The sequence below is a fragment of the Chelonia mydas genome, chromosome 1 (genome assembly GCF_015237465.2).
Source record: "Chelonia mydas isolate rCheMyd1 chromosome 1, rCheMyd1.pri.v2, whole genome shotgun sequence".
Lineage (NCBI taxonomy): Eukaryota > Metazoa > Chordata > Testudines > Cheloniidae > Chelonia > Chelonia mydas.
The window spans coordinates 206,710,504-206,848,144 of record NC_057849.1 but is presented as its reverse complement, the minus strand read 5'-3'; the positions used below and the strand labels follow the sequence as shown (position 1 = coordinate 206,848,144).

Genomic DNA, 137,641 nt, shown 5'->3' with positions numbered 1-137,641 from the left:
CAGTTCCCTCTGTTCCTTTGATCCAGACTCTATGGTTCCTTGAAGGCTCTCCACTTCTAATTTCTCCTCCTACTTAATTGGCCCCATCCCTTCCTGGCTGCTCACTTCCTTTGCCTCCATTCTCATGATCCCCTCCCTTCTTAACCTCTTTTTGTTTTCTGGTACTTCCTCTCTTAATACAAGCCTGCTCCTCTTCCCCAATCTCAAACAGCCATCCCTCCACCTCTCCTGCAATTCCAGTTACTGCCTCATACTTAGGGCCCTACCAAATTCATGGTCCATTTTGGTCAATTTTACAGTCATTGGATTTTAAAAATTGTAAATTTCATGATTTCAGCTATTTAAATCTGAAATTTTACATTGTTGTAATTGTAGGGATTCTGACCCAAAATGGAGTCGTGGGGGGGTGTCGCAAGGTTATTGTAGGTAAGGTTGCAGTACTGCTATTCTTACTTCTGCACCGCTGCTGGCGGTGGCGCTGCCTTCAGAGCTGGGCAGCTGGAGAGTGGTGGCTGCTGGCCAAGGTCCCAGCTCTGAAGGCAGAGCCACTGTCAGCAGCAGCACAGAAGGGAGGATGGCATGATATGATATTGCCATCCTTGCTTCTGTGCTGCTGCCTGCAGAGCTGGACCCTCAGTCAGCAGACGGCACTCTCCGGCTGGCCAACTCTGAAGGCAGAAGCGCAGAAGTAAGGGTGGCATGGTATGGTATTGCCACCCTCAGTTCTGCACTGCTGCTGGCGGGGCACTGCCTTTAGAGCTGGGTGCCTGGCCAGCAGCTGCCACTCTCCGGCCACGCAGCTCTGAAGTCAGTGCTGAAGTAAGGGTGGCAATACTGCAACCCCCCTAAAATAACCTTGCAACCCCCCTGCAAATCCCTTTTGGGTCAGGACCCCCAATTTGAGAAACGCTGGTTCCCACTGTGAAATCTGTATAGTATGGGGTAAAAGCACACAAAAGACCAGATTTCACAGGGGGAGACCAGATTTCAGGGTCCATGGCCCTACTCACATTCTGTCTTTCCTCTGTTCACACTGTTTCAACTGCCATTTACCTTGTTGGCTCACAGATCAACCTCTCTGCTCCCATGCTGTCTCCCTGACTGTGTCCTATGGGGAAATGGATTAGATGCTATATGATGGGGCTTCTCCATCTCTTGGGCAAACTCCTGCAGCATCCATAGGGAACAATCCTGCCTTGGGTCCCTTCTCCTCATGGGACTTTGCCAGACTGATTTCACACCATGTGGTGAAGGGGCTCATCCCATTGATTCTGTGTTTACCCACAGTCATTATGCTTATATCATGAGGGGGTTTCTTCATCGGACATTTCAGACCCTTTGTAATCTATCACATGCTTTGGCCCATCCCCTCCAGCTCTAAATCCTGCAGAAAACCCTGGAGAGACCTTACTAGATATGCTCTTACACTCAATTGCTAATGGTTTAAGGACCTTGTAAAGTAATCTGGAAAATCAGTTCTGGGGGTGGGGAGGGGAAGGGCTTGTGTGCTTCCCCCCCTCTCCCCCCGCCTTCCCTTTTATTCTGATGGATTTAAAAAGACCTGGAAGGCTTTTGTTTGTGTTTAATTTTTTTCCAGCCTGACTTTTACAATAACAATTCAGGTCTTGTCTACTTTCTTTTTCCTGGAAGACTCTACAGAGGATTGGAGAATGTGTATTCTTATGAAATCAGATTCGTTAAGAGGAGGAAAGGATTTTTTTTTTAAAATTCAAGCTGTGTAAAACTTTTTTTTAACACCTAACCATATACAATGCCTAACAAATAGTTTGGAGAAGGATCTTTAACAAAAAGAGGTTAACACTCTGTGACTCTTCAGTGACCCACTCAGAGAACTCCCACTCCATGTATCTGTGTCCTCTAAGGAGCTGGCAGCAAAAAGTAGGGAAAATGAGATTTGGCATTCCTGACAGTTCTAAAATTAAAAATTAAGCAGAGCCCCAGAGCCCCACCCACTCTTTCCCACTTAAAAAAGTTCTTTCAGGACTCTCTATTCTCCATGAAGAAGCAAAATAATGGCACAAATTCCATTTTTTCCCTTTGCAGTTCACCTGCATGGGCTTTTGCTCAACTCCTCATCTGGCAGTGCTGAGCAAGATAGAAGGAGCAGGAAACCAACAGACCAGAGCCTCATCTTGCTCTAATCCCTGCATGAGATGCACTTTGTTCTAGTGGTGGCAAAGAAATCAAAAGATCATCCCAGTACACAATTCCTCCTGAGTATTCCAGGGTCTCTGGTCTCAGGCCTGGTCTACAGTACGAATTTAGGTCAAATTTAGCAGCGTTATCTCGATTTAACCCTGCACCCATCCACACGACGAAGCCCTTTTTTTCGACTTAAAGGGCTCTTAAAATCAATTTCTTTACTCCACCCCTGACAAGGGGATTAGCGCTGAAATCGGTCTTGCTGGGTCGAATTTGGGGTACTGTGGACGCAATCTGACGGTATTGGTCTCCGGGGGCTATCCCAGAGTGCTCAGTTGTGACCGCTCTGGACAGCACTCTCAACTCAGATGCACTGGCCAGGTATACAGGAAAAGTCCTGGGAACTTTTGAATTTCATTTCCTGTTTGGCCAGCGAGGCGAGCTCACCTGCACAGGTCACCATGCAGAGCTCATCATCATAGGAGACCATGCAGTCCCAGAATCGCTGAAGAGCTCCAGCATGGACCGAACGGGAGGTATGGGAGCTGATCGCTGTACGGGGAGACAAATCTGTGCTGGCAGAACTCCGTTCGAAAAGACGAAAGGCCAAAATATTTGAAAAAATCTCCAATGACATGAAGGACAGGGGCTATAACAGGGACCTGTAGCAGTGCCGCGTGAAAATTAAGGCGCTCAGGCAAGCCTACCAAAAAACCAGAGAGGCAAACGACCGCTCCAGTTCAGAGCCCCAGACATGCCGCTTCTATGATGAGCTGCATGCCATTCTAGGAGGTGCAGCCACCACTACCCCAACCCTGTGCTTTGACTCTGTCCAAGAAGTGGCAGGCAACACAGAAGCGGGTTTTGGGGGCGAGGAAGTGGCAGGCAGCAAGGAAGCGGAGAAACCGGTTTCCCCAACAGCCAGGATCTGTTTCGCACTCTGGACCTGGAGCCAGTACCCCCCAAACCCACCCAAGGAGGGCTCCCAGACGAAGAAGGCGGAGAAAGGACCTCTGGTGAGTGTACCTTTGTAAATATTATACATGGTTTAAAAGCAAGCATGTTTAATGATTAATTTGCCCTGGCATTCGCGGCCAGTACAGCTACTGGAAAAGTCTGTTAACATGTCTGGGGATGGAGCGGAAATCCTCCAGGGACATCTCCAAAAAGCTCTCCTGGAAGTACTCCCAAAGCCTTTGCAAAAGGTTTCTGGGGAGGGCAGCCTTATTCTGTCCTCCATGGTAGGACACTTTATCACACCAGGCCAGTAGCACGTAGTCGGGAATCCTTGCGGAACAAAGCATTGCAGCGTATGGTCCCAGTGTTTGCTGGCATTCAAATAACGTCCACTCTTTATCTCTCTGTGTTATCCTCAGGAGAGTGATATCATTCATGGTCACCTGGTTGAAATAGGGTGGTTTTAGTATGCGGACATTCAGAGGTGCCCATTCCTGCTGGGCTGTTTGCCTGTGGCCGAACAGAAATCTTCCCCGCTGTTAGCCACGCGGTGGGGGGAGGGGTGAAGCCATCATCCCAGAGAATTGTGTGTGTGTGTGGGGTGGTTAGTTGGGTTTCTGCTGCACGTGAACCCAGAAACCGCAGCCCCTCCTTTTAAATTACCAACCCATTTTTAATGGCCAACCTAACGGCTACTTCTTATGGGAAATGAGGGCGCTGCTGTTTGAAACCATTCCCACATGTTATGAAGGTTAAAGAAGCCAAAAGACTGTGGCTTACCATGGGTGCCTGCAAGCCGAATTCTGTTGCCCGGCACTGCGTGTGTGATCTCTCACACCAAACCAGCAGACCTTCAATAAGAGGCCAAATGCGTCCTTGTAATGAAAACACATGTGCTATGTAATGTTAACAGCAAGGTTTACCGTGAAAGAGTGTACCCATTGTTCTATAAAATGTGTCTTTTTAACTACCACTCCTTTTTTTTTTTCCCCCTCCACCAGCTGGATGTGTTTCTCCTTCCCAGAGGCTAGCGAAGATTAGAAGGCGAAAAAAAACTCGTGATGAAATGTTCACTGACCTCAAGCTGTCCTCCCACACTGACAGAGCACAGCAAAATAAGTGGAGGCAGACAATCTCAGAGTGCAGGAAAACACAATATGACCACGAGGAGAGGTGGCGGGCTGAAGATGGTAGGTGGCGTCAGCTTGCTGAAAGAAGGCAGGAGTCAATGCTTAGGCTGCAGGAGGATCAAATTCATATGCTCCAGCGTATGGTTGAGCTGTAGGAAAGGCAGCAGGAGAACAGACCACCGCTACAGCCCCTGTGTAACCAACCGCCCTCCTCCCCAAGTTCCATAGCCTCCTCACCCAGACGCCCAAGAACGCGGTGGGGGAGCCTCCAGCCACCCAGTCACTCTACCCCAGAGGATTGCCCAAGCAACAGAAAGCTGGCATTCAATAAGTTTTAAAGTGCTGTGTGGCCTTGTCTTTCCCTCCTCCACCACCCTTCCCGGGCTACCTTGGCAGTTATCCCCCTATTTGTGTCATGAATAAATAAAGAATGCATGAATGTGAAGCAACAGTGACTTTATTGCCTCTGCAAGCGGTGATCAAAGGGGGGAGGGGAGGTGCTTAGCTTACAGGAAAGTAGAGTGAAACCGGGGTGAGGGAGGTTTCCATCAAGGAGAAACAAACGGAACTTTCACACCGTAGCCTGGCCATTTCTGAAACTGGTTTTCAAAGCTTCTCTGATGCGCACCGCACCCTCCTGTACTCTTCTAACCACCCTGGTGTCTGGCTGCATGTAATCAGCGGCCAGGCGATTTGCCTCAACCTCCCACCCCGCCATAAACGTCTCCCCATTACTCTCACAGATATTGTGGAGTGCACAGCAAGCAATAATAACAGTGGGCATATTGGTTTTGCTGAGGTCTAACCGAGTCAGTAAACTGCACCAGCGTGCTTTTAAATGCCCAAATGCACATTCTACCACCATTCTGCACTTGCTAAGCCTATAGTTGAACAGCTCCTGACTACTGTCCAGGGTGCCTGTGTATGGCTTCATGAGCCATGGCATTAAGGGGTAGGCTGGGTCCCCAAGGATAACTATAGGCATTTCAACATCCCCAACAGTAATTTTCTGGTCTGGGAAGTAAGTCCCTTGCTGCAGCTTTTAAAACAGACCAGAGTTCCTGAAGATGCGAGCGTCATGTACCGTTCCCAGCCATCCCACGTTGATGTTGGTGAAACGTTCCTTGTGATCCACCAGTGCTTGCAGCACCATTGAAAAGTACCCCTTGCGGTTTATGTACTCGCCAGCTTGGTGCTCCGGTGCCAAGATAGGAATATGGGTTCTGTCTATCGCCCACCACAGTTAGGGAATCCCATTGCAGCAAAGCCATCCACTATGACCTGCACATTTCTCAGAGTCACTACCCTTGATATCAGCAGCTCAGTGATAGCGTTGGCCACTTGCATCACAGCAGACCCCACAAGCGAGATTTTCCCACTCCAAATTGATTCCCGACTGACCGGTAGCTGTCTGGCGTTGCAAGCTTCAACAGGGCTATCACCACTCGCTTGTGAATTGTGAGGGCTGCTCTCATCTTGGTGGTATTGCGCTTCAGGGCAGGGGAAAGCAAGTCACAAAATTCCATGAAAGTGCCCTTATGCATGCAAAAGTTTCACAGCCACTGGGAATCATCCCAGACCCGCAACACTATGCGGTCCCACCACTCTGCTTGTTTCCCGGGCCCAGAATCAGCGTTCCACACCATGAGCCTGCCCAATTGACACCATGATGTGCAGATTGCAGGGGCCCGTACTTTGTGAGAAATCTATGTCCATGTCCTCATCACTCTTGTCACCACGCTGCAGTCACCTCCTCCTCCTCCTGGTTTCGCTTTTCTTGCAGGTTATAGTCCTGCATATCCTGCTGGATAATGTACGTGGTGTGTACAGTGCTCATAATTGCCACGGTGATCTGAGCGGGCTCCATGTTCCCAGTGCTATAGCGTCTGCACTGAAAAAAGGCGCAAAATAATTGTCTGCCGTTGCCTTGACGGAGGGAGGGGCGACTGACAACATGGCTTACAGGGTTGGCTTACAGGGAATTAAAATCAACAAAGGGGGTGGCTTTGCATCATGGAGAAACAGAATGGCCCCCTCAAGGATAGAGCTCAAAACCCTGGGTTTTGCAGGCCATTGATTTCAGGGAGGGAGGGAGGAGAAAATGAATACAAAACAAATCTGGTCTATTTCTTCTTTAGATCCACTTCATCTATCTTTATACATCTTGCTGGCAGCAGACTGTGCAGTCAGACTGTTGGCCATCATCATCTCCTGGGTGCTCGGCAGAAGATGGTGCAGTATGACTGCTGGCCATCATCATCTCCTGGCTGCTCATTAAAAGACAGTGCAGTAGGACTGTCGGCAGGACTGAATCGCCATGAGACAAAACTTAAAAGGGTAATGACCTGGCTGAGTCACTCCCATGTTTGCCCAGGCACGCCTGACCTCACCAAGGTCGGTTAAAAGAGCACTCTGGAGTATGTCAATGATGGCTACCAGTCATGCTGCCTTGTCTGCTGCTAAAAGGCAATGAGTGGCTGCTGTGTAGCAATGCAGTACCATGTCTGCCAACACCTAGCAGACATATGGTGACGGTGAGCTGAGTGGGCTCCATGCTTGCTGTGGTATGGCATCTGCTCGGGTAACCCAGGAAAAAAGGTGCGAAATGATTGTCTGCCATTGCTTTCACGGAGGGAGGGAGGGAAGGGGAGGCCTGACGATATGTATCCAGAACCACCCGCGACAATGTTTTTGCCCCAGCAGGCATTGGGATTTCTACCCAGAATTCAAATGGGCGGCGGAGACTACGGGAACTGTGGGATAGCTACCCACAGTGCAACGCTCTGGAAGACGACGGTTGCCTCGGTACTGTGGACGCACTCCGCCGACTAAATGCTGGATAAATGCACTAAGACCATTTGTATGGGGACACACACAATCGACTGTATAAAAACGCTTTCTACAAAACTGACTTCTATAAATTCGACCTAGTTTCGTAGTGTAGACATAGCCTTAGTCTGTCTACTTACATAGCACCCACTGCCTGGTGCCTGCCAGGGATAAGTCTCACAGTCCCCCTGTCAGAGGTGGGCATTATTCTGCTTTCCTCTCATGGAGAATCTGTGAATCTTGCAGATTAAATGATTTTTTCCCCCCTTGAAATGCCCCACTCAACACACACACACACACACACCCCATATGTTCCCAGGGAAGGTGGTTTTTGCCACCCTGAATTTTAGTCTTTTCTCCCCTTCTTGTCATTAGTGCTTGTGATTTCTTTCATTATGAAATTGTGGCTAAATCACTTTACTCTAGGACCACAAGCACTACTTTGTACTAATCATATTTGGTATCACAAGGCAGACCTGTGGAGGTGTTCTGTGTGTTTAGTGATGATGTCTCATAGTTTCTTAACATATTTGGCTTCAAGTTTAACCCGACCTTTGAATTTCCTGGTTTGTAATGCCTGATTTTGAGATAATTACCCCATCACTTTAACATAGTTTACCCTAAATTACTGACACATACTCTTACGTATAACTCCATTTTAACTTAGATATTGCCTGAGATTTCTTTATCAGCGGTTGTCATTTTTCTCTCCAGAAAGGCCATTCACTGTGTTGGTAACTAAGAAGAGGAATAAAACTTTTCTTCAGCATTCCCATTCCCCCCCCAGTTTCTCTCTTGGACCAGCTGTGGTGTGCAGTGATAAAGGGCCTGAGTCTGCAAGCTGCTGAATATCATCAGTTCTCATTAAAAACAGGGGGAGTTGAAGATGCTAAATATCCCTGGGGTATGTTTCTGAACAGTCCAGCAAGCAAAGACATTTTCTTTGTAGAGATGGAGAGAGCAGAATAGGAAGGCCTGAGCCAGCTGGGTGAAGCTGACTCTATCTAATGCAGTGTTACTCCCTGTAACGTCCAGAGCTCCTTTGCTTCTGGAATCATGTTTTTGGATTGAATTGGAACTTTCCAATGAGGTTTGTGTTCAGGCTCTGCACATCCATGTGGAAAGAAAGGCAAGGGGCACAAAACCTCCTAGGTAGAAGTCACAAACAGGTCTCAGTTATTGCCTCATTGTTGGCTCATGACCAAGGGGAAGCTGAAGAGCTGAATGCTGGGAGCCCAGCACTGGGTCACAAGTGGGTATGAATCAGACACTACCTGCTTTGTGGCAGATTGCTGTGGGTATGGAATATATGAAATTTGCTTCATTTCTGCTTATTGGCCAGCCGAGGGCGCTCCAAGACAGGCAATCAGTTTAGGTCCAGACTGGAGAGCCCATAAAATGGGGAGTGAATATAAAGATGTAGCCTGTGTATGTACAGCACTCCCAGCTAGCAAGAGCATGGGGCAAGGAATGGAACTGGGGTTTCTTGCATGCTTCTGGGCATAAATACCCTCTTTCAAAAAGGCCCATTGGGGTAGGGAAGGGGGAAATCTTGTTGAATCGTGTCAAAACCTTGAAGATTTAAGTAGACACCCCTTGTGGAAATGCAGGTGACAGCAAGAAGAGAATCAAAAGAGGGTGAAGGAGCATGCAGAGGTTTCACATCAATCCTGACCCACAGAACTGCCTCCTATTCCAGGCCTGGGCTTCCTCCCAGCTCTGCTAAAGCCCCCAGCCCTGCCCTGCAGCCCCAAATGCAGCTAGTAACTCCTCTTAACATAATGGTGCCTTCCAGATTCAGAGACAAGTCCATTTCATGGGCCTTTTACTGAGGGCTTGTCTACACTACAGGTTATAGTGGTATAACTTATGTCGCTCAGAGATGTGAAGTACGTTATACTGACCTAAGTAAGTGCCGGTTTGGACAGCACTATGTTGATGGGAGAGCTTCTCCCGCTAATATAGCTACCACCTCTCACGGATGTGGTTTTATTATGCCAAGGGTTGCTCTCTCTCATCGGCATAGAGCGTCTTCACCAGACTCGCTGCAGCAGCACAGCAGTCATCATGGGAAAAATCAGAACTTTTTTAGACTTCCTTACACTCCACTACACACACTTCCCCCGTTTTTCTGTTCTCTTTTTATTACTTATCCCCACCTAAACCAGGGGGGAGTCCTAACGTAGATTGAAATAATGTGAGGAAATCAGATCCTGTCATATATTGCAATACATTTGTTTTATTATTGATATATTCTTCTGAATTATATGTACTTGATTCATTTTTTTCTTTCTTATATATATATATATATATATTACACTATTTTTATGTATGTGTGTGTGTTTATGTGTGTGTGTTTATATATATATATAATGTTGTGTAATTTGTTTTTTTTAAGTTCAGATAACTGAGATAAATGGACAGGATGAAATGTAACCAACTGAGTGGAGCACAGAAACGTAAACTGGCGGAAGAAAAGAAACAAAAAACTAGTGACATTTTCCAACATCTTCCAAAGTTGACATCATTTTTCAAAGCGAATCCATCAGAAGCAACATCTTCTCTCAGTAGCACAGACATCGTTCCAAAACCTGTAGGTGTTTCAGAGACTGACCCTTCTTCTATTGGTGAAACAAACACCATTCCAGAACATGTGGATGTGTCAGAGACTGTAACTGATCATCCTCCTCTTGGTGGTAAAACAGACATTGTTCTAGAAGGTGTGGATGTGTTAGAGATGGAACCTGCTCATGTTGTAAATAATACGAGAAAAGATCCTGGTATGTGGGTTGATTTCAGTACCAATGATAGATCATGGACCAAATGACTATCAACACCACACTGGGCCATTTGAGAAATCACGTCGGACTTTTACCAATGGCAAACAAACAAGCTATTGTCCACAAAAAATATTTTTCAGCATGAAAGCGAAGGGTGAGAAATACACTCGAGAATGGCTACTGTATTCACCATCAACAGGTCTGTGTACTGTTTTGTTTGCAAACTTTTTGCATATAAACCTTCAACATCCCAGTTTGCTGCAGATGGATTTAGTGACTGGCGGAATACTGTTTTAATTGAACAACATGAAAATAGCACGACTCACAGAAAGAAAAGGAGTACTTGTGGCACCTTAGAGACTAACACATTTATTTGAGCATAAGTTTTCGTGAGCTACAGCTCACTTCATCAGATGCATTCAGTGGAAAATACAGTGGGGAGATTTATATACATAGAGAACATGAAACAATGGGTGTTACTATACACACTGAAAGGAGAGTGATCACTTAAGGTGAGCTATTATCAGTAGGAGAGCGTGTGTGTGGGGGGGAACCTTTTGTAGTGATAATCAAGGTGGGCCATTTCCAGCAGTTGACAAGAATGTCTGAGGAACAGTGGGGGGTGGGGGAATAAACATGGGGAAATAGTTTTACTTTGTGTAATGACCCATTCGCTTCCAGTCTCTATTCAAGCCTAAGTTAATTGTATCCAGTTTGCAAATTAATTCCAATTCAGCAGTCTCTCGTTGGAGTCTGTTTTTGAAGCTTTTTTTGTTGAAGAATTGCCACTTTTAGGCCTGTAATCGAGTGACCAAAGAGATTGAAGCATTCTCCGACTGGTTTTTGAATGTTATAATTCTTGACGTCTGATTTGTGTCCATTTATTCTTTTACGTAGAGACTGTCCAGTCTGACCAATGTACATGGCAGAGGGGCATTGCTGGCACACGATGGCATATATCACTTTGGTAGATGTGCAGGTGAACGACCCTCTGATAGTGTGGCTGATGTGATTAGGCCCTATGATGGTGTCCCCTGAATAGATATGTGGACACAGTTGGCAACAGGCTTTGTTGCAAGGATAGGTTCCTGGGTTAGTGTTTTTGTTGTGTGGTGTGTGGTTGCTGGTGAGTATTTGCTTCAGGTTGGGGGGCTGTCTGTAAGCAAGGACTGGCCTGTCTCCCAAGATCTGTGAGAGTGGTGGGTCGTCCTTCAGGATAGGTTGTAGATCCTTGATGATGCGTTGCAGAGGTTTTAGTTGGGGGCTGAAGGTGATGGCTAGTGGCGTTCTGTTATTTTCTTTGTTGGGCCTGTCCTGTAGTAGGTGACTTCTGGGTACTCTTCTGGCTCTGTCAATCTGTTTCTTCACTTCAGCAGGTGGGTATTGTAGTTGTAAGAATGCTTGCTAAACGATATGGACTTATGTGATGAACAATATTCACAAGGTTCCCAAAAGCTAGTTGACTCATACCCTGTTGACTTGAACATAAATCTCTGTGGAGAAGTATGGCAGTTCCACTGTTATATGTGCACAAAGTTTAATGAAACAGGAAAAATGAAATTCAGTCACATTGATCTTCATGACACAATACTGAAAGACTGAATACAATGTGTATTTCCAAATGTAGAGATCGCACTCTGTATTTTTCTATCATTGATGATTACTAACTGCTCCGCAGAACGCTATTTTTTTCAGCTGAAATGAATAAAAAACCCTCAGAGAACAACAATATGTCAGGACCGACTTGGTTCACTTTCCCTATTGTGTATGGAAGGGGACATGCTTTGTCGAGTCAGCTTCGATGAACTTATCTAGAATTTTGCAATCAGAAAATCTAGAAAGAAGCTATTTTAATTTCAGCATACATGTAAGTTTTGTGTCATTTCAAAAAATAAAATTGTATTTTACGATATAGTATTGTTTTTATTTTGAATTACATGGGGGGGGGGGCACCATAATCTTTTCAGTGCTTAGGGCCGCTAAAGGTCTTAATCCGGCCCTGACGTCTAGTGTAGACTAGCCTTGAGGAAAAGGCTGGTATGCTAAGGATCAACACCTTTGTCTCCCCTCCTTTGGTACTAGATCCTGCCCCTGAGAGCACGGCCTCTGCTCCGGCTAGAATTGGTTGCATCACAAACAGTGAGGGAAGGATGGAGAAAGGGAACAAAGCAATTGCCTCAGTCTCCCAACTGAGGACACAGTAGTCAGCCCAGAGGTGGGCAAACTGCGGCCTGTGGGACCATCCTGCCTGTCCCCTGAGCTCCCGGGTCACGGAGGTTAGCCCCCAGCCCCTCCCCCGCTGTCCCCCCTGCCCTGCAGCCACGCCACCGCACGGCTTGCACCCACCCACCTCCCAGGCTTTCCAATAAGCCTGACTTGCTGCTCTGAGCAGCCTGGTAAGGGGGTGGGGGGAGGAGGGGTTGGATAAGGGGCAGGAGGTCCCGGGGGGCAGTCAGGGGACAGGGACGGTTGGATGGGGTGGAGTTCGGTGGGTGGGGTGGTCAGCAGGGGGGGGTTGGATAGGGGGTGGGGTCCTGGGGGGGGGCAGTTAGGGATGGGGGTCCCGGGAGGGGGCGGTCAGGGGACAAGGAGTGGGGAGGATGGATGGGTCAGGGGTCCCAGGGGGCCTGTCAGGGGGCGGGGGTGTGGATAGGGGACAGGGAGCAGGGGGGGTTGGATGGGGGTGGGATCCCGAGGGGGTGGTTAGGGGAGGGGGGTTCTGGGAGGGGGTGGTCAAGGGACAAGAAGCGGGGGGGGGGGGGGGGGGGGGGGGGGTTGGATGGGTCAGGAGTTCTGAGGGGGCAGTCAGGGGGCCTGAAGTGGGAGGAGGCGGATGCGGGCGGGGGCCAGGCTGTTTGGGGAGGCACAGCCTTCCCTACCCGCCCCTCCATACCATTTCACAACCCTGATGTGGCCCTTAGGCCAAAAAGTTTGCCCATCCCCCTAACTACAGTTGACCCAGGACAAAGGGAGGTCTTGCAGGGTAACACTTATAGACCAGATAAGGAGCTCCTGCTTTGCTCTACATCACCTCTTAGTGAGAAAGTCTGGGAGTTCACGTGAAGGTGTGCTGCCTCTCTCCAGACCCCTGAGTGAAGTGCACAAACATGGCCTAAGATGTCAGTGCAAGTCCCTTCTGCCCATTATAGTGTGGGTGCTGAAAGGTTTTAAACACTAGGTGTGCACTCTTGCCTGTTTTTTTAGGATTTCTCTAGATTCTTCCTCATCTCTATCTTAGATAGCACCGCTCATTTGAAGGGAGCTGGGCCTAAATATTGGTGGAGGTAAGAGGAACCCTACATTTGACTCAGGCTCCAGTGTAGGCAGAGCTGGGTCAGATGGCAGTTGGCAGAGAAAGCCCCCCACTCTCCCTGAGAGACTGGAATCAGAGCTGTCCCTTGGGTATGGTGAATCCGGATGACTGCTTGGGGCCCCACGCTTTTGGGGGCCCCTTGCTTTGACATCATGGTGTCAGATGCAACACTTCACCCACAGCCATCAGAGTGTGCGTGTGTTGCTTGGGGGGGGTTGTGGATCCCGAGGGCTGATTGGGGCTGGGGGATCCTGGGGGTGATCCATGGGGGGATCGTGGCAGTGGTTCTTGGGTTTGCCCCACAGCACTGGAGGTGGCAGCGATTGTCCTTGTGTAGGCTCCATGGCTGGTTGTCCGGGAGACCGGGGGGGAAGAAGAGGGCTGTGGCGGCAGTGGGATCAGAGAGAGGTGGTGGCGCCGGCAGAGCAGGTGAGTGCAGAGGTGGGGGGGGGCACAGCTGGGTGGGGGCATCCCACAGCTGGGACCTCCCAGCCCCATCTGGCGGGGGTCAGTGCTGCCATCCTGGGGTTCCCGGCCAAGGCTGCCGGCTCATGGGAAGGCCCCAGCTCAGGGAGCCTGTGAGAGGCCCCTTCATGGCTGGTTATTTCTTTGCGGGGCATGGGGGCTGGTCCAGCCTGCCTGGCCCTGGCTCATGAGTTCCCCGCAGGGGTGCAGAGCAGCTCGGACACTAGCCCCCAGCTCGAGGGTCCATGCACAGCTCAGTCCTGGAGCAGGGCTGCCTCACGGTGAGTTGGTTTTTTTAAAAATCCTATGAACTTCATTATAATTATACATAAGAACTACAATATAACTACATAATAATTATACAGCTGGGCATTATCAATATTTAACCTGCAGCTGCCCTTGAAGTTCACTAACCAGATTTCAACTGTATAAAAAATGTTAAGGGGGCCCATACAGGTTGATTTGTCCCAGGCCCCACACCCCCCTAGGGACGGCCCTGACTGGAATTAAGGCTTCCACCGGTAACTGAGACACGGCCTGTGGCTCACAGCACGAATGGGGTACAGGAAACACAAGGCTACTTGGGGCACTGCATGCTTGGGGACCTGATGGGCCCAGGAACTGTGAGGCCTTACCCCGATAAAAGTGGCCATGGCTGAAGGCCTCCTCCTGGCTAACTAGTACGTGGCCCTCCTGGGCAGCAATAGAGTGTTATGGAGCTAAGGGGCTAGCTACCCCCATTACCCAGCAAAGGGGTCAAATCAGAGGTAGGGGTGCTGTCCAAGGAGGCAGGTACACTGTGCTATGTCACAGACAGGACTCATCTAGCAGCAGACTTTCAGGGGCTGAAAGGCAAGACACGACCCAGCTCTGTGCAGAGGCAAGGCTAGGTCAGGTCAGCATCCAGACACTGGGGAAGAAGTCTGACACCACAGGCGAGGTAAATGAGGGCATACTGGTATAGTGAAGAGAAGAGATCCTGTGATTGTGAAAGGAGTGAAATCTCTATGGGATGGAGGGAGGTGGTGCTAAGAAGCAAGTGGGGATCCCTGAGTGAGATGGAGACAGCAAACCTGAATCCGACTTCATCTCCCCTCTTTCTTCCTGCAGTAGAGCCCTGCTCAATCTCCCACCCTCAACTTCCTCTGCCCTGCCTATGAAGCAACACCTCCTGCACAAGTGAGCTGGGGGGTACAGGCTGTACCAACAGTACCATTGCAAGGGCTTCCTAAAGGGGGCAGGTCCCCCAGACCAGCACCTCCCCTAGTTCTCAGTTTGACAAGGGATGCTGCTTTCTCTTGGCAACCCCCCCAAGCTAGCAGCTGGACTAACAGTTGTCAGATGGGGGAAGGATTTGATAGGGAGGGCTCTTAGCCAGGCTTATAGTTGGTGGTGGCAGGTGGGGAGCACAGGCCCCTCCCATACTCACTGCACCCACCTTTGGCCTCACTCTGACAGTTTAAACAATTAGAGGACCTTGGAAAGTCAATGGGGTTGAAGGGGTTACTGCCATGGATGGAGACAGAGTGTGAAGGCTCCTACTACCATCAGCAAACAGGATCCAGTTTGTACAGAAGGCCTTGGGTAGCACAGCCTCAGGAACAGGCCCTCCCCCCAGTGCTAGGTAGAGTAAGTGAAATCCATTTCTCACAGTAGATAGGAAAGTGGATAAGCGCCCCAGACTGCAAATGTAATGCGCTGCAGAAGCTAGTATTGACAAGTGCTGCAGGAGTAGGCCACGGCTGCTTTCCCGCCACCCCCCGGCAAGGCAGTGGAGCCTGTCTGGATCAGGGCAGTGCTGAGCCAGTCAGTGAAAGATAACCACATTACCATTCATCCTTACAAGTCAGACCCCTAGTGAGATGAATAGGAACAATTCACATTGCAGCTCTATTTCCCCCTCACTGCCAGCTGGAGTGGATAGTACTGAGGCTGCCAGTCATCAAAACATGAAATGACTGTTCCTTCCCAGCCAGCAGAGACAGGCATGGTTCTTTCAGAAATGAGAGCTTACATGCTGGAAAACACTGGAGAAAATCCTCCAGTGGTGAGGCACATGGGCTAGACTCAGAGATGGGTGCCTGAGTTTCCTCCACAGCTGTGTCTCACCCAGTGGCAGTTCCAACACTGGACACTTCTCACAGCAGTGCCCAGCTCACTGGGGAAGGAACGCAAGGGAGTATGAAACAGCTCAGTACACTGTCCCTACCACATTCATCCTGCAGGAAGCCCTCCCCATACAGCTGTGGCCTGCCTGAGGGAGGCACTCCATTTCTGCCACACTCCTTACTCACCCCCACATAGTAATGACTGCACTGGGACACAATCCGGTGCCATGTTTATTTCCATTCACTGCTGGTTAAGGTACATGGAAGAGTGATAATGCCTCACAGGGATGTCAGCTGCCAGGCACTCCCTCCCAGCTGGTCAAACCGAAGGCTGCCTTTCCTCCTCTCCCTAGCCCAAGTGACCTCCTTATTGCAGCACTACAGAGGAAGATGGGTGGGAGGGAGGGACAGACAGGCCATGGACTCTGGTCTACCGGGCACATGGGCACAGCCAGCCAGACCCACCCACAAGCCTACACAGAGTTCTGCCCACTTAGAGGGTGAGAGGGCAGGCAAGAGGTGGAGACTAATAAAACCCTGTTTCTGGAAAAAGGCTCTCTGCCAATCAGAATCCAGCAGGGTGACAACAGTTAGCAAGAGGAACAGTTACAGTGAATGGGGGGAGAGGAGTCATGGGTGAGGGGGCAAGGGGTGAGCTTCCTTATAGTTTCTTTATTTCTCCTTCCTTCCCTTCCATGATGGTTTTCCCTTTTGGACTCTATGGATCAGTTCAGTGTTTTGCGTTGATAATGTCCAGGAATTCAGGCTTGAGGGAGGCGCCACCAACGAGGAAGCCATCTATGTCATGCTGGGAGGCCAGTTCCTTGCAGGTACCACCAGTGACTGAACCTACAAAGGTGGGCACGATTCCAAACAAGGGTTAGATATTCATGGTCAATGCTGTGGGTGGGATAGGGAAAGTGACTGGTTAGCTATGGGGTTGGAGCATAGGTAAAAGCTGTTGTATTCTATCTACAGGGCACCAAGCTGAGTGGCTAGTTCACTGCCACAGGCCCCCCCCCCTTACCCAAAAGAGGGGTCCTGCAGATCAGAACAAGAATGGGGGGTGGGAGTGGGGAAGGGAAGCATTTTCCTATCATTACAGTTCCATGGAAAGCTGGTTGTGATATTGAAGAGTCCTTCAAAGGGGGGGGGGGGGCAGTTAATGATACAAGCTGGACTCAGAGTGTGCACTAATATGTAATAATAATACCCCCACCACACTCGACTGCATTTTTCATCTGTAGATCTCAAGTGCTTTCCAGAGGCAACAAGTTTCATTATCCCTATTGTGCACATGGGGAAGCTGAGGCATGGGGTGAAGTGACCTGCCCAAGGTGACCCATCAGGCCAGTGGCAGAGTGAGGAATTGAACCCAGGTCTCCTGAGTCCCAGACCCCCTCTGTCTATTAGGCTGTACTACCTCAGGCAGCACAGTGGCCCCACTGGCCTGGCAGAGAACAAGCGAACAGCTGTACAACTGAAGGGACAAAAGGCAGAAATGAGCAGGGGAAGAGAGGGAATGGACAATGTTATGCACTGGAAAGGGAGGGGTGCCAGGGGCTGTTTACCTCCATAGATGATCCGAGTGGACTGAGCGACAGCTTCAGACACGTTACTTTTTAGCCATCCCCTCAGCTTCTCGTGAACCTCCTGAGCCTGTAATGAAACCAGAGCTGCATTACTGGGACACCAACCACATTGAGGGAAGAGTGTTTTTTTAGTTAGAGACCCTCTGAAAGGGGATGAGAGAGATGGACACCAGGCTCCTTAACCCTGTTCATACCTGCTGGGGAGTTGCAGTTTTACCAGTTCCAATAGCCCAAACTGGTTCGTAGGCAAGAACCACCCTGCTCCAGTCCTTCACATTATCTGGGGTGGGGAGAGGGAAGCAAGTATTATTTGGGAGACAAGACATGGCACCACCTACTGGGGAGGGCAGAGCAGGGAGGCTATCCAGCACATACAGAGCTGTCTGTTGTTCGAGGAGCAGTTGGGTATTCAGACACATCTGATGCTGTTCACACAGGCCCCCAAACAAGCGCACACAAAGCCAGCTCTGTTGCCCTCCTGGAATAAGTTACCAAGGAATAATAATATACTTCCCATGATCTTACATGTGGGGTCCCTCCAAAGCAGAGGGAAAAGCGACAGAAAAATATTCTTCCCCATTTTGGACTAAAGGGAAAACCCCCACCACTCTTACCAGCAATCACTTTGGTCTGTTCAAAAACCACCTTCTCTGTGATGCCAGCTTCTCTCTCATCCAGTTTCTCTCCAATGCAGGCGATGACACCAAGACCTTCAGCCAGTGCATGGGCCACCTTCTGCCCAATCAGCTGGAAGTGGGAAGGGGAAGAGTTAGCCAGACACTCACAGGTCCTACCTGGAGCTCTGTCCCCCACCACAGGGATGTTAAAGCTGGTTTCTCCCTAAATCCCAAATTGGCCCACCTCATCAGACTCCCCAAAAACATGTCTTCGCTCTGAGTGGCCCAGGATCACCCAGGTGGCTCCGATGTCCTTTATCATTGCCGGGCTGGAAGGGGAGAAAAGAGCAAGATTAGAGTCTTGCCCCTGTCCTGGGAAGAGCCCCTAAGGGCTCTATGTTCATTCAGCTCCATCACCCCATGGTGGGCTCACCTGATCTCTCCCGTGAAAGCTCCCTTTGGCACCTTATAACAGTTTTGTGCTGCAACCGCAATCTTTGCGTCAAGCTTCTGACGGGTGAAATCAAGGTAAATGGAAGGGGCTCCGCAAATAACCTCTGGAGGGCAAGAGAGGGCATTAATCTCATGGGGGTGGATTAGAGGTCACACCTGATCCTCTCCCAACTGCTGAACCCTCCCCCCTCCCCCCCCCCAACTCTATCCCCTGATCCTTCCCTCTTCCTCAACTCCACCCCAAGTGCTTATCCTGGCTCTGCCAAGCTGTAAGAACGCTTCCAAAAAAATTACCCTTACTGAAACTTGGAGATCCACTGACACAGCAGGGACGTTTCCACTCTAGTTTAAATTTCTCTTAAGGGACCCATGGTGAGTATCAGAGGAAACTCAGTTCCCAAACTTTTCAGGGTCATGCCCCGCTCCTTACCCCATCTGCACCCCTCTATGCCCCAGAGCCAGCGCTCATGGGGGGGATGGGAGGAATGTGGGTAGGGGTACGGGAACTGAGGCTGGGGTCAGTCAGGGGCTGAGCGCAGGGCTGGGAGCCCAAACCCTGCCACCCCCATGCCCTCTGAATGTTCCTCTGTGACCCCCTAGGAAGGCACGCTCCACAGTTTGGGGACCTCTGCCTTTGGGGTAGATTCAAAGAGCTAAATCTACCAAGCTCATAAAACCCACTACTGGGTTGTGTGTGCACATGATAAATGCATGAAGTGTCTGAGAAGGCAAGAGGCACAGTGGGGAGGGGGATTGTTTAGGAGGAGCCCAGCTAGAGACCAACTAGGGGGACAAGGGAAAGTTGCTCAGGAGCTATTTCCCAGCACTGAGGGTCTGGGAGTCATCTCCCCATGAAAAGGGCTTGGAATGCCACTAAGGTCACCGAGAACTAGGGCCCTAGTTCTAGCCTAGGGGCCAATACACTAGGGCCCCCCTGTGTATTGGCCCCTAGGGAATAGATTAGAGGGAACCTTGTTAGGCTGCTTCACCAATTTTATAATTATAGGAGGTGATGTGACAAGTTACTGAGGAAATCAGCCTGTGAGCTCCCTAGGCATCAACTGTGGCTATGCCACTGTAGCTCCATAGCTTAGAGGCTTCTTAAAGTGATGGAAGGGTTTCTCTCATCACTGTGGTTAATCCACCTCCCTGAGCAGCAGTAGCTATACCAATAGAAGCATTCTTCTGTTGACCTAGCCGCAGCTATACCGGGGGTTAGGTTCTCATAGCTATAGCTCCCAGTGGTATCACACCGCTGAGCAACTGTAGATAGGTCAATATAAATTCTAAGAAACTCAGACACACTCAGCTCTGGGCATCCTTTGCACCCATCCTAGTTGCCTGCCTGTCTTGGGCACAGCTGAGATAAGGAAGGGAGGAGACAAAAGTGATGCTGCCAAGTGAAGGAAAAACATGTAGAGATTAGATGCAAACCAAGGCTGCTGCTTCCATTGAGCATGTCTGGTCACCTCCACTAAATGCACAGGCTTCCAAGCACCATTCCAGGCGCTTAATCTATAAAGCCCTTGGGACCTGGATGCAGTAACCACATCATAAGAGCCTTTATGCACACACTCTGGGGCCCTGCCATCCTATTTGTGCATTGGGACTAGGTGAGACCACCTCTTCGGGAGGGAGACTTTGCAGTCTAGTTGTGGCCTCCATTTGGAAGGGTACAGAACAATTTTAAGTCGAGAGGTTTATTTAGTTTGTTCATTTAGCTGGTTAATGATTACACAGAAAGAACTGTTGCCATACTTTGGATGTGTGTGTTACTGAAGCTTTACCCTCTCTGCAGCAGGGAGCATTGTGACAGCAGAGGGGAGGAAGCCTGCAGCTGCCTAGTCTTGCCTCCTCAGAAGGGGCCACTGTTGTAGCTACTGGTACTCTCCCCTGCACCTAATAATTATTCCAGGACCTGGAGCTAAGCAGGAATTGTGGGGGGCGGAAGGGGGGCACAGAGAGGATGCCACCAGCACCCCTCCTCTCCAAGGCCAACCCCTTGATCTTTAGCAGCCAAGGGAGATCTGGTTTCCAAAACCAAGTACAGTAGCTGGTATTTTTAGCTCAGTCACCACTGGATATATTTAGGTCTCAGCCTCCTCAGAGACCTTTGACATTTCTTCAGAGCACTTCCCCCAAAATAGCAGTTCCCCCTCCTCCCTGCAGGACCTCCTAGCCCTTTCTGAGGAGATGGGCAGCAGAAGATCCAGAGGCAGAGGATATTTCAATGGCGGTGGTGGCAAAAGGACAGTAAGGAGATGATGGTGGAGGAGACCAGCTAAGCTTCTGCTGGAGGACACAGATACCAGCTGAAGCGGCCACAAAGGGAAATTGGTGAACAGGAGATCCATCTGCAGGAGTACAAACCCTGGGGCAAGGAGAGATAACAAGGGCCTGGTCTGCCCAAATAAAAAGCTGCACCAGCTTAAATAAAGGTGTGATTTTAAACTGATTTAGTTAAACTAGCGTGTATCTCATGTCCGTTTCAGTTACAATTTAATGAGTCAAGTTAAGCCTAGTTTAACTCAACTTGTGCAGCGCCCTTTCTTTTTCATCTCATCCAATGACCAACTTGGAGGCCTACTGCTTGGAACATTGCCACCTAGGAGCTGCAGGGAATGGATGGAGGGGTCTGGCTCAGGTAGGGTGGAAGACCTCAGGTTACCCCCTCCAGGTTCCAGCTGGGAATCTCAGGAGGAAGGATCTCAGGGCCTGTCACTTGTTCTACCCCCTCCCCAATTTGGGGCGGAGCCATAATGCACACAGACTTGACCTTCAATACTTACCAGTAGAGAGCAGAACTGAGTCAGCAGAAGCATGGTGGCAGACCAAGCAGTGGGGAGCACAAACGGACAAGTGAAGGTTGGGAGACTAGATGGAGACAGCACGTGGGTGTGGGGCACTTGCCAGGATTACCTCAGTATACCTCACTTAATCACTTCCCTGCCATTGCGGGGGCCTCGGGGCACTGGCACACCTCAATCCCTCCTATTCATGTGGCATGCAATAGTCCCGTCTCCTGAGGGCTGTAATGCTTTGATCTCATTTCGGTGCTGGGTGGCGCTAGTGGCCCATGATACTCTGGAGGGCAGAGTAGATCTGGTAGGCTCTGACTCAGGGGAGAGAGGGAAGAGATGGATGGGTTCTAACAGGGTCCCCATCTCACTGTCTGGGCTCCTCAGACAAACTCCTCTCCCATCCCTGATTGGTCTCCCTCCTTCCCTCTACTGGTGCCTCGGGAAGTGATCTGCACCCCACGGCCTCACCACGTGAGCAGCCATCCCTCCAGCGAGGCGGGGATCCCAGACTGCAGCAGCAGCAGCCGCCCCAGCCACATGACGCTTCCCCGCTCGGCAAGCGCAGGAGGAAACCAGCCATTAGGTACGTGCGGGCGGGCACAGCTCCGGAGGGGGAGGGGGATGAGCGGGGAGTGCGGGTAAACGAGACCCGCCGGGGGCTCCTACAGCCCTGCCCGAGGCGTGCGGCGTCAGCGTCTCCTTTTCCGTCCCGCGACCCGGCAACATCTCAGAGAGCTCCACATGCGACTTGGCGTCCCTAGGCTGCCTGCACGGCCACCCACTGCACTGCGGGGCTGCTACAAAACAGCTTCTGGCTACCCCTAGCTCCCTCAGCTTTGGTTAGCGGGTTAACTCAGCAGCCGCTTGTCCCCGCTACCATAGACTCAGCACGTCAGAGTCCGGGGTATCGTAGGGGTCGGGCAGGTGGGGACATATGGCTGCCGTAGTCAAACACTATGCGCTAGTGAAGGAGGGGGCCTATGCTCAGGGCTGAAGCCAGGCTCCTACAACCTCCCTCACACAGAGGCCAATAGGGCAGCTAATAGCAATGTCCACAACAGGCAGAGACTCCGGAACAATCCCAAGGAGACACTCGCCTACCAGCCTATCTCCCACTCCTCCTACCTTCCCGGTCTTCACCCTTTCCCCCCCTCCACTCACCAGTGTCCGCCGGGATCTTGCCGCTGTTTAGGGTGTGGATCAGCTCGCCTAAGACCTTCTTATCTCCGTTCATCTTCCAGTTCCCCCCCACGAAGAACTTCCTCGGTGCCATGAGGGAACGAATACTGCTCTCTAGCGAGCACACAAAGAAGACTGAACGCACTGCGCACAGCCTCCAGGTCAAGCCTCTTTATAGAGAAGTGAGCCGGAGACACGCCCACATCTGTCTGAACGTTCCACGTGCTCCTCCCCGAGAAGCGTCTCAGCGTTGCATTTTTTCCACCTCATGGAGTGACAACGTTCCTCTAGCTCCAACCCCCTATGTGTCACCGTTCCGTTGGTAGTGGGTCAAAGGGGGGAGAGGTCAAAACTGCAGTTGCGCTACCTTTACCTTCGCATGATAGGGGAAAGGGGCAGAGCAAGGCCACAATTGTCCCTATCATCCATGATGCTAGTAGGGAGGACTAACAAATTTCAGAGCTCCTTAATTATCTTCAATACCTGGCACCAGCAAGGATCACAGCTGCCAAATGGTAGTCATTGTGAGGGAGCTGAGTGGGAAAGGACCACCATCCCTTGGGAAAGGACAGCCTTCCCCATCCCACACTTTGTAAAGGAGCCTCCCATGAATTAACAGAGAGAAAGGTGAAGGAGGGGAAAAGGGGCTCCTTAACTTTCATCATTAAAGCAGCCATGGATAATGGGGCATTAACGGGGGCTAAGAGGTTATGGCAGGGAACCCAGCATCCAGGCTTGGATTCTGCACCCAGCTCTATTACTGCCTTCCTCTGGTCTGGGTCTCTTTCCACCTCGGTGAAGGAGGACAAGGACACTGTCACTGTCTGGATCATCACCCCAGCTAGAAAGGCTTATTTCAGAATTAAAAATATTTGAGCTGCTGTGTTCCATAGGCCGTGGAGCATCATCACCTCCAATGGAGCTCAATTTCCCTAAGGATGGAAGAGCAAGGAGGGCAATTTAGAGCAGATTAAGAGACTGTGATTCATGATCAGCTGCCCTGGCAATTCCTGCTGGGAAGCTGGTCGTTCCCTTGATGCCATGATTAGAATCCAGAGAGTGGAATTAATCCCAACTCTGATCCCAGCTGCTTGCCTGCAACATAGAGGACAGGTCCCAATCTGCAAGACATAAACAGCCTCTGTCCCTGCTCGGTGGGGTGTATAGAAGAGGGCACAATGCCAGGAAGGAGAGGATAGCCTTATGTGACTTCCACAAGGACAAGAAACCATCCAGAACGTACTAGGCCGGTATGCCCATGACATTATGGGTAAGTAGAACGCAGGAGTCCAGACCAAGTTCCCAGCTCCAAGCACCTTGACTTCACGCCCAAAAAAGTAACCTGACTTTTTTTGTACTTTATTACGTGCACACACAAGCACACGGATAGCGCTTTCATCCTGTAAAAGGAGGAACAAAACAATCATGTACCGTCCCCAGCAACTGGTCAAGGAAGGGAGAGGGAATTATTCCGGCCCATCACATGTAGGGCTTTAAACGAGAACAGACGTTGACCTGGACCGTTTTCACTATCGCACTACTACAGAAAACAAAACAAAAGCTGTGTTTACCAGAAAGGCTGCTGCATTGTGTACTCAGTAATTTCTCAAGGGATCGCATTGTTACACCAATAATCAAGTGTGGAAAACAAAAGTGAGTGGATCATCACAGCCAGAGCCACATAGGATGGTTGTTCAAGCAATGGGTATTTAGGCATGAGCAACCCTAACAGTTGCAAACTTACTGAACAATCCAGGGGCAAATGCCCCCACTTGATGGGATATTTAGTAGCTACTGGTAGTACAGCCATCTTTCACCTCTGCTTTAACAGATACATCTCCTGCATCACATGTCACTGTCCACATGCTAGGACAACAGGTACTGACAAAGACAGGAGAGCATCTAGCTTTGCAGTGAGGTCTCCCATCCAAGCTTCTTAGCACAAGGGCTCATATGCCAAAGTAGAGAACTGCCAGTGGCAGGGTTACCCTGAGCACTGTGTTAGATGAGGAAGGAGTTCAGATACGCCAGCTGACGGGGCCCCCCACTAACATATGGGACTGACAGAAGCCAGGGGGTATTCAGATTTTTATTTTATCCTTCGTGTATTTTGGCATTTAAGGGGCACACAAAGAGGAAGTGGTGCTAATTATGGCCCACATTAGTTCCTGGATGGCACCCTCTTTTGGGAAGGGGAGGCAAGGGAGAGAAGCCACACACACACACTCCCCCTCCCCCCTCCTCCCCTTTCAGCTTGAAAGGGCGATCGCATAATTACACCAAGCAGCAAAGCACTAGAGGCTGTGTCTTGGAGTAAGGGGTAATGAGAGATTTTATATTGAAACAAATCCATCTGCCCACCCCTCTTCACTCATGTCCATGGGGGCCCCAGCCCCCAGTTTTATTAGCCAAGGAATGCCTGCCCCCAGAGTTACAGCAGTGGCATAGGTGGAGACACAGCGGGGAGTGGGGTGAAAGAATGTGCACTGCTTCTCTGTATTTATTGTCACTGCCTCCCCCTCCTCATGCCAGCAGCCTGCTCCCCCGCTCCGCACACAGTAGGAGGGGGTTCTAGCTCGGAATCCGCTGATAGAAGTAGATGTAACCGAGATCCTTCGGTGGCTTCTCAGAGGCGCAGACTTTCTGGTCATTGTAAATCACCCACCTGAAACAGAGATGGAGAGATGAGGGCCCTCAGCTTGCAGCTGACCTGCAAGTCTGTCCCCACCTTTCCCTCCTATATGACACGGTGGCCTGTTCCTCTCTTTTCCCTCCCTCAGTGACAGTGGATCCACAGGGAGAATGGCACTAGACCACTGAAGTAAAAGGGGGAATGATACTGGTTTATCCTTAGAAGCTGCTGCCTTTAGGCTCTTTCTTGTCCCTTCTTACCTGCCATCCTTCTTGATGTGGCAGACATAATGGCCACACATGGTGGAAGTGCCCATGTGGCTGATGAAGGCAAAAAGCTGATACTCTGAGGGAGAGGGGAAAAAAAGAGGTGGTCAGAGAAAGAGACAAGAGGCAGAGAGGGTTACATACCCTTGGATACTCCTGCCCCCCCCACAAAGAGCTCTCTAGAGAGGAGCTATTGTCCCATGACTCCCTAGAGAGGCCTTCAGAGGTCTGGGCCCCACTAATGGCTGAGAAGACATGTTTCATGGTGGAGTAGGTGGAACAAGGCAGCCGCCTAATCACAAGGCCAAGAGAATTTTAGACCCAAGCTCTGTGGAGATACTGGTGAAACAAGCAGGAGGAGAGATGATAGCTCCTTCAAGGCAGCCCTACCTGCTGCCTACCTCCCAGAGCTTGAGGGGGAAGTAGATGAGTGAGGAGGCCCTGGCTCACACATCTGCTGTATGGGGCTTTCCACATTACAGCAAGTAGTGTAGCAGCTTGGGCATGAATTCCCACAAAGATTTAGCTGGCTAGAGCCCAGGTGTTTTGATAGGAGACCAGAAAAGAACAATCTCAGAGGCAACACAGAGATGGGGTTCTAAAGGATGGAAGCAGAGCCCTTCTTACCTCCCTGGTAGGACACCCCTATTCCTCCCCTGCATCTGACTAGACACCACATCCCATTCATCCCTCTGATGATTACCAGTGGGCACAGACCCTTTCCCCTTCCTCTCTGTTACATTGCCCCAGCAGCCAGATCAACTCTTGGGAGGTGCTAGAATCTCAGGGATCAGTGAGACACCTAAGAGTTTAGGGAGGCTAAAGCTCTGGCGAAGGCTGGGGCCCCATGGTTAGAAACCACCACCACCATCCCCAGGAACTGAACTGCCCCTACAGAACCCAGAGGAGGGCAGAACTCGTGCCCTCCAGTGTCTGGGACTCACTTCCAGGTCCATCACGCACTTTGGGACCCACAGGGACAGATTCAGAGATGGACTCAGCCGCCGAGCGCCCCTCTGAGATGTCCATGGCAGCCTCTGCATCCAGGTCATCAATGTGACTGAAGATCCAGTCCACAGCCCGCTCCAGACTGTTACTCTGCAGGAAGAGGGGGAAACTGTCAGGTCAGGAACCCCTCAATCTAAGCACCTCCCTTCCCTGAGGATGCCGTTACCAGCCACAGCCCTATAAGGCTGCAATCCAGCAGTAATCTCATCCTTAATCCTCACCGTGGCTCTTAGGGCTTTCATAGCCTGATCTCGGGAGAAGCCCATGGAGACAATGGTGGCCACGCTATCTTCTGAAGGAGGGTCTGGACAGATGATGGTGGAACCTGGCCCACTAGATCCAGAAAGAACCAGAGGGTTGGCAAAATCTGTAGCAGAAAACAGAACATAGTTCAGAGGGGCTAGCTCTGGGGGTGGGGAAACAGCACTGGCCCCTCCAGCAGGCAGCACTGTAGCGTATAGCACATCGATCCAGGGGGGAGGGCTTTGTCGTGATCATGTGTTCTCATACCTGGATCATCCATGTGTGACATGATCCAGTTCATGGCAGCCTCAGCCCCACTGTTCCCTGTGTAGTACACAGCTTTGCGGCAGGCATCCATGGGAAAGCCCATCTCCACCAGCTGGATAATCACTGACTCATCCAACATGGGGGCTGTGGAAGGACAGAGAGATTAGAGGAGCCTTGGCAGTCCTGCTCCCACCCACCCCTTTAGTGTGAGTTCTGTCCCCTCCCTCCCAAACAACCTTGGGCAAACCTCAAGCCTCCCTCCCTGGCTGAATCTCATGTGAGCCTTGCCCATCCCTTGGCTAAGTCCTTACCCCCCACAGCAGGCAGGCCTCATGCAGGGGGCGCAGAGATGAAAGTCATGAGCCAGGCACTCCCTAGCAATGGCTCAGGAGCTTTGTCTCCTCTTCACCTCTCACCATGCCGCCACAAACCTCTCTTCCAGCTAGACCTTCTGGATGCATTGTGCATGCCCCTCTTCCCACTCCTTCCTAATATGGGCCCAGACAAACCTACAGCTGAAAGGGCTACTGGGGCCAGCAACATCCTCGTACAATGAACATGCCAGGGGACACAGTCACTGGTAGAGGGACAGGAAGAGAGAGACTGAAGGAGAAGGAAATCATTAGCTAGGGAGACAAGTGATGAGGAGAGTGAGGGAGTGAGTCAGGCACTAAGAGGAGGAGAGAAGAAGAGTCACTAACATGTTGGAGAGGAGAAGTGAGGGGAGCAGAAGGAGTCGTCGTCCTCGTTGCCATAGAACCCCAGGCTACCTTTGGGCTCGTCTGGCGTCACCAGTGGAGGTGCGATGTCTGGCATCTCCTCCTCACCAGCTTGCAGCCCTGTCCCCCGCAGCGCAGAGATGTCCAGCTCCTCTGGCATTTCGATAGAGACATCTGTAAAAGAGTCTGGATCAGACCCTCAGGGACGTGTTCAGTGAGCTCAAAGAGCATGGATGAGCAGCCCTCAAAGATAAGCTGATTGGGGTAGAGAATGCACATGGGACATTCTGCGGCAGCAGTATAGCAATGCAGTAAGGAGTGCTCTCCCCTGTCAGTAGTGACCCCAATGCCTAGCATGGGGGTGTGCTACACAGAGCAGCATTGGGGACTCATTGATCCCGATGCTTCTTGCTTCACCTCACTATCCTTACCGAGCTTTTTGGGTACCCAATCCAGGCCAAAAGTGAATTTCTTGATCTGGATCACCAGATAGTCTGGGAAGGAGGCAAACCGGGTTGTCCTGAAAGAGAGTGACAAATCATGTCTGGACAGGTTACCCTGTGCTTTGTTACTGGGGGAGGAGGAGGGCTAGGGGGGAACTGGCTGGCTCGGGGAGAAATCAAGGAAGGGGATTTGGAGTCTTGCACATTCCAGAGCTACTGTTGGAATACAGAGGGAACAGTCTGTATGGCTCTGGGGAGACCCCACTGTACTCAGCACTGAGCCTGCCAAACCCTGAACAATTCCAGAGGAAGTGCTCTGACTGGAGGAGAGCTTAACCTAGCATTTCCCAAACTTTCTGGGGTGAAGGCCACCTCCAGGAAAATCAAACATTCCTCCCTCCCCCGCAAACCCTGTCATGTGGTACAGGCCACCACAGATTTTAGAATTCTAATTAAATACAGGTAAAACAAACATGTATGGATGCATTTTAAACTATAGTTGAAGGAATGAGGTATATTCATCACTGGATGTGAGGAAAGGTTTGAACACAACTCATTACTCCAAACTGCAGTAGAATGTTAATAATGTCAACTTGAAAAGCAACATTTCTTCAGACTTGTTATTGCTAAGGGGTGTCTTTCAGTTTTTCTATAACAAAATATCTCCCCCCATGGGCTCTGCTAGGCTCCTTGGGCTTGAGTCCTTCTTGACTGGGAAAGGAATGCCAATGGCAGCAGAACAAACAGCCATTCAGCAGACACTGTAGCTCTTTATTACTGCCTTGAGTTACTATGATCTGTGTTTTGGACAGTGAAACAGTTAATAAATCTGACATTCAAAGTATCACCACTGGCATTTGAGTTAGCTCTGCTGAAGTGACTGGGGCAGCTCATTTTATGTTTTCAAAGTTTTATTCAACTTTAATAACTGGAGACTTCTTTTAAAACGAAAGTTAAGGCTGGGGAGAACAACAGAGTGCTGTCTATATCTCCCTCCCAGGCTAGGCATACTTTAAAGAATAACTCAAATTAAGAATGTCAGAACACTGATAATGGGGCATCAAAACCACTGCCAAATTTTCTGGCTTTCCGTTGCTTTGTTTTCTGTACCACTGAATGCAGTGTTGAAAACCCCACAGCCACCTTAACTCTGCCCACTGTAATCCCCATGGAAAAATGGTACAAGACTGAGCCTAGAGGCTCATGAACCACCCCACAGGGTTGACAAGTCATGGATTTCTAAGAGGGGAACTAGCAGCCCTAGGAAACATCCCTGCCCAGGGTACTGTAGGAAAGGGGTTCCCAAGAGGGCTTTTCACACTCTGATCTCTATCCTAGATAGCGCCTCCAAACCACACTCACTTGAGAGCCACAGACTTGGCCTGCAAGGCTGTGCTCCAGAAGTCATCCACCTGCTCTGGAGCCCCATAGGCCTCTAGACAGGAGCTGAAAGGCACCTTGGCTCGGACCAGTTCAGGCAGTGGCTGCTTTTCCTCTTCTGCCTGGTGCTTCCTCTCCTCATATTCCAGCAGCTCATCTGGGGACAAGGCAGAGAATTCAGGTCCAGATTCCGGGTGCTCACAAGGCACCTGCTGTTGGCTACCTCCAGAGGCAGGACACTAGGCTAGATGGGCCTATCAGGACATGCTCCCTAGAGTGGTGCATAGGGCACACAATCTCCTCCAGCCATCAGGATGGTTTCATTATGCTGATGTCCCACAGGCTAAGTCACAACCCTTGCCTTGGGTGAGGCAGGGGAAAGGTTTGATCCCTAACTTGAGTGACTGATACCTGTCCACAGCATCTCTGAGGAAATCCACCCTGCCCAGCTCCATGGGGTGATGAAGGAGAAGGATTTGGCTCCAGAACACCTTGCTTCTTCAGGTCCTTGAGAGATCCCCTCAACCCCAGTAAAGGAGCACAGTAGATAGAGTTTCCTCACTGATCCCAGTGCCTGCTGCCCCCTCCTCAGTCCCCATCAGGCCACTGACCTTTGTTGAGTGCAGCATCCATGGGCACGGGCAGCTGCATAATGTAGTCCACACGCTGGGTGTATTTCACCTTCTCTGTGGCCAGGCACTTGAGCTTCTCCTCCACCAGGAAACGGAAGACCTCATTGGGATTCTCTGAGCTGCGGCAGTTCCTCTGGGAAGGGCAACATAGTGAAGATGGGAGTAATATCAAGGTGGCCAGATCAACCAATCACAGGAGCAGCAGCCCCACATGGGACACAGACAAAGAACTGTCTCCACTGTCCCTGGTCCAAGTGTACAAGCTGGAGCCCTTCAATCAGCACCATCAGTCTCCAGAAACCAATCCCATTCCCACCGCAAAGGAGAGGGTTCGATTTTTAGGGGAGCTCTGGGTACTCCAAGCTCCCCCAAAGTCTACAAACAGCAATTTCACAGGGGCTGGGGGTGAGCCCCGAACAAAAGGTCCTGCAGTTGCGCACCTTCATCCCCTTCTCCCGAAGCGGTCACTCACTGGTATCCTGAAAAGTTAGTTCTGGTGAACCTGGTGCTTCAAAATACCTGCATGCTGGCCCCCTCCCTGCATTTCCATCCAGCCTAGGTGCCAGCCCCCAACTTGCTGGAGCTCAGAACAGGAGCTGCCCCTTTCCCAGGATTTCAGAAAGTGTGGATCAGTCATTACCTCCACCATGTTGATGAAATGCAGGAAGAACTCCTGGGCATCTTGCTGCCTATTGGTGGAGAATTCTGGGTGCCCTTTGCCAATGAGAGATTTAAACATGCGTGGAGCAATGCCATCCTGCATGCCCTAGAAGAAAGGGGGGCGGAGGGGAAAAGAGGAAGAGGAAGGAGTGAGCATGGCCTCCTAACAGCTCTGCCCTGGGGTACATCTTTCCAAACCCTGCCTCTCTTTAGGGTCAACGCCCTGGACAGAGTCTCCATAGAGGATCCTCCACACCATCACAGACACACTTAGTGCATTCCCTTCGCATGAGGGTAGCGAGGCCCCAGTCCTCACCTTCTGGTTCTGGTCCAGTTGCTGTTCCCCATCTCCAGAGCCTGGCTTCGAATACTCCCCAGAGAGCAGCCCATGGCCCAACTTGGCTCTGGAATAGCAGACGATTTACCATCAAAGCTGTACCAAGCTGCTTCCAACCCAAACACCCTGGTCACTCCAGGAGCCAGTTCAATCACTCCAGCTTTGAAACTCACGTGGACTTGCCCCAGCTGACCTCGGCTAACCCAGCTCCCTCTTCCTACCCAGCCCAGACTCCTCTGTCTCATCCTGCTCTGCTGTCCCCAGCCCTGTCTGACATCTTCCATTTGAACACCTCACAGAACTTTAAAACTGAGCCTCAGCTCCTCCCTGGCCAGTGGGTAAGGACTGTGGAGGGACAGCCTCAGCCATTCACAGAAAGGCAGCCAGCACTGGGCTGCAACAGTCGTTTACCAGCCACATCTCGCAGCATCTTGGCACAGGAAGTGAAGCCCCGCAAGTGACTCTGTACAGGAGGCTGAGGGAGGCAGAATGCAATCCCTCCAAATCAGTGATGGTTGCGGCCCAAGTCATGGGATAGCAGGAAGCAGACTGCACCCCATTCCCACCAGCAGGTTGATCAGATTTTCCAAAGTGAGAGACAGACACTTTACTGCCCAGGGTGGACAGGAGATAACTGGAGATACCCACTATCAACCTCTCACTGTGCTCTCTTGGGCCCAACTTCTCCCCCTACCATCTTCCTCTACTCCCATCTCCTCCACTCTCCCATTCACACACAGCCCCAGTCACCAATTCACTCCTATTCCCTTGCACACAACCCTGGCAATTGACCCAATCTCTGGATGTGTGTATGTGCATATTTGTCTGTTTTTCCCAAAGTTAGTTAAGTATTTCAGGAAAATTTGAGAGTGTGGTCACCAACATTTCTGTTATGAGAACCCCTGGACTACCCCCACCTAAACCAGTATACTCTTCTCTCAGGTCTGGTCTACACTGCAGGAAGGGGGAGGGGGGAATGTCGATCTAAGATACGCAACTTCAGCTATGAGAATAGTGTAGCTGAAGTCGATGTATCTTAGATCACTTAGAATCACTTACTTCGCGTCCTTGCGGCGCGGGATCAACGGCTGCTGCTCCCCCGTCGACTCCGCTTCCACCTCTCGCCATGGTGGAGTTCCAGAGTCGAGGGCAGAGTGATCAGGGATCGATTTATTGTGTCTACACTAGACACGATAAATCGATCCCCAATAGATCGATCATGTAGACATGGCCTCAGACACCTCTCTCTGGCCGGAAGTCTGTGCTGCAGACCCAGACACCCTCCGCTGACAGCTAGCAGTACTACACCCACCAAGAGTTTCCCAGTGGCAGCATGGGTTACTACACCCTGCAGGACATTTGCCACTCTATACAGTTGTGAGATTGAGGCTGGGGCTTAGACCCATTAGCCCATCAAGCCCAATCTCCTAGTCAAACCTCAACTCTTAGAAAGTTCCAGAGATCTTTGATGACTACAAGGGATTGGCATCTCAGAAGAAGTGGGACCTACTTGCAACACAATGCAATTTAAAAATGGGATGGGACATGGGGCCCCCTACTGGAACACCCCAAATCCACACCACATCCCCCTTCTTCAGAGCACTACATACACTTGTGTGCTGAAGTCCTGCGTGGGGTCTGAGGGAGCACTTTGGAATATCTTCTCCAGCTTATCCACATACCTGCAAAGCAAACCAAAGAGGCAAAGGGAGCTGCAGACAGAGCCGCATCCAGCAGGGTAACTGGCTTATACAAGGCTCCCAACCCCAGAAAGTAAGATCTCAGCACCCCACAAAGGATGGAGTGAATTAATTCCTCTCAGAGTTCAGGTAGAATTGGGGCAATTGGGATGGAGACCAGGACTAAATGGCCTAAGTAACCCACACTCCTGGAGCAGTGGTGAGGGGAGGGGGCCTTCCCTTAGCTCACTTACTTTCTCTGGAAGTCAGGGATGCTGAACAGCACCTGCACCACAGAATTGAGGTAGCAACTATTGCCCAGGTTTCGGATGCCAGTGTAACCAGGGCCATAGAGGGGTTTAAGCTGCACCCCAGACTCCTGGATCAGCTCCCACTCCCCAATGCGCTGATTCATGTCAATCTCCAGCTCAGTCATTGTCTTGTCTGTCTGTGGAGAGAAGAGATGGACCCAGGGGAGAGCTCAGAGAAGAGCCACAGATACACTCTGGGCCAGAAAGACAGAGTTTCAGGAGATATTCCAAAGCTAAATTCATCCTGTTTGGTGAAAACTATGACTGGGGGGGAGGAGAGAAAGATATGGAAAGGGTGTGCAAGTGTCTAAGGGGTGCCAATTCCAAGGGGAGAAAGATGGGGGGGGGGCAGGCAGAAGAGGAACAGGGCAAGTCTGAGGCAAGGAAAAGGAGCTCAGGAACCATCCCCCAGCACTGAGGTGTCAGAGTCTGAGGAGCCATCTCCCCAAGGGAGGCCCTGTTGCTTGGTTGCATCCGATGAAGTGAGCTGTAGCTCACGAAAGCTCATGCTCAAATAAACTGGTTAGTCTCTAAGGTGCCACAAGTACTCCTTTTCTTTTTACGAATACAGACTAACACGGCTGTTACTCTGAAACCTGTTGCTTGGAGTACTGAATAGGAGCCACAAGGGAATGAATTTGCGGGGGGTGTAGCAGAAGAAAGGGAAACCAGTCAGCTCTCTGCTTGAGAGGAAGTGGGGGCTGTGTACCCAATGACCACAACACAGTAACTGAGTTACAGCCCCCACCCTGGTTGGTGACCGGAGACTCGGATCCAGCTGAGGACTCAGTGTGACAGAGGACAAATGCCTGCAATATCCTAGACAAACCTTACTGAATTAGGTTTAATACATTTGGGAGGTCCATTGTATTAAAAATGTAATTGATAGTGTGTTATTGTAGGATTGTCCGTAGCTTGGGGAAACATTAGGAACTTCAAAGAACTGTTTTGGACAATATGTGAGAAGTGGGTTTCCTTGGAGGTACTTGGGAGGTTTTTTGAAGCTACACCCTAGGGAGAAAAACCCATTGTCGGCGGATTACCTGCTCCTGGAAACTCCAGATCAGAGACCTCTGAACTGTATAAAGGTTGGACTAAATTTTTCATGAGTGTGCTAGTTCTGAGCTGAGGTTGTTATGAACTTGTGACCACAGACGGGATCCCTCTGCTGGGTCTGAAGGGCTAATCACTGCCAGAACCCACATCAGAGTTGGGGTGATCTCTGGTAAGCTTATTAGCCTGCGTACTGCTTCTTTTAGTGTTTTCTGAGTAATGCTTTAGCCCTAAGAATAAATAAGCTTGCATAGAAAGAGCTGTGTGGTAGCTTAACTGGGGCAGTCACATTTATTAGTCTCTGAAGAGAAACCAAGCTGTCTGCTCAGGTAGTCTGTTTTATGCTGGGAACAACACAGTGAAGGAATGGAACTGTTCAGCCTGGAGATACCCCAGTCAGCGGGGAGAGAGACACGCATCTCCACCAAAGAGAGGTGACAGCTGGGGAGGCAGAACCCTGGCAGTGGTGCCCTTGCTGAACCCCTGAGGGAAAACAGGTGCAACTGTGATACTCAGACCCCCTTGTTTTGATTGGGGGTTTCCCTCTCACCTTCTGCATCTTGAGCATGTCAATCCCAAAGTGAGCCAGATGTTCAGCCAGGCTAGGATCCAGCACCATATCATCCTCATCATAGGAGTAAACATCTGTGGGGATACAGATAGGAAAGGAAAAGAAATTAGCTTATACCCCAACCACTCCCAGATCCCACCAACACCCACCCTTTCTTCCTCAAAAAACCTGCTGCTAGGGGAAGGGAGCAACATAAAGTGCTCAGAGCTTTAAGGTCTAACAGACTAACTGTCTGAGCCAGTGGTTTTCAAACTGCAGGTCATGACCCAGTACTCGGTCGCGGAGTGTAAGGAACTGGGTTGTCATGGCTCTGGTCAGCATCGCCGATTGGGCCATTAAGGACCCGGTCGGCGGTGCTGCCCGGCTAAGGCAGGCTAGTTCCTACCTGTTCTGACGCTGTGCTGTGCCCCGGAAAGGGCCAACAGCAGGTCCAGCTCCTAGGCAGGAGGCCACAGGGCTCCGCACGCTGCCCCCGCCCCGAGCGCTGGCCAATGGGAGCTGGGGGTGAGGGCTGGTGCCTCTGAGTGAGAGCCACGGAGAGCTGCTTGCGCACCTCTGCCTAGGAGCCGGACCTGCTGCTGGCCATTTCTGGGGCACAGTGTGGTCCGCGGTGCCAGGACAGGCAGGAATCCTCCCTTAGCACCCCTGCTGCACCGCTGACCAGGAGCCGCCCGAGGTAAATCCGTGCCCCAACCCCGGGCCCCAGCCCTGAGCCCCTCACAAACCCAAAGCCCCTTGCTGCACCCCAAACCCCTCATCCCCGGCTCCACCCCAGAGCCTGCACCCCCAGCCCAGAGCCCTGACCCCCCTCCCACATCCCAACACCCTGCCCCAGCCCTGAGACCCCCCAACCCCAGAGCCCCCTCCTGCACCCCAAACCCCTCAACTCCAGCCCCACCCCAGAGCCTGCACCCCCAGCCCAGAGCCCTGACCCCCTCCTGCACCCCAACCCCCTGCCTCAGCCCAGATCCCCCTCCCACACCCTAAACCCCTCATTCCTGGCCCCACCCCGCACCTCAACCCTCTGCCCTAGCCCTGAGCCCCTCCCACACCTCAAATCACTCATCCCCAGCTCCGTTGGGTCATGGCCATTAACAATTTTCTTTAACTGGGTAGCCAGAAAAAAAGTTTGAAACCCACTGGTCTGAGCAGTACTGTCCTAAGGTGGGGAGAATGGGGGACCCAAGTTCCCCAAAGGTGTGGGGTAAGGAAGAGGAGCAAACAACTTTGCCTTGGATTCTAGTACAAAGGCCCTGTGTGCCTCGCTAGCAGCGGGGTGTTGCGCTATCCACCCTCCTTCCCTGTCCCAGACTACTAAAACAATGAGCACCCCACATCCCACCCCACAATCCCAGGCTGGAGGGAAGAGGGAATACAGATAGCCCTTTCAAAGGCCCTAGAATTCCAAGGAAGGGGGCAGGGGAAGCACAGGGTTTCAGCAATTATCTCATTGCTCTCTCCCCAAGAAGTGTATCAGGCCAGGAAAACCCAGTTGGTGGTGGTGGCAGCTAGTTGGTGCATGTCCTAGGCCATAGCATTAGCACAATTAGTGTGACACCCCAAAACCCCCCTCACTTGTTCTGTCAGGGGACCATGGTGCCCATATTCAGCCCATTCAGATGCCTGGCATCTGCAACTCCACTGAGTCCTCCCATCTCACCAGCCCCATCCGGGGTGATGGTTCCCAGTTTCACAGCCAGCGGGTAGCCAGTCTCCCGATAATGCTCAACTGCGTGGTTGTTGCCGCCACTGCCGTCAAAGTAGCGCCGGCCACACAGGATGGATCCATCAGTCATGTTGAGCCACAGGTTCTCACGCATGTCGCACTTGTTGCATTTCCAGCCACTGCCAGCAGTGGGAGAGAAAAGGAGCAGTCTATTTCCTATTACTCACCCACCATGACATAAGCAAAGGTTTTTGGGATTCCACTCCCCTCCTACTCCAGGAAGCAGAGGACCCGGGGAGACCTATACGGTGGGAGTCAGTTCTAGTCAACACCCCACCCAGAGTTTCCAGGAATTTACCAGCTTGTATCACGGGCCACACCTCGATCAGGGAGAGGCGTGGCTACATGGAGCAGAACCAGCAACAGTCCCATCACAGCCCCAGAGAGAGAAGTTGTGTTGTGAAGTGTCCAGGGCAAGAGGGAACCTAGCCAGGCTTGATGCCAGACTCACCACGGAGGGATGCGGACACTGTTCTGTAGCTGGTGCAGGGAGAAAGCATGTTTGGAAACACGCCGAACTTCTCCGTCCCATGCCTGCACCTCCTGCTTCCGCGAGGCTGAATCTGCTGTCAGGATAGCCTCAACCGCACTGGCAATCTGGAATTGGGGAGCGGGAGAAATAGGGGGATAAGAGCTTCACATCACCTACCCTTGCTATTCCAGACTTGGGCTCCCCACAAGGCTCTGCTAATGCCACTCCATTCTGCCCAGCCACCCCCATGCTATTCCAGTCCTGAGACCACAACATTACTGGATCCAATTTACAAAACAGCGTGCTTCCTGCAGACAGAAAATAAAGACCTACCCTGTCTTGGACCATGTCTGGCAGCCCCTCCAGCCCATCCCGTGGGATCTCCAGGTGCTCTGGGAAAATAACTATTTTTATGTCTTCATCATATTCAAACTTCTCCTCTGGGATGTCAAACCCACCTTCTATGCCTACAAGAGAAGGAACACTGCAGTAAGAGAAAAGGCAAAGAATGTATAACCTAGCCAGCTTTCTTGCCTTATGGATGCCAACCCCAGGGAGGGGCTTTCCAGCCTTGGATATTGTGTGAAGTAGAGAACCATAGAGCTATGACTAGCTCTGTCTAAGTCTATAGTGACATTAGCAAGGACAGAACCACCGGGAGGCATTGATGCTCCTGATTCACAGATGTAATGACAACTAACAGTAATTGGGGGACACAGGAAGAAGTCCTCGCAAACCCAAGGGCCAGTGCACTACCACTTCAAAACACTTGGCTAAGGCAGAGAGTGTTCACTGCTCCTTGCACCTTCCACAAAGGGAGGCTTCCTGCTGTTCCAGTGTTTGAGGGCAGGGCATGGAAGTGCTTAGTTCAGGTCTCCCCCAGAAATGTTAGAGTTACAAGAACAAACCTCACAGACTTAAAGAAACTGGGAAATGCACAGTTCAAGTAGTATCCCACACCCTCCCCTTTACTCCATCCCCTTTGAGATGTCAGCAGGCAGACACAGGCACTCTGCATAATGGGGACTCTAGTGTTACTTTCGAGCAGTCACTGACCACATACCAAAGAATAATGTTTGTGTGATTGAAAGCACCCCTGTATTCACACCTTACATACTCCTGTGATAATCTTTGTACAAAATATGCCTTGTGAGATATCATTTAAAAACTAGCAACACACTGATCATCAATATTCTTATGTAATGTATGTACAAAATGCATATTAAGAGTTATGCACATAAGCTGAAATTATGACTACAATGTGTTTACCAGACAAGTTGGGGGAGGGGGGCAAACTGGTTTCTCAAAGGAAAAGATGATGCTTTTAGCCAGGTGTCATCAAAGTTGACTGGCAATCACTTGTCAACTGGCCATTCTTTGGCAATGAAGGGGGCCAGGAACAGATTGATATGCATTATAGCAAACAACATGGAACCTCTTACACCACGAGACTCCATGTCTCTGTCCATACAGCTGGAATGAACTTCATCTAAGAGTAATTGCAGGAAAATATTTTTCAAAGGATGACTGGACTATAAAAGTGGGGGCAAACACACCCCGTGCGTGCGTGCACATTCTCTCTCTCTCTCCACCCCCACCCCAAGACGACAAAGGAACCAGCCCTTTGACTTTGCGGGACAGCCTGACTTGAGGATTTGGTCAGCTGTGTTGCTGGGAACCTGTGGTACAGATTTTACCTTGAACCAAGTCTAGCTTGTTAAGTTTTAGCTAGGAAGTGTTTTATCTATGTCTCTTGTAACCATTTCTGACTTTCTGAGCATTTCCTGGTTTTCTAACATTGGAGTTTGGGGATCTAAAATCCTACATTCCTGAAGGGTACAGGGAGCAGACAACACTTGGTTCAGGAACAACCTTAACCTGACATTTTTTGTAAGTGAATTTCCTGTGTTTTTTTTAAAAGGCAAATGAGCTAGATTGGTTTGGGTTCCGATGTCTCTCTCTGTCTCAACACAATGGTTCACTCTATTGTGGCAGGGGTGTCTAGTCTTTGCAGTCAATACTAGTTGTTACTTTGCTTGCCAGCAAGTTCAACTTAACGTCATCCTTGAACAGGACAGATTGATACAAAAAAAATCAAAGTGATTTAAATCAGCAAGCAGGAAACCTTGGCTGAAAATCATCCATTTTAATCTTGTTTTTACATTTGTACTTTTTAGTTAATTTACGAAAGAAAGATTGATTCTCATTGATTGGTAACCATTAAAAATATGTTAATTTGTAACTAAATATAACCTTTACACTAAAATTTAATACTTTTGGGCTAACCAGAAGAATACACTATATCTATACATGTTTATTTAAGCAGTTATATAGCTTAATTATTCAGAGTCTTAATTTTTACATTATGCACTATTCACCATTTTTAGCCTTTTTTGCTTGTGATTTCTGTCAAAGCTGCATTTGGATGGAAGATGGAATTCAATTTAGCGAGTACAAAACCAGCATTTTAAAACTATTTTGTGCTAGTTAAATACAATCACCTTAAATAGATATAAGAAAAAATAGGAAGTTTATCACAACACGGTTTGCCTTTAAAATTGATTTATTAAAGAAAGGAAGTAAATTAATTGAATGGACTGTTTCTGGTCAAGATTTTAAAACTAATAGCTCTCATAGACTTTAAGGCCAGAAGGGACCATCATGATCATCTAGTCGAACCTCCTGCACATCACAGGCCAGAGAACCTCACCCATCCACTCCTGCAATAGGCCCATAACTTCCGGCAGAGATACTGAAGTCCTCAAATCTTGATCTAAAGACTTCAAGTTACAGAGAATCCACCATTTGCTCTAGTTCAAACCAGCAAGTGACCCACTGTGCCCCATGCTGCAGATGTAGGTGAAAAATCCCCAGAACATCTGCCAATCAGACCTGGGGAAAAATTCCTTCCCAGCCCCAAATGTCCTCTCACACCACATTTTTATTCATAGATTGGAAGAGAGAAAAAAATTTTCTTGCTTTTTCAACTCACAATCAGTTTTTAAACTTTAATTGAACTAGTTATTGAACTGGACTAGTTGAATTGAAATAAAGAAAAAATTCTCTCTGCACCTGCAAAAGAGGCTACTGTCTCAAAAGCTGGTTTAGCACTTCAGCAAACTCTGGTCTAGGTGCTTAGCCAGTGACTTTCTCCAGTTCAGTGGTACGACTTTCTTTAAAACTTCAGCAGCAAATACATAGTGCTTGAATATTGTTGTAATTTGAATTAATTTAAAAGATTATAGTACGTTTAAGTCTTAGCATAGGTTGCCAATTCCAAATTTAATTTGTAATAGGCATATTTTTAAAAATAAAATATTTAAATAAAAATCTGATTTTGTTTGTTTTATTTAAATCATCCATTTTTACCCACCCTTTGGGGCAGGCCTTTTTACCCAGTGTTCTAGAAACAGTCACTATCTAAAAGAGCCTCCATTCCACAGCGCTTCGCAGAGCCACCACCACCTGATCAAATGGAAGAACCTAATCGCTACTGACAATCAAAAATATACATTTCACCAAGCACAACGCTTTCTCACCCTCCACCTCCTCCAAATACCCCTTGAGTGCAATGATATGGTTATGCTGTTACACCAGCACAGTGACAGAGAGCTACAAACTTTGGTGGGTTCAGAAATACCAGGAACATAGTGAACTGAAAAACACAGGTCAGCACACTATCCCTAGACTCTCCACATACATAAAAATGCCTTCTCAGTCTCTCTCCTGATGTATCCTCAGGGCTCCCAGTCTCTACAGAGAGCGCCATGCTTTTCCCCCACAACAAGGAGCGATTGAGAATAGGGAATCCCCAGAGCATTAAAAGGTTCCTGAACCCTAAAACAAAATAGGCTACTAGGGTTTCAGGATGGCCCTTCAGAGCTTCCTAAAGCTCTGATGGGATGGTGGACCCCCTGTGAGCCTCAGGCTCGACAGGTGGGAGAGGCCCTCCAACAGCTTATCACAGGGATCCCAGTGATCTATTGAGGTGCTTATAAGCCCCCCACTTCAATACTGAACACCTCATAAACACGGATGGAATTATCCTACCCACACTCTGTGAGGTAGAGAAGTTTTGTTGTCCCCCTGTTACAGATGGGGAAAGAGGCACAGAGACTAAGGTCTTGTTTACACTATGGGGGGAGATCGATCCAATTTATGCAACTTCAGCTACATGAATAATGTAGCTGAAGTCGTCGTACTTAGATCTGCTCACTGCAGGGTCCATACTAAACCATGTTGATGGGAGACGCTCACCAGTCGACTCCCCTTGCATTTCTTGCTCAGGTGGAGTACAGAAGTCGACAGGAGAGCGATCTGTGGTCGATTTACAAGGTCCAGACCTGCTAAATTGACCGCTGATGCATCAATCGCTACGTGTAGATCCCCTGGTAAGTGTAGACAAGCCCTAAGGTGGAGATTTTGAAGGGATTTAAGACCAGAAATCAATGGGGCTTTGCTCTTAAATTCCTTTCGGCAGTTTTGAAAATCTTCCCCAAAGCAATTAATCCAACATCACACAGGAAGCCTGCAGCAGAAAGAATGTGAGAACCACTGCCTTAACCAAAAGACCAGTTGTTTCCTTCTTACAGTCCCCTGCCTCATTCATTACACTGAAGTGTCCTCAAGTGCAGCTATTTGCTGGGCCAATAGAGATGCATGTCTCACAGAGCTTTGTAGAGTGGGTACACAGGAATAACCCAATTGTACAAAGAGCATAGCCAAGCACATGGATTTGGCCTAATCTTTCCGAGAGGCAGTTGACAAGAAGGTGTGAGTAAAGTGGGTGAGTAAATCACACCTTCTTGTCAACTGTCTGCAATGGGCCACTCTCATTACCACTTCAAAAGTTATTTTTCCTCCCTTGGTATCCTGCTGTTAATTGATTTATCTTGTTAGACTGACCTCACACTTGGTAAGGCAACCCCCATCCTTTCATGTATTTATACCTGCTCCTGTATTTTCCACTCCATGCATCTGATGAATGGATTCTAGACCACGAAAGCTTATGCCCAAATAAATTTGTTAGTCTAAGATGCCACAAGGACTCCTCGTTGTTTTTGCTGATACAGACTAACACAGCTACCACTCTGAAATATGTGTTATATGTTTGTCTCTAGTGGCTGGTCTACATAAGAGGCAATAACTTACTACTTTTAGCTGCAGTGTTGGAGGTCTGTGCTGTAATGCAGGAGGTTCTGGGTTCAAAACTGATCTAAATGAGCAAGAAGCATTTTGAGTGTCCTGGCCTGAATTCCTGACCAAAACTCTTTCCAGGTTGTGCACACGGAGCACCAGCACCGCAGCATTCCACTCTATCATTCCAAAAAGGATCATTTGTGTATTTCAGTGTTTAGGCCTTTTTCAGTACCATGCCCTAGATCTCAAAGAACATTCTAGACCAGAGGTTCTCCATCTTTTATTTTCTGAGGACTCCCCCCAACATGCTACAAAAACTCCACAGCCCACCTGCAGCACAATAACTGTTTTTTTGCATATAAAAGCCAGGTCCGGCATTAGAGGGTAGCAAGCATTGCAATTGCTTGGGGTCCCATGCCACAGGGGCCCCTGTGAAGCTACATAGCTCATGTTTCGACTTCAGCCCTGGGTGGTAGGACTCAGGATCCCGGGCTTCAGCCCCATGCGGTGGGGGTTTGGCTTTCTGCCCTGGCCCCAGCAAGTATAACACTGGCCTTGCTTGATAGCCCCCCTTACACCTGCTCATGGCTCCAAAGAGGCCCCGTACCCCTGGTTGAGAACCACTGTTCTAGACAGAAAAGTTTAATGAGGAGCCTGCCCATAATTTTTCCCCTATCTTCACTAAAAAGGGTTAGGTTTTTCAACTATGTAAAACATTATGGGGGACTCTCAGAAACCTTCCGATCAAGCAATGTCAAAGTTTCCCCAAACTCTATCCCAGCCCCTAACCTTGCATAGCAGTGTTCAAGCTGATCTATGTATGCAGATTTTAGAGAAGATGCAAATTCCATCTGTTAACAGAACCCCATTATTACAGACTTGAACATAAAGCAACTCTCATTACTGCAGAAGGTAATTAAACAGCTATCCTTCTTGGCCGTTCCCAGATATGTGGACATTGGACTAGATGGGACTACCAGGTCTAATCCAGCACAGGGGCATGAAAGGCAAGAGTGAATGGCCACTGGGCCAGACAGCTGTAGAGGTCTGATCTGACACAGAAGGGAAACTGGGCTAGCTGGAGTTGTTTTCTTACCAATAGCTAAGCGGGTGGGTTTCTTCCTGGGGGGATCTCCAGCACTGGAGCTACTGTCTTCCTCCTTCTGTTTTGGGAGGCAAGGAGAGAGAGGAGACAGTCAATAAGGAGGCCAAACAGTCTGAGAGTAGCCCAAAGCCTGTGGATCTGAGGCAGATACTGCAGGTAGAGAGAGATGGGGCAGGCAGCCAGTACAATAACTAATTGAGTCAAAAAGAAAAGGAGTACTTGTGGCGCCTTAGAGACTAACAAATTTATTTGAGCATAAGCTTTCGTGAGCTACAGTTCACTTCATCGGATGCATTCAGTGGAAAGTACTGAATGCATCCGATGAAGTGAGCTATAGCTCACAAAAGCTTATGCTCAAATAAATTTGTTAGTCTCTAAGGTGCCACAAGTACTCCTTTTCTTTTTGCGAATACAGACTAACACGGCTGCTACTCTGAAACCTATCATTAATTGAATCAGAGCTCCAGAGTTGGGGTCCCATCCGGGGGTCGGGGGAGAAACACAAGGTTGTGTTTCAGATGAGGGAAAACCTCAGGTCTGAGCGAACATGGAGCTGGATCCCTCTTCTCAGACTCAGAGCACATTTGGCAGTGCAGTGTGTCCCCCAGCTCCAAGCACCCCATTCTTACCAGCTTGCGTGTTCTCTTGAGGTGCAGATAGACCCGATGGCCTGTTTTCCCATAGTACTTCTCTACATATTGCTTCCCGAAGCCCAGGAACGTGTTCATACAAATATACAGCCCCCCATCTGACTCCTAGGGGAGAAAGACAGACTGAGAGGGAGACATGTCTCAGAGGGGCCAAAGGAAGATATTCAACAGAACAGACTTTTTACTTTTAGCATACTGGTTCTAATCCAGCTCCATTCAATGACTGCAAATTATGCCCATGTGTCAGCCGTTCAGTCTGAAAGGAGTTGTCAAGTCTCACTCTAGTTGCGAACAAGCTACGTATCTCCCACCACGATGAATGATTTGAAAATCCACTTGCCCGTTTATCCATAGTGGGTAGGAAGCTGAATCAGGCCAGACCCATAAACTTCTGAGGAGATGTAGCCTCATTTAAAGAAGCCTTTAGAACTTACAGTTGCAAAGTATGACCCAGGCAAAACTGATGCAGCTACATCAATCTGTCTCTGCAGATAGATGGATCTAGTGCTACTGGTGCTGCCTCGAGCTTTGTCAAATTGTTGCAGAGTGAAAGTTAACTAGAATCTTGTTTTAGGTTTTACTGTTGTTTTGGAACATTGTGGGCAGCTGTGAAACAGACCAGGACAAGAATCAGGTCAGTCTCACAAGTTGGCAACCTCCCAGCACCTACAGCACTGATGCTATTTAGAAGTGGTGGGGAAGGGCATGAGACACACCTAAACGTGGAGACCAGGAAAGAGACAGAATAGCAGAGAATACTCAATCTGAGTCTCAGCAATCAGAAAGCTGAAATGGAGATAGAAACAAAAAATGGGGTTCAGAATTCAAATGCAGGGCTTGTGGAGGAAAAGAGTCTTTCATTTCCTATTGCTTTGGACAGTGGGACCCAAAATCTTTTCATGTCTGTCTTTGATTAGTAGGTTTAATTCTCGTAGTGTGGTGAAGGGAAAAACAGACACTGAAGACAACATAAAAAGATCTAATTATGTGGGAAAAAAAAGAAAGTGGAATAAAGCCAGGAAGAAAGAGAAAAAAGGTAAAAACAAAGTGAGAGACTGGCTGTAAGTTACGTGTTTAGCATGTTAGAAATTTGGTTGACAATATTACAATTTGATACAAGAAAACATATCACACATCTGTACTCATCCATACAAACTGCAATGGCAGTTGCAATGTACAGGGAGAAAAACTTGTTCTACTGCTACTGGGGCTGACCCCAGTCAGAGGATAGAGGCCTCCAATTCCCATGGGCTGCCAATCAAGCACTTTAACCAACACTAACTTCCCAATGAAAAAACTGAACCATTTTAGAAATGCCTGAGGCTGTAACTTCATTGGGTGAACGTGGCTGGAGGGAAGGGGAAAGAGAGGGAGAAGGGACATTGCTCTTTTAATGACACAGCACTGGGGTACCCCCAGCTTTTGGGGCCAGGGAGAACCTTGTGTTCCAACCTACGAGGACATAGGGTCCCTAAGACAAGGTGAGCCCAGGGAGGTTCTGAGGGACTTTAATTTAGGAGCTATGGGGTGGTTCAAGCCCTTCAGTTGCCTGGATGTTTAGAAGAAACAGAATGTATTGTCCACACCCCAGGAAAGGGCCTGGCTGTGCCCCCAGGAGGTGATGCAGATCTCCCCCGCAAACTGGGTTCGAGGGTGTGGGTGTAAGAAACAGCAATAACTCCCCCCGCGACCAACTCCCACGAGGGAGAGCGTGCGCGTACAAACCCGGACTCCAGAGGGTGGGCAAGGGGATCAAGAATGAGATCACCCCCTGTGGATGTTTCCGGGTGCTGCCAGACTAGCCGGGCTACGCCCACCAGCGTGCACCGCGAACAGCCCAGCCCAGCCCGCCAGAGATGCCAACAGGGCAGCGGGGCGAGGAGCCCTCCGTGCCGCCCGTGGAGCGACTCTAGTCTCGGGGGCTGCAGCGCGGCCGGTCAGGGCCCTCGGACTCGCTCTGGGGAAGGGGGTCAGCAGACTACAGCTCCCAGCATGCTTCGCACAGGAGAGCCGTCTCGGGTCTGCGCTCCTCATCCCAGCGGGCGCCGACGGGGCCGGGCCGCCCTGCAGTGAGTCAGCGGGACAAGCGCGCGGAGACGCTGCCGGGGCGGCGGAAAGGCCGGACCCCGCGGGCAGCACTGGGACGGAGAGAACTACACCCCCCAGCACAGCTCGCCCAGGCATGGGGCCGGGACTCAGGGCTTGCCGGGACCTGTAGTCCTCGCAGCCGCACACTCAACTGAGCCGAACAGAGCCCACACCCACAGAAGACTTCATGTCCCAGCATGCCCCATGCGGGCCGGTCCCCAGGGCCCAGGGGCGCTGAGGATCAGGCCGGCGAGCAGGCGGCCTCACGGTGAAGGGGGGGACAGCTTACCGGTGTATCGAAGGAAAAGGCGCATTCCTCCTTATGGACCCGGTCCCCAGCCTTGGGCACGCGGATGACCGGCAGCACCGACAGCAACGCCTCACTCAGCTCCGCCATGACAGCGGCTCCCTGCAGCACCGCCCACAGCCCCACCCTGACCAATCACAGACCTTCGTTGTCAGAAACTCGCTAGCCAATCCCGCTCCACGCAGGCACACAAGCAGAGAGGTGGAGCTACTGTTAACGCTCCGCCCCTTCGCTCCAAGGCCTGCCCTGCTCGCCCTATCAAAATTGCCCTTTGTATACGGACAGGCTCCTGGGACAATCTGGTAGAGACGTCTAAACCTCCAGCCAATGCAAGCGCAAGAGTCCCTTGGGGCGGAGTCGCTGGGAGTTGGACAGCCATAACTGTCAAATGAGGGAAAGCCAATGAGCCACGGAAGCCTGACGACCCCGCCAATAGAAGATGATAAAGTGCAAGGCCAGGAAATAGCCAATCAGATTGGGGAAAAAATTAAATTCCAGCGCCTAGGCAACAAAGAGGGAGGAGGTTCGGTCTTTATGAATGATGTTGCGCTAAGGGTTTGGCTGTCCCCCTAATGGGAGGTTAAGAGGTGGGATTACGGAGTGATTGGCACGGAGATTGGCTAATGAGCGCCCGTCATAGGAAGCCTGGTGTATATTGGGGGCGGGAGTGCTGCACCTTCGCCAGGGAGGGAGCGGCAGACAGACTGACGGACAGACAGACGGCTGGCTGGCTGGCTGGCTGGCTGGCTGGGCGGGCCAATGGGGCGCGGCGAGGGCGGGAGATTTGAATCGCGGCGGAGGTTGGGCCCGAGGTGAGGCTAGGCGGGCGCTTCCCGCGCGCTGGGGCTGGAGAGCCGCGGGGGAGCTGCCGGCGGAGTGTCAGCCGTTCCCGGGCTGTGTGCGCTAGCGGGGTGCGGGGCTGACGGGGTCAGGCCCGGGCGCTGCTGCCCGGCGTCCCTGCCGCAGAGTGGTGAAGGGAGATGCGCGAAGCCAGCCCTGCCCAGCACCTGAGCAGGCGGAGGGCCGCCTCCAGCTCCCCTGCTTAGCAGCGGAGGGGTCGGTGGGTCGCTGCCGCGGGCAGTGCCTGCGGTTAACTCCGCAGCATTTCCATTTTCCTCAGGGCTCCCAGCTGAAGGCGGACTCTGGCGTGGAGGACTCGCCGCTCCTGCTGCCAGCAGCCATGGGGGCTGCTGAGAGCTTCCCAGCTACACCCACTTCGAAACCCTTCCTCAACAAGCACCTGGCACACGTCAGCGACCCCCGGTCCCCCACACCTGGGATCCTGAGGACCCCCATTGAGGTAAGAGGCGATCACAGGTTCATCCTGCCTATGCCAGCCCCAGTCAGACTAAAAACAGGACTGTCCAGTCTGGTGTCCTTACCCAGTCCTTCCCCTCCCTACCCCTGCAAATCAGACCCTCTCACTCAGTATGTCTCACCCAGACCAGTGGGCCTGTCTAGTCCTCTGCTTCTCATCTGAGAAGGATCTGAACATCACAGTTCTGCTTTGTCTTTGCCCACTGTGCATCTGTCTCCCTGCTCTGGTCACAGTGCCTGAGCTATGTCCATTTGTGCCCGACTCCATCTCTTTCTCAGGTGGAGAGCTCCCCTCAGAGAAGCCCCTTGGCTGAGCCCAAGGAAGCGGTGACGGCAGCTGAACAGAGCCAGAGTTGGGACCCTCGATCGCCAACCCTCGGTATCTCACGCACCCCTATGAAGGCTGTGATGGCTGGTAAGTATATGTTTTCTTTTGGAATGTGGCTTGTCGTATGGGCAGATCAGGGTTTCGGGCAGAATCATTGTCTTCAGTCCATTTCTTGGGGGCTCTGGGCCTTTCCCTTATGGAGACCGCTCCCCAGACTCCCAGATCCTTCAGGACTGGGGATGGTTCCTGAGCTCCTTTCCCTGGTTCAGTGTACCCTGTTCACACACTGCCTCCTAACCACCACAGTTCCCTCAGGTTTTGTGCCCTCTAGATATGTACAGGTGATTCTTGTTTTATCTTCTTTATTCTTGGCTCTGTTGAGCTGGGTGAACTTAGCTATTGAAGTCTCCCACCAGAATTTCACCACTCTGGCTCCCTGAGCATTTCTTAATTCTTCTCTGAGCACACTTCAGTTTGTCACTACGTTTCTGAGATTGAAGGGTCCAGAGCTGACTACACTAACTCAGGTGGGGTCTTGCCCCCTCCCCCGGGTCTGATAAGGTGTCTTATCCTCACCTTCTCCCCAGACACCATAAATTGTTTGGTGAAGCAGCTCAGTGAGGCCTTTGGGGCAGAGACCATGGAGCAGGAGTCACTGCTGGAGGAGCCATTAGACCAGGGACCAAATCTTGGAGCTGCCTGTGCTCCAGAGGAGGAGACAAATGGAAAGAACCCTCGGGGGGAAGGCTCTGCCAGAGATGCGTCTCAGGAAAAGATCCCAATGTGGGGTGAGGAGAAGCAGCCACCTTCCAACACTTGTGCTCAGCCTGTAATGAGACCAGCTCACTTCACTGACCCACCCCGCACCTCAGGTAAGTGTATGGGTTTGGGGCCTCCCCTGGTGTGGGGATTGGACGTTCTGGGGAACTGACAGGGGCCTCTGTTGTGGTCACCCAATGGAGGATATGATTAAGGAGGTGAGAGGGGCCAGGATGTGGAGAGGGTGTCAGTGTGGGGTGAGAGGGGGTCTAGAACAAGTGAGAGGGATCTCCCTCAAAGGTCATAATGGGGAGTAGTGTGTTTGCATGTGTCCCCAGGAAAAGTGAGTTAATCCTAGAAAGCAGCAGCATTGGCCCCTCTTGCCCACATACTCCCTGTGTCCCTCACAGCCTGCAAGGAAATGAGTTTAAGGTTCAGCTGGAATTGTGCAGTCTTGCAGAGGTGTAAGAGTGGAAAACCCCAGGGTCCTAGCCTAGTTCTGAAAGGGGAGAAAATGTGGACAGACAGATGGGTTCAGGACCCAACTCCCCCACCCACACCAGCCACATCCCCAGAGCCATTCTGGTTTGCTTCTCCATAACAGTTTTGTGCATCTCACCCTGCCCTACAGACACCGGTTGCTGTCTTCATCACCCTACCCCTGCTTCCTTCCACCCCTTTATATTCCAGATGAAGCACATCTACTGTCTCCTGTCCCCACCACCAGCCCCATGCTGTTAATTCCCTGCCTGCCCCTCTCTGTTATGTTTTAATTGGCTGTTAAGTCATCAGGACCAGATTGTATTCATCCAAGAGTTCTTAGGGAACTTAATTGTGAAATTGCAGAACTACTAACTGTGGCTTGTAACCTATCATTTAAATCAGCTTTTGTTCCAAATGACTTGAGGATAGCTGATGTAACGCCAATTTTTTAAAAGGGCTCCAGAGGTGATCCTGGTAATTACAGGGGCGTAAGCCTGGCTTCAGTGCTGGGTAAACTGGTGGAAACTACAGTAACTCCTCACTTAAAGTTGTCCCAGTTAACGTTGTTATGTTGTTGATCAATTAGAGAACATGCTCATTTAAAATTGCGAAATGCTCCCTTATAACGTTGTTTGACAGCCGCCTGCTTTGTTCACTGCTTGCAGAAAAAGCAGCCTGTTGGAGCTAGCTGGTGGGGGCTTGGAACCAGGGTGGACCAGCTGCCCAGCAGGCTATCAATTACTGGCAGTTCAGCTATCCCTCCCACTACTGCCATGTGCTGCTCCTGACTTCTGCCTTGGAGCTTCTCCTGGTTGCTGTGTTGGGGAAAGGGGGGCTAAGGTCAGTGTGTCCCCCTCCCTCCTGAGCCCGCATGCTTACGCACAGGGCTCAGGATGGAGGAAGCTTGCTGGCAGCAGCTGTTGTCTCAACTTGCTGATCTACTTAAAAAGGCAATGTACTTAGAGTGGGATCAGCGCACTTAAAGGGGCAATGCGCATCTCTCTCTCTCTCGCACAGGAGCCAGCAAACAGAGCTGTAAACAGGGGAGTTTGAGTGAGAGTTTGCAAGGGGAGTTTGTGGGGAAGACTAAGAGAGCCAGGCAGAGGAACAGACAGGCTAGTGAAGGGAGTGTGTGGTGGTCTGGCAGTGTTTTAGTGCTCGTTGGGGGTTTGTTTTGCTGTGGTGGTGGTGGTTTGGTTTGTGTTTCCCGGTCTAACAGGACTTAAGTGAGAAGGCTATGACAGATACAGAGGCAGCAGTGGTAGTGACCCAAGCAGTGGAAGACACAATGAGGATGACTGGATGTGGAAGCTGTGGCATGTACATGATCCTGGAGGGGATACCTGAAAAGAGTTTCATCTGCATGAAGTGCCACCTAATAGAGCCGATGGAAGAAAAGATCCGAGGATTGGAGATGCAGGTGGAAACTCTGGTCGAGTTTAGAAGGGGGTTCGAGCGGATGATGGAGCAAAGACATGAGAGGCTGAAGGGAAAAGCTCAGACTTGCAGATGCAGGCAGGACCAAAGAACTCTGAGGGGAGACTGCTGGGTGAGGAAAGTGGACAGTGGAAACATGTGACTAAGAGAACCAGGCAGAGGAAAAGACAGGCTAGTGAAGGAGAAATAGAGCTCAGGAACAGGTTTGCGGAGTTGGAAAATGAAGAAGGGGCACAGCAGGTGGTCACTGAAGGTGAGAGGGCAAGGAAGAAAAGAGCAGCTAGTCCTATAGGAAGACGGGAAGAGTCAATAGAGATAACAACACCAAAAATGAGCCCCAGGAGGATACGGGATGGGTTGCAGAGAATTGCAAGGGACAATAGGAATTGAGAGGACTTGCAGCCAGAGGGAACAGGGGATAGACCGCAGAATCGCACCATCACCAGGAAAAAGCAGGACTACGTGATTGGGGACTCCTTACTGAGAAGAATAGACAGGCCTGTAACCAGAGCTGATCCAAAGAACAGAAGGGTGTGCTGTCTGCCAGGTGCTAAGATACGGGATGTGGACCTGAGGCTGAAGAGGATCCTAACGGGAAAGAATCCACTGATTCTCCTTCATGTGGGAACAAATGATACTACTAGATTCTCACTGAAACGTATCAAGGGAGACTATGCCAGACTGGGGAAGACACTTAAGGAAATCGAGGCTCAGGTGATCTTCAGTGGGATTCTGCCTGTTCCTAGAGAAGGGCAACAAAGGTGTGACAAGATTATGATGATCAACAGATGGCTCAGGCAGTGGTGCTATAAGGCGGGCTTTGGGATGTTTGGCCACTGGGAAGCATTCATGGACAGAGGACTGTTCTCTCGGGATGGACTTCACCTGAGTAGGGAGGGAAATAGACTTCTAGGATGGAGTCTGGCACAACTGATTAAGAGAGCTTTAAACTAGGAATCTGGGGGAGATGGTTGGGAGAGGTCCAGGTAATCTCCACGCCGGATTTTAACATTGAGAGGGAAGAAAATGAAATAAGAAAGGATACAGCCATGGGTAAGAGAATGGACATAAGGAGGAAGGGTAGTGTAGATACCAGTCTAATAGGTGATACTGGCAGTAGAATGCCTGTGCCTAATAGGGTAAAGAATGTGAGAGAAGACAAACAGCAAAAATTAAGATGTTTGTACACTAATGCGAGGAGCCTAGGTAACAAAATGGAGGAACTAGAGCTATTGGTGCAGGAAGTGAAACCAGATATAGGGGTAAACAGAAACACGGAGTAGTAATCATGACTGGAGTACAGGTATTGAAGGGTATGTGCTGTTTAGGAAAGACAGAAATAAAGGCAAAGGTGGTGGAGTAGCATTGTATATCAATGATGAGGTAGACTGCAAAGAAATAAGTGATGGAATGGATAAGACAGTGTCTGTCTGGGCAAAAATCACAGTGGAGAAGAAAGCTACTAGAGCCTCCCCTAGGATAGTGCTTGGGGTGTGCTATAGACCGCTGGGATCCAGTTTGGATATGGATAGAGACCTCTTTAATGTTTTTAATGAAGTAAATACTAATGGGAATTGTGTGATCATGGGAGACTTTAATTTCCCAGATACGGACTGGAGGACAAGTGCTAGTAACCATAATAGGGCTCAGATTTTCCTGGATGCGATAGCTGACGGACTCCTTCACCAAGCTGTTGCTGAACAAACAAGAGGGGATGCCATTTTAGATTTGGTTTTGGTGAGTAGTGAGGACCTCGTAGAAGAAATGGTTGTAGGGGACAACCTTGGTTCGAGTGATCATGAGCTAATTCAGTTCAAACTAAATGGAAGGATAAACAAAAATAAATCTGTGATTAGGGTTTTTGATTTCAAAAGGGCTAATGTTAAAAAATTAAGGAAATTAGTTAGGGAAGTGGATTGGACTGAAGAATTTGTGGATCTAAAGGCGGAGGAGGCCTGGAATTACTTTAAGTCAAGGTTGCAGAAACTATCCAAAGCCTGCATCCCAAGAAAGGGGAAAAAACTTATAGGCAGGAGTTGTAGACCAAGCTGGATGAGCAAGCATCTTGGAGAGGTGATTTAAGAAAAAGCAGAAGGGAGGGATCAGCAAGGAAAGCTACCTTATTGAGGTCAGAACATGTAGGGATAAAGTGAGAGAGGCCCAAAAGCCATGTAGAGTTGGACCTTGCAAAGGGAATTAAAACCAATAGTAAAAGTTTTCTTCTTATTTATATGGCTATGGAACCAAAGAAAGAAGAAGTGGGACTGCTAAACACTGAGGATGGAGTGGAGATTAAGGATAATTTAGGCATGGCCCAATATCGAAACAAATACTTTGCCTCAGTCTTTAATGAGGAGCTTAGGGATAATGGTAGGCTGACAAATGGGAATGAGATATGGAGGTAGATATTACCACATCCGAGGTAGAAGCCAAACTCGAACAGCTTAATGGGACTAAATCAGGGGGCCCAGATAATATTCATCTAAGAATATTAAAGGAACTGGCACATGAAATTGCAAGCCCATTAGCAAGAATTTGTTATGAATCTGTAAACTCAGGGGTTGTAACGTATGACTGGAGAATTGTTAACATCGTTCCTATTTTTAAGAAAGGAAAAAAAGTGATCCGGATAACTACAGGTCTATTAGTTTGACGTCTGTAGTATGCAAGGGCTTGGAAAAATTCTTGAAGGAGAAAGAAGTTAAGGACATTGAGATCAATGGTAATTGGAACAAAATACAACATGGTTTTACAAAAGGTAGATCGTGCCAAACCAACCTGATCTCCTTCTTTGAGAAGGTAACAGATTTTTTTTGACAAAGGAAACGCAGTGGATTTACTTCAATTTCAGTAAGGCATTTGATACAGTTCCACAGGGGGAATTATTAGCTAAATTGGAAAAGATGAGGATCAATATGAAAATTGAAAGGTGGATAAGGAACTGGTTAAAGGGGAGACTACAACGGGTCATACTGAAAGGTGAACTGCCAGCCTGGAAGGAGGTTACTAGTAGAGTTCCTCAGGGACTGGTTTTGGGACCAATCTTATTTATTCTTTTTATTACTGACCTTGGCACAAAAAGTGGGAATGTGCTAATAAAGTTTGCAGATGACACGAAGCTGGGAGGTATTGCCAATACAGAGAGGGACCGGGATATCATACAAGAAGATCTGGATGACCTTGTAAACTGGAGTAATAGTAATAGGATGAAATTTAATAGTGAAAAGTGAAAGGTCATGCATTTAGGGATTAATAACAAGAATTTTTGTTATAAACTGGGGACGCATCACTTGGAAGTAACAGAGAGGAGGAGAAGGACCTCGGAGTATTGGTTGATCACAGGATGACTATGAGCTGCCAATGTGATATGGCTGTGAAAAAAGCTAATGCGGTCTTGGGATGCATCAGGCGAGGTATTTCCAGTAGAGATAAGGAGGTGTTAGTACCATTATACAAGGCACTGATGAGACCTCTTCTGGAATATCGTGTGCAGTTCTGGTCTCCCATGTTTAAGAAGGATGAATTCAAACTGGAACAGGTACAGAGAAGGGCTACTAGGATGATCCGAGGAATGGAATAGCTGTCTTGTGAAAAAGAAGCCCTTGAGGAATTCCACCATGATTTCAACAATTTCCATCCCACCATCAACCTCAGCCTAAACCAATCCACACAAACGGTCCTTTTCCTTGATGCTACTGTGCTAATAAGCGATGGTCACATAAACACCACCCTATACCGGAAACCTACTGACCGCTATACTTACCTCCATGTCTCCAGCTTCCATCCAGGACACACCACACGATCCATTGTCTACAGACAAGCTCTAAGATACAACCGCATTTGCTCCAACCCCTCAGACAGAGACAAACACCTACAAGATCTCTATCAAGCATTCTTAAAACTACAGTACCCACCTGCTGAAGTGAGGAAACAGATTGACAGAGCCAGAAGAGTACCCAGAAGTCACCTACTACAGGACAGGCCCAACAAAGAAAATAATAGAACGCCACTAGCTGTCACCTTCAGCCCCCAACTAAAACCTCTCCAATGCATCATCAAAGATCTACAACCTATCCTGAAAAATGATCCCTCACTCTCACAGATCTTGGGAGACAGACTAGTCCTCGCTTACAGACAGCCCCTGCAACCTGAAGCAAATACTCTCCAGCAACCACACAACAAAAACAACTAACCCAGGAACAACAAAGCCTGATGCCAACTCTGTCCACATATTTATTCAAGTGACATCATAGGACCTAATCACATTAGCCATGCATCAGGGGCTCATGTACCTGCACATCTACCAATGTGATATATGCCATCGTGTGCCAGTAATGACCCTCTGCCATGTACATTGGCCAAACCGGACAGTCTCTACGCAAAAGAATAAATGGACGCAAATCTGACCTCAGGAATCATAACATTCAAAAACCGGTAGGAGAACGCTTCAACCTCTCTGGTCACTCAGTAACAAACTTAAAGGTGGCAATTTTGCAACAGAAAAGCTTTAAAAACAGACTCCAACGAGAAACTGCTGAGCTTGAATTAATATGCGAACTAGATACCATTAACTTGGGTTTGAATAGAGACTGGGAGTGGCTGGGTCATTACACATATTGAATCTATTTCCCCATGTTAAGTATCATCATACCTTCTTGTCAACTGTCTAAATGGGCCATCTTGATTATCACTATAAAAGTTTTTTTTTTCTCCTGCTGATAATAGCTCATCTTTAATTAATTAGCCTCTTACAGTTACTTCCACCTTTTCATGTTCTCTGTATGTATATATCTTCTTACTATACGTTCCATTCTATGTATCCGATGAAGTGGGCTGCAGCCCACGAAAGCTTATGCTCAAATAATTTGTTAGTCTCTAAAGTGCCACAAGTACTCCTGTTCTTTTTGCGGATACAGACTAACATGGCTGCTACTCTGAAACCTGTCCTATGAAAGGAGACTCAAAGAGCTTGGCTTGTTTCAGCCTTCTTTTGGTTAGGCTAGGGGAGATATGATTGCTCTATATAAATATACCAAAGGGATAAATACCAGGGAGGGAGAGGAATTATTTAAGCTCAGTACCAATGTGGACACAAGAACAAATGGATATAAACTGGCCATCAGGAAGTTTAGACTTGAAATTAGATGAAGGTTTCTAACCATCAGAGGAGTGACGTTCTAGAATAGCCTTCCAAGGGGAGCAGAGGAGGCACAAGACTTATCTGGCTTCAAGACTAAGCTTGATAAGTTTATGGAGGGGATGGTGTGATGGGATAAACTAATAGCCTAATTTTGGCAATTTTTGACTATTAGTGGTAAATATGCCCAATTGCCTGTGATGGGACACTAGATAGGTGGGATCTGAGTTACTACAGAGAATTCTTTCCTGGGTGTCTGGCTGGTGAGTCTTGCCCACATGCTCAGGGTTTAGCTGATCGCCATATTTGCGGCTGGGAAGGAATTTTCCTCCAGGGCAGATTGGCAGAGGCCCTGGGGGTTTTTCGCCTTCCTCTGCAGCGTGGGGCATGGGTCACTTGTTGAAGGATTCTCTGCACCTTGAAGTCTTTAAATTACGAGTTGAGGACTTCAATAGGTCAGACATAGTTCAGGGATTTGTTACAGGGGTGGGTGGGTGAGATTCTGTGGCCTGCGGTGTGTAGGAGGTCAGACTAGACTATCATAATAGTCCCTTCTGACCTTAAAGTCTATGAATCTATGAGCCTCTCATAGGGTGTGTCTCTCTGTTTGCCATGCTGTCTCCCCTCCCTCCATTTGTGCTGCCTTGTAGAGTGTGAGGCTACATTAACAACAATGTGTTAACCATTGAGGGCTCAGTCGAGTGCTATTCATCATTTAGCAGTAAGGCATTCCCTGGGAAATATCTCACTCTCTTCCACCCTCTGGCTCCACCACCTCAACCAAGCTTCATAATCATCATTGCTGTGTATAGTATTAAGTTTTAAACAAACAATTTATAGTGTGTGTGTGTGTGTATATATATATATACACACACACACAAATAGTCTTTTATCTGGTGGGGGAAAAAAAATAACCCTACCCCCCCCCGCACCATTTACATTAATTCTTATGGGGAAATTGGATTTGCTTAACATTGTTTCACTTAACATCACATTTTTCAGAAACATAACTACAACGTTAAGTGAGGAGTTACTGGATAGTAAAAAACAAAATTGTCAGACACCTAGATGAACATAATTTGTTGGGGAGGAGTCAACATGATTTTTGTGAGGCATAATTTCCCTTTACTAATTTACTAGAATTCTTTGAGGGGGTCAACAAGCATGTGGACAAGGGGATCCAGTGGATATAATGTACTTAAATTTTCAGAAAGCCTTTGACAAGGTCCCTCACCAAAGGCTCTTAAACAAAGTAAGATGTCATGGAATAAGAGGGAAGGTCGTCTCATGGATTAGTAACTGGTTAAAAGATAGGAAACAAAGGGTAGAAATAAATGATCAGTTTTCAAAATGGAGAGCGGTAAATAGTGGTGTCCCCCAAGAGTCTGTACTGGACCCAGTCCTATTCAATATATTCATAAATGATCTGGAAAAAGTGGTAAACAGTGAGGTGGCAAAATTTGCAGAACTAATCAACATACTAGACTTCAGTCCAAAGCAGACTGCGAAGTGCTACAAAGGGAATTAACAAAACTGTGTGACTGGGCAACAAAATGGCAGATGAAATTTAATATTGATAAATGCAAAATAATGCACATTGGAAAACATAATCCCAAGTATACATATAAAATGATAGGGTCTAAATTAGCTGTTACCAATCAAGAAAGAGATCTTAGAGTCATTGTGGATAGTTCTCTGAAAATATCCACTCAATGTGCAGCGGCAGTCAAAAAGGCTAACAGAATGTTGGGGAAACATTAATAAAGGGATAGATAAGAAGACAGAAAATATCATATTGCCTCTATATAAATCCATGGTACGCCCACATCTCAAATACTTTGTGCAGATGTGGTTGCCCCATCTCAAAAAAGAGAGATTGGAATTGGAAAAGGTTCAAAAAAGGGCAACAAAAATTATTAGGGGTATGGAACGGCTGCCATATGAGGAGGGATTAATAAGATTGGGACTTTTCCTCTTGGAAAAGAGACTAAAGGAGGATATAATAGAGGTCTATAAGATCTTGACTGATGTGGAGAAAGTAAATAAGGAAGTGTTATTTACTCATAACACAAGAACTAGGGGTCACCAAATGAAATTAATAGGCAGCAGGTTTAAAACAAACAAAAGGAAGTATTTTTTTTCACACAACGCACAGTTAACCTGTGGAACTCTTTGCCAGAGGATGTTGTGAAGGCCAAGACTATAACAGGGCTAAAAACAGAACTAGATAAGTTCCTGGAGGTTAGGTCCATCAATGGCTACTAGTGAGGATGGACAAGGATGGTGTCCCTAGCCTCTGTTTGCCAGAAGCTGGGAATGGGCGACAGAGGATGGATCACTCAATGATTGCCTGTTATGTTCAGTTCCTCTGGGGCATCTGGCATTGGCCGCTGTTGGAAGATAGAATATTGGGCTAGATGGGCCTTTGGTCTGACCCAGTATGGCTGTTTTTATGTAGGAGAGAAGGAGAAAGATGCATGATAAAAATCATTGCTTGTTTTAAGTGAAGCGCATTTAACTGGTAAGGTTAACCAACTGCTACTGGGTTGAGGGGCACAGTTTGTGGTTTGCCTCAGCCAGAGATGGCAGTTTGCTCAAGGGAATGTCTACGGGTGAGAGGTGAAGGGGCTGTAATATGGGAGCGCAGTTTGGAGAGGAGTTTCCTCTGTGTGAGGCAGGACCTGTGTCCTTGCTTATGAGCAGGGGGAGAAGCTCTAGCACGTGGCAATGACAGGGCAGAGGGACCCCATAGCCCTCAGGTGGGGAGAGTAACAAAGGATGTGGGAGATGACAGTGAGATTAGGGAGCCATTGGACCAGTTTACCTCTGTGTAGGGTGGATTTGAGCCTTTAAAACAGGATTGAGCTCTTTTTAAATAAGATGCTCTAGTTTACTCACAAGGCATTGGGTGGTGCAGAAGTACTAGCTGAAATTCTCTGGCCTGTGCTATGCAGGAGGTCAGACTAGATTATCATAAAGGGCAGAAGGGACTATAAAATTGCTGAACCTCTAACTGAATTGCAGCTGCTATTGATTGCGTCTTTCTTTCTCTCCAGGGGGCAAACCCACAAGACGCAAGGCCAGCAACAAAGTCTTGGCAGCCTCTGGTGGTACTGGGCGCTCTCCCCTCAGCATCCTACAGGACGACAATTCCCCAAGTACTCTCACTCCTCGCCAGGTGAGGAGTCTTAGTGGGAGTCTTGTGGGATGAGGCATTAGGACCCCATTAGGGGCAGAGTGGGGATGGAGCTCCTTCAGGTTCTAAACACCCCAATGAGCTCAGTTCAGAATTGTTTCACCCCAGGCCTGGCCCATTCCCCAGAACTCCTGGATGCTAATTTCCCAAATGATGGGGCTCCAGTCCCTTTGGAGAGATGACTCGGGCTCACAGACTCCTCAGTACTGAGAGTTGGTTTCTAAGTTCCTTTTCCCTTTTTGGTCTTATCCTCTTAACCTCCCACTAAATAACCTGCTGTGCCTCCACTCTCCCCCCACACCAGGTTGGAGCCTCCTCAGACAGATGGTCCTCATACCTGTCACCATATCATGGCTTTGCTATGCTGGGTATGCCTTCCTCTTTGAAAATCTCCCCAGACCCTGGCAAGGAGGTGTTTACTAGCCCCTGTGGGATGTATCAAGGCGTAGGTGCAGCCAGAGGGATTTTAAAATGTTTGTTCACCTCATGGCCCCTGCATATTTCTGACCTCTGCCTACCTTGAAAGGACTGAGGGGTCTAGAGCTGGGTGCAGTATCCCATGTAGGGTCTCACCAGAGCCCCAGAGAGGAACACTTCAGACTAACTTGCCTTTGCACTTGGTAATATTCTCTCCTCTCCAGGGTAAGAGGCACCCGTCGCTGTCAGAGAACCTGAGGGAGTGGAAGGAGGTGGCAGTAGATCCAGGGTGCAGCCTCAAATCAGGGGGCCGTGCCTGGAATGACCTGAACAAAGAGAATCAACATTGTCGCTTGGTGGAGAATTAAAGGGTTTGGGGGGTCAATTTTCCCTTGGACTCCTGACAATAACCCTTTCTTCTATCTATGCTTCTGGAATGGAGCCTTCTAAGGACAAAGGATCCTGCCCTTTTGGGTAGGGACACCCTGAGCCTGTAGTTTCTTCTCACCCAACCTTTACAGGGGGAGAGGATGAACAGTAGTTCCTTTTCTCTCCCCTAATTTTATGCATCTCTCTTTTCAGGTACAGGTTTCTGTGTTATGTGGCTGTTGGTCTCTGAAACCTCACTTGCACTGCCTCAATGTATAAGCCCATGCATGTGGTAAATAAACACATTTTAAAGACCATCTGGCTGCACCAGTGTCTTGCTGCATCCTACCAGGGCTAGCAGTCACCTCCTTGCCCAGTGCCTGTCCAGTTGCTGAATCTTGGGCCCAAAACAATTAGGTTCTTAGGGGAGGAATCCCCCAACCTTGAAGGGAAGTAGAAACTGATCTCCAGCATGCAATGGCATATGCCATTTGAGCCAGGGTCTGTGACATGCTAAGAGTGGTAGTCACTAGTGGGAGCTGCACCTACTTTGAAGTGAGAAGAAACATTGCATATGGGGAGCTATAGTCAAAGGTTAAGAGCTGTTCTGGGGCTAGGGGGGTACCTCACTCTGGGATGAGAATATGGCATGCTGGGAGTTGTACCCCTCCACTCCTGAGCATTGCATGCTGGGTGTTGTCTCTTTGGCATGGTAGTTTCTGTTGTAAGTGTGGTCATAACAGCTTTTTTGCTGCCTCTGGCATCTCATGTGGTTAGGCCCTTTCTTAGCTACACCAAACTGGGACCCCAGGAAGGTGTCTGATGGCTGGCTGCTGGCTCAGAATTTCCTGAGCTTGATGGAGGGGCCTTCCCACATCCTCAGCTCCCTGAGAGTCTTTCAGTGGCTGACTGTAGCAAATCTCAAACTCCTGCTCCCAACTTGACCCCTTGTGTACTCCAGAGGGAGCAGCCACGTGTTTGGCATAGGGTGGAAGTAGGGGGAGACTGAATAGGTCCTCCCAGGGCACCAAGAGAGGGGGAGGCCCATGATTTCTCCCTCCTCTGGGGCCTGCCTCAGATTGAGGGGCTAGAGCTGAGTGCAGTAGACACCTAGGAGTTCCCAGATGATTATCCCCTGTGTTCCCCAGCACCATTTGAAGCAGCTTAGTCCAGTGTCTATCTCAAATGATGCAGCACACGCATCTCACTTGATCTCTTTATTTTGCCTGAAACTCCTGTATGATAGTTACGTCTTGAAAGCAGGGGCTGAGGTGGTCTACAGGCTAATGCAAGGGCAAGAGCAATACACAGCATATGTGGGTGAGGGGAAGGGGATAGCTACAGGAATATAAATAAAAATAAATTAACATTTCCCTGCCCTTGATGCCCTAGATGTGGCAGTAAACTCCCCTCCCCCATTTGATGCATAGATAAAACAGCTAACTGGTGCAGGGGAGGGAGGAGGCCCACAGAAATTAGCCCCTCTTAGCAAAGCTCGATGCAGAGTCCTAGCTGGCTAAAATCTCTTCTCTATACCCCTGTGTGCAAGGAGGAGGGTTCCTCTTTGGGAGGATTAGGGGAGGTGTGTATGGAGAAATGGTTGTAGATATGTAGTGGGGGGGTCCCTGCCTCAAGGTAGGGTCTTTTTCAGGGAATGGTGGTTGTCTCTCTGGTGGGTGGTTGGGGTGGGGGGGCAATGTAGGGATAAAATGGTGTGGAGTCAGTTGGGGGAGCAATGGGTGTCACGGAGCGTGCAGTGCAAGGTCCTAAAGCTTACAAAACAGTCTCATTTATCTGGGGTCCTACAATCTGTCCCAGGCTGAAAGCCTTATGGCATATTTAGGAAGTGGGTTGGGGGGAACAGCTAATGGAGGGCTCCTTTCCCCTAGACCCCTCCTACAGACTAGGGAGCCCCCAAAAGAGACTCAGAGAGAGACATGCCTGTGACTAACAGGTAGAAATATCAATTGTGCTCAACTGACAATGTGTTTTGTGTGGACACCCTCCTCCCAATAATCTCCCTCTCCCCATCATCCTCTTCAGTTCCAAATCTTGAGGAAGCTGTCCCAGGAGCCAGTAGCCACGGCCATGCCATCTGCTGTCACCCCCAGGCAGCTCACCCTGTTGTCGTGACCGGAGAGGATCCCTGAGGGGGAGAGAGCAGACATCAGCAAAAGAGAAGGACTGGGGGAGACATGCTACAGTGTGGGAATGTGGCCTACGTGCCCGTACGCTGCTATGCACCACGCCAGCTGCGCACGTCATCCTAGCAGGCACCTTGTGCATACCTTAGTGCCAAGAGGAGGCATTTCCCTTAGCAGAACTAACCTGCCCTTCCTAGGAAAAGGGTGACTTACCTTCCACAACAGAGAGCCTCCAGGAGAATTGACTCCCCGGCTATTAACCTGCCCCTCCTAGAAAAGGGGGCTTTGTCTCCTATGGAGTGACTTGCTGGGGTTCCCAGGCCTCCAGTGCAGTAGGCTGTCTTAACAGGCAACTCCAGGACCCACTCACCGACACGCTCCCCCTTCAGGGAGTCCCAGATGTTGCAGTTGAAGTCATCATATCCAGCGAGCATGAGACGCCCGCTGCGGGAGAAGGCGACTGAGGTGATTCCACAGATGATGCTCTCGTGGGAATAGACGATGAGCTCCTGGTCCGCCCGCAGGTCAAAGAGGCGGCAGGTGGCATCATCTGAACCGGTGCAGATAGCCTCACCATTGGGGAAGAACTGAAGAGGGAGATGGCACCATTCATGCAAGGGACCATAATCCTGTCCCACAGCAGCTACTACACCAGCCTGCCCCCTACCCCGGCTCTGACAAAGCCCTGCCATTCCAGCCCAGGGCCCTAGGTAAGGTACTTATCTTGTCCAATTACCATAGAGTCTGAGCATCTTGTAAATGTTTGTGGTTTTACACCCCAGCGAGGTAGGGCAATGCTACTGTCCCCTTTACAGTTGGAGACTGAGGTACAGAGAGACTGAGGAGCTTGCCCAAGGTCACATAGGGCAGGGAACTAAACCCAGATCTTCCAAGTCCCAGGTTAGCACCCAAACCATGTGAGCATCCTTCCTCAGATGGGTGACTCCACACACACAGCTATGATCATGCCCCCATGACTGTTTCAGTCCTGGGCCTTAAACACACATATTTGCTGCTCCCCCAAGCTGGACAGGGTACATACACAGATGGCATTGATGTCCGATTCATGCCCTGTGAATGTCTGACGGCAGGTTCCCTCCCGTACGTCCCACAGCTTGGCAGTGGCATCGCAGGCCCCGGAGATAAAGAGTTTGAAGTCTGGGGAGACGGCCAGGCTCATGCAGTCTCCAGTATGACCCATAAACACAGTCTTCTGCTGTCCTGTTTCAATATCCCAGAGTGCGCTGTAAGGGGAGGAGAGAAAAGAGTCCTTAGGGCTACAGCAACAGAAGTGCTAGAGTCTTGTGGCCACGGGAGATGGACCAGCCTTAAGGCTACATTGGGGAGTTTACCCCATTTTAAAAGAAGGGATGGAAACTATGGCCCAGGCTACCTGATGGAAAAAGATGCCTTTACCAATCAGGTCAGCTTAACACAACTGGAACCTCCTTATCACATTATGTCAATACAGCTTATCACCTATATAACCGGGCTACTGGGTTGTGTTGTAGCCTAGGTCTAAGGGCTTGAGCTAACTCTGGCCAGGTCTATGTTAAAAACTTTTGGTAGCACAGCGATATTGCCTAGGGGGTGATTATTGTAATTTTACAAATTTTCTAGTGTAGACCTGGCCTCAGCTGGAAAGAAAACCACCAGGTTTATTATACAGAAGGAGAGAGGAATCAGCCTCTTCTTTGCAGCCCTCCCATACTTCTCTATGCCTCAGAATTGCCACCCCAAGCATTCAAAAACCGTGGATCATGGTTCATCGTGGATCATAAAAAAAAATTGGGTCTATTTTTGTTGTCATCTGGTTTTTGAGCCTTTAAGATGCACTGGGGTCACATTTTCCAGTTTTCTCTGCAACCATCAGGGCTAAAAACTTGAGATTCTGGCCTAATCCCATGACTTCTGGGGTTGGGGCTTTAAGATAAATGCCACATATTGGGGACTTGCAATAAAATCATTAGTTGGTAACACCAATGTCTGGTGAGAGGGCGAAGGGAATCACTCACCATGTGGTGTCTCCGGAGCTCGTCACGATATTATTGTCATCCAGGAATCGGCAGCAGGAGAGATAACCTTAGGGGCAGGAATAATGGGTGATGAGAATAATAGCGGGGGCAGGAGAGTTAAGCTCAGGGGCAGGGATGCCCTGGGCTGCAGAGGTGCGGAGGGTACTCACCTGTGTGGGCCGAGAGCTCCCTGCTCACTTTGACGTTGCCTTCACGAGTCTTGAGATTATAGATAGAGCACATGTTGTCGAGACCCCCACAGGCCACAAAATTCCCTGAGGGGGCGTAGGCACAGGTCATGACCCAGGACGAGCGGAGAGGGATGGCATGAACCTGGGGAGAAATGAAACAGTCCTGGACTCTCCCAGAAAGAGAAACTGAAGGGCACAGGGCAAGAATGCTGCCTGTGAGGGGAGCCACTCCAGTCACAGCCTCTCCCAGTAGGAGGTGCTGTAGGAGGTAGGGTGAGTAAGATGGCTGTAGGGGAAACTCCCGGTTTCAGCCTCTCCCAGTAGGAGGTGCTGTAGGAGGCAGGGTGAGTAAGATGGCTGTAGGGGAAACTCCCGGTTTCAGCCTCTCCCAGTAGGAGGTGCTGTAGGAGGCAGGGTGAGTAAGATGGCTGTAGGGGAAACTCCCGGTTTCAGCCTATCCCAGTAGGAGGTGCTTGTGGGTAATTGTACCTTTAAGAGGCTCATGTTATGTAACTCGGAGGCAGTTGGAACTGAGATAGTGAATGAAGCAGATCTCTGTAAAGCACTTTGTCTGAGCGATCACTGAGCACCACATGGTACTAGGAGTGAAAAGGCACTTAGACAAGTGAAATAATGGAGTGGTTAAAAGCCCCCACTAGAGCTGAACTGCTGTGGAATTTGGAAGACAACTGGAGAAGGTTCAAACAGTCCTTCACTCCGCATCTACCAGCCATGGATGCCAGTGGAAAGGAAAACCATCAGAAGGAAGCCTCATTTCTGACAATAGCTGGTTCAGAAGTACTTGATGGGCTGAATAGTTTTCAGTTAACTCAGGCAGAGAAGGCTAGCTATGAAATCGTAGTACTGGCATTTGAATACTGCACTCCATCTAAAAATGAGACATATGAGAGATGTTTTTAATCAGAGAGAAGGGAACTAAAGGAAGGTGAAACTATAGAAGAAGATTGTGTGTCTGATCTAAGGCTAAAGAGCCAATCATACAGTTCTGGGGGCTAATCTGAGTCCCTCATAAGAGAACAGGTCGTGTTTGGGATCTGGAACAAACCACAGACAGACTACTAGGAGACTGAGCAAATAGAATTTACCGAGCAAATAGAATTTACCAAGCAACAGATGTCACCCAGTCCAGACTGCAACTCTGACACTGTAGAAATGATAGAGAATCCAAAATACTGCAAGAAAAAAGACCTGAGGCCTAGAGGCACGCAGAACCCACAGTCAGAACCCAGGTCAGAAACAAGAGATCAAAGCTAGCTCAGACACATCCACGTGCTGCAGTCATACCTCCCGACACCCTTAGCGTCAGTACACTCAAATAGAGAAGGTGGCTTTGGCCCGAGTCCATGGGGGTAAAAAGTTTCATGTCTTTATTTAGGGGAGGCCAGTTTTAGCTGAAACTGACCTTAAACCGTTTACTGCCATTGCAAAAAGGGTCTGGCAACCCTCAAGAATACAGAGATTATTTTTTCAAATTAATTTACAAACGGAATACAAACCTGGGAGAGATTTGGTGCTTGCAGACACTTTCTAGAGCATTTGGCTAAACTGGAGCTAGATTTTGTATATGACTGATGTTGGGGACACTGGGGCATGGCCACTAGGTAACTCGAGGGGATGGAAGACCACGAGTGTCGATGAAGCCCCCTCGCACTAGGCCCAAGTGTCCTTGGCGCCCCCCCTGGCCTGGAGGCACTCGCAGCAGTTATGCTGAGGATCTGCAACAATATGTTGCAAAGTCAGACTGCCTGAAACTAAACAAGGCCAAACAGGGCAGATATGGAAGAACAATGCTGAATAAAGCAGCTTTATGTATGGTTTAACAGATGGTACAGAGAACAAGGGAACTAGCTGGTAACTGGATTGGCTGGCTATATGGATACTTAGGGCAGCTTGCTATTGGATAAGTATGCTGAAGAAAGGATGTATAAAAGCCTGTGTAACTTCCTGCTCTGTGTGCAGGATTTGAGATTCTATTTTCCCTGTACCTTGTCTGCAGCTGCAAATAAACTTTTCTGCTTCTCCACCCCGTTGTGATTATTGGGTGACGCACACCGGGCAACGAACCTTGCTGTTGTTCGCCTCTGGCACTGGGTGCTGGCAACAGCTTTTGGCATCCCTGGGTGGGCGACGAGGCTGCTATTTAGCCTTGCCCGGACCCCTCCTGGAGGTCGAGGATTGCGGAGAGAACCGACGCCCAGCGCGCACCGGTGAGTTCATCGGGGGCCTCGGAGGAGACGCGATTTGATCGACCCCAGAGGGCACAACGGTGCAACGCACTCATAGTGGAGAAGCAGCTGCGGGCGACGGTGGGGAACCGGTCCCTTGGACATAGGGGAGGAGCAGCTGCAGGCAACGGTGGGGAACCGGTCCCTTGGATAAGGTAGGAACCTTTTGAAATCCGGATTGTATGCTCTGTTGGAACCTGGGGATGCCCAGAGTTACCCTGTAGGTAGGGGACAGGGACAGAGCTCGGGAGGCAGGGCACAGTGTACGCCCCTAGAATGCATTCTAGCAAACTGGAAAGTGTTTGGATCAGATCCAATGACAAAAAGCAAATTGAAAAGGTTTTGTACAGTAGACTGGCCTCAATATTGGCTAGAGGACCAGGAACGGTGGCCACCGGGAGGGTCAATCAATTATAATACGATCCTCCAATTAGTTTTGTTTTGTCAGTGAATGGGTAAGTGGAATGAACATCTGTATGCACAATGTAATTCGACTCCGACTGGTGCGGTAGCAGCTAATGTTAGTCCCCAGACCCCCACCCCCACTGTAATGGCAGAGCCGGTGTCTCCTTCGGCCCCAACACCCCCACCTTATAAGGGTAGGATGCCTCGGGTTACAGAGATTGCCCCCTCGGTGGGACTCTATCCTTTGATTACCGAGACTGTTGTGGCTTGCCCAGGGGCAGATGGACGTCAGGCTACCACTGTGCAAGTTTACACTCATGTGCCATTCAATCCAATAGACTTAGCAGCTTTTAAAACACAGGCTGGGGAATTCTCAACAAACCCAAGCTGGTTTATTTCAGTCTTTGAGGGGTGCCTCAGTAGTCACAAGCCGGACTGAGATGACTGTAATATCCTCCTGAGAACCCTGTTGTCTGAGGTGGAGCGGAATCAGGTTACAGCTAAGGCAAGGGGAGCGTCAGCTTTCAAGAGAAAAAGAAAGCTATCTGTCAAGTCCCTACCCCAAGCACTCGTAAACAGCTCAGAGCTTTTCTAGGTATGGCAGGCTTTTGCAGGATACGGATCCCAGAGTTTGGACTATGGGCTAAACCCCTGTACGACTGTGTAAAAGGAGCAGATCATGACCCCTTCTATTGGACCCCAGAGGCTGACAGGGCATTTAAAATCTTCAAAAGGAAGTTGATGGAAGCCCCGGCTCTGGGCCTGCCGGATCTCTCTAAGCCGTTTCAGTTGTATGTACATGAACGAAAGGGGGTGGCCCTAAGGAGTGCTCACACAGCTGTTAGGAGCATGGAGACGTCCCGTGGCCTATTTTTCTAAGCAACTGGATCAGGTTGCAAAGGGTTGGCCGGCATGTTTACAGGCGGTCGCAGCCACTGCCCTAGTGTTTGAGGAAGCTGAGAAGCTAACATTGGGAGGGGATATGCAAATCTCTACTTCCCGTATGGTCCGAGCCCTGCTAGACACCAAGGGTGGGCTCTGGCTCACCCAGGCTCGGATTGCTCTGTATCAGGCTAAGCTGTTAGAGAACTCTGAAGTCACCTTACAGCCTTGCCCCTCCCTTAACCCAGCCACCCTCTTGCCAGAAACAGAGGAACAGGAACATGACTGTTTAGAGATCATAGATGCCCAGTACTCCAGCCATCTGGATTTAAAGGATGTACCCCTCCCAAATGCAGATTATGAGTGGTACACTGATGGTAGCAGTACTGTAATAGATGGGCAAAGGAGGGCGGGTTATGCTGTTGTGACCCTCCATGACACTGTGGAAGCTGAAGGTTTGCCTGCTGGGACCTCTGCCCAGCTTTCCGAACTAATAGCCCTGACCCGTGCACTTGAGCTGTCAAAAGGAAAGCGGGTCAACATTTTTACCAATTCAAAATATGCTTTTGGTGTGCTACATGCTCATGCTGGCCTATGGAAGCAAAGGGGAATGCTGACAGCCCAAGGCTCCCCAGTCAAGTACGGGCCCTAAATCCTCCGGCTTCTAGAAGCAGTACAACTTCCCTTGGAAGTGGCGGTGGTACACTGTAAAGCCCATCAAAGGGAAGATCAAGATGTGGCCAGAGGTAATGCTAGGGCAGATAGAGAGGCGAAGTGTGCTGCCACCCTGACGTCCCCCCAGACTGAGAATGCCCATATGCAAGCCCTTATCCCATCAGTAGGGGAGCTTCCAACCCCAGTACTCTGGGGAGGAGAGACAGCTAACTCACAAACTCGGTCTCCAGGAAAAGGAGGGATGGCTCCATTCCCCGGAAGGGAAGGTCCTCCTACCAAAGGGCCTGATCCGGCCGGTGCTGCAGAAACTACATCAAACCACTCATGCTGGCAGGGAAGCACTTATCCAACTAATGGGAAAATACTTTATCACTTCTGGACTCCGACCCCTGGCTGCCCAGGTACAAGCGGACTGCTTAGTCTGCCAAAAGAATAACCCCCGACCGGGACATCCTGTGCCACCAGCTGCCCTAGAACCCACTCCGGGCTCCGGACGAGTGTGGCAAATAGACTTTACTGAGTTTCCCCGGACCCAAGGGCTCAAATATCTCCTTGTCATAGTGGATTGGTTCAGCGGATGGCCAGAAGCCTTCCCATGCTGTAATTGCACTGCCAGAACAGTGGCCCTCAAGTTTGTTAAGGAGATCATTCCTCGCTTTGGACTCCCCAAGTGGATGGAATCTGACAACAGGACACACTTCACGTCAAAAATCATCCAAAGCGTCTTACATGCCTTACAGATCCCCTGGAAACTCCATACGCCCTGGAGACCGCAAGCCAGTGGTGTAGTGGAGCGTACCAATCAGACCCTTAAACGACATCTCTCAAAAGTGTGCCAAGAAGCCTCACTGCGATGGCCTGATGCTTTGCCCCTTGTCCTACTCCGGATCCGTGTTCTCCCAAAGGGTAGATTAGGGCTTAGTCCGTTTGAAATTATGTTTGGAAGGGCATGGCCTATGAATGGCACCCCGGTTCTGTCAGGGGAATGGGAGTTGGGTAATGTTTTTTTGGCTCAGTATATGTGTTCCCTGTCTGCTGTTCTCTTGTCTCTTCACAGGTATACCAAGGATTCCCAGCCTCTCCCCTTGGACTCTCCCGTCCACTCCTTACAGCCCGGCGACTCCGTGCTTATTCGTACCTGGAAAGACGAGCCTCTCCAGGAAAAGTGGAAAGGACCCTATACCGTCCTGCTGGTCTCCCATACAGCGGCAAAGGTCGAGGGACACAAGAACTGGATCCATCACTCTTGTCTAAAAGCAGTACCCGCCCCCTCGTCAGCAGAACAGTGGACCGTCCAACCTGCTGACTCCTCATCTAGTGACGATCTCGGGCTAAAGCTACTGTTTAAGAGACACAAATAGCGGGCACCTTAACGCTAAAATGGGCCCACCCAGGTACTGGAGACCCTGGGTTGGGAAGACTCTGGTAATAATTAACTGGGTAACATTGTTATTCTCTGTATTGGTATTTCCAAACTGTGCATATCGGGAGCATAACTCCTTTGTTTCGCTTGCGCATCATGTTGCTACTTTAACAAACCAGACTGATCGCTGGGTATGTGCTCCAACTCCACTGTCCCCCAAAACGGGAATGCCCCTTGACATGCTGCCCCTGACCCTAGCAGAATTAGCCACCACCAAAGAGCAGGAAAGAACGGACTCGCCGTTCTGGAACAAGACCTCTTTACAGGAAGCCACCTATCAGGAACAGGAGTGATCGTTCCCCTCTATTCGACACTGGTGAGGCCTCATCTGGAGTACTGTGTCCAGTTTTGGGCCCCACACTACAAGAAGGATGTGGATAAATTGGAGAGAGTCCAGCGAAGGGCAACAAAAATGATTAGGGGTCTAGAGCACATGACTTATGAGGAGAGGCTGAGGGAGCTGGGATTGTTTAGTCTGCAGAAGAGAAGAATGAGGGGGGATTTGATAGCTGCTTTCAACTACCTGAAAGGGGGTTCCAAAGAGGATGGCTCTAGACTGTTCTCAATGGTAGCAGATGACAGAACGAGGAGTAATGGTCTCAAGTTGCAGTGGGGGAGGTTTAGGTTGGATATTAGGAAAAACTTTTTCACTAAGAGGGTGGTGAAACACTGGAATGCGTTACCTAGGGAGGTGGTAGAATCTCCTTCCTTAGAGGTTTTTAAGGTCAGGCTTGACAAAGCCCTGGCTGGGATGATTTAACTGGGAATTGGTCCTGCTTCGAGCAGGGGGTTGGACTAGATGACCTTCTGGGGTCCCTTCCAACCCTGATATTCTATGATTCTATGATTCTATTCAGTTGCAGTACTCACTGAGGAAGTATTTTGTTTCACCCGAAACCAATCTGATCACTATGGGTGTCCTGTGGAAAAAAGCTCCTGTGTTATTACACAGTGGGCTAATAGGTATTAAATAAAGACCAAGAGGGGAGGCCAGCAGTGTGGGTGTAATGGTTCCTCCCCTTTTAGGGAAACTCTTACGAATAATCTTACCACAAAAGAAGGGTTTGGAAATATAACTTGCCGTCCAGTTAATGTCTCCAATGTAGCAAGCCAATGGTGGGTTTGTAGTGGTCCCTATGGCGAGCGTAATTTGAACGGCACAATTAGAAACACTCCCACTTGTACCCAATCAGGAGGATGGGATGCCCCCTTAGGGGCATATGAACTGTTTGGAAAAGCAGCCAAGCAGCCTTAAATATCCCAGGAATCCCCTTAAGAAACAGTCCTTACTGGGCCCTACAGGGTCATTATTTTGTATGTGGCCGAAAGGCTTACAAGGTGCTGCCAGTCAACTGGACAGGTAGCTGTTATATAGCTCATGGAGTTCCTCATCGGTCAATAACTGTCACACTGCCCAAAGGAAAGATTAGAAATGCCCGAGACACCTCTGTTGAGTCACGAGAAAAGACCCTGCGGCGACTAACTGCAGCATTGGAGGGCAATATAAAGAATTCCCTCACAACCGAGAAGCTTGTAGGGTGCTCTGTATTGGGAATAGCGCCACTGTTTACCGGGCCAGCCATGGCATGCATAGGCCGCTATACTGTAAGGCTGCAAATGGTACTTGAGAAAGTTGCCTTAGAGTTAGAGGACTCGGTTAGTGATTTAGGGTCAGCAGTAAAAACATTAAGTAAAGAGGTACAGCAGCTCAGGACGTTTTCCCTCCAAAACAGGCTGGCTTTGGACTATCTCTTGGCATCCCAAGGAGGAGTTTGTGCCCTCATCGGTCTCCGATGTTGTGTATATGTAAATGATAGCAGTTATGAGATCTATGAAAAGGTGGTACAGGCTGAGGCCCATGCCCGAGCCGGAGCACAGGTTGCCTATACTGCCCCTGAGAGCGATTGGTTGCAAACCTTGTTTTCAGGCTGGGGTTTGTCATTTTGGCTTGGTGGTTTATTTAGCCTGTTATTGAAACTTCTCTTTCCTGTATTGCTTGTATTAATGGTGTTATGCTGTGCAGTATCATGTGTTAGAGCCCTTTTGCAAAAGTTAATAAGTCATTCTCTTCAAGGCTATCACAAAGTGCTTATGCAAAGTCCTATTGTAAAGAAATAAGTAGCCCAAGTGAGAAAACTCAGAGCCAAGGCTGTTGAGTGTTCTCAAAGGAGGGAGTTGTTGGGGACACTGGGGCATGGCCACTAGGTAACTCGAGGGGATGGAAGACCATGAGTGTCGATGAAGCCCCCTCGCACTAGGCCCAAGTGTCCTTGCCCCCCCGCCCCCCACCCGGAGGCACTCGCAGCAGCTCTGCGTACTAGGCCCAAGTGTCCTTGGCACCCCCCACCCCCACCTGGAGGCACTCGCAGCAGTTATGCTGAGGATCTGCAACAATATGTTGCAAAGTCAGACTGCCTGAAACTAAACAAGGCCAAACAGGGCAGATATGGAAGAACAATGCTGAATAAAGCAGCTTTATGTATGGTTTAACAGATGGTACAGAGAACAAGTTAACAAGCTGGTAACTGGATTGGCTGGCTATATGGATACTTAGGGCAGCTTGCTATTGGATAAGTATGCTGAAGAAAGGATGTATAAAAGCCTGTGTAACTTCCTGCTCTGTGTGCAGGATTTGAGATTCTATTCTCCCTGTACCTTGTTTGCAGCTGCAAATAACTTTTCTGCTTCTCCACCCCATTGTGATTATTGGGTGACGCATACCGGGCAACGAACCTTGCTATTGTTCGCCTCTGGCACTGGGTGCTGGCAACACTGATAAAAAAAAAAAAAAAAAAAACTTGCCTGGATGAATGTGGCCAGTGATTGCTAGAGCCCCTGGCTCAGCATGAGCCCCTGCAGAAGGGGATTAAGGCTATTAGCACAGGGTGGCTGGGATAGCATATGCACAGACCCCCTATTATCAATTTAAAAATGTAAACATTTAATAGGTGGGCACTGGAGGCAGGAATCATGGGTAAATGTCAGCATAGTGACACTGAATGAGAGGTGATAGGGTGGGGATTGATGGTGAAGGGCCTTGAAAGCAGCTTATGTTTGATGTGCTAGAGAATGGGGAGCAAGTGGAGGGATTCAAAAAGAGGGGTGACATCAGAGTGATGGGTTAGAAAAATGATCAATGCAGCAGCATTCTGGATAGATCTGTGTGGGGCAAGATGGCATTTGTCAAGGCCAGAGAGAAGGACATTGCAGTAATCAAGGCACAAGATGATGGGAGCTGAGTGGATGGACAGGAAAAGCTGTATCTTAGGGCAGGTCTATACTATAGCAGGGATCAATGCTCTGAGATCAATCCACTGGCGGTCGATTTAGCGGGTCTAGTAAAGACCCGCAAAATCGACTGCAGATCGCTATCAAGTTGACTCCTGTATTCTACCCCCAAGGAGAAGAGTAAGGTAAGTCAACAGGAGATTTTCTCCCGTCGACCCCCCACGGTGTAGACCCAGCGGTAACTCGACCTAAGGTACGTCGACTCCAGCTACATTATTCATGTAGCTGGAGTTGTGTAGTGTAGTGTAGACTTACTGCGGTAGTGTAGACATAGCCTTAGAGATGTTATGCAGAAAGAATCAGCAAGATTTAGACATAGCCTGGATGTGAGGACCTAGAGAGAGGTCTGTCTCGGATCCACAGTCCAGTGCTCTGGAACAGTCCCTGGGAGGACCCCTTCTGTGTGTCAGCCCCCTTAGGGTGACACTTGCACTGGGGTAGGCCTCTTGGCTTCACTGCCTCCAGGGACTCAATCTCGGAGCCTTCAGCACTCCTGCTTCTCACCGTGAGCTCCCCTCAGCAAATCCACCTGAATTGGACACCTGGGAAAGACTTGCACACCCAAATGGAGCAATGCACCCCCAACTTTCTGACTGCAGTGACTCTCAGCCAGTGCTGTAAAAGCAGAAGGGTTTATTAGCTGTCTGGAACACAGCAAAGAAACTCTTTAGTTAACATAGAGCACTGGCTCTCAACCTTCCCAGACCACTGTACTCCTTTCAGGAGTTTGATTTGTCTTGTGTATCCTCAAGTTTCACTTCACGTAAAGACTCCTTGCTTCCACAATCAGACATAAAAATAGAGAAGTGTTACAGCACACTAGTACTGAAAAATTGCTGACTATCATTTTTACCATATAATTGTAAAATAAATTAATTGTAGTATAAATATTGTACTTAAATTTCAGTGTATAATATATAGAGCAATATAAACAAGTCATTGTCTGTATGAAATTTTAGTTTGTACTGACTTTGCTAGTGCTTTTTACGTAGCCTGTTGTAAAACTAGGCAAATATCTAGAAGAGTTGATGTACTCCCTGAAGACCTCTGAATACCCCCAGGGGTACGAGTACCTCTGGTTGAGAACCACTGACATAAAGAATGGAAAGTTACAGCAGAGTCCATCTGGGTCAATTCAGAGCTCAGAGCCCTCTGAACCCTTTGTGGTCTGATTCTAGAAACTTCCCTCTACCTCCGGCAGCCCACACAATACAACCCCTCTAGTCCCTCCCCAGTCCTTTGTTCTTCAGTTGGTCACACCCAGCTGGTTTCCTAAGGAGGGTGGGCCATCCATGGTCATTTGTTGCTAGGTGCCAAATGTCCAGGCAATTGGAATGGCCAGTGTCTTCTGGGACTCTACATGGGCACAGCCCCCAGGCAGCTAGGCATTGGTCCTGCCTGTATCTCTGGGTCTCTGCAAAGAGTACACAACCTTTCCCACCCCCCACCTATTTAACTATGCACCACACAGGGGAAAACAGAGGCACACACAGTAGTCACCCAAAATTAAAAATATGAAAAATTCCCACTCTTCCCCCTTTGAGACAAACTGAATGGGGTCACTTCAGCCAGTGACCTGGGGAAGTTTGAACCCACCAATGTTACCCATAGGTGCCACAGCATCTTTCCCAGTTTCTTGGCAGTTGTTCTATCAGGCACATGACACGTCCATGATCCTTTTAGCACCCTACTAATCCATGGCACTTACTGTTTCCAAAACCTAGCTCAGAACAGTTTCACATCCTCCCTTAGGACTGGTCTGTTCGATGGCACTCGCAGGGTGCTCATGAGGAGCTCTCAAGTGGCCCCCAGCCCTTTTACCACCCCAAAACTTTTGGCTGGGATCTTGGCACTGCCTCTTCCAGCTCATCTGCCAGGGAGTGAGGAGTGCAGTGACCCCACATTCCTCTGTGTGTCAGCTGTCTTGGCTGCAGCCTGGAATGTCCTTACCCTTGGTTGGAACCTGTGAGCATTGGGTCTTAACCCAGTCACAACTCTGGGGCTCTGGTATCCCAGCGTCTGGCGAGGGAGGCAGGGTGCTTCTGCACATTGGTAGGCCCCCTTTGGAGTTGTGTCCCAACCCCAGCGCTGTGTACATGCAAGGAGCCCATCTCCCATCCCAGGGTCAACCCAAGTCTGAGTCCTCTCCCAAACCCTTTTCATGGAGGGCTGTAATTTGGGCTGGAACATTTTTAGTCGCTGGGGTGCTGAACGCCAGCCCCCTTATTGCTGCCCACGCCTCACCCCCACCCCCTCCTCAAGCTGAGGCTGGGAGCAGGGCTGTGTCTCTGGGAGGGGGGTACCTGGTCAGCAGTAAGGGAGCTGAGGCTGTAGCCACAGCTGGGGGTGGGCATGGAGCCAGGAGCAGAGCACCGGGCACAGGGCCAGCGGCTGGGGAGTGGGGCCAGAGGCCAGGACCCAGGTGAGGGGTTGGGGAGCGGGGCACGAGGCCAGTGGCCAGGGAGCGGGGCTGGTGGCCAGGAACCAAGCCCCAGGTGCGGGACTGGTGTCCCAGGCAGAGGGCTGGGAGCAGGACCCCGGGTGCGGAGCCAGCTCTGGGGAGTGGGGCTGCAGCACCCCTTGCACCCATACTTCCCACGCCTATGGATTTGGGCTTTCTTCATTAAGAGAACCCACCATGGCCATCCTCTGACCCAGCACATCTGTTACCAGCAGCATCCTTCCAGCTGCTTCCCCCTTCCCTGAGCCTCTCTCACCCCTGGACAACGCAAGCATGATTGGCAGTTGTTCTGCCCTGCCTTGGTCTCCCCATGCTCAGCTGGGTTCTCAGCTCCCACAGTGCCCAGCTCTGCCTTTGCTTTCCCAGTGAGGGTAGACAGTGAGCTCGCTGCTTTGGTCACAGTATCCTGTGTGGAGATGGACAGGGACCATCCTCTGTCCCACTCAGCCACAGATGTCTGGTTACAGACTGGCAGTGGTCTGACCCTTAGCATTAGCAGCTCTTTCTTTGTGTTACTAGTCAGGGAGAATACTCCCACTTCCCTGCCAGTCAGACCATTTGCATGTTCACTGACACCTGCATTCTCAGCCTTCTGGCTCCCTGGATTCAAATCCTTGGTCGTTCCAGGTGCAGGGACTGGATCCTGTCTTAAACTGACACAGTCATTTCCCAAAAGGACATCAAACTGATGTCCTGGAGAACGAGCCAGTCTGCTCCCTCCTGTCTCTGCACAGGGATCTGAGCCATAAGCGGGGCAAATGGCTTCACATTTGGGACCTTCACCTAAGTTACACAGCCCTTCAGCATTTGATGGGGTTGTACCACACAGGGTTTGACAAGGATTCTCTCTGTCCCCGAGTCTCTCCACCCCATGAATGTCTTTCCATTAACCACCATCTTCCACTCCCAGTGGGGATCAGATGTGCCTGAGCCCAGGAGAGTACAACAGGATATGTGTACTGGGGCTTGGAGTGGAAGCCTGACAGTCCCCACCCCCTGTGTCCCTGAGGAGCTGGATGTGTGACTGCTTCCCTCCAAAAACTCAGTCATATAGTTCGCTCTCTGAGCCTGAGTGACAGGCTGCCTTCCTAGTCACACAGAGGCTGACATAGCTCCTCTGTCCTGGGCATTCGCCAAGTTATCCCTTCCAGGGTTCTGCTTGGCCACCATTTCCTTGGTCTTTGGGCATTGTTGCATTTATGTCCTTTTTGCCCGCAGAAATTGCATCTCAGGTCTCTGAGATCCCTTGGAGGATGTCTGTTCCCCTCAGTCACTCCCCAACTCTGGGTTTACCCGAGTTCCACTTCTGGGATGCATCCATGGGTTCCCTTTCCCTGGCTCCATGCTTAGGCCAGTCCCCTTTGGCCCCTTCTTCACACCCGGACTTACTGTCCACAAACTCATCTGCCAACATGCCTGCACTCTGCAGGTCTTTAGACTTCCTGTCCACTAACCACATTTTGAGGTCGTGAGAACAGCTCCAACCCAACCCGGTTATACAAATCCTCCAGGGTAGTGACCCCTGCACCATTACACCATTTACAGAAATATTCTCCCATCAGAGTGGTGACTTCAGTGCTTAATTTGTGCCAGGGCTTGCCAGGGCTGAGCTATGTCACTTATGAAAGTAAAAACATTGCTTGAGCCCTGGCACCTAATTGTTTGAGTCCCACACCTCTTTCATTAGAAATTAAGCACCGAGTCACTTCCATGTAGGTTTCAGAGTAGCAGCTATGTTAGTCTGTATTTGCAAAAAGAAAAGGAGTACTTGTGGCACCTTAGAGACTAACAAATTTGTTTGAGCTGTAGCTCATGAAAGCTTACGCTCAAATAAATTTGTTAGTCTCTAAGGTGCCACAAGTCAGGTCAGCTCCCAGACTGCTGCGCTGGGCATCACAGCATGGGGAGTAGATGGCCAGCCCTCTGTGGAGAAAGAGGTGGTTAGGGACTATTTAGAAAAGCTGGACGTGCACAAGTCCATGGGGCCGGATGAGTTGCATCCGAGAGTGCTAAAGGAATTGGCGGCTGTGATTGCAGAGCCATTGGCCATTGTCTTTGAAAACTCTTGGTGAACGGGGGAAGTCCCAGATGACTGGAAAAAGGTTAATGTAGTGCCAATCTTTAAAAAAGGGAAGGAGGAGGATCCTGGGAACTACATGCCAGTCAGCCTCACCTCAGTCCCCGGAAAAATCATGGAGCAGGTCCTCAAAGAATCAATCCTGAAGCACTTACATGAGAGGAAAGTGATCAGGAACAGTCAGCATGGATTCACCAAGGGAAGGTCATGCCTGACTAATCTAATCGCCTTCTATGATGAGATTACTGGTTCTGTGGATGAAGGGAAAGCAGTGGATGTATTGTTTCTTGACTTTAGCAAAGCTTTTGACACGGTCTCCCACAGTATTCTTGTCAGCAAGTTAAAGAAGTATGGGCTGGATGAATGCACTATAAGGTGGGTAGAAAGTTGGCTAGATTGTCGGGCTCAACGGGTAGTGATCAATGGCTCCATGTCTAGTTGGCAGACGGTGTCAAGTGGAGTGCCCCAGGGGTCGGTCCTGGGGCCGGTTTTGTTCAATATCTTCATAAATGATCTGGAGGATGGTGTGGATTGCACTCTCAGCAAATTTGCGGATGATACTAAACTGGGAGGAGTGGTAGATACGCTGGAGGGCAGGGATAGGATACAGAGGGACCTAGACAAATTGGAGGATTGGGCCAAAAGAAATCTGATGAGGTTCAATAAGGATAAGTGCAGGGTCCTGCACTTAGGACGGAAGAACCCAATGCACCGCTACAGACTAGGGACCGAATGGCTAGGCAGCAGTTCTGCGGAAAAGGACCTAGGGGTGACAGTGGACGAGAAGCTGGATATGAGTCAGCAGTGTGCCCTTGTTGCCAAGAAGGCCAATGGCATTTTGGGATGTATAAGTAGGGGCATAGCCAGCAGATCGAGGGACGTGATCGTTCCCCTCTATTCTGGGGAGGCCTCATCTGGAGTACTGTGTCCAGTTTTGGGCCCCATACTACAAGAAGGATGTGGATAAATTGGAGAGAGTCCAGCGGAGGGCAACAAAAATGATTAGGGATCTGGAACACATGACTTATGAGGAGAGGCTGAGGGAACTGGGATTGTTTAGTCTTCAGAAGAGAAGAATGAGGGGGGATTTGATGGCTGCTTTCAACTACCTGAGAGGTGGTTCCAGAGAGGATTGTTCTAGACTATTCTCAGTGGTAGAAGAGGACAGGACAAGGAGTAATGGTCTCAAGTTGCAGTGGGGGAGGTTTAGGTTGGATATTAGGAAAAACTTTTTCACTAGGAGGGTGGTGAAACACTGGAATGCGTTACCTTAGGGAGGTGGTAGAATCTCCTTCCTTAGAAGTTTTTAAGGTCAGGCTTGACATAGCCCTGGCTGGGATGATTTAATTGGGGATTGGTCCTGCTTTGAGCAGGGGGTTGGACTAGATGACCTCCTGAGGTCCCTTCCAACCCTGATATTCTATGATTCTATGAAGTACTCCTTTACTTCCACGTAGGTTACACCTGAGGTCCAAAACCTTTTCCTGTATGCCTCACGGGTCAATTCAAACTTAAGCAACAAAGTTGTTGAGCAGTTCATAGTCCCCAGTAACCACTCTGTTCTTCTGGCTGTACGCATCTATGGGTTTGGAACAGGGTAAGGTGGTGAGACAGCAGAGCCAATCCTCAGGGTCAGTCTGGTTCAAATTGCAAGCCTTTTTAAAGGCAGTGAGGTAGGCATCTATATTCCCCCCTCCTTAAACTGGAGCAACAATTTGGTATCTAGATTCCCTGAAGAATGGGCCTTTCCCCACTTACCTCTCGGTGGGTCCTCTTGCCTTATAGCTTCTCCATCTCCGGTTCATGCTTCTGCTGTTCTTCCTCCTACTTCTGCTGCTTCTCCCGGTTCTCTAGCTTCTGTTGCTCCAGCTGCAGCTCTTTTGCTCTCAGCTCCAACTACTTCAAATCTACCAATGGGAAACCAGGTCATGAAGACCCGCCCTGCTGGATGGGGAACCGGGTCTGGTGGGCACCCTGCTGCTGCCTCTGGTTCTCCCAGACTCTCTTGAAGCCCCACTTGGGCCTGGAACCTGCTTCTTAGACTGATCATCCTTCTCCAGCCATGCAATCAGCTGTGCCTTGTTGAGCTTCCCAATGCTTAGCCCACTCTCCCTGGACAGGTTTGCAATATTCTTCTTAGGGAGATGGTTATACACCATTTCCTCCTTGTTTCCTTTAACTTCCCTTGGTTTACCACTCCCAACGATTCTGGTGCCTTCAGCAGCAACTGTCTACTGGGTGTATTCGCCAACCATTGTCACGGAGTGTGTGGGAGTCTGGGCTCTGCAACCCTCTTCTTGGGATTCACTGTGACTCTCAGCCAGCCAGTAAAACAGAAGGTTTATTGGACAATAGGAACATAGTCTAAAACAGAGCTTGTGGGTACAACCAGGACCCCTCAGTCAAGTCCTTCTGGGGGGTAGCGAGCTTAGACCCCAGCCTTGGGGTTCCCTGCATTCCACCACCTAGCACAAAACTGAAACCAAAACCCCATCAGCAGGCTCTCTCCTGCAGCCTTTGTCCAGTTTCCCAGGCAGAGGTGTTACCTCCCCCATCCCCCTCCTGGCTCAGGTTACAGGCTCTCAGGTATCCCATCCCCAATGAAACTCCCCTGCCACATTCCCAGGTCAACACCGCTCCCTACTGTGTCACAATCATCCTCTGCTACCACCTGTCATGGATCCACAGGTCCAGTGCTCTTGAATGGCTCTGGAACAGTCCCTTCGAGGACCCCTTCTGTGTGTCAGCCTCCCTAGGGTCACACTGTCACTCGGGTCGGTCTCTTAGCTTCATTGCCTCCAGGGACCCAACCTCAGAGCCGTCAACACCCCTGCTTCTCACCGTGAGCTCCCTTCAGTGAGTCCACCTGAATTGGACACCTGGAGAAGACTTGCACACCCAAAAGGAGCAATGCATCCTTGACTTCCTGATCTGTAGTGACTCTCAGCCAGTGTTGTAAAAGCAGAAGGGTTTGCTAGCTATCTGGAACGCAGTATAGAAAGTCCTTAGTTAACACAGGAAAGTTACAGCAAAGTCCATTTGGGTCAATCCTGAGCCCCCTAGCTCCCTCTTTAGTCCCAGACCAGAAGCTTCCCTGTGCTTCCAGCAGCCCACACAATACAACACCCCCACCCTGCTGCTCCCCACTCCCCAGTCCTTTGTTCTCCAGCTGGCTTCCTAAGGAGGATGGGCCATCCATGGTCATTTGTTGCTAGGTGCCAAATGGCGTCCAGGCAATTGGAGCGGCCATTGTCTTCTGGGACTCTCCATGGGCATGGGCCCCAGGTAGCTAAGCGTTGGACTTGCCTGTATCTCTGGCTCACTCCAAAGAGTAAAGGACCTTTCCCCTAGTTAACTATGCTCTACACAGGGGAAACTGAGGCACACACAATAGTCACCCAAAATATTATGAAAAATTCCCCCTCTGTCACAAGCTCCAAATCAAAGATGACACCTGGGTTATGGGCCTGAGTGACAGGCAGGGTGGTGGTATGGTCCACAGCGATCAAGACCGAAGGTAGAAAAGAGGACTATTATTCTCACTTCCCTGAGATCATAGAATCTCAGGAGGTCATCTAGTCCAACCCCCTGCTCAAAGCAGGACCAATCCCCAATTTTTGCCTCAGATCCCTAAATGGCCCCCTCAAGGATTGAACTCACAACCCTGAGTTTGGCAGGCCAATGCTCAAACCACTGAGCTATCCCTCTAGCTTTACAAGAGTGAGTATATCAAGTCTATTCTTAAAACACATGGTGTACCTAACCTCATGCTATCTGACAATGGGCCACAGATTAGTGGGCATAAGTGTAAGCAGTTTCAGTGAAGTACTTATGTAGACATAACTGCTAGTCCCCATCATCCCCATTCCAATGGGTTGGTGGGAAACAGAGTCAAAATAATAAAGTATCTACTGAAAAAGGCTGAGGAGTCAGATTCTGATCCATATTTAACACTATTAAATTACAGAATGTCACCAATGAAGCACAAGTTGTTACTGGCTGACATTTATTTCACAGAAAACAGAACCAGAATGCCTGTAATGATAGAAGCTGATGTCAGAGAAACTGGGGACTTGCAGATGTATAAAGAGACAGAAAAGTCCAAACCCCACCCCCCCGCCCCAAAAATCATTATGACCTAGGTTCCCAGGAGCTGCTAACACTTCAAGAAAATGACACCATGCATATCTATCATGGAAAACAATAGCTGCGAATAGCAGTGGTTTCACTTGAGGTTGCCTCCCCAGACAGACACTTACTGAAGAGGAATAGGTGACACCTTCTCCAACTTCCACAAGAGAGGGAGATAAGGGGCACTGAGTTTGCCATTTTGCCCAGGAAGGTCTCAGACAGGTAACAAGCACAGCAAGTTAAGACAGAAGAGCCCGAGCACTTAGCACTGCCAGAATAAATGGACTCTGCCTTCTGACAATAGCAGAACTGATATTTCAAGGTAGATCTGCAGGTCCAAGCAATGGTGCAAAGCATCTCAAAGATTAATTGCACATTGTAAATTCAATCAGTAGGTAGATTGTAAGTATTTTGAATTGTATGTTATGTAAATATATATTGTAAATTGTTATCTTTAAATCTGGCTGGGAAAGGAAGACTTGGGGAACTGTACCTTTAAGAGGCTCATGTTATGTAGTGCAGAGGCAGTTGGAACTGAGCCACTGAATGAAGCAGATCACTGAACACCACAGTATGACAAGGAGCATGGCAGAAGTTTGGCTGAGGGGGAGCTCCCAGCTACTCCACTCCTGGCCTCCCCTAATAGGTGATTCTGGCTACTGGTGTGTGCACCTGACTCTTACCTTATTGGTTGTGTAAGTGTCCCACACGATCAGTTTTCCATCTTGCGAGGCACTGACCAGGAGTCTACGAGAGAGGAACCAGGCCCTGTTAGTGTCACCTCTCCCATTGGGCCCCTCCCACCAGCATCCCCCTCCCCTCCCTGTCACTGCACCAGCTCAATAAGCAGCAGGGGCAGCCAGCGTTTCACTTACTTGGAGTCCGTGCACCAGTGCATTGCATAGATCTTGGCCAGGTGCCCACGCAGGGTCCTCCGCGTACGCATCTGAATGCGTCCAACTACCTCCACCCCGGACACAATCTAGGGGGGTGGGAGATTCCCCCAAGGAGAGAGAGAGTTAAACCTCAGCCAGCAGGGAAGGGGGCTCTCCCACCCCCCCTCCCCCCCATTGCCACATGGCTCCATCCCTCATTTCCTCTCCAGGCTGTTCTGGGAAGTCCAGCCTGGGGGTTGTGGCTGATTCGCACATCCACACCCGGCTGAGGTTGGCTAGCACCATCTCCTACCTGAGCAAGTGTAGTGTCAGCACAGGCTTTCCGTGCATCCTGCAGGGAGAGAGGAAGTGGCAAGAGACAGAGAAAGCATGAGCGATGGGAGGCAAGGGCAAGAGAGACTCAGGCACAGGATTTGAAAACCTCTTTAGATTTATTTCCATTGTAAGCTCCTTGGGTCGGGGACCATCATTTTGTTCTGTTTGTATAGCACCCAGTGCAACAGGCTCCTGGGCCATGGCGAGGGCTCCTGGGCACTATGGTAATAACACAAATAATCATAAAGAATAAGTTGGGGCACAACCCCCACCTCCTCCCCCACCCCAGGCTATAAATCTACTTTTCTCCCCACACTAAGCCCCTCCACTGGGGTGCACTCCACGCACCCCCCAAAGGACAGGGAGATTAAATACTGGGGAGGAGAGGAAGGAATTGAATTCTATGATGTGACATTCCTTCCCTGGCCTCACAGACCACCCACCACCTGCCACTCATCCCTACCACATGCCATGCACATTTTTTTCTTATCGGCGGGGAGGGGGGTTTAGTAGTTGCCTTCTTAGTAGCGACTCTTGGGATTAAGGCAGGAGAGAGCTGAGCTCTCTCTGGATGGGAATTCCCTGCTGTGGAAGGAGGGTCTCCTTCAGGATAAGATTATTTTGGGCGGAGTGAAGCAGCTCCCTTGGGCTGGGATTCCCCTGGGCAGATGGGAAGGGGGGAGAAAGTGGGGCACATGGACTGGCTCCATCTCCAGTGTTACCGCAATCTGCTTCTTCAGCTGCTCGGCCTCCTGCCTCATCTGGTCCATTTCACCCATCTTGCTCGGCTAGCAATGGGCCCTCCACTCGGGATAGCCTGAGTCCTGGAGAGACCAAAACAGGGGCGGGGTGCGGTCAGAGGCCACTAGTTAGAAGGTCTCGCCTCTCCCTCACACCTCCCTTTGCTCAGCATCCCAAAGGACTTTACACACTCCATGTGCACATGGAACACTTTGCCCACCTGCTGAGATGCAGCCATCTCTGGAGTGGGACTTGGCAGCCATTTAACAGCTGCGTTACAGGGCACTTTGGGACAGGAAGTGGAGTGCTGTATCTGGTTGAACCTGTGGGAGGAATGTAAGAAGAAGGAATGGACTCATCTCAGTTGAGGTTTGGCCAAGAAAATGCGGTTCATTCCCCAACTCATGGGGAGACTGACAGATCTCAGGCAATCAGGATTCATATTTTCTCTAAAAACATCTCTAGCGTCACACAGCACTGTGACCTGTGCTAAGTCAGAGCGGAGAGGGAATCAGTTACACAGCTCTCTGAAATCTACTTAAAATGTCCAGTTTTCTCCAGTAACTCCAGCTCCTGCCCCAGTCTGCAGACCCCATCCTGTCTCCTACACACCTGCTCTTTGTTAGTTCAACATTTCCCCGGTGATGATGTCAGATTCCCGGATGGGCCCCATGTGATTTGCATCTCACCTGTTTGTCGGCAGAGATCAACTCCAGGTTTGGAGGTTTCCTTGGGCCCAGCTAGCCCTGAGGTTAGTGACAGACCCTTCGCCAGGACCCCAGCTTTCCCAGGCCAAGAAACATGATGGGCTGTACATACAGGATTTCTCCTTCCAGCACCTGAGGGGTTACTTTGGCCATTCCCAGTAGTTAGGCAGGAGTTGCCTTAGCCCTGTTTGAGGGAATTCTTTCTTTCCACAGTCTGTGCTTTATCCATCTCTAGCTCCCAGTTACCCTGTGATGGGCTCCAGCCCCTGCCCTTGGGGAGACAGCTCCCTGGGCTCACAGACCCCTCAGCACTGGGGGTATAGTACCTGAGCTCCTTTCCCTTGGCTCAGTCTCAGCCCCTTCATTGTGGTTGCCCCTGCTGGGGCCCTCCTCAGGCACATGCAGACAATTCTCAAGTCTCTCCTTTTCTTCCTGGCTTTGCCAAGCCAGCTGGATTTAGCTCTTTGACTTTCTCCCCAGAACTCAACTCCACCACCCCTTGAGTGTTTCTGTGGCTCTTCCTTGAGTCCCCCAGCCCGAGCCACATTTCAAGGTTCTCAAAGACCTGTTCAGGGGCCTCTTGAGATGCAGTGCAGAATCTCAGCTTTCATTACACACAAGTTGATTTCTCGCTCTTTTTCTTGCAAAGAGCCTTAAAAATGCAATCCAAGGATCGACAGGGGAGTTGTTCCTGGATTTCCCTAAAGCTTCCCAAGGGCAGCCTCTGGAGTCCAGGAAAGCAGCCAAGGTCACAAGCCCTTGGATTTTTGGGATGGCCCATGGCTGCATTTGTGAGAGTCAGTGACCCTTGGGCTGGCACTGATGCTTGTAGGGGTGAGCCAAGGCTCCTCTCAGCTAGCTGCCTGTTGCTGAGTGGTCGGGGGTCACCTGTGGCCACCCAGAGGGGCAGCTCAGTAGCATTAGAGGCAGCATATTCTAGTGGACTAAATGGACTATGGCTAGCAAATCAATAATCCCAACACTGATCCCAGCTTCCTCTGTGGCTGTACCCCGGGTCCCTCAGCTATGAAATGCGGTTAGTAAGCACGACCCACCACGTGGTGGGGCTGAGACAACCAGCTGATGTTTGGTAGGTGAGGCACTAAAATCCCCCAGAATTCACAGGGAGGACTGGCTGTTTCCCCTCAGCTCCCAGCCTGCTTGGAGAATTGTTCCTCTAGTAAAAGTTGGCGATGTGGCAGAATCCAGCACAAGCTGCTGGGCCCTGTTCTCCTGCAGCAGCTGACTAAGTGGAGACAGGATCTAAAGATCCCTCCCAGCACCAGCCCCGCTAGTTCAAAAATCATGAGTCAGGCCCCAAGATCATGAGATTTAAACCAAAAATATATGTTCCTCCTTATTTCTTTCCCGTTTCCCAGCTCTTCTCCCCAGCAGCGAGGGCTAGAACTGTATTTTTTTAAATGAAAGCTGAGATTCTCGGGTAGTTACAGAACCAGGAGCAGGGGCTTTAGGAAAAGCGTCAAATATCATGAGATGTGATAAAATCATGAGAGTTGGCAACACTACCAGACACACTTTTTATAGTCCATTAACTTCAGGGTGTATCCCATACAGCCATCCCCAGCCTGCAACTCCATAGGCCAGACTGATGAAGAACAATAGAGTCCCCCATAATCAGGAATCAGTTACCTTTCAGGCATGGGAGGTAATCTTTCTGGACCCTGTCCTTTACCCCACTTCCACCCTCCCATGCATCAGCAATGTCCTGGAGACTGTGCCCAGCTCTGTTCAGCTGCTTCCGCTCACATCAAATCAGATCATTTCCCTCTCACCTTGCATGGACCCTGTGCTACACTCCTGCCATTAGTTCTCTGTACCTCCTCACTGTCACCTCTGGGCAGTCCTCAAGCTGTACCTACCATCTTGCAGGGTGTTTGGCTCATCTCCTCCAGCCTCTGCTCCTGAAATCCAGGCCCCTCTTCTGAAATCCTCATCTCAGGCTCCATCTCCTCTGGCTCGGACAATTGCAGATTCCTTGCATCCAGCCTCCAGCATCCTGGCTGTTTGGGTGCTACACCGCTCCAGAGGCTTGCTTTAGTTGACTTCACCGACTTCTCTTTCCCCCATTTCCACCGTGTGGGGCTGAGAACTTCCTGCTACTCTGCAGCTCCTGCCACATTTGGAGCAGCCTCCTTGGATCCTCCACCTTACCTACTATTCATCCCATTTCCAGTCTCACCCAATATGCCTTTCCTCCCATGGCCTATTCAGTTCTTTCTCTCTCTCCTTGGCTATGTTTTTAAACTCTGGAATTGGTTTTGGGGGCCAGAGTTGTGGGAAGCTGCTACATGGAAAGGAGTTGCACAAGATGAGGGGTTTACAGAGTGGTAGGAGGATCAAAAGGACAGAGGAACACTGTTAAGGAGGGATAGAAAAGCTAAATATAGAGGGAGTGAGAGAAGCTATGGCTCAGCCTCAGGTCTCCATCAGAACCCTTAAATCCCTTTGAGGAAACATTCTAAATGAAGTTTGGGAATTGTTTCCAGCCTCAGAAGGACAAGGAGACACAGCTGAGAGATAATAATAACTCTACCTTCCCCATAGCCTCCACTGTGCCTCATCCCAAAGTGATTTGCAGAGAGTGAGTCACCTCCCAGCTCTAAAATGCAGCTGCCTCTGGGGAAGGACATGGCAGGTGCTTAAGAGTGATACTGCATGAAAATGTAGGACAGGAAGTGGAAGAGAATCCAGTCTCAGAATTGAATCAGCAAAGAAAACTAAAGGAAGCAGAATGGAACTACCCCAAGCTCAGTGGTTCTCAAACTTTTGTACTGGTGACCCCCTTTCACACAGCAAGCCTCTGAGTGCGATTCCCCGCCTTATACATTAAAAACTTTTTTTATATTTAACACTATTATAAATGCTGGAGGTGGAGCAGGGTTTAGGATGGAGGCTGACAGCTCGTGATCCCCACGTAATAACCTCGCGACCTCCTGAGAGGTCACGACGCCAGTTTAAGAACCCCTGCCCAAGCTGGAGATTGGCCCAGGACATTGGAATTAACGCCCTGACTTTGGGGGAAATACCCATGGATCTATCAAACCTAGGATGGATTAAGGGCCTATATTCTCTGAAGCAGCTAGCAATTCCGGGTATCTCCATTTTTGGGTGACCAACCTCAGATACCTTAAAGGGGCCTGGTTTTCAGAGGGTGGGTGCTCATCACTTTCCAAAAATCAAGCCCCTTTAAGGTGTCTTAAGGTGGGTTCCCAAAAACTGAGGAACCCCAAACCACTAGTATGTTTTGACAATATAGGTCAGCCTATTGATTAATGACTCAGCTGGAAGATGATACCTCGAACAGCACAGCAATCCCTACCACTGTGCTAGGGCATTGGGATCAGGAGTGACTTGGGGGAGAACGTGCCCACTACTGAGTCACCCAGGCCACTGCAGCACAGCATTCCTAGCACCATGCTGGGGTACTGGAGCTAGTCTGCCCCCTTCGCTGAATCCCTCCATTGGCTTCCCTCATTATATTCAAGTTTCTTTTCTTCGCCACGGCTCCCCTCTTCCTGGTTGAACAGCTCTTGTCGTCGATCACATTTCCCCTCCTCACCCATTTCTCCTCCTCATTCCAGTGAAATCAGCACACTTTCCTGTGCCTCTTCCCAGGCTGCCTCTTAGCCATGAAAAGCCTCCAGCCAGGGGTGCTGGAACAATTTGCATATTGGGGGTGCTGCGAGCCATCAAACCAACTGTAGACCCTGTACATAATGGGAACCACTTCAAGCCAGGGGCTGCGGCAGCACCCCTAGTTCCAGCACCTTTGCCTCCAACTGATCTTCCTCTGCTGTGATGCCTATAAGCAAACAGTCAAATCCCAGCAGGCATTGATCTATTGATAATAAACTAAGCAAATCTATCTTTGTTTATAAAAAATGGGTCTATTCAATTATCATCATGCCCTGCCCCCTTCATGTATCACTCATGTTCCTGGCCTATAAGCTCCTCCGGCCAGGGCCTGTGTCTTCGTAAGCGTCAGTACAGCGCTTAGCACCACTGACTGGGCACCTGGGTGTCACTGGAGCAGGCGTATTAAATATATCATAAACCAACTGTAATGGCTGAGGGGAGAGTGCCCCCCAGCACTGCAGCACAGCCCCCCAGTACCACACTGGGGCACCAGAGTCAGCACCGACTCCGAAGGGTAAGCATGCCTAGGGAGTCACCCACATCACCTCATCCTGTTTGAATGAGAAGTGGAGAAAATCGTTGGGAGGAGCTGGCTGCGAGGGCAGGGGTTGAACCCTCCGGTTTATATCAGCCCATGTGGCCTCACCCATCTTGGAAAGGGGGCTGCAGCTCAGCTGGGGCTGGAGAGCCTTAAATAGAAAAGCGAAAGGCACGGAAGGGCTGAGGATTAACAGGGGATGTCATGGTCCCTGTGTAATCCCTAGGCAGGTGCTGTGTACTTGCCCCGGTAACCCTGAGTGTCTTCAGAGCTGGATAGAGAGATGATCCCCTTCCTCTGCCTCGGAGATCAAAAGGCAAGGATAAAATTACCCTGATCTTGCTCTTTTTCTCCAAATGGGATAGGAGCTTGTTGCAAAGAGACGGGTGGGGAGCACGAGTGTGTGGGGTCCTATTGGAGAGTCTGACTCCCAGCTTCCTACAAGGGGGGTTATACACCCCTGTGACATACTGGAAACTGCTGTGATTTTGCCCTGCTAGGAAGGGGTTTCTGCATCCCATGTACAATAGAGATGAGTTGATTTTAACCCCAACCTTCCTCCTATAGAAACATCCCCTTCCACAGGCTACACATCTATGTATAAAATGAGACCAACACCCAGGGCCCCCCCAGACCTGCAGAGCGGGTCACATAAGGCATCTAGGACCCACTTGGGCATACAGAACCACCCAAATGCCAAGGAGACAGAGTTAGGCTCAGGGCAAGCAGCAGCAAAGGAATGTCCTTACCGTGGTCTGTGGGGTGAGGTGGCTGCTGTCCCCTCCTGGTTGGCACTCCCTTTGTCCCCTGGGGATTTAGTCCCCCGTCAGGATGGGAGCCCCTAGTCACGCAGCGATCCCACTCAGTCCTTCCTGTCCTGGCGCCAGCTATCCACACACTCTGTGTCCCTCTTTCACTCTTGGTGTATCAGTCTCTCCCAGGACTGATCTCCCCATGGGGAGCTGGGAGGCTGTGTGTGTGGGGGTGGGGGGAGAGGTGGGTTGGGGAGGGCTGATTCTAGGAGCAATGTCAGGCAAATTAAATCAGACACCAGAGAGTTGCGGAAATCGGATTGGGACTTAATGCAAAGCAGGTGGTATGGGAGGGGATGGAGGGACAGGAGAGTGTGCTGCTTCTGAAGGGAAAAACACCGCACAAAGATTTGACTCCCTTTGTTTGTTAGTAACAAACTAATCAGATGAAGATTAGGCAGAGAGAGCTAGGATCATAAAACGTGTGGTGAAGGGGCAGTGCCAGACACTGAATCCCAACAGCCTCCTGAGAAATAGCCCCTCATCGGGACAGAGCTCAGGTCATAACCCGACAGGTAGGGGAAGAAGGGCCTGTGCCCCTTGTGGTATACTGGCCACCCCCACACAATAGAAACCCTCAGGTATGGGGGCAGGCCTGGGATCATGGCCCCAGGAGGATGCAGAGGTGGGATGGGGAATAGTATTGGGTGGGCTGGCAAAAGCATTTGCTTGAAGGCCTTTTGGCAGCTGCTTTTGCAGGATGCTGCTATGGGGGATTATCTTGGCCTCAATCTCTTTTAATCTCTCCTGCAGCTTTGGCCCAATCCTGAGATAAATACCTTTTAAGGGATCTCATCTGACGTCAGGAAGCATCAATCTAATCACTCAGGCCACCTATGGGCCAGAGCTAGCCACCACAGCTGCAGTGCCTGGTCACCTCAGACAGGACTATGGAGGCTGGTGAGAATAATCGGTTTCCAAGTCCTCCCCAAATACAGGGAAGAAATTATATAGAAGGAGAGATGTGACACTGCCAATGGACGGGGAGTGGGAACCTAAAACCCACACAGTGATTTTTTTTCTCTCAGCTCCTGGCCATAGAGTGAGAGTAATGGATAAAACAAGATGGGATGTTGCCAGGTGTGGTGGGGAATGAACAACTGGTATCAGTAGATATGCATCAGAGCAACTCCTCAAGTCATTAGAGTGTAAAAGGTTTGGTAGCATCTGCTCAACCTCCTCATCCTCCAAAGCTCACTGGGATGAGATTAACCATACACAGCAGCTCTGACTGGACAGTCTGGGAGCCAATGGCTACATATGGCTTGGAATAATGACCCAATCATTATACTACACTTGTATTTCTGTCCTTGGTTCCCCACACAACTCTGCCAATGCTCATCAGTCCTGCCCTGCAGCCCCCTGCTATTAGGCTGTCTCTGCCTTAGGCCTGTGCATTTCATGTAGCCTGGATTGTTCTCTGGTTCTAATCCCTCCCAGAAATGGGGTTATTGCTCTTTTCAATACTCCCTCTCTCTCAGCTCCTGTTTGACTACCATATAATCCCATCTCTGAATGCTAATATCCTGGGCAGTGACAGCAGATTGTTCTTATCCCAGCCTGGACAATGATAAATGCTTGTGTGCGTGAGTGCGTGTAAAAGATGCCTTGTTTCAGGGCAGCGAGTTCCCTAGAGGAGATCCTCAACCTCACAAGGATCAGGCCCATGCCATGCAGAGCACGGCTCTCCCTCCCCTCCACCATGTGTATCTGCTGGGAGGGGAGTGAGTCTTTGGAGCCTGGTTTGTTTTCCCCTCTTCCAGGACTCAGTCTCTCTCCATCATTTGTTAATTAAATCTCCATTCCTTTCCCATCCACCAGGCAGATGACTCTTCTCTCTCTCGCCAAATAGGCCCACAACTCCTCTCAGTCTCTGGTTGTTCATTTGTCCTTTATTTCCTGCAGTCACACCCCTGACCCTCCTTCTCTCCATCTTGATCTTGGGACTCTCTAGTCTAGGGGGAAGGAGATGGCAGGTGGTTGGCCTGGGAATTCCAAATGCTTCTCTCATTCTCACCCAATCTCTGAAGAGTAAGAAAATCCCCCACCCAAAAAGGTCCCAAGAACTTTCCCCTGCTTTGCTTCTATATGAATATGGATGGTTCTACTGGAAGAAAGAAATGGGGGGAGCCTAGCTTTTTAGTTCTAAGTGACAAAATAATTCTCAGGTCAAGGGAGTGAATATGAATCTGGGCACCAGGGCACTTCCTGATCTCCTCATGATGCAATCATTTTGTTTGTGATGTCACTGAGAAGCAAGCTGCATCCCTCCCCATTTTGGGGGCAAGTGAACTAATAAATTGTCCTAAACACCTCCACCCCATGTCCCGAAGCTACCAGGCCAGCGTGTGTGGCCCTGCCTCCTGCTGTCACGCCTTGCTCAGAACTCATCCCTGGCTCGCAGCTTCTGGGGTTGCTGCCCAGACTCTGAGCCTGACGTACGTCTCCGGCTTGTGGATCTGGCTCTTCCCTTGGGCATGGGGGGCTCTGGTGAAGCCCCACCACTGTGGTCAGCCCTCATATGCTCCTTGACATCTGTGTGTGATGGTTCCTGCTCCATGTCCCCCTGTCTCATCAGATCCTCAGCCTCCATCCGCTCCTGCAACCAGAGGAGGAGAGGAGTTTGGTACAGCCCCTTTCCAGTTGGGGTCTCCACCCTGCCCCTCAGCACACATCCCTGCAATGGGACCAGGTACATTGTTCTCCCCAGTAGGGTCCCAGCCCTATCCTGCAGGACTCACACAGTATTGCCACCCTCAAGAGATAAAAAAAAATCATGAGTCAGACCCTTAAAAATCATGAGATTTGCACACACAAGAAAAACCCAACCTCACAAAAACCCAAATCATAAGATTTTTAAAATATCTATTATATTGTGGTTTTTTTGGTCTCTGCCTCCCCATCCCTGTGTGCATGTGTCACAAGCCATGCTGCCCACTCCCCCACATGGAATGGGTTTTATCCCCTGCTGCAGGAGCTCTCACCCACACAATCGGCCCATCCCCTCTCAGCAATTAACACTGTCCCCCCACTGCACTCGGTTCTGCCTCCTTAGCCCCCATCAGTTCAGTCCCCGCAGCTTCACCTTTGCTCCTCCTGGGTTTCTTCACTCCCCCTTCCAGACCTGGGGCTGCAGCAGGCTCCCCCTCCCCCTTCCCAGGCTGGGTGGGGGAAGGCTCTTCAACTCCCCCTACATCTTCCAAGGCTGGGTCTTGGGGGGTGGGGGAGGAGAGGTACTAGCCTGTCCTGCTGCTCCCTCCCCTGGGATTCCTACTGGGCTTGATAGGGCAATCCCTCTCAACTGCTCTCCCTAGTGGAGCCTCACCCAGCCCTGGTGGGAGCCCTCACACACTGCTCCCATTACTAGGCCCTGCTCTGGAGGAGGGATGCACTCACAAGCCGTTCTCCACCATGGGACCTGGCCCTGTCCTGGTGCAATCCTCCCAGGGTACTCACTCTATAGGCCCCTGACTACCCAAGGGGCGGCATTACCTGCTCTGCATGTTCCGGAGAGAGGGTGTACCAGAGGGCAATGGCACAGCGCCTCCCACGGGTCACTGCCCACACACCATGAGGATTCTCCCCTCCAGAGTTGAAGGCCACCAGCCTCCCACATTTGGGGTGCACCTGAGCCTGCCACAGAGAGGAGGAAGTGATAAAGCCAGGGGTCTCACTGGCTATCCCCCTAGCTCTGTGAATGGCCCTTCCCCCATCAGCAGTTCACCTGGGAGGCTGAACTGGGGTATGGCTCCTGTAGCATTAAGGAAGTGGGCTTTGACAGGGACTCTGACTTCAACCAAATGCTGCCCATTGACAAAATGGGCAGCAGGGAGGGGTAGAAAGGGAGAGAAAGAGGAAAAGGAAGAAAGAACAGTGCGTTTGGGACAGAAACAGGAAGACAGATATACAGAGGCTGTCAGAGGATGGGACACAGCAGCCAGGAAGGTGTTAACTTCTCCCCTGTCCTGAGAGTTTCCTAAATTTGCCTTTGGCTGCCCCAATTTGAATCTGCTGAGTTGCCTGGGCTGGATTATTTTGGAGGGGCCTAGCTCCCCCTCCCCAGCATCTGCCTTCAGGGCTAACTCCCATCCCTTCAGCCACCCTCCTACCTTGGGCCAGGCTCAGACTTACCGTAATGGTCACTGCATCCAGTTCAGTGAAGAACAGGTCCCCACCATGGAAGTCATCATTGAGGTAGAGGATCCCACTGTGGAAAGGAGGAGACAGCAGCTGGATAGTGGAGAATCGTCATTCCCCAAATCTCCTGACCTGGCGAGGGGCTCCCTGCTGGGCTCAAACCTCCCACTCTCCAAAAAGGCTCCTGGGGCGATCGTGGAATTACAGCCAAGTGAGCTTTATGGCTGTGCCAAGGCAAACTGGTTGAAACAATAATTAAAAACAATAAGAAAACTCCTAGAAGTTCATGATCTGATGGGGTACAGCCTGCATGGATTCTACAAAGGAAAGTTTTATCTCGCTGATCTCTTAGAAGTCTTTGAATGTGTCAGTAAAACTGAACGGAGAATCAATGGACATAATTTATTTAGACTTTCAAAAAGCTTTGATAAGGTTCCACATAAGAAGCTACTGAAGTAGTAAAGTCACAGGATGAGAGGCAGTGTTATAATGGAGCAAAAATTGGCTCCAGTACAGAAAATAAAGAGTAGGAATAAATGGTCAGTTTTCATCCTGCCTAAGGATTAAGAGCAGGGGCCTCAAGGGTCTGTACTAGGCTTAATATATTTATTAATGATCTGGAAAGGGCCCTGGGTAAGCAATGAGAAAGCAAAATCTGCAGATGACACAGCATTATTTGGGTCAGAGAGACAAACACGCTAGGGGAATGAGCAACGTGGTGGCAAATGAAATTCAGTATTGATTAATGCAAAGCAACACAGTGAAGGAAAATAATTAAATGATTTATACACTTTGTATGGTTCTAAATTTACTGTATCAGCTCAGGAAAGTCAGGATGTCACTATAGACAGCTGAGTGATGACCTTTCCTCAATGAGGATCTGTGGTCAAAAAAGCAACCAAGATGCTAGGATGCATAAAGAATGGTAATAATATGGAGAATACCATAATGCCTTTATATACATCACTAGTGTGTCCTCACCTGGATACTCAGCACTGATCACCCCATCGCCAAAGGATACTGCAGAACTAGAGTAGTTCAGAGAAGATCAATGAGAATGATCAAGGGCTTGGAAATACCAATGCATGAAGAGAGACTGAACAGACTGAAATCACTTGGGAGAGTTGCCTTAGAAAAGGGGGGGAATAAGAAAGGACTGGGATGGGGTGCACTCACCTCTTGCTAGTGCCCCCGGTTGAGTATGCGCGTGCCGGCACTTTTTTTCCCTCAATTTCTTGTGCTCACAGTGCCTGCTGTCGGCCACTGCACTTGTCAGCCGGGTCTTCGGTGACTCAGCCCTCTGTCCATGTCACACTGTCCATGGACACACTCCAAATGTCCCCAGTGTCCTGCAGCCCTCTCTGGGCTCAGCCTTCTAAAACAGTTCCACAGGGTCCATCACAGTATCCTCAGCTGGGTGTGTCCTCTACAGCCCTCCCCGGGCTCAGTCTTTAACCAGCCCAACAGGGCCTGTCATGGTGCCCTAGGTCGGTCGAGCCAGGTTGAAAGGCTCCTACTCTGGAACAGAGCAGCATCCTGAGGGCTTCTTCCCTGGGGACTCCTTGCCTCTACTTGAGTCTTCAGTGACCCCAGCCTTCCTGCTGAGCCAGCCTTCTTGGACTCAGTTCTCTGACCACAGCTCCCTGCTGAGTCAGTCCCAGTAGTGCAGTCCCCTTCCCCAGAGTACCACAGTTCTAATTCCCTTCCTTAGGGCATAGCCAATTCTCCCCAGTGGGTGGTCCCAACCCAAGGTCTCTTTAAGTATAGCAGCCTTGTGCTGCATCCCTTTACTAATTGCTGCTCTGTGTTTCCCTGGGCCACTTTCCTGTATCCCATCTTAGTTGAGTCCCAGCAGCCAACCAGAAGCTATCCTGGTTCCTGCCAGTAACTACCTGCTTTGGCCCCTGCAGCCAGCCAGCCAGCCAGCCAGGAGCACCTCTTGCTCCCCTAGTCCCTGCAAGCAGACTGAATTCATTATGGCCCTGCAGCTCCTTTTATACGAGTCTGTTGGGCCCTCATTGGCAGCTCCCTGCAGCCCCTGTCTTGATTGGCTGCATCCCATGCAGCCACTCTAGTCAGCTTGGAGGTCCTCCCTATTGCTCTTTTTTTAGGGCGGGGTGTGGCAGGGCTGTGAGGCCTCCAGCAGGGGGCCTCAGGGCCTAGTTCACCCCCTCACAGGAACATTATGAAAGTTGATTCAATAGTGATTGGTCTAGTGAAGAGACATCAAAAACTTTTGTTCTCCCCGTCTTGGAACACAAGAACAAGGGGACAGTGATGGTGTATACAGTAACTCCTCACTTAACGTTGTAGTTATGTTCCTGAAAAATGCAACTTTAAGTGAAACGATGTTAAAGTAATCCAATTTTCCCGTAAGATTTAATGTAAATGGGGGGGGTTAGGTTCCAAGGAAACTTTTTTTTGGCAAACAAAAGGCATTATATACTGTACAATACTGTGGTTGGGAAGTGCCCCTGGCTTACTCTACACAAGCACAGCCTGCTGCAGGCAAGGACACTAGGAAGCACCTTCGCAGCAGCAGTGGCAGCTTACCTGGAGAAGAATAGGCGCCAACTTTGCCAGGGGATGCTCCAGGCCTGCCTCTTCCTGTCCCTGCTCCACTCCAGGCCCACCTTTTCCCACCCCAACTCCACCTCCTCTCCGGAGCACACTGCATCCCTGCTCCTTCCCCCATCCCCCAAAAGTCCTAAGTGCCGCCAAACAGCTGTTTGGCGGTGCTTAGGACTTTCTGGGAGGGAGGGGGAAGGAGTGGAGATGTGGTGCTTCCCCACTCCTTCCCCTCCCTCCCAGCGCTTCGCGCTTAGGACTTTCTGGGAGGGAGGAGGAGGAGCGGAGATGCGGCGCTTCCCTGCTCTTCCCCCTCCCTCCGAGCACTTCCCTGCCGCCAAACACCTGTTTGGCGCTGCTTAGGATTTTCTGGGAGGGAGGGAGGGAGGGAGGGGTGGAGACGCAGTGCTTCCCCACTCCTCCCCCTCCCTCCCAGAAAGTCTTAAGTGCTGCCAAACAGCTGTTTGGCGGTGGCGGAAGCGCTGGGAGGGAGGGGGAGAAGGCGGAGAAGAGGAACTTGTGCAATTCTCCCTTGTAATGTTGCTGCTCTTCCACAAAATCTTACAAGCAGTGGACAGAGCAGGCAGCCAAACGACGTTATAAGGGAGCATTGCACAACTTTAAACAAGCATGTTCCCTAATTGAGCAGCGATGTAACTCTGAAACAACGTTAACCGGGAGGACATTAAGTGAGGAGTTACTGTATAAACTTGGTGGAAAATGTGGGCATTTGTTCCAGGTCTGTTGTAAGACCCTGGGGATAAAAATGGACATCAACAAATTGTTGTGGTTGATGACAGCCAACAACAGTGGGTGGCCCAACAACAGCAGCAGTACAACTAGCTGTTCCAGCAAATGGCTGCCTAACAACAAGAGCAAGCAGCCCAAGCATAGGTGCCAGCTTCCTCCGGGCCTGGGGGATGCTCAACCCCAGGCTCCACCCCCATCCGACCCCTTCCCCCAAACCCTGACCTCTTCCCACCCAGTTCCACCCCCTCCCCCCAGCATGCTCCATCCTCACTCCTCCCCATCCCTCCCAGAGCCTCCTGCATGCCGCAAAACAGCTGATCGCAGTGGGCGGCAGGCACTGGGAGGGAGGGGGAGGTGCTGATTGGTGGGGCCACACGTGGGTGGGAGGAGTTGTGGGGGGGGGAGGGAGGGACACTTGGCTGCCCGTGGATGCTAAGCTCCCACTAATTTTTTTCCAGGGGTGCTCCAGCCCTGGAGAACCCACGGAGTTGGCACCTATGAGCCCAACAACAACACCAGCAACATCAGCTCATCTGGGAGCTGGTGACGTAACAGCAAGAACAGCAACAACATTTGGTCCAACAGGTGGCAGCCATTTTACAACCCCACTGGGAACTGCGTGGCAACGTGGGCAGAGGTGACCATGAGATGGTCGAGTTCAGGATCCTGACTAAAGGAAGAAAGGAGAGCAGCAGAATACGGACCCTGGACTTCAGAAAAGCAGACTTGGACTCCCTCAGGAAACTGATGGGCAGGATCCCCTGGGAGGCTAATATGAGGGGGAAAGGAGTCCAGGAGAGCTAACTGTATTTTAAAGAAGCCTTATTGAGGGCACAGGAACAAACCATCCTGATGTGCAGAAAGAATAGCAAATATGTCAGATGACCAGCTTGGCTTAACAGAGAAATCTTCCGTGAGCTTAAACACAAAAAGGAAGCTTACAAGAAGTGGAAACATGGACAGATGACTAGGGAGGAGTGTAAAATTATTGCTCGAGCAGACGGGGTGTAATCGGGAAGGCCAAAGCACAATTGGAGTTGGATCTAGCAAGGGATGTGAGGGTAACAAGAAGGGTTTCTACAGGTATGTAAGCAACAAGAAGAAGGTCAGGGAAAGTGTGAGACACTTACTGAATGGGGGAGGCAACCTAGTAACAGATGATGTGGAAAAAGCTGAAGTAGTCAATGCTTTTTTTGCCTCGGTCTTCACAGACAAGGTCGGCTCCCAGACTGCTGCACTGGGCAGCACAGTACGGGGAGGAGGTGAGCACCCCTCAGTGGTGAAAGAACAGGTTAAGGACTATTTAGAAAAGCTGGACATGCACAGGTCCATGGGGCCGGATCTAATGCATCCGAGGGTGCTGAAGGAGTTGGCTGACGTGATTGCAGAGCCACTGGCCATTATCTTTGAAAACTTGTGGCGATCAGGGGAGGTCCTGGACAATTGTAAAAAGCAAATATAGTGCCCATCTTTAAAAAAGGGAAGGAGAATCCAGGGAACTACTCAGTCTCTGGAAAAATCATGGAGCAGGTCCTCAAGGAATCCATTCTGAAGCAGTTGGAGGAGAGGAAGGTGATCAGGAACAGTCAACATGAATTCACCAAGGGAAAGTCATGCCTGACCAACCTGATTGTCCTATATGATGAGATAACTGGCTCTGTGGATATGGGGAAAGCGGTGAATGTGATATATCTTGACTTTAGTAAAGCTTTTGATAAGGTCTCCCACAGTATTCTTGCCAGCAAGTTAAAAAAGTATGGATTGGATGAATGGACTATAAGGTGGATAGAAAGTTGGCTAGATCGTGAGGCTCAACAGGTAGTGATCAACAGGTCGATGTCTAGTTGGCAGTCAGTATCAAGTGGAGTGATCCAGGCAGGGCTGTCCTTACCCATACGCAAAGTACGCAGCTGCATAGGGCACCAGGAAATTTGCATGCTGCTGCAGCCCCTGCCATGCCTCTTCCCCAGGGCCCCCGACCCTGCTGTGCCCTAGCCCCGCCTCTTCCCCACCTCAGCTCCCGCCCCCATTCCAGAAGCGGTCACTCACTGATAAGTAGAGCAATCTGGCCCCAGCCTGCTCCACTCCCCTGGCTCCCACCCGCGTAGCCAGCGAGTGCTGGGGAGCTGTTTCCCCCCTCCCCCCAAGCCTGGGAGCCAGGGGAGCAGAGCAGGCTGGGGCCGGGTCACTCCACTTCCCACAGGAAGTGGCCAGCCCCCTTCCCCCCCATCCCCCACAGAGGCCTGGGGCCAGCCCCCCACCCCTGCTCCCGCCCACGGAGGCCTGGGGCGGGGCCCCACACAGCCCCCTGTGGAGGCCTGGGGCCCCACACAGCCCCCCCATGGGGGGTGGGCTGCGTAGGGCACCAAAATAGCTAGGGACGGCCCTGGATTCAGGTGTCTGTCCTGGGGCCGGTTTTGTTCAACATCTTCATTAATGATCTGAATGATGGCATGGATTGCACCCTCAGCAAGTTCGTAGATGACACTAAACTGGGGGGAGAGGTAGATATGTTGGAGGGTAGGGATAGGGTCCAGAGTGACCAAAAAAACTGGAGGATTGGGCTAAAAGAAATCTGATGAGGTTCAACAAGGACAAGTGCAGAATACTGCACTTAGGACAGAAGAATGCCATGCACGGCTACAGGCTGGGGACCGACTGGCTAAGCAGCAGTTCTGCAGAAAAGGACCTGGGGATTACAGTGGACGAGAAGCTGGATATAAGTCAACAGTAAGCCCTTGTTGCCAAGAAGGCTAACGGCATATTGGGCTGTATAAATAGGAGTATTGCCAGCAGATTGAGGGACGTGATTATTCCCGTCTATTCAGCACTGGCTACATCTGGAGTATTGTCTCCAGTTTTAGGCCCCTCACTACAGAAAGGATGTGGACAAATTGGAGAGAGTCCAATGAAGGGCAATGAAAATTATTAGAGGGCTGGGGCGCAAGACTTATGAGGAGAGGTTGAGGGCTCTGGGCTTATTTAGTCTGCGGAAGAGAAGAGTGAGGGGGGATTTGATAGTAGCCTTCAACTACCTGAAGGGGGGTTCCAAAGAGGATGGAGCTAGGCTGTTCTCAGTGGTGGCAGATGACCAACCAAAGAACAATGGCTCAAGTTGTGGTGGGGGAGGTCTAGATTGTATATTAGGAAAAACTTTTTCACTAGGAGGGTGGTGAAGCATTGGAATGAGTTACCTAGAGAGGTTGTGGAACCTCCACCCTTAGAGGTTTTTAAGGCTCAGCTTGACAAAGCCCTGGCTGGGATGATTTAGTTGGGGTTGGTCCTGCTTTGAGCAGGGGGTTGGATAGATGACCTCCTGAGGTCTCTTCCAACCCTAATTTTCTATGATTCTACAATAAGTGTGAACCTAGTTGCTGGGACCTTGAGCCTCACCATGATATGAACCTCCCAGTCAAACTCATGAAGATTGGGCCAGGCTATGACCCTGAAGCTCTCCTAGTCACTTTTGAGAGGGTTGCCACAACAGCTCGATGACCAACTGAACACTGGGCTGTTTTACTGGCACCAAATCTTACCAGGACGGCTCAATTTGCATACCAGAAGCTTGATGCCACTGATTCCCAGGACTATGCCTACATAAAGGAGGCCATTTTGGATACCTTTGTTATGGTAGAAACCCACTGATAGCACCTTCACCAGGAAAGATATTCCCAGGGGGCCCTGCTCTGAGCAGTGCCCCAGAGTCTTTAAGGAACATTGGTAGCAGTGGTTCCAGCCTGAAAAGCAGACTGGGGAACAGGTGACCAAACAAGTGGCTCTGGAACAGTCTGTGCAGATTCTCCCAGCTGAGGCGTCAAAGTGGCTGTTGTGAAACTTGACTGAAGTCATCAGGCTGTCCGAAAATTATTTACCGGCGGCAGGCCTGATGGCGGGAACATCCAAGACAGAAAATGCTCGTTCCAGGGGATCAATGACTGCAGACCACAGTGCCTGCCGTGGAGGCACCCTCCAGGGAACCAAATGTCAAGTACTCCCCAACAGGCGAGCAGCATTATGACAAAACCCTGTAAGCCTGGCCCCAAGGGGAGGAAAGGGGGGGGGGGAGCCCCGTCCTGAAGAAAGGCCCCCGCACAGGCATCCAACTTCCCCCAGAGCAGGCCAGGGGTGAAAAAATCCCCTCAGCCCAGGAGTTGCTTCTCATGCGGACAATGAGTTTATTTCAGCCACGACTGCCCCTTGATGGAGTGCTCCTATGGGTAGGCATTGCCAGCAGTCACCCGGGCTACAGAAAGAGGCCCAGCCAAGATGTTAGACTCTCTATTGATCAATGGAGTAGAAGTGCCGGCCCTAACAGACTTGTGGTGCAGTCACACACTGATCACAGAGCAATTAGCAGGACTCAGAGATAACCCAGGGGAAACCATCTCTCTCCAGTGCGTGCACAGCGATATCTGACATATTCCACGAGGGAGGTACAACTCACAGTAGGAAGCCACACAGGAAAAGTATGGGCAGGTGTGGCCCATACGTTAGCCTACCCAGTGATTTTAGGCAGGGACTGGGAATTCTTCCAGGAGGTCAAAAAATTAGGAGGTAACAAACCCCTGAAAGGGAAACGTAGTAGGAATAGAGAGCCTGAGACATGAGGCCTTGTATAAGGGTCCCTAGTATAAGGCGTAAAGCCTGAACTAAAGTCAGGCCCCATTTCAAAACATGCCTACTTCCAAGTTCACTGAATGTGGCAAGAACAGGGCTAGTATTGCAAAAACACAAACACTGGAAGAAGTGCTAGGTACAGGACACTTGCATAAACACATTCCAGAAGGATCGTGCCAGAATACCCCGATACCAAGTTAAGGTATAAACAGTCTCCCCAAAGATGATCCAGGGACATAGTGACCCCTCCTAAAGATAAGGTCAGGATGACAGGGTGATGAATAGAGATATTTTGATAGAATCAACATGTAAAGCTACTGGCCAGGCAGTAAGATCCATCTGAAGTGGTAAGGAAGACAGGGATGGTCAATTATGATATTCACCAGCCAGGGAAGAGAAAAGGAATGCATATTTATCATGTGAACCTGCTAATGGCCTGGCGGGAACAGGAAGGCCGGCCTCCTCATAGCACCAGCTCCACCCGAGTTCAGCCCACAGGCATCCTTGGGCCGCAATGCTGGATTGGTATCCACAGTGAAGAACTACAGCCTGAACAAAAATAACAGTTACTATGGCTAATGGAAGCTTTCCCGCAGTCTTCTCAGCACTGCCAGGATGCACCCACCTGGCCTACACACCAGATGGACACTCAACAAGGAAAAAAGGTCTGAGAGAGCCTCCAATCCCTGCCACAGAAGATGTGGGAGATGGTTCCCCAAGAACTACAGGCCATGTTAAACTCAGGGGTGGTTGAGGAGCCCCCTTGCGCTAGTGCTGAAATCTGACTTGTCAACCAGATTCTGCATCAATTTCCAGAGAGTAAATGCTATACTGAAGTTCAGTGTGTACCCTATGCCTAGAGTAGAAAAGTTGCTAGACTGGCCTGGGGCTGCCAAGTACATATCCACTCTTGACCTTATGAAGGGTTATTGGCAGATACCTCTGACAACCGTAGCACGAGAGAAGACAGCATTCTATACACCGTTTGGTCTCTACCAATTTCAGATCATGCCCTTCAGCCTTCATAGAGCCACGGCCACCTTCCAACAACTGATGGACCATGTACTTCGATGACACGGGCATACATCGACGACATCGTCATTTATAGTTACGACTGGATCACTGAAGACACCTCACCACGATACTGCAATCCCTCAAAGAGGCAGGGCTAACGGCCAACCTGGCCAAGTACAGACTGCCAGCCAAGAGGTGGGCATCTGAAGCTGCTAGTGGGTAAAGTACAAGCCTTAGAGCAATGGCCCATATCAACCACAAAAAAGCAGGTGCGTCACTTCCTGGGCCTTGCTGGATACTACAGACACTTTGTATCAGGGTTTGCCACCATTGCTGACCCCCAGACAGACCTGATAAAATACATGAGCCCTAAGAAAATTTGATGGTCTGAAGCCTGCGACAAGGCATTTAAGCTGAAAGAACAGCTAAGCCAGGAACCAGTGCTTTCACTCCTGGACTTTTCCAGGTGATTCACTTTGCAGACAGATGCACGTCTTGAAGCAGTATTTTCGTAGGCGTTGACAGAGGAGAACACCCCATCCTATACCTCAGCCAGAAGCTGTTTCATTGAAAAATATTCTACTTCATCATCGAGAAGGAAGCCCTGGCTACAAAATGGGCTGTAGAAGCATTATGATATTATTTGTTGGGGAATCTTTTTAGTGACAGATCATGCTCCCCTTCTCTGGCTGAACTCAGTGAAGGATATCAACCGAATGATCATGCAGAGGTACCTTTGCTGCAGCCCTAACATTTTCAAGTACTTCACTGAGAGGGTGGGACCATAAGAATGAAGATCTTTTTTCACGGGCAGGGGAACAATGAGAACCATCAGGGAGTACCCCAGCACCAAACTTGAGAGGGAGGGTGTGTGATGGGGTGTATAACTGCTTCAGTTTCAAGAGCAACTCTGGGCCCAAACGACCCCACGCCGGCGCACCTGCAGAGCATGCTCCAGATGGAGGAGGGAGCTTAAAAGGAAGGCAGACAGCTTAGAAGGGGGCTGACCAAGCAGGGGGAAGGACCTGCCTTGGGAGCCCCTGAGAAGGGGTGCTACAGGAGCCTTCTGTGACATTCTATACCAGTGGTTCTTAACCTTTACTGCAGCCTGCACCCCTTTGGTTCTCAAAATATGTTCTCGCACCTCTTATCAAAAATCAAAATATGTTCTTGCACCCCTTATCAAAAATCGTTGAAGTAGGTCAGTTTTTTAAACCTAGATATATTTTTTGTTTGTATATTACAGTAATCATTAAAACATATATATGTTAATAAATACATAGATTTGATGAAACAAAGTAGTTGTACTTATGTGCCTGTGCTTAATTTGTGTTTTCGATGACTTACCTTCTAAACAAATCTGGCATGTCTCGCACCCCAGAAAGGACATCTTGCACCCCCAGGGGGTGTGTGCACCCCAGGTTAAGAACCACTGTTCTATACCTTGGGGGAGCAGACTGTAACCCCCATAGTCCTCATTTTCATGTAATCGTGATCTTACATATCAAGCATGCCTTGTAAGGTATCAGGGGAAAGGTTATGATCAGCTGAAAGTCATTTCTCTATCCATATATGTGTATCATTAATGCATATGAAGTTATGAGAATTGTGTTGTATGGTGGTCACTAAAGCATGCTGTAAGTTGTGGAATCAGCCAGATATTAGCTCCCCAGAGGCAACAGTAAGAAAAGTAACCAATGCCCAGGTGGGGTGTCAAACCATCAACAACCATTGTCCAGCAAGGGAGCTACAATGCAATGACTCGCCTGCATGGGACCACACCAGGGGAATTGCTCAACCTCGCTTGGAGAGATTCAGCAATCCCCTTCAGACATGCCTGGACTTGTGCTCCCCAAGCACATGGACTGAGGGTATAAAACAGATAGTGTGGACACATACTGGGCCCTTCTCCTGCCCCCACCTATGCTGCAAGCAACCAAGACGCTGAGAAGAATACAAGACTCCAACACAGGAGATTGGCCCAGGTTTAAGGAACTGTATATTAAGGACTGTAATATCCAGTGGGGTGAGAAAAACTGCATAATTTAGTTGCTGCCCAGTCTAATAGGGTTGAGAGTTTAGACTGTGTGCTTATATTTTATTTCTTTTGGTAACTAACTCTGACTTTTTGCCTATTACTTAATATCACTTAAAATCTACCTTTTATAATCAATACATTTGTTTAATTGTTTATCTTTACCAGTGAGTCTGTATGAAGTGTGGGGCACATCTGCTCAGGTTTTACAAAGGCTGGTGTATGTCCTCTTTCCATTCTTGAAGTGGTGAACCAATTACTAAATTTGCACTGCCCATCTTGAGCAGTGCAAGACGGTGTATTCCTGGAGTACAGTGCTGGGAGCTGGGGGGATTTGGCTCTGATGCCTTTCTCTGCATGATTCATGAGTGGCTCTGGGAGCACTCATGCAATCTAGCTGTGTGTGGGGCTCCACATGCGGTTGTGCTGACAGATCTCAGCACCTGGAGGGGTTGCTGCTGGTCACTAGCAAGGCATGAGAGACAGCCCAAGCTGGAGAGAATTAAGGGGGCATAGCGGTCCCATGGTCCCAGGCTGCACCCCAGGGATCTCACCACACCTTCCTCTGGAAAAGAGGAGCCTAACTGCTGGGCCCAGACAGACTGAAGGTGCTGTTAGTACCTTTCTCTGTTACCTGCTCACAGCAGACTGCAAAACTTGGACAACACAGTGGGTGGTAGGAAGTGGCCTTGGGAGGGCGGCCTTAAGGTGCTGGATTTGTGGTAACCTTTCCATAGTTCTGGGTTGGAGCCCGATGGCGGGGCTGTCCTTAGGCATACACAGAATACGCAGCTGCGTAGGGCACCACATAATTTGGGGCACCAAATTTCATGGTGCCCATGGCAGTTGCATGCTTCGTATGGGGCACTGGCTCCAGTGGCCAGCCCCATCTCCCAGCCAGCCCCCCTGCTCCACCCCCGCCCTGCCCCCATTCGACCCCTTCCTCCAAGGCTCCGCCCCAGTTCCGCTCCACCCCACTGCTTTCCACCCCCACCCCGCCCGTTCCCCCAAGCCCCCTCCCCCGAGCGACAAGGCCCACAGGATTATTAGGGGTACTGGAGCCGGCAGAAGGGTTCAGGCCCGCCCCAGGACTCACCAGCGGCAGCAGTGGGAAGCAGAGCAACCCGGCCCCAGCCCGCTCCACTCCACCAGCTCCCAGCCACGTTGCTCCGCTTCCTGCTGCCGCTGCTGGTGAGTGCAGGGGCGGCCCTGACCCCTCCTCCAAGCCCCCTACCCCAAGCAACAGGGCTGGGAGCTGGGGGAGCGGAGCGGGCTGGGGCTGGGTCACTCTGCTTCCCACTGCCACCAGTGAGTGCGGGGGGCGGGCCTGACTCCTGCTGCCGGTGCCAGATCCCCCACTAATCCCCTGCACAGTCCTGGGCATCCAGGAGCTTCCCTGCTGCTGCCCCCCACAGCTCCTGCCCCGACGGCCCTGCAGCCCTTGAGCGCAACCCCTTCCCCCCGTGGAGGGCCTGGCCCTGCAGTGGAGCGGCCACTCCCCCCGTGGGGGTGTGTGTGCAGGTGCTCGGGCTGCATAGGGCACCACCATAGGTAGGGACGGCCCTGCCCGATGGAGTGGAGGGCCAGGGCTCCCCTACCAACCCCTCTCCACAGTAAGGAGAGCATGGCCCAGTAACCATTGGGCAATGCTTCCAGCAAGCACTGACCATCACAGGGACTCTCAATGACACTGAAAGGTCGGAAATTCAGAACTACAAGAGGAAATGCTTTCCTGCCCAATTTGGGATTACATTGTGGAAATCACTGCCCCAGAAAGTTGCTGAGGCCATGCACTTAGCAAGATTCAGAAAGAGACTGGACATTCCTATGGATAACAAGGCTACCCAGAGTTGTCATAGTTAATGACCACAAACATTTTGGAAGGGATGTTAAACCTCATGCTTCAGGGTTTACATCAATCCCTAAAAATTAGAGACCAGGGTGAGACCTAACATGGGGGGCAGATTATCCCACATCTGCCTATGGGGTATTCTGCTCTTTCCTCTGAAGAAGTTGGACCTGGCTACAGTCACAGACAGGACACTGAACTAGACAGATTCATAGATTCCAAGGCCAGAAGGGACCAGATGTCAGGTCTGCTCCAGTCCAGCAATCCTTCTGTACCTATGTAACTCAGGGGTCCCTCTCACCCTGCAGTGACAGTGCTCTCTGGAGCTGGGGAGATATTCTCACCCCTGACACTCTCAGCTCTGGGGTTCCCTCTAGTCTTACCTGTAGTCCCTGTACACGTAGGCAGGTGGTTCTCTCCAGCATTCTTTCCCCTCAGGATCCAAGAGACAGTTATCAGCATGAACTGGGTGACTGAGATCCATGCGATCATCCTGGTCCCCTAAAACGGGATATTGCAGGGGAACATTCACACCTTAGGAGGATACAGCAGGCAAAGGGCACCCTGAGTGTGAGGGGAGGGGACACAGCTGGGATTAGAGGTGAGCAGGAGCACGGAGACTCTGAGTGTGAAGGGAAGGGACACAGCTGGGATTTGGGGTGAGCAGGGACATCCCCTGAATGTAAGGGGAGGGGACTCTCTAGGGGGAATATGGCTAGGATTGGGCTTTCATAGAATCATAGACTACAAGGGTTGGAAGGGGCCTCAGGAGGTCATCTAGTCCAACCCCCTCTCTTCACAAACAAGGTCAGCTCCCAGACTACTGCACTGGGCAGCACAGCATGGGGAGGAGGTGACCAGGACTCTGTGGAGAAAGAAGTGGTTAGGGACTATTTAGAAAAGCTGGATGAGCACAAGTCCATGGGGCCGGATTCGCTGCATCTGAGAGTGCTAAAGGAGTTGGCGGATGTGATTGCAGAGCCATTGGCCATTATCTTTGAAAACTCATGACCATTGGGGGAGGTCCTGGACAACTGGAAAAAGGCTAAAGTAGTGCCCATCTTTAAAAAAGGGAAGAAGGAGGATCCGGGGAACTACAGGCCAGTCAGCCTCACCTCAGTCCCTGGAAAAATCATGGAGCAGGTCCTCAAGGATTCAATTCTGAAGCACTTAGAGGAGAGGAAAGTGATCAGGAACAGTCAGCATGGATTCACCAAGGGCAAGTCATGCCTGACTAATCTAATTGCCTTCTATGACGAGATAACTGGCTCTGTGGATGAGGGGAAAGCAGTGGACGTGTTATTCCTTGACTTTAGCAAAGCCTTTGACATGGTCTCCCACAGTATTCTTGCCAGCAAGTTAAAGAAGTATGGGCTGGATGAATGGACTATAAGTTGGATAGAAAGCTGGCTAGATTGTTGGGCTCAACGGGTAGTGATCAGTGGCTCCATGTCTAGTTGGCAGCCGGTATCAAGTGGAATGCCCCAAGGGTTGGTCCTGGGGCCGGTTTTGTTCAATATCTTCATTAATGGTCTGGAGGATGGCGTGGATTCCACCCTCAGCAAGTCTGCAGATGACACTAAACTGGGAGGAGAGGTAGATACACTGGAGGGTAGGGATAGGATACAGAGGGCCCTGGACAAATTAGAGGATTGGGCCAAAAGAAATCTGAGGAGGTTCAACAAGGACAAGTGCAGAGTCCTGCACTTAAGATGGAAGAATCCCATGCACCGCTACAAACTAGGGACCGAATAGCTAGGCAGCAGTTCTGCAGAAAAGGATCTAGGGGTTACAGTGGATGAGAAGCTGGATATGAGTCAACAGTATGCCCTTCTTGCCAAGAAGGCTAACGGCATTTTGGGCTGTATAAGTAGGGTGTAGCGGGGTGGTTACCCGCTCCTGCCCTGTGGGGCTTAAAAGCCAGCCTTGGGAGACAGCCAAGGCTCAGGGCCAGAAAAGCTAGGCTGACTGGGGAAATGGCCGCAGCTGGGTCTATAAAGGGGCTGCTAGGCTGAAGCTTAGCTAGTCTCTCTCTGCATTCAGAGAGAGAAGGGCCTGGCTGCAGGGACCTGACGGAGTACCTAGATTGGAGCAGGGCTGAGAGGGAAAGGCCAGGGGAGCTCCGGCCTGGAAACCCCCAGGCTGCGAGGCCTAGATTAGGGCCTGTTAGGTACTGGGTTTGCAAGGGGGGTTGCCCACGGGTAGACAGAGGCAGCAGGTCCCACCCCCCTTGCCGGTGATGAGTGGCTGATACACTGCAGTCTGCCCTGGGGAGCGGGGCTAAGCAATGACTGGCAGTAGCCAAGACTGAGGCGAGGTGGGGGTAGTGGGTGGGGGTTCCCCAGGGAGGGAAGACCCTCAGGGATTGTTGGGGTTTACTGCCAGGGGGCAGCACCCCAGTGGGAGGAGGCACCGGGTCCTGGGAAGGACCAGGCCCAGTGGTAAGGCAGATCACCAGACGGCAGAGGGTGCTCCAGAGGCTGACATGCTAATTCCCACAGACAAGCAGCAGGAGGCGCTGCCGGGTGAATCCGAACCATTACATAGGGGCATTGCCAGCAGATCGAGGGACGTGATCATTCCCCTCTATTCGACATTGGTGAGGCTTCATCTGGAGTACTGTGTCCAGTTTTGGGCCCCACACTATAACAAGGATGTGGAAAAATTGGAAAGCGTCCAGCGGAGGGCAACAAAAATGATTAGGGGGCTGGAGCACATGACTTATGAGGAGAGGCTGAGGGAACTGGGTTTATTAGTCTGCAGAAGAGAAGAATGAGGGGGGATTTCATAGCTGCTTTCAACTACCTGAAAGGGGGTTCCAAAGAGGATGGATCTAGAACCCCCTTTCAGGTAGTTGAAAACAGCTATCAAATCCCCCCTCATTCTTCTCTTTTGCAGACTAAATAATCCCAGTTCCCTCAGCCTCTCCTCATAAGTCATGTGCTCCAGCCCCCTAATCATTTTTGTTGCCCTCTGCTGGACTCTTTCCAATTTTTCCACATCCTTCTTGTAGTGTGGGGCCCAAAACTGGACACAGTACTCAGATGAGGCCTCACCATTGCCAAATAGAGGGGAATGATCACGTCCCTTGATCTGCTGGGAATGCTCCTACTTATACAGCCCAAAATGCCATTAGCCTTCTTAGCAAGAAGGGCACACTGTTGACTCATATCTAGCTTCTCGTCCACTGTAACCCCTAGGTCCTTATCTGCAGAACTGCTGCCTAGCCACTCGGTCCCTAGTCTATAGTGGTGCATGGGATTCTTCCGTCCTAAGTGCAGGACTCTGCACTTGTCCTTGTTGAACCTCATCAGATTTCTTTTGGCCCAATCCTCCAATTTGTCTAGGTCCCTCTGTATCCTATCCTTACCCTCCAGCATATCTACCACTCCTCCCAGTTTAGTGTCATCTGCAAACTTGCTGAGGGTGCAATCCACGCCATCTTCCAGACCATTAACAAAGATATTGAACAAAACCGGCCCCAGAACCGACCCTTGGGGCACTCTGCTTCATACCGGCTGCCAACTAGACATGGAGCCTTTCTTTACCCTCTACAGCCGTGCGGCACACGAGGTGTGTGAATGAGAAATGGAGCCTTTTCCCAGGGGTGAAATAGGACTCTACGATTTTCCGGGATTTCTCGCTGGCATGCAGGAGCAGTTTGGCATCTCTCCAGTTCACGGTCCCATCCTGTGCCAGCTGGAAGGTAAAAACAAGCTTGTGAGAAACCTCAAGCGTAAAGAACACATCTGTGAGAAACAACATGTGTGTGCAAGGGAGAAGCATGCCTGTGAGAAATCCTGTGTTCATACACATGCATAAGCAAGGATATGAGTGTGAAAATCCTGTGATTGTGCACTTGCAGGAGAGAAAAAAGCCATGAGAAATATCACCTCCATGAAAAACACCCTCCTGTGTGCCAGAGGGAAAGCAGCACTCTGGGAAACGACAGAGGAAACAAAACCCCTGAGACAGCCCCCTGAGAAGCAGGATAGAAACACACAACCTGTGCCTGTGTGAAACAGCCTGACTGCGAGGGTAACGAGCCCGTGGGAGGGGAGCGTACATGTGAGAGAAATGTGCCCTGGGAACCCCTCACCCCCACATACAAGAGAGCAGGCCTGTGAGACAGTCCATGGACATGGGCCAGAGAGAGAAGAACACTCCTGCGAACGCTCACCACCAACAGGCAAGCGAGCAAGCAGCTGGAGCCCCAGGAACTCCCTGAGACAAGCCATGCCCATGGGATGGGACCCTAACACATGCTGAGGCACTGAGCCATTTACCTGCAAAGCCTTTAACACTGTTAACCCTTCAAATCTCTCATGGGGGGTGTGAGGGGATTGTCTGCCCCGGTAACCATCTTCTGTGCTGCCAGCTGCCTGAAATAGATTGGAAGGTAGTTTCAAACCTGGTGTCCCTGCTTCTCTCCTCCACCCTGATGTTACAGCATCTCTGCTGAGGATGGTAGCACTGGGCCAGTGAAGGCTCTCCCCTGCCCCCCCACCTCCCTGGTGTCAAAGTGCCCCTGTAGGTTCCTGTCCTCACCTTTGCCAGACGGAGAATGTCCTTACATTCAGAATCAGTCAGGACTCTGTCAAAGACGACCCGCTGGGAGCCATTCAGCTGGTGAGAATCCACAGTGACGGTGATGCCCTCAAAAGTGAATGGACCTGGGCAGGGGGAGGAAGAAAGGGCTCAGCCTCCTTGTGGGTTCTGCCTGGATCTGCAGAAGCAGCTGAGAATCCAATAAGATCCCTAGACTACACCGAAAGGAACAAAATCTGGCAAACAAATCACCCACCTTTTTCACTCTCAGATCTTGTGCCCACCTCTTACCCGTAGAAACACTGTGTTACTGATTGCTGTTAGTAGTTTGCAGGGTCGGGGGGGAGGGGGGCCTTGTTTTAGAGTTATCAGCCCCCTTTATGCCCCATATCTGATCTCCGGACAGGAGAAATTATAAACATGCCCAAGCCGGGGCAAGATCTCCTGTATGTTACCACAGAGCATCCTCGGGAGCCAGGCCTGGCCCAGACTAAGACCTGCAGGAGCTGGGAATACAGGAGTCTGTGCTGGGCAGCTTATAGCACCCACCCAGTAACAATGTAGTAATGTATTTCCAAGCTTAGCAAAGCCTCTATCGCCTCTTCTCTCCCCATTGCAGAACTGATCCATCTGTAACTGAGCCTGTTGGATTGACATGGCTTAAGCCCAAATGATTCAACAGGTCCACACTAGCTGTGCAGAATCATGTCAGGTTTGCTCTACATCTACATTCGCATTTTGCCAAGTTGCTCCAGCTGCAATGCCCACGAGACTCCTACCCCACAGTTCCCAGAAGCAGTGTTTACTTGAAGATTTTGCCAGGCAACCTGTGCACTGTTGGGAAGTAAGTCTGCATCCACACTGGCATTAAAATCATTGAGCCTGGAACAGTAGAGGATGGAGCAGTATTTAGCCCTGCCTTTCAGTGGTCTCTGTCTCCCATTCTAGGCTCTTTTACTCACCCCTCTGCTCCTGCTCTCCCACATCCAGATTCTCCAGCCTCTGCTTCTTCTGATTCTCCCTTGGGAGCAAGGGAGAGACATAGACAGGGGCTGTCAGTATCCAGAGATATAGTCCCTAGCTCCCTCCTCAGTCAGACACTCAGCAATAAGTCAGAGTCACAGTCATAGATTCCAAGGCCAGAAGGGACCATTGTGATCATTTAGTCAGACTTCCTGTAGAACACTAGTAATGCACCCCCATCTCTGCTAGTTCACCCCTTTCCCTTCCAGACATCATCACTCCCATACTCAGCACGCCTTCAACTCAGTCCAAGTAGGCTGGTTTGGCTCTTACCTGTGTTTCTGCTTCAGACTTCCAGGAATCAGCTCATCAGGGGTCCAAGGGTCCTAAAGAAACAAAATCAGGGGCTCAGTTATCCAGCAAACCACTCCCATGCTGGATCAGACAAATGGACCTGCCTAGTCCAGTGCCCCTCTTCCGCCCAGGCCAGATCAGACCACTGGGCCTGTCTAGTCTGTGTCCCTGCCTCTGACGCTGCTCAAAGGGATACATAAAGTCCCAATAATGCCCCACATGGGAATTCCCTCCTGCTCCTTCACCCCCAGCTGGGGCTCATATCGGGTCCCAGGAGCAGGCGAAAGGTGGGCTTTGAGAATCTTCTTTTCACCTCGGAGGTCACATCAGTGTCTAACTCTTACAGTGCCAGGATAATATCTTGCTGAATATCTTGCTGATAATATCTCACAGGTTAATGAGCAATAAATTGCCCTCATGAGACTAGGGCAGGGAGAACTCAGCCCTCTGAAAGAAGATGCAGCTACTTACAGGGTCATTAAAAGTTCCTCCCAGATGCTCCACTGCATAGTAAATCAACTTCTTCTCCATCAGAGATCTCTGCACATACTGCTGAATGTTCTGGAGATGCACACAACTGTCAAACAACCATCCCACAAAGGGGATCCAACCCTACCCTGGGGAGACCCCCATCCATACCCCAGCCCCACACAGGCATGGGTGATTTTGCCCTGGGGAGACCCTGGCCTGATGATCTGTATGTGGGGGAGTCAGTCTCCATCTTAATTCAGCCCTGGACTCTGCACACCCACACATAGAGGCATCTCTCCCCAATGAGAACACAATGCTGGCCCAGCCCATAGAGGGTGAGAGGAGATTCAGAGAAGGCAGAATTGGAGGAGTGTTGCTGGTACCTCTCTAGCTGTGATTGATGCTCCTTCTCCCAGCTCCACCCAATACCGTTTCATCTTCTCCAACATGAGTTCATCCGAAGGATAGAAGAGCAAGTAAGAAGCAGCACATTCAGCAGCCAGTGCCTGGTTCCCAACTGGGGCAGAGGCAGAGAAGGAGATGGGCATAATAAGGCTCTGCAACTATGGCTTAGATCCTCAAAGGTATTTAGGCATTTAACTCCTATTGTGATCAATGGCCGTTAGGCACCTACCCATATCTCTGAAGTTCTGAGACTATGAAGCTATTGTTATTAGTAAATATTTTATACAATGGCAGCATCCAGAGGTCCCAGTCAGGATCAGGGCCCCATTGTGCCTGCTGCTGCAGATGCACAAGAAGACACTCCCTGCCCTGACGGGCTTAAGATCTAAAGGCAGAAGCAGACAAAGGGTGGGTGATGGGGATACACCAGACAAGCAGTGAGCCTGGGGAAGAACTGGCTCAGTTTGCTAGCTCCAAGGAGCTTTCTCAGTGAGGTTAGGAGGTTGTGCGGGGAGGGGGAGGACAGGAGCAGGAGAAGGGAAGGATGGGAAAGAGACTGCTACAGCTCATCACCTTCCTGGCCACGATCAGCCGGCTGGGTTTGAGAGGCCTCATGGCAGGGGACTGGAGGAGGAGGAGGCAGTGGCCGTTTGGATTTTACTGGGGTGTTTTCCCCATGCACGGGGGCAGCGTGGGCGGGAGCACGCAGGGCTGAAGGGAGAAACTGACTGGTGGTGGTGGGAATGCTGGCAAAGCGACCATGGGGATCAGTCTCAGTAGATCAGCCAGCCATGGCAGGGTTAACTCACAAAGGGCCTTACTGGGAAAGCCAAGGGGGTTGTGTCTGATGAGGAGGTGCAGGGAGAGCCGGCAGAGGGACGCCCAGGCGAGGCTGACGTGGTCAGATCCCCGAGAAGGTGATTTTAACAGCAGCGTTCTAAACAGACTTGAAACGAGGAAGGAGAAGAAGAGGTCACCGTAGACAGGATGTGGGACGAGAGTTTTGGCCATGGGGACAGAGAGGAAAGCCAGGATTTTAGAGATGTCGTTTGAGGAAAAGGGGCCAGATTAAAAATGACCTGAATATGTGGGTTCAGTGAGAAGGGCAATTCAAAGACGGACCCTGGCTTACAGGCCTCAATGACTGGGAGGATGGTGAGGCTGTCCATGGTGATGGAGAAAAAGAGCAATGGGTTGGGCTTGGAGGAGAAGGATCAAGAGCTTAGTAAGGCTTGCACCATCCACCTGGTATCACACTGCCCCAGCTGGGTACAGCAAAGCTGGGCAGCTGCAGGGACTTTCTCTCTCCACTTGCTAGTGTCACAGCACCACCTGCTTGCCTGTGTCTCTGTTTACCTTGATAATAAGCAAACTGCAATAAATCCAAATGGGATGGTATGAAATCATCTGTGGCTGAAACCCGTCCTGGCTTGGTGGCAACTTCAAGGACACAGTGCTGCCTGCACTTCAGGACCTGAGTATAATGGGCTGAAAGGGAAAGAGAGGGAATGAAGGGCAGCACCTCCAGCAGTATAACAGTTCCCTCTTTTACCAGGCCAGGATGCTGGGAGATGGCACGTGTCCAGAGTAGGCAGAATGACATGTCCAGCAACACAGCACCCCTCAGTGCCTCTATACTACCTGCAATGGCTTCATAAAGGCCGGGTTGCATCTTCTCCTCTGTGCCATCCTCCTGGGGCCCCTCGCACAGAGCTCGACAATCCTCCAGTGCCAATAGTACCTCTTCGAGTGACTCCTCCAGCTTCACAGCAGCCTGCAGGTACTCGTCCATATTGTACTGCTGCACCCCAGTCTTGTATGCCTCCTGAAAAAGGAACAGAGCCATGTCCCCTGGTTAATGTCTGGGCTGCACCCTTCTTGCTCAGTTGGTTATGGGTTACCCAGGACTTTGGATCACTCAGAGGGCAGCACTGCCATCTAGGGGCCTGTTTGGATAATACACTGTTTGTATTGGCTATGGAAACCCCCAGGTCTCAGGCCATGACCCCTGTGGGGAGATGGAGCAGGGGTGGGGAAGCCAGGCTTTATCTTGGGCCCTGACCACTAGGAGTAAGTTAGCAGGCTTTGCTGAGATGTTCCCCAGGTGTACAGATCTTCATGGGGATCTCACCCAGTATGGTGTGGCCTGCAGGTCTCGGAAACTCTCTAGCTTCACCCCTGCCATGCGCTGATATTTCTCCATGTCCTCACGCATCTGTAGGTGCTGCGGATTGGCCACGAAAAACGTGTGAGCTGCTGACACCGCTTCATCCAGCTTCTTCAGCTGCAAAGACAACACAGTCCACAGAGAGCAATTGCCATGTCCTGGGCAGACCTTTCTCATGTCTAAAAAACCCGCTCCACCAACCCCCTCCCACATGCCTTTAGCTGTCCTTGCATTGGAACTGTTTTTGTAGAATAGGCCTAAAAACAATGTGCCATGCTGAACCCTTTGGATATGATGAGATGCGAACTCATCCACACACCTCACTCATTTCCCCATCTGCCTGCCTGAGCCTCCCACCCCATTTTGTGCCCCATCCATCTCCCATGTCTGGCATTGTAGTTATTATTGTAGGACCTAATTATAAACAGTGTCATGCTGTCCCTTGCTAGACGTGATGAGATGAAACCTCTACTCTGGTGTTTCCACCCATTCCTGATTTTCTTTCACTTTCCCCAGCTGATTGCCTAATTCTGGAGGATCTACACACAAACAATACACTATCTTGCTTGCTGTGTGAGTGGTGGTGGAGCAGACACAGGCTGTTCCCATTGTCAGATTGGTGTCTCTTCTCTGGGTAGCCTAAAAATCACAGGGGGCAGGTGCGGAAATGCAAGAGTCATTAACACCTGTGCATATGCATAACCAAGGTTGACAGTGGCACTAGGGCTGGAGGCTGGAGAAGTAGAGCCAAGACCCTAACTGTACCTGGGAGGCATGGGGACTCTGGTTCCTCCCAGGGAGGTTCCCCAAGCCTAGCCCTCCCCTTGGGCCCCTCCCCAGCAGAGGTAGCCCTCCCCCGGGCTCCTCCCCAGCAGAGGGGTGCAGGCAAGGGAAGGAAGCTGGGAGGCAGGAGGATGTCCGTGTAGCCACATCAGCAGCGGGGATAGGACCTTGCTCCCTCCCCTCACCTGGAATAAGGCCACCTGGAGGTAGTTGTAGGGCTCTCTCTGCTCGAAGTCCTCCTGGATCTCCCTGCTGGCCCTGTGAAGGGAGGGCTCCGAGCCCAGCCGGCGCCCCAGGCACTCCCCCAGGCACTCGGCGCGCTGCAGGACCCTGTCGAAGAAGCGAGTCTCCCAGGAGGGAGCGACCGGCGGGCCCACGAAGCCGCTCTCTTCCCTGCATCTGCCCTGGCAGCCGCGCCGCGCCTCCAGCAGCTGCGAATAGCTGTGCAGGGCGCGCTGCAGCAGCTCGGCCGCCCGGGGCCAGTCCCGCGCGAAGTAGGCCCGGACCCCATCGGCGTAGAGCAGATCGTAGGGGAGCAGCCGCCCCGAGCCTGGGGAGAAGAGGGACGTGCCCGGAGCAGAGAGGGCGAGGAGGAGGAGGAGGGAGGCCATGACAGAGCAGGGGGAGAGGGCTGGGAGAGTGCAGGGGAGAGAGAGAAGACGCAGCTAGAGGGAAGGGCTCGGGGCAGAGGGACCCCACCGCGGGGCTCGCTGGAGGAAGGAGGCGGAGGCCCCGCTCTCGATGCTGTTTGGCTGGGATGGGAGTGGGGAAGTTGGATACAGAGACCAGGGAGGCGCTAGGGGATAGAAATTCTTCCCAAGTGGCGAGCCAAGGCAGCGGAGCAGGCCTGCGCCGTGTGCGTGGCTTGCTTGGAGGGAAGTCTGCAGAAAGGGGCCGATGGTAAGAAAGAGATAGCCAGACACGCACAGAGCCACACACCCCAGGAAACGTGGCTGCTTTCAGGGATCCTCCTCCCTACTGGTCCCTTACACCCTGCCGGCAGGAATCAAATCTGGATCGAGCGGCGTCAAGCAGCGGGGGCATTTTAGCCTTCTCACCCAACCCACCCACTGTAGTGTGTAAACCACCGCCCCTCTCTCCCTCCAACCCCCCACCCCCAAATCCCCTGCCTGGAGCAGTGGTTAAAAGGCTGGCAGCCAAGCAATTACGGTGGACACTGGTATTTTGATTTGCAAAGGTACCAAGTGTCTGCAGTGCCATCGACTGCAGTAAAGGTTGGCTCAGCACCTCTGACGATCAGGCCAGCTCCGTACTGTTGCCACCCCTCAATTTTATTCTGTCTGGGATGTTTGAGGGATTGGTCAAGTCCCCAGCTCCTTGAGTCAGGTGACAACAGGAGACTCAACTTCCATTTTAAAAAATGAGTAAATTTCTAGCCTTCATAGGCACGGAGAAAAGCTTGAAAATATGACCCTGAAGCCTCAAACCCTGACATTTATTATTTGTTTAAACTCTCATGTTTTGGGGTCCTAACTCATGATTTTTTAATGCTTGGGGTTGGCAATCTACAATGACCTATGACCGTGTGGATGCTCAGGCCAACCCAATCCCCACTCTGCATGGGCTGACAAACCTACAACACTCCCTCCTTCCCCAACTTGATTGTGTCTCGTGATCACATCCCAACATTGTATTTACCATGGTGCAGCCAGGCTTAGCAGTCATAAACTCATGGGCAGCTAGTCCCCGGCCCCTCCCCTTCTGCCCAAGGCCCTGCCCCTCCCCTTCTGCCCCCCTCCCCCAGTGGAGCCCAGAGCACACACCTCCGTGGCCACCGTCCACCCTGCACACTCCCAGCCCCAGGCAGGCGGTGCAGCCAGAGTGCCCCCAGCTCCAGAGCTCTGGGTGGGCAGCGTGGTCCCAATGCCAGGCGGATGGACCGATGGGCAGCACGGTGTGGCCCCAGTCCTTGTGCGCACCAGCCCCAGCCTACCTGCCCCAGCCTCTCGGCCACAGAAGAGCGGAAAGGGAACTGGAAGCAGGCAGGAAGGGGCTTGGGGGCAGAGTGTGGGCTGGGCCATGAAAGGCTGTTTGGGGAGGCACAGCCTTCCCCTGTCTATGCTACCCCCTGCCCATGAATAAACTAGACCAGATCTGTAAGACAATCTCTTCTCAGGCTGATGCCCCTTTTGTCTGAACTGATGCCCCATGTTCATTCTCTCAGAATACACCTGAGAGACAGTCTAAGCTGTTACTGGTTAATGTAGTCTTTGGATTCCACCACTGGAAACAGTGCCCCAGGGATACAGGGCCATGTATCCTATTACCCAGTCCCTCTGGGCCAGCCAGTCCCTTCAACCTGGGGCGGAATTGAAATGGTGTCCTACAGGTGAAAGGCTCCATGAACATAAGAATGTAAGAATGGCCATACTGGGGCAGACCAACAGTCCATCTAGCCCAGTATCCTGTCTTCTGACAGGTTTCAGAGTAGCAGCCGTGTTAGTCTGTATCCGCAAAAAGAAGAGGAGTACTTGTGGCACCTTAGAGACTAACAAATTTATTTGAGCATAAGCTTTCGTGAGCTACAGCTCACTTCATCGGATGCATGCAAAAGGTTTTTTTTCTCTCCTGCTGGTAATAGCTCACCTTACCTGATCACTCTTATTACAGCGCATATGATAACACCCATTGTTTCATGTTCTCTGTGTATATAAATCTCCCCACTGTATTTTCCACTGCATACATCCGATGAAGTGAGCTGTAACTCACGAAAGCTTATGCTCAAATAAATTTGTTAGTCTCTAAGGTGCCACAAGTACTCCTCTTCTTTTGTCTTCTGACAGTGGCCAATGCCAGGTGCTTCAGAGAGAATGAACAGAGCAGATAATCATCAAGTGATCCATCCCCTGTCGCCCAGTGACTGATACACTAGTCCACCTTTCAGCAGGGGTGAAAGTAAGTCGAGTGACTTACCGGTATGCTGGGGCCAGCTCTGGCCCCCAGAAGGGGCGGGGCTGAGGGGGTCAGAGCCAGCTCCAGCCCACCCTGTAAGGTAAGTCCCCCCCTCCCCCACTGGGGTAGCAGCAGCAGCAGCCTGGGGAAGCGGCGGGGCTCCAGCGGCTATTTAAAGGACAGGGGCTGCAGAGGCAGTTGGAGCCCCGGCCCTTTAAATAGCTACCCCAGGGCTCCAGCAGCGGGGCTCTGGAGGCAACCGCTACCTGGGGCTCCAGCCACTGCAGTACAGTGCACTGGCTCTTGCCGGTACGCCATACCGGGGCGTACCAGCTTACTTTCACCTCTGCCTCTCAGAGTTTGGTATGAAGGGGAAACCAGCCATGGTGTGTTATGGTTTCCAACATGAATGAAGTTCAGTAGTGCTGTCCCTGGGGTCGGCATACAGTAGAGTCTTTTTTGTGCTCCTCTCCAGGGTACCCTGGTTCTGTTTCTGAATCTTTGTTGGCAACTCTGTGAAGTGGGAAGGTCTGCAGCAGGTGCTCTACAGGTTGTGGGTGAGGGTCAGCTGGATGGATGGGCTTTTGGTGTCAGGGTTCAATTATAAAGCCAGGTTGCATTATACACCTAGGACAGCTCCTGCTGTTAACCCCCATCTTTGAACCTCCTTACCTGTCTGGCCTTCTTTCCTAATGTCCCCTGAACACCTCTATCTAATGCTGCCATGACAGTATCTTTACCCATTCCTGGGGGCTGTGAGTCCAGGCAGCCAAGATTAATCCTAATGCCTGTAAACATGGAAACACTGCTCCATAAACAAAATGTTTTTTTCTTGTCTTCACTCTCATCATCTCCAGTGGATTTAACCACTCTCTGGAACAGGGCTGGTACAAGGTGGTGGTTTTTATTCTAAGTGGCATTAGTTGACATGTAAAAACACAAGCAGCCACCAGTGCCTTTTTACACTAGCACACCCATTCTTGGTGCCTTGGTGAAACTGAACCAGTGGTAGAAATGGAAATTTTAGGAACAAAGTCTAGTGTGGATACAGCCTAAGTCACCCCTGAGACTGACAACAGAACTATCCCTCCTGTGTCCTGAAAATCCTCCCTGGTACAGTACTCCCCTTCACTTCCTGCCCTGCACTGTTGCTGTTAAATATCTGCGGCCTCCCACTCTAATCTGCTGCACTGTTAAGATGGGTGGCGGTGGGAGCTTTGCCTGTTCCTTATGTCCCTCCCCAGAAGCCTGGGAAACTTCATTAAACATTTTGTCAATCACTTTGTTGCCACGGAAATGAGGTTATTATTAATACAGCATTTTAAAAACAGACACACATTGACACTCCAAATATAGAATTTTAATACTATTCTGTCCCCACTTCTGCTCTCAGGGGCATTTTCAGTGATGGGTGGAGCTAATAAGAGCGTGGACCTAATAAGGGGTGGAGCTAACAGAGGGCAACCCCCAAGTCATATTTATAACCTGTGAGCAGGCACGGGCTGCTCATGTCCCTGGCTCCTTCATGTAGACCTGTTGCACTCATCCCCCAACCACCTCAGCATACATGCAGGTTGCCTTGTTTCTGCCAGCTGTTGAGAAATATGAGAACATAAATTATCCATTGGGTCCCAGGAGCTGGGGGACATTGACAGTTTTATTTAAGAATCCCAATGGCAGTGTATGTCTTTGATGCAGTCTCATAGGTTGAGCTCCCTGAAGGTATGTGCCTCACAGGCTTCAAGGGTCCTTTCATTAGCCTGCTGTCTGTCCTGCAGATGCCAGTCTTCACTGCCAGACAGTGAGCAGCGTCGCACCCGATCAGGGCCCTCTTCCTCCTCCTCAGCACCCCCCAGGGAGAGGCGGCGGTCCCAGCGCAATGTGAGTGGGAGGCGGGAGTGGCGTGGACTGCAGGCTGGGGAGGGCAGAGGTGTCTCGTCGATGAATGTGGTGATCTCATCCCTGAAGAAGCAGGCGCTGGAGCTGGATCCTCTGGGGACCAGCCCCCCCTCAAGAAACTGTCGGAGAGTGGTCAGCTCATTTTCAGGGGGCCGCCGGCGGTGGTGGTAGTCATGAAGTTCAGGAGGAAGGAAGCCAGGGCCACCAGGCTTGCGGGGAGTGGTGACTCGGATGTCATCAGATGATGACCACTTGTGGAGAAAGGATGGAGTGGAGCGGTGGGAGGAGAAGATGTTAGTCTCATCATGGGACATTCTCCGGGAGATGGGGACCTGAAAGAAGGTAAGGGGAGATGAAGGTGAGGGGAAGGGAGATACTGTGAGGCTTGGGGAAAGCCTCAGAGATAGAGTGAAAGAAGGAAAGAGTTTCAGAGATGGGAATCCATGGGTTATACACATATGGGAGGCTAGTGACCCCTTAAGACCCCAACAGAGTTCCAAGGAGGGGAATATCTGGGTGCGACACACAAGAGAGAAGGGACTGGAGGGTAGGGTGCCCCTTGCAGTCCCTACAACTCACCTGCAGATAGTGCACCCTGTCGTGGGGCAGCAGCATGTGACTCATTGGCAGCAGCTTGATGTCCCTGGGATCCCGTTTCACAGCCGCAGCGCCATTGGCATCAAATCGCACCTTGCAGATCCGCCCATCGCCGTAATCCTCACAGGCCCCATCTGGTGGCGATGGGGAGAAATGGTGCACAACACTGCCAGCTGGGAATCTCCTGTCACCACATGTTCAGGGAGCCTGCATACCCTCCTTTCACATTCCTTTGTTTTCAATGTGTCCCATAGCTCCTGCTGTCTGCCCTCTGAGCTCTCCCCTACCCTCTTCCCGCATGGCAAACCCCTCTTTACAGTTATCCCTGTCCTTGTTGGTCTAGGGAGTATTGGATCTACCCTGTCCCAGCTCACATCCTCAAATTTCTTGCCACCAGAATGAAGAGAAAGATGGAAGCTCGGATCACAATGTTGGGGAGGGGGTTCCCACTGTGGTTTGGAGGTTTACATCCTGTGTCTTGCCCCACCATCACAACCCCAGCTACAACCCTGAATCCTTCCTAGCCCCGCCAGTAGTACTCTGGCCCAACACCCAGTGCTGCCAGGCTCCCCCCTTTGCTGTCTGTCCCAGGGGCAGGGTTTGTGATGAGGGAGATGGAGGGAATATGGGGGGGGGCTTACCGTCATCCCCCTCTTCCTCTGTCATGATGGCCACGCACTGCTCCCACACAGTGCGGACATCAGCTCGGTAGCGCTCGCAGGACCAGATGAAGGAGGGAAGCAGCAAGGTCTGAACCATGGAGCACCAGAGCACTGCCAGCACCATCCAGGTGGGGGCGGTATCATAGCGCAGGCTGAAAAAACTCACCACCTTGGGGGTGGGAAGGAAACAGACAGTGAGGGGGAGAGAAACATACATGGTCACAGAAAGAGAGAGGGGGAAGAGACAGACGGCATGAGAGTGAACTGTGCAGTCAAATGACTGATTGGCAAAGGGTTCTTAAAATAATTGGTCTTGGGTTTTTGTTTTTTCAAAGTCTCCTTGTTTTGTCCCTTACAGATGTCATGAATGTGAAGGCTGGGCTGCCCTGGGTTTGCTGGAGGACATGGGGGCTTTGAGAGCACGTATTCTGCACTCTCACACGTTAACTGAAGGTGTGAGACCTATAGCAGCCATCCTTTCTCAACAGTGTTCATTATGCATGGGAGTTGAAATAGGTGTCTACAAAGCACAGTTTCTATTCCAGCCCCCTGGTCTTGGTAATTCAGAGCTTTGCACTCCTTTCAGCTGTGGGGTTAGCACTTTAAAAAAAAAATTGAGCAAAAATAGTTTGTCCATTTTGAGAATAAGGCAAACATATTCCTGCTGCAGGAGAAGCAAATTCCTGCACCCTGAATGCCTTTAGAAAATACACAGGGCCAAATATAGAGACCTCTTGTTTGGGGAGAGGAGGCAGTTGACAGCCTCTTATCTAAAGTCTCAAGCAATAAGGAGGCTGGGTTAATTGTACACTGATCTCAGAGTGGAGCTAAAGGGACACAGAAAGGGGGCTTCCACATCCCTTCTCCAGTGGAACTCAGGTGAGGGCTAAATCACTCCAAGGAATGCAGCCCACAGTGGGGCAGACTGAGGGGGCTAGCTGAGCACTGCACTGAGCTGGAGACCACTTTACTACATTCTCCACCCTCTCTTGGCCACACCTGCCAATCCCTTGAGAAGGGAATTGGGGAGTGAGTTGGTGTCCTATTGAGGTGAAGAAGGGGCAGCCTACTCCTTACCAAGATGGGCACCCCGGTGAGTGTGTCATACAGGAAGACAATGGCGCTGATGAGGTTGGTCATCTGCATGGAGGTCTTGGCTGACTCTGAGCCATCCAGCGATGACCTCCTCTTGCCCCTGACATCCTCTACAACGATGGCTGGCACATTGAAGGTGTTGTGTGCTGAGGCGGGGAAGGAGGAGGAAGCTTCCTCTGTCTGCCGGTGACGACATCTTTGGTGCCTTTGGTGCGCCCACAGGGTCTGGTAGAAGGTGATGGCCACACACACCAAGCCCATAATGATCCCTCCCAGAAGCAGGAGGCTGAAGCAGACACCAAATCCCAGCCCAATCTTGCTGACGATGAACTGGCAGCCACGGGCATAATAGCGCTCACCATTGTTGTGCCAGCCAATGGAGGGCAGAGTGGAAAGGATGAATGACACCATCCAGATGCCCATCACTGCGTGCAGAGCCTGCTTCTTGGCATTACTCAGCCGGTAGTTTACTGGCCACCTCACCATCCACATACGGTGATAGGACAAGGAAGCCACTGTGAAGCAGGTGGCCAGGGCGAGGGTATAGTATGTGGAGACAAAGACCTTGCAGATGCTCTCGTTCCAGTCATAATCGGAGGACTCGCGCCGCAGCTGCACCACGGCATAAGTGGTGAGGGGAACAGCCGCCATGAGGATGTGGGTCCCAGCTAGGAAGCACAGCAGCAGCTCCAGGGGTTTGTGCTTCTGCTGCTTGGCTGTGATGCTCAGGATAATCCAGGAATTGGCCAGCAGGGCTAGCAGCCCGCATGCCAGCCACCACAACGAATTGTTGTGCAGGGTTGACTCTGACAGGTCACCCACGCTACTACCCCCACCACGATGCATCATGCCTCCCACCTTGGGAGCTGGAGACAGGATAGGAGGATCAAGCACAGGGACCCCGCACAGGGGCAGACAACTCTCGCCTCATCTGCTCTGGATAGGAAGCAAGGGGCATACACAGGAGGGGTCACCAAGAAACATTGCCACAGGGCATATGGGAAGAGCTCTCTCTTTTTCTCTATCCCTTTCTTTGTGCAACCCTTTCAATCTGTTGCTCCTTCCCTCTTTTGCTCTCTTGTTATGTTTCTTTCACTCTTTTAATCACTTCCATTTATTCGCTCCCTTATTCTCTTTCCCTTCTCTTTCTTTTCTGTCTCCCTCCTTTTCTCTGTCTTTCTCACTATCACTTGTTAGAGCTTCCCCTCTCTCTCCCACACATGCTTTCTTTTATTTCCTCTCCCTCTGTTCATCCTCTCTCCCCCTTTACTCCCTCCGAGATGGATCCCCTGCTTCATGCTCCATCCATATACACCCAGTCTGAGTGAGACCTGCTCTCAGTTCCACCTTTTCCTGGGGCCTGTGAGGACTACACCCAAGTAAACAGGTGTCTCTGGGGCTCAGACCTGTCCAGATATTTCAGTGGGATGCAACTACGTGCCAGATCTTGGCATCTCAGTTCTGGTGTCTTAAGGGATGGAGGGTGTGGGGAGGGCTAACAGAGGGTTCAGAGAGGCTGTGGGCATAATGGTGGGGTTGGCAAATGCACAGTGCACAGTCCCCCACTCACCAAACACCACAGCCTCAGGGAGCTAATGATATCTGCCCCCCAGCCCTGCTGAAGCTGTAAAAGGGTGGGGGGAAGGAGGGGCAATGGAGGGTGGAGGGAAGGAGAGGCAATGATCTAATCTGTCCAGGGTGCCCCAACCACCAGCCCTGCACACTGTCCTTTCTGCCACTCCCAGAGCTTGTTCTGTTCCTACAAGTCCCCCTCCTCTGGGCAAGGTGCAGTGCTCAACCAGTGAACAACTGGGGGACAGTGAGAAGGGAAGATCCTTTTCCCAGGCTCCCTTGGAGATTCAGGGCTCAAGATTCACTGCAGAAGGGGGAGAAAAGAGAAAAGGCAATTTAAGATATTTCCATCTCCCCAACTCTCTCAACATTCACACACACAAATAGAGCATTCTGATCTAGGCTGTGCAGGGTTCTCCCCAGTGGCTTTAGATAATAGACTATCCAGATGCATGCCTGTCCTGACCTGCAGCCCCCGCAGATCCAGGTCTGGCTCCCCTGCACCCACTCTCATTTCTGCTGACTCCTGACCTGCTGCCTGCCTCAGCCCCTGCCATACTGGTCCTGGGATCCCCTCACACAACACTTCTGCTGATGCACCTCAGTCCTGATCCCCAAGCCGCTGCCCTGTGCTTCCAGTTGTGAATCTTTTGTACGAAGCTGTAAAGCACCTCAAGCCTGTCTTACAAACCCTCTCCCTCCTGGATTTCAGGCCTCAGATCCTCACATCTCTGCAGATACACTTCTGTCTTGATCCACAGTACCTATGCTATTTCACACTTGGGTTCCCCACCCAAAGCTTTGCTAATGCCCCTCATTTGAGATGTATCCTCCCATCCCCCTAATATTCCAGTTCTGGGTCCAGCTATGCCAGTGGCCTCCTGACCCACAGACATCCTGCTGTTCAAGTCTTAGCCCAACACATTTCTGCCATGGCACCTCAATTCTGATCAATAGCTATTCCAGGCCTGGACCCTCACACAAAGCTCTACTCATGCCCCTCAATCCTGACCTGGAGGACCCAAAGCTATTCCTATCCTTAGTTCCCTGCATATCTCTTATGGTGGCCCTGCTCTGCAGTCCTGCTCTGCACTAACCTCATACTATTCCAGCCTTGGGCTCCCCACAAAGTCCTGCCAATGCCCCTCTGTCCTGCCCTGCAGCTCTCCTGATATTCCAATGCTGGGCTCCCCACACAGACCTGCCAATGCCCCTCAGTCCTGCCCTGCAACCCCCCTGCTATTCCAGTCCTTAGGTCACATTATTTCTCTGCCAATATCCTCAAATCTTAATCCACAGTCCACTGTACCATCTCTGGTCACCCCACAGAGTTCTGATGATGCATTTAAATCTTGACCCACACATCTTAAATTCAAGTCCTGGGACAATATACACAGCTCAGCTAGTGCACCTCAATCCTGACCTGCATCCACTTGCTATGTGAGTTCTAGACTCCTGATACACAGCTCTACTGATGCACCACAATCCTGACCTGCAGCACCCACAGCTATATCAGTCCTGGATTATCTGCACATCTCTGCTGCTGCCCCTCAATTCTGACCCACACAAACCCCTGCCATTCCAGGCCTGGCCTCCCACATTGCCCTGCCAATGCTACTCAGTACTGCAATGCAACCTCCCCTGGTATTGCAATGCTGGGCTCCCCACGCAGCTCTGCCAATGCCTCTCAATCCTGACCTATTCAGATCTCCTATTCCAGTTCTTAGTTCTGATGCACCTCAATTCCTGACCTGCAGCCTCTCTTTTTATCCTCAGCCTCATCTTTCACCCTCCACTCTTGCAATCTGAGCCCCTCTAGCTCCTTTCACTCTGCGAAGGTGCTGAGGCATGTGACTGGACCAGCCTGTCCTCCATGACTGGATTTAAAGACCCCAAGTCTCCCCACTTTGTGGGCTTTTTTAACATACCATCACCCTTGCAGTTAGGCCTATGGCCTTTGGAGACAGTTATGAAGCTAAAGACCCCCTAATAATCCAAGGAGATGGTATTTTATTGGAGGGGAAATTTCCAGGCCCCACTGTCTCATGTGCCCACCCACACCTGTCACTAAACCAGCCAGGACCCCTCCTGTTTTCCATGGGGTCCAAATCTGCTCCCAGGCACTGGGTGGGTGGCTCATGGTGTCTGGGTCTCAGAAGTTTTCTGCTGGCAGATCCCTGTCCCTGTCCCCTTGCTTGCCTGGGCTTCCTGTCAAAAGGCCACCCTCCCACCATCCATCCTGCCAGCTGGGAAGTGCAGCTCATGGACTCGTGACTCAGGGAAAGGCAGAAGAGGAAAGGTCTGAGATGAAGATGACCCAAAAGGAGAGTGAGTGGGTGAGAGAGCCCTAAAGCCTAACAGAGATGGAGCAAGGGGGGAGTATCTGTCTGGCTGTGCTGCCTGGGTGGGGGGGAGGAAAGGTGCCAGGGCCAGGCCGGAGCTGCAGGGCCTCTTCCACCCACCTTGTCCTTTTGTCTCCTGCCCGAGGCACAGAAACTGGAAAGGGTTACAAAGAAGTTGCCATGGTTATTGCTAAGTGGTGGAGGGGCACTGGGGGCAAAGGATGAAGGGAGCAGTGCAGGGACAGGGCAAGCTGGTTTCCTTTTCCCCTCGAGAGGGATGCAGGGGGGAGCACAAAGGAAAAGAAGGAAAAAGTGGTGGCTGGATAGAATAAGAGCGAGGGAAAGAAGGACAGAGAGGGACAGGGACAAGGTGCAGAGGGCCCCATGGCCAGCAGAATACTGACCAAAAGAGTGATAAGGCCTTAGAGCACAAGCCTCTGTGTGTGGAGGTGACAGTCACCTCCAGGGCAGGAGATGCATCCCGATGGGCTGAGAGTGAGAGGGGAGGAGGAGTGGGGCGGGGGAGTGGGAGGGGGAGTGCCAAGGGGGGCACACTTGGAGATCGCTAGAGAAGAGGGAAGGTCGAGGCTGGGGGAAAGGAGGAAAAGGCGAAATGCAGCGAAGGGCCAGCCCCCTCCCCCTGGCCACACACTGGCGTCTGGAGCTGAAGGGACCCATCTTACCTCTCGCTGGTGCTGGCGCTGCCATGGCGACCGGAGCATCTCTCCTTGTGTGTGCGGGCGGCTCTGCCGTCCCCCGCTCGCTCCCGCGGCCCACATGCCCCAGCCACAGGGCGCTGCAGGCAGCGGGGCTCGGCCCCGCCAGCCGCCCGCCCGCCCGCCGGAGTGACAGCAAGCGAGCGCGAGATGGAGGGAGCAGCGCTGGCTCCGGATCAGTGGCGCGGGGATCGCCTGTGCTCAGCAGGGAGGGGGGCGGGTGGCGGGGCGAGGAGATACAGGGCTCAGGCTTAATGGCTGAATCGATCGTCTATTAGTGTGTGTGTGTGTGTGTGAGAGAGAGAGTGAGTGTGAGTCCCTCCCCTCCGCACTCCCCGAGGCGGGTGTTGTTCTGCTGGGCTTCCGAGCGGTTTGTTTCCTATTGGGAGTAGGAGGAGTGTGTGTGTAGGGTGCTCTGTTGTGTGTTAGCCTGGGAGAGGCCAGGCTGGTGTCTGCGTGCCCTGCAGGTGTGAGGGCGTGCCTAGGTTACGGAGCAGACAGGCTGGTGTGTTACAAGTGTGAGTTGTGTGTGTACTTGGAGAGAGTAGGCGGGTGTGTATTACAGGTGTGAGATCTGTGCAAGTGTGTAAGGGAGAGGGAAGACTGGCCTGTGTGGGTGACAGGTATGTGTGTGAGGCAGAGGGTATACTGGGTGTGAGTGGGGTATGTGGGCAGGAGAGGGCAGGCTGGGGTGTATATGTGTGTATAGGCTGGGGTGTGCGTGGTACAGCTACAGAGCAGGGCCCAGCCCTGGTTTCTGAGCTGGTTCTTGGCACGATTCAGCTGTAAGGGTAGCTAAGGACAGGCTGGGTTCAGCACTCATTCAGATGCAAGGCACCCACTGTCAGCAGCAGGTAATTTCCCAGGTGCAGCCAAAGCATTCCAATCTGTCTGGCTCTGTCCCATCCTCCCCTTGCTCCCCCACCTTGGACAAATTTGGAGACCCAGATGGACTGGGACTGAGATCCCTCCTGGGCAGAAGTTGAGGAGTCCCTGCCCCCAAGAGAAGGAATTGTGGGGAGAGAGCCAGGGTATGAGATGGAGTCAGAGAGAGAGACTCAGGGGCTTAAGTTACAAGAGGCCATGGAGGGGCTGGTGGCTTCAGAGAGGTCTCTGCATGAGATGAGACCCCAAGAGCTGCCTGGGATGGGTCAGGGTATGGAGATCTGACTCAGCTGGATGGTGGGGTCAGTCAGCTGGTCTGGGGCCTTCCCCCACCATCATTCAACAGCCTGATCCCAGGTCAGGGGTATGGGGAAGGCTGGGATAAAGGGGGCTGGGGGCAATGCCCAGTCAATATCACCTCTCAGACCAGAAGTGTGAAGCTCCAGGACCCATTGAATCCAGTGGGACTAGAAGGTTTTCCCAGGACAATGGACACCCACAACTCCCTCCCTCCTCAGTGTGAGGGCCCCTTAGTGAGGTGACTGCACCAGCCAGAGTCCTCATGTATGTTATTTCTAGAAGCTGGCATCTCCCTCTATTAGAATTATTACTATTTATGCAGGGTATTTCCAAGACACCAGTTTAACCATAAATTCCTTTATTAAATCCAATGGCTGAACTGTATTTATACATTTGCTTTAATATGCCTCAAAAGCCTAAATAATAAGCAATTTATTACATCCAAACAGCAACAAAACATTGATAAGCATTTGATCAAGATACTTAAAAATGGGCTAAAGCAAGTGGTGCTTAGACCCATATTGGTCGGCTCCAACTTGGCCAAGCAGCTCTTAGCAATGAACCTTTTAAGAGTTTACTTTTTTATACTCTTTAGCAAACAAGTAACATCATTGCCAATTATCAGACCTTAACTGAGACCAGATGAAGACGTTTCTTATGTAGCCAGTTATTTACTGCATCTTGTACCCAGTTAACCATGTTTTATTTCTATTACTTTAGACCAGACCGTAAAAAGATAACACTGGTATTTTGAAGGGTCCCTACAAGTTTAACACAACTCTTCTTTCTTGTGTTCTCATTCTTTTTGGTTCCACGCTTTGAGTCTATGTGCTCATGCTAATATTGCAACTAAATTTAAAACCATAATTCTCCCATATCTAATGAGGGCCTAGATTCCTACATCTTTCCTCCATCTGGGCTAAGGATGGGATGGGAGTCAAGGGTTCAAGATACATAGAGATCCTGTGGTCCTCCCAGCTTTGCTGTGCTCACTCAAAATGCAGTGCTCATGCCTGACATGAGACCAGGGCACCAAGTGATTTCATCTGAGCTCAACTGGCTGGGGAGGGGTTGGGTCCCAGATATAGCCATCTGTTGTGCTGTGGAACCTTGTGGCTCTTGGTGGTGTAGAGTGATGAAACAGCAAGTTAAGGGTGGCGGGGGTGGTAATTTCATAAGAACCAAAGAGATCTGCTCTCAATCAAGGCATTTTTGCATCTTATTAGCACCTGGGCATGTGGCCCATTTCAGAGGACATGAGCAGAAATAGGACAATATCAGGGTAAAAATGGCTTCATGTCAGGCAGAGAGACATAGACAGAATGAGATGAGCAGGGATAGAGGGCCCACTTCATCCTTATCCTTTACTCCAAAGAGTCTGTCCTGGCTCCTGGCTTGATACCAGGTTTTCTCAGTTGGCACTGGCAAAAGGGATGTGCTAGGGGCATTCCCAAAATGTGAGAGTGGCCACAAAGCCACTGTGTTCAGGTCATTCTAGGCACATAGGAATTGCCAGACCAGATTAGCCCAGAGTGGTCCATCTAGTCCAGTCTCCTGTCTCTGACAATGTTCTGTAGCAGATGCTTCAGAGGAAGGGTCAAGAAACTCCCTGGGGACAATTTATGGAATAACCTGCCCCTGGGAGTAATTTTTTCTCAGTTGCTGTCACTTAGTGGTTGGTTTATGCCTTGAATTAGGAGGATTTGTATCCATAGCTTCCAACTGGTGTGCAGATCTGTTTGTGACATTTTATTAAAATTCTTTAATGAGACAATTTGCATAATTTCAAATAATTTGCATAAACCCATATACTTCATCTTAAAAATATGTGTGTGCTTAGTGCTGGTGAAAGGTGTTGGCTTGTCTGTTCTGCGGAACGAAAGCCTGTTTATCTACAGGATATCAGCAGGGGAAGCTTCCCACCCATACTGCCTTGCCAGCCTACCTCAACTCTCATCTAGGGTAACTTCCTCTAGGGGTAACGAGTATTTCATGGTCCAGCTTTTGGCAGCTTTTGGCCTTGCTGCTGTGCCTGCTAATCAATGCAAAGTGTAGTGGTGAAGAGAGCTGGGCAGGAAAAGGTCATGCTGTTTCACGGAGCATTCTGATATTTCCAGGTATGATTTTGCTCCCATTTGGAATGGAACCGCACAATTTCAAAATTCTCTGTGAAAGGGAAGGGAGTTCCAACTTCAAGGCAATGTGCCTGGCAGATTGCCCTGGAACCCTGAGCTCTGTAGCAGCCTGCTGGCTGAGCTTGCAAGGAGCTGGGCAGGTGAGCTGGCAGGAAATAGGCAGGTTTCTAATGGGACCTGGCTGGCAGGCTGGAACCCTGCCTGGATTCCAGAGGAACATGGCCGAAATTGAATCATCTCCACAAAATGTTTTGATTTCAATGAATTGGCAAATTCTGACAAAAAATATTGCATCAGCTTTTTTCTGACCAGCTCCAGTTGAGTTTGTAACGGGAGAGCTGGAAGTCAGCTCCCACAAACTCATCTTCTAGAGGGGCCACCAAACATCTGTTAGTTAGGAACAACTGGGCTGGGCTGGGTTCAAGTTGATGATTTAGATGCAAAAGGCTCTGTAGCTCATTAGCAATGCCTGGAGACATCCAGTCCCCAGTAAGTGTTCATGTTACACTTTCAGGGATAAAGCTTGCTTTCTGGAAAAAGAAGCGTCTGACTTTTCAGGAACTGACACACCCAGGTTCTTCCACTCTCTGGACACGCAGAGTATGTGTGCACTTTGAGGGTCTCAGTGCCCAGGTCAGCTGATTCAGGCTTACAGGGCTGCTGCTCGGGTCTAAAATTTGCAATGTTGATTGCAGGCTGGAGCCCAAGGTCTGAAACCCTTCCCCCTTGCGGGATCTCAGACCCTGGGCTGCAGACAGAGCCTGAACATCTACACTGCAGTTTTATAGCCCCTTAAGCCATGTGCGCCTGAGTCAGCTGGCTTGGCTAGTCGTGGCTGTGCCACAGGTCTTGTATTGCAGTGTAGATGTACCCACAGGCAAAATCTTCCACACACTGCTCTCACTCTCCTTCAAACACATGCTACTGTGAAATGTCCCGCCTTGTTCTTAAAGGGACAACTCCTATTAACAATTATACAAACATTAAAAGTACAACAAATATTGACGCAACGTCCAAATTCACCTCTAAATATAATCTTTTGCTAAATAAAATAATTTTAATAATTATCCAGGGCTCCCACACTAGCTGAAAGAGGGTCATAGGTATAGCTATTTTTCAGGACACCACAAGTCATCAATAGGCCTTGAAGCCATGACCCTTCACTCCACAGCACAGCTATCAGCTACTTGAACAACTGCTAATGGAAGCAGGCTATGAACTTCTTTGTGGAGCAGGTCACAGAGGTTCCTTACAACACACACTCTGCCAATGGATTACACAACTATTGTGAGTCAGCACTGGAATGCTGAATATCAGGATTCCTGGGTTCTCTTTCTGCCTCTGTGAGCAGAGTGTGGTGTAATGGTTAGAGACAACACAGAGAAACATGCAATTTGGCATGTTACTTCTAAAAGGCTGTATAGCTGTAATGTGGGCCTTTCATATTAAAGATTGAGAGTCTATTCCCAGCTTTGTCTGAAGTAATTGAGTGAAACCACTCATTTCTCTTATCTGAAAAAATGGATGAATGATAGTTGCATAAAGTAAGAGGACACAAGGCCTTGATTAATATGGGTTATTATGACCCGCACAGAAATACTAACAGCAGGTAGTGGAAGAGTTAGGATTAAAACTTGCATATGCTTGGTTACAGCCTAACACACATTTTCTTAGGCAACTGGGTACCTTATGAAAGAAAGATTTTCTCTCTCTCTCTCTCTTTCTCATATTATGTGTGTGACATTTTCCTTGAGATAGGGGAATGTATGACAGTCCTGCCAAATGTGTGAGTGTACATGACATGTGGCAGATCTGTACTTCCCTCCTGCTTTTCTCCTGGTCTAATGTAATGATGGGGATGTTCTCATACTTTTCTGAATCCTAGTAGCTCTTGGCCCAATGATATCCTGGAGCAGTGAGTTCCACAAGTCGTGTATTGGTTAAAGAATATTTCCTTTTAGCAATTTTCAATGTGTTCTGCCTTTCAGTTTCATTGAACAGCCTCTTGTTCTTGTATTAGGAAAAAGTAAATAGGAGCCCTTGATTTACCTTCTCTTGCTATCCATTATTTAGCATTCCTCTCCTCTCTATACTGAATGAGCCTTTTCCCTGATTGGTTACAGTTAATGTAGCACCCAGTAAGGTGTAGGGGGAGTTCAGATTATTCCTTGCAATATGCATCACTTTGTATTTGTCAGTCCAGAAGTCTACCTGCCATTATGTTGTCCTAGAAGCGACATGCGGTGTGGGGCGGGGGAGGTGTGGGGGCAAGGGGAGGAGGGGGAGATGGAGGTTTCAGGTGACTCAGCTTTTGGGAACACTGCTTGTGACATTCTAGCACATGCAAAGTTGGTGGTGTGAGCATGTGGAGTGTTCTGATGGGGTAGTGTTTTATCTCCACTTTGCACAGGTGTAAACGACCAGGCAAGGCCCAAGGGTGAGGTTGCTCAGTAATTCATGAAGCTCTTTTGTGTTTTCCTAGTGGAGCAGGAGCTGCAGATGTCAGGGAACAACCTCCTCTCTCCATTCTCCTTCCCTCTCCTTTGCCAGGACAACAGCTGTGCCCCTTGTCCCAGTAGAGTACCTTGCCGGAGGGGTGGAAGGTCCCTCAACTCCTCTCTGTTCTCTAAGCCCATCCCAACCAGGGCAGGACTCTGGCCCTGGCCTTCCCCCATCACAATTCTACTTAGTACAGAGACCCCCTCAGTGGTGTAGCCTCACCATGCAAGCACCACTCTTATTCACTTCTGAGGCCGCAAAGAGTTCCCACCCTGAGTTGCTTTGTTGGATGGAATCCCAGGCTTGGCCAGAGAATGGTTCAGTTCCTTGCCAGCCTTTCAAGGGTCACTGTGGACTGTGTAACTAGGGCACAGGAACAAAATGGATCCTCCGAATCTGAAAAAGGCCTCTGGCAAGTGGGGGTCAGAGGAGAGACCTCATAAGTCCAGCGCAAAGAAAATTGGAAACCAGTCGGTCAATGGGTGATGAATAAGGGAGCTGATATTCCTCCTCTTTCCCCTCTTGATTTACTGCTGAGGCAAGCTCTACCTCTGCCACCAGACCTTGCCCTCACAGTTCTCTTGTCCTCTGTATCCTGAGGACCTCTGGAACTCAGCGCCTGTAGGCTCAGCTAAACTGGTACAAAGTTAACAGCCATGACTGAGAAATTTGTTCCAATCCAAGGCCCAGCCCTTGCCCTGGGATTTAAAGCAGAGCACCTCCTCATGGTGAACAAGAGGAACAGCAAGAAAAGAGTGAGCGGAGAGCTCTAGAGAGAGGCCTCTCTAGGGCATACCTACAGGAGAACTGGCAATCCGATAGAGAAGGGCTGAGAGATCTGGAGCAGAGATTCCTTGAAAAATATATGCAAAGAGGATTTAGGGATACTCAGAATGGCGGGCTCCTACACCCCTATAGAGAGGGGCTTAGAGTTCCAGAGAAGAGACATCACGAATGATAATTGCAAAGCTTTGGGGAACCCTGTTCCCCTCCCTCTGTTTGGGGAATGCCAACAAACCAAGGGGGCAGAAGTGCTGGAGCAGACAATGGAAACCTGTGTGGAGGAGCCCAGCTGTTCCAGATTCCCATAATCATGGGGAGAGGGTTGGATGCAAGCACGCACACAACCTGGGGTTTTTCCTAGCAAATCCCCATTTGCAGACATTCCCCATGACAGGTGTAAACCATGAGAAAATAGCCAGTGCAGAGCTCCCTGCCTCATGCACCATCATGGTGCCCACTACGGTTCACTGTGGAGGCCAGAGCTGGGCAATGGCAGGCTGCTCCTCTGTCACTGCTGAACTTGGCTGATGAGCCGATAAAGTGGAAAGCAACAGCTGGAAACATTAAATTTTCTCTGTGAGATAAAGAGAAATGAAAAGAGGTGTTGGGTGCCTTCCCTCAGACCTCAGGAATGTAGGAAGAAATGTACAGGACCAGAGACACTGCTGAGGAACAGGAGCGCTGCCCTGCACAGCCCTTAGGGAGGATGAATCATGCTGGGCAACTGAGCAGATTGGGTCTGACAGACTCCACCGGAATCACAGCCTCACGCTGCTGAGTCGAGGGACAGAAATAGACTAGGGAGAGAAGGGACCCGGAGAGATGTGACCATGACCTGGGGTTATCTTGGCAGACATACTTTTAGCTCAGCAGGGCTGGGCAGCGCAGTCTAGTCACAGAATGCACAGCACTGCCAGTGCCCCTAAAGCCCCTCCATGGTATTCCAGCTCTCTCCATGTTTCCTTCTGGAGCTGAGGTGGGGCACAGTCTCTGGGGCCTCCCAGGGGATCTGTGATGGGTCCTGGGGCTTGACCCAGCCACTAGAGGAAGGGATATGAGTGTGTTTATGGAAACGCTGGTTCCTTACTATAGCCCAGGAGCGGCATAGATAATAGTAATCCAAACAATTATGGAAAGCCTATAACACGTCCAGCTTTTTTTCAAAACCATTGCCATTTCTGGTCATGTGCCACTGGGCAGCGTTCCAGCTGTTGTAATTGTTTTTTCATTGCAGATACTGTTGTGCATTGTTTATTTGGGTCCTTTTGTGCAATTTCATATCAATGTGGTTTCATTTTGCTGTTATTCCTATTTTTTAGTGGTGTGTTATCAGTATGGTTCCGTCATTCTGTGTGATGGTTCATAAATTGCAGTGGTTTGTCATTGTGTGTTGCAGCTTTTCAGAGTTGGGTATCATGGTTGTTATCATTGTGTTTGTGGTTGTGTACTATTGTGGTGGTCTATCAACTATTATACACAACTATTCTGCCATTGTATGTCAATTTGTTTGAGTTTTATTGTGGATTATTATGCTTGTTTTAAACATTGTATACTGTGTTTTTAATTCACTGTGGTTGTGTCATGTTTTGGTGTAGTAATATGTGTATTTATGCTTGTGTTTAGTGTTGTGGTTGTTTAACATCACTATTATGGGTTGTTAAGGTTGAAGCCAGATTTTCATTTTAATGGAGGTGAAAACATTCTATAAAATCTGTTTTTGGAGTTAGAGGAGTAATTTCAAATGCAGCGTTGTAGTTTGAGAACTGCTGAATTTTCTAAGGAATCTTGAAAGGGGGAAAAAAAACAACATGAGATCAGTATGAGGTCAGTTTCAACCATTTCAAAAAGCACTATGTGATCAAAAATTTCCAGTGTCTACCTTTTTTTTAAACATCTTTTTACAACATACCAGAGCAGTCTGAGATATGAAGTTAAATACATTTGTGTCATCTCTGAGTAGTTGGGAAGAATGGGTGTTAAAAGTCACAACATATTTTGTATGTTTATCGAGGAAGGATTGGGGAAGTATAGAATCATAGAATCATAGAATCATAGAATATCAGGGTTGGAAGGGACCCCAGAAGGTCATCTAGTCCAACCCCCTGCTCGAAGCAGGACCAAGTCCCAGTTAAATCATCCCAGCCAGGGCTTTGTCAAGCCTGACCTTAAAAACCTCTAAGGAAGGAGATTCTACCACCTCCCTAGGTAACGCATTCCAGTGTTTCACCACCCTCTTAGTGAAAAAGTTTTTCCTAATATCCAATCTAAACCTCCCCCATTGCAACTTGAGACCATTACTCCTCGTTCTGTCATCTGCTACCATTGAGAACAGTCTAGAGCCATCCTCTTTGGAACCCCCTTTCAGGTAGTTGAAAGCAGCTATCAAATCCCCCCTCATTCTTCTCTTCTGCAGACTAAACAATCCCAGCTCCCTCAGCCTCTCCTCATAAGTCATGTGCTCTAGACCCCTAATCATTTTTGTTGCCCTTCGCTGGACTCTCTCCAATTTATCCACATCCTTCTTGTAGTGTGGGGCCCAAAACTGGACACAGTACTCAGATGAGGCCTCACCAGTGTCGAATAGAAGGGAACGATCACGTCCCTCGATCTGCTCGCTATGCCCCTACTTATACATCCCAAAATGCCATTGGCCTTCTTGGCAACAAGGGCACACTGCTGACTCATATCCAGCTTCTCGTCCACTGTCACCCCTAGGTCCTTTTCCGCAGAACTGCTGCCTAGCCATTCGGTCCCTAGTCTGTAGCGGTGCATTGGATTCTTCCATCCTAAGTGCAGGACCCTGCACTTATCCTTATTGAACCTCATCAGATTTCTTTTGGCCCAATCCTCCAATTTGTCTAGGTCCTTCTGTATCCTATCCCTCCCCTCCAGCGTATCTACCACTCCTCCCAGTTTAGTATCATCCGCAAATTTGCTGAGAGTGCAATCCACACCATCCTCCAGATCATTTATGAAGATATTGAACAAAACCGGCCCCAGGACCGACCCCTGGGGCACTCCACTTGACACCGGCTGCCAACTAGACATGGAGCCATTGATCTCTACCCGTTGAGCCCGACAATCTAGCCAGCTTTCTACCCACCTTATAGTGCATTCATCCAGCCCATACTTCTTTAACTTGCTGACAAGAATACTGTGGGAGACCGTGTCAAAAGCTTTGCTAAAGTCAAGAAACAATACATTCACTGCTTTCCCTTCATCCACAGAACCAGTAATCTCATCATAGAAGGCGATTAGATTAGTCAGGCATGACCTTCCCTTGGTGAATCCATGCTGACTGTTCCTGATCACTTTCCTCTCATGTAAGTGCTTCAGGATTGATTCTTTGAGGACCTGCTCCATGATTTTTCCAGGGACTGAGGTGAGACTGACTGGCCTGTAGTTCCCAGGATCCTCCTTCTTCCCTTTTTTAAAGATTGGCACTACATTAGCCTTTTTC

At 50.2% G+C, this 137,641-nt stretch overlaps 6 protein-coding genes across 18 annotated transcripts; 1 reads left to right on the top strand and 5 right to left on the bottom strand.

The window, feature by feature from the left end:
• Positions 1-15,958: 15,958 nt before the first annotated feature.
• On the bottom strand, positions 15,959-22,616 carry TPI1 (triosephosphate isomerase 1). Its single transcript, XM_007069635.4, has 7 exons — positions 22,370-22,616; positions 18,388-18,511; positions 18,199-18,283; positions 17,952-18,084; positions 17,532-17,617; positions 17,317-17,404; positions 15,959-16,594 (listed from the first exon to the last, which is right to left on the bottom strand). Exons 1-7 carry the CDS (start codon positions 22,479-22,481, stop codon positions 16,476-16,478), a joined length of 747 nt encoding a protein of 248 aa, XP_007069697.2. The 5' UTR covers positions 22,482-22,616; the 3' UTR covers positions 15,959-16,475.
• Positions 22,617-23,725: 1,109 nt separating this feature from the next.
• On the bottom strand, positions 23,726-46,194 carry USP5 (ubiquitin specific peptidase 5). 4 transcript variants are annotated; one of them, XM_037910925.2, is made up of 20 exons: positions 46,058-46,194; positions 43,660-43,803; positions 43,022-43,088; positions 37,120-37,253; positions 36,766-36,911; positions 36,249-36,433; positions 34,568-34,662; positions 32,908-33,101; positions 32,585-32,656; positions 30,954-31,041; positions 30,618-30,743; positions 29,957-30,110; positions 29,328-29,502; positions 27,954-28,042; positions 27,505-27,696; positions 26,804-26,947; positions 26,515-26,660; positions 26,230-26,383; positions 25,280-25,364; positions 23,726-25,052 (listed from the first exon to the last, which is right to left on the bottom strand). In XM_037910925.2, exons 2-20 carry the CDS (start codon positions 43,756-43,758, stop codon positions 24,959-24,961), a joined length of 2,439 nt encoding a protein of 812 aa, XP_037766853.1. In that variant the 5' UTR covers positions 43,759-43,803; positions 46,058-46,194; the 3' UTR covers positions 23,726-24,958. The 4 variants fall into 4 exon arrangements, with proteins under 4 accessions (XP_037766853.1, XP_007069695.2, XP_007069696.2 ...); XM_007069633.4 differs by having other exon boundaries at positions 43,660-43,785; positions 46,058-46,190; XM_007069634.4 differs by having other exon boundaries at positions 27,574-27,696; positions 43,660-43,785; positions 46,058-46,190.
• Positions 46,195-46,467: 273 nt separating this feature from the next.
• Positions 46,468-59,835, top strand: CDCA3 (cell division cycle associated 3). Of its 6 annotated transcripts, none has more exons than XM_027831781.3 (6): positions 46,468-46,598; positions 47,196-47,375; positions 47,672-47,807; positions 48,308-48,592; positions 58,593-58,714; positions 59,374-59,835. In XM_027831781.3, the coding sequence occupies exons 2-6, from the start codon at positions 47,256-47,258 to the stop codon at positions 59,515-59,517; spliced, it is 807 nt and encodes a 268-aa protein (XP_027687582.2). In that variant the 5' UTR covers positions 46,468-46,598; positions 47,196-47,255; the 3' UTR covers positions 59,518-59,835. The 6 variants fall into 6 exon arrangements, with proteins under 6 accessions (XP_027687582.2, XP_027687581.2, XP_027687580.2 ...); XM_027831780.3 differs by having other exon boundaries at positions 46,479-46,662; XM_027831779.3 differs by having other exon boundaries at positions 46,479-46,887.
• An 817-nt stretch (positions 59,836-60,652) lies between these two features.
• GNB3 (G protein subunit beta 3) lies at positions 60,653-90,840 on the bottom strand. Of its 2 annotated transcripts, XM_007069630.4 has the most exons (11): positions 85,996-90,840; positions 83,629-83,731; positions 83,390-83,491; positions 82,645-82,683; positions 82,332-82,438; positions 82,140-82,203; positions 63,848-64,010; positions 63,678-63,744; positions 62,705-62,906; positions 62,033-62,249; positions 60,666-61,664 (listed from the first exon to the last, which is right to left on the bottom strand). In XM_007069630.4, exons 3-11 carry the CDS (start codon positions 83,444-83,446, stop codon positions 61,558-61,560), a joined length of 1,023 nt encoding a protein of 340 aa, XP_007069692.1. In that variant the 5' UTR covers positions 83,447-83,491; positions 83,629-83,731; positions 85,996-90,840; the 3' UTR covers positions 60,666-61,557. The 2 variants fall into 2 exon arrangements, with proteins under 2 accessions (XP_043396366.1, XP_007069692.1); XM_043540431.1 differs by lacking the exons at positions 82,140-82,203; positions 82,332-82,438; positions 82,645-82,683; ... (1 more) ...; positions 83,629-83,731; positions 85,996-90,840 and adding an exon at positions 79,084-79,489 and having other exon boundaries at positions 60,653-61,664.
• Positions 90,841-90,994: 154 nt separating this feature from the next.
• P3H3 (prolyl 3-hydroxylase 3) lies at positions 90,995-117,068 on the bottom strand. 4 transcript variants are annotated; one of them, XM_007069628.4, is made up of 15 exons: positions 115,969-117,068; positions 114,965-115,117; positions 114,475-114,658; positions 114,190-114,321; positions 112,812-112,945; positions 112,429-112,518; positions 111,937-111,989; positions 111,603-111,661; positions 110,641-110,765; positions 110,379-110,474; positions 109,641-109,791; positions 106,476-106,593; positions 93,254-93,329; positions 92,615-92,755; positions 90,995-91,721 (listed from the first exon to the last, which is right to left on the bottom strand). In XM_007069628.4, the coding sequence occupies exons 1-15, from the start codon at positions 116,392-116,394 to the stop codon at positions 91,503-91,505; spliced, it is 2,157 nt and encodes a 718-aa protein (XP_007069690.2). In that variant the 5' UTR covers positions 116,395-117,068; the 3' UTR covers positions 90,995-91,502. The 4 variants fall into 4 exon arrangements, with proteins under 4 accessions (XP_007069690.2, XP_037766799.1, XP_037766792.1 ...); XM_037910871.2 differs by lacking the exon at positions 92,615-92,755 and having other exon boundaries at positions 115,969-116,687; XM_037910864.2 differs by lacking the exon at positions 112,429-112,518 and having other exon boundaries at positions 115,969-116,684.
• Positions 117,069-120,034: 2,966 nt separating this feature from the next.
• Positions 120,035-128,058, bottom strand: GPR162 (G protein-coupled receptor 162). The gene is made up of 5 exons (XM_037910882.2): positions 127,547-128,058; positions 122,932-124,825; positions 121,834-122,023; positions 121,175-121,326; positions 120,035-120,927 (listed from the first exon to the last, which is right to left on the bottom strand). Exons 2-5 carry the CDS (start codon positions 123,796-123,798, stop codon positions 120,397-120,399), a joined length of 1,740 nt encoding a protein of 579 aa, XP_037766810.1. The 5' UTR covers positions 123,799-124,825; positions 127,547-128,058; the 3' UTR covers positions 120,035-120,396.
• Positions 128,059-137,641: the final 9,583 nt, after the last annotated feature.

Excerpts from the sequence above, each read along its gene's own strand:
- TPI1 (XM_007069635.4), bottom strand. The coding sequence starts at position 22,481 with ATGGCACCGAGGAAGTTCTTCGTGGGGGGGAACTGGAAGATGAACGGA. Across the intron at positions 18,284-18,387 it reads GCTTTCACGGGAGAGATCAG|CCCGGCAATGATAAAGGACA; the intron begins GTGAGCCCACCA and ends CTCCCCTTCCAG. Across the intron at positions 17,405-17,531 it reads AAACTGCAACTCCCCAGCAG|GCTCAGGAGGTTCACGAGAA; the intron begins GTATGAACAGGG and ends GTTTCATTACAG.
- USP5 (XM_007069633.4), bottom strand. The coding sequence starts at position 46,165 with ATGGCGGAGCTGAGTGAGGCGTTGCTGTCGGTGCTGCCGGTCATCCGC. Across the intron at positions 36,434-36,765 it reads AGTGTCCGCATCCCTCCGTG|TGGCTGGAAATGCAACAAGT; the intron begins GTGAGTCTGGCA and ends CACTGCTGGCAG. Across the intron at positions 34,663-36,248 it reads CATCACCCCGGATGGGGCTG|ATGTTTACTCCTATGATGAG; the intron begins GTGAGATGGGAG and ends GTATCCCCACAG.
- CDCA3 (XM_027831781.3), top strand. The coding sequence starts at position 47,256 with ATGGGGGCTGCTGAGAGCTTCCCAGCTACACCCACTTCGAAACCCTTC. Across the intron at positions 48,593-58,592 it reads TGACCCACCCCGCACCTCAG|GGGGCAAACCCACAAGACGC; the intron begins GTAAGTGTATGG and ends CTTTCTCTCCAG. Across the intron at positions 58,715-59,373 it reads GTACTCTCACTCCTCGCCAG|GGTAAGAGGCACCCGTCGCT; the intron begins GTGAGGAGTCTT and ends TCTCCTCTCCAG.
- GNB3 (XM_007069630.4), bottom strand. The coding sequence starts at position 83,446 with ATGGGTGAAATGGACCAGATGAGGCAGGAGGCCGAGCAGCTGAAGAAG. Across the intron at positions 64,011-82,139 it reads ACACTTACACAACCAATAAG|GTTCATGCCATCCCTCTCCG; the intron begins GTAAGAGTCAGG and ends ATTTCTCCCCAG. Across the intron at positions 62,907-63,677 it reads AGCTCCGGAGACACCACATG|CGCACTCTGGGATATTGAAA; the intron begins GTGAGTGATTCC and ends CTCCCCTTACAG.
- P3H3 (XM_007069628.4), bottom strand. The coding sequence starts at position 116,394 with ATGGCCTCCCTCCTCCTCCTCCTCGCCCTCTCTGCTCCGGGCACGTCC. Across the intron at positions 112,519-112,811 it reads CATCAATCACAGCTAGAGAG|AACATTCAGCAGTATGTGCA; the intron begins GTACCAGCAACA and ends GTGCATCTCCAG. Across the intron at positions 92,756-93,253 it reads TGGATGCAGTGACCATTACG|GCTCAGGTGCACCCCAAATG; the intron begins GTAAGTCTGAGC and ends TCTCTGTGGCAG.
- GPR162 (XM_037910882.2), bottom strand. The coding sequence starts at position 123,798 with ATGATGCATCGTGGTGGGGGTAGTAGCGTGGGTGACCTGTCAGAGTCA. Across the intron at positions 122,024-122,931 it reads TCACCGGGGTGCCCATCTTG|GTGGTGAGTTTTTTCAGCCT; the intron begins GTAAGGAGTAGG and ends CCCACCCCCAAG. Across the intron at positions 121,327-121,833 it reads AGAGGAAGAGGGGGATGACG|ATGGGGCCTGTGAGGATTAC; the intron begins GTAAGCCCCCCC and ends CATCGCCACCAG.